Source organism: Betta splendens, chromosome 4, assembly GCF_900634795.4.
Source record: "Betta splendens chromosome 4, fBetSpl5.4, whole genome shotgun sequence".
NCBI classification, from domain to species: Eukaryota; Metazoa; Chordata; class Actinopteri; order Anabantiformes; family Osphronemidae; genus Betta; species Betta splendens.
The window spans coordinates 537,501-670,000 of NC_040884.2; the positions used below are offsets into that span (position 1 = coordinate 537,501).

The 132,500-nt window shown below is 48.2% G+C and overlaps 9 protein-coding genes and 1 long non-coding RNA gene across 29 annotated transcripts in view; 3 read left to right on the forward strand and 7 right to left on the reverse strand.

Annotated features, from left to right (window-relative positions):
- The first annotated feature begins 25,335 nt into the window (after nucleotides 1-25,335).
- Nucleotides 25,336-45,962, forward strand: apc2 (APC regulator of WNT signaling pathway 2). 2 transcript variants are annotated; one of them, XM_055508561.1, is made up of 14 exons: nucleotides 25,336-25,440; nucleotides 28,015-28,176; nucleotides 28,517-28,607; nucleotides 28,705-29,029; nucleotides 29,146-29,254; nucleotides 29,324-29,437; nucleotides 29,596-29,670; nucleotides 35,143-35,268; nucleotides 35,427-35,820; nucleotides 36,027-36,125; nucleotides 36,207-36,346; nucleotides 36,459-36,653; nucleotides 38,094-38,308; nucleotides 38,692-45,962. In XM_055508561.1, the coding sequence occupies exons 2-14, from the start codon at nucleotides 28,036-28,038 to the stop codon at nucleotides 44,132-44,134; spliced, it is 7,467 nt and encodes a 2,488-aa protein (XP_055364536.1). In that variant the 5' UTR covers nucleotides 25,336-25,440; nucleotides 28,015-28,035; the 3' UTR covers nucleotides 44,135-45,962. The 2 variants fall into 2 exon arrangements, with proteins under 2 accessions (XP_055364536.1, XP_029001832.1); XM_029145999.3 differs by having other exon boundaries at nucleotides 35,143-35,250.
- LOC114853082 (uncharacterized) lies at nucleotides 29,806-35,048 on the reverse strand. Its single transcript, XM_029146000.3, has 4 exons — nucleotides 31,633-35,048; nucleotides 30,830-30,923; nucleotides 30,717-30,754; nucleotides 29,806-30,592 (listed from the first exon to the last, which is right to left on the reverse strand). Exons 1-4 carry the CDS (start codon nucleotides 33,317-33,319, stop codon nucleotides 30,036-30,038), a joined length of 2,376 nt encoding a protein of 791 aa, XP_029001833.1. The 5' UTR covers nucleotides 33,320-35,048; the 3' UTR covers nucleotides 29,806-30,035.
- Nucleotides 45,963-46,319: 357 nt separating the features above from the next.
- c4h19orf25 (chromosome 4 C19orf25 homolog) lies at nucleotides 46,320-52,009 on the reverse strand. 2 transcript variants are annotated; one of them, XM_029146006.3, is made up of 3 exons: nucleotides 51,862-52,009; nucleotides 47,106-47,289; nucleotides 46,320-46,819 (listed from the first exon to the last, which is right to left on the reverse strand). In XM_029146006.3, exons 2-3 carry the CDS (start codon nucleotides 47,245-47,247, stop codon nucleotides 46,638-46,640), a joined length of 324 nt encoding a protein of 107 aa, XP_029001839.1. In that variant the 5' UTR covers nucleotides 47,248-47,289; nucleotides 51,862-52,009; the 3' UTR covers nucleotides 46,320-46,637. The 2 variants fall into 2 exon arrangements, with proteins under 2 accessions (XP_029001839.1, XP_029001838.1); XM_029146005.3 differs by having other exon boundaries at nucleotides 51,843-52,001.
- Nucleotides 52,010-52,163: 154 nt separating this feature from the next.
- reep6 (receptor accessory protein 6) lies at nucleotides 52,164-63,573 on the reverse strand. Of its 8 annotated transcripts, none has more exons than XM_055508563.1 (9): nucleotides 63,336-63,573; nucleotides 62,760-63,275; nucleotides 62,454-62,614; nucleotides 61,731-61,811; nucleotides 53,994-54,087; nucleotides 53,449-53,587; nucleotides 53,207-53,375; nucleotides 53,003-53,127; nucleotides 52,164-52,742 (listed from the first exon to the last, which is right to left on the reverse strand). In XM_055508563.1, the coding sequence occupies exons 1-9, from the start codon at nucleotides 63,425-63,427 to the stop codon at nucleotides 52,731-52,733; spliced, it is 1,389 nt and encodes a 462-aa protein (XP_055364538.1). In that variant the 5' UTR covers nucleotides 63,428-63,573; the 3' UTR covers nucleotides 52,164-52,730. The 8 variants fall into 8 exon arrangements, 4 of the variants coding, with proteins under 4 accessions (XP_055364538.1, XP_055364537.1, XP_055364540.1 ...); XM_055508562.1 differs by having other exon boundaries at nucleotides 52,985-53,127; nucleotides 63,336-63,569; XM_055508565.1 differs by lacking the exon at nucleotides 61,731-61,811 and having other exon boundaries at nucleotides 52,985-53,127; nucleotides 63,336-63,568.
- zgc:113223 (uncharacterized protein LOC541424 homolog) lies at nucleotides 63,518-65,665 on the forward strand. The gene is made up of 7 exons (XM_029146001.3): nucleotides 63,518-63,632; nucleotides 63,861-63,985; nucleotides 64,550-64,624; nucleotides 64,809-64,904; nucleotides 65,093-65,221; nucleotides 65,316-65,477; nucleotides 65,555-65,665. Exons 1-7 carry the CDS (start codon nucleotides 63,518-63,520, stop codon nucleotides 65,663-65,665), a joined length of 813 nt encoding a protein of 270 aa, XP_029001834.2.
- Nucleotides 65,666-68,290: 2,625 nt separating this feature from the next.
- On the reverse strand, nucleotides 68,291-75,006 carry LOC114853941 (excitatory amino acid transporter 5-like). Of its 4 annotated transcripts, none has more exons than XM_055508567.1 (11): nucleotides 74,929-75,006; nucleotides 73,394-74,827; nucleotides 72,644-72,723; nucleotides 72,315-72,530; nucleotides 71,656-71,698; nucleotides 71,376-71,583; nucleotides 71,134-71,233; nucleotides 70,441-70,959; nucleotides 70,185-70,319; nucleotides 70,000-70,102; nucleotides 68,291-69,479 (listed from the first exon to the last, which is right to left on the reverse strand). In XM_055508567.1, exons 2-11 carry the CDS (start codon nucleotides 73,625-73,627, stop codon nucleotides 69,309-69,311), a joined length of 1,809 nt encoding a protein of 602 aa, XP_055364542.1. In that variant the 5' UTR covers nucleotides 73,628-74,827; nucleotides 74,929-75,006; the 3' UTR covers nucleotides 68,291-69,308. The 4 variants fall into 4 exon arrangements, with proteins under 4 accessions (XP_055364542.1, XP_029003696.1, XP_029003693.1 ...); XM_029147863.2 differs by having other exon boundaries at nucleotides 70,441-70,635; nucleotides 70,726-70,959; nucleotides 73,394-75,001; XM_029147860.2 differs by having other exon boundaries at nucleotides 73,778-75,001.
- A 55-nt stretch (nucleotides 75,007-75,061) lies between these two features.
- On the reverse strand, nucleotides 75,062-79,611 carry LOC114853942 (zinc transporter ZIP3-like). Of its 2 annotated transcripts, none has more exons than XM_029147867.3 (3): nucleotides 77,475-79,611; nucleotides 77,073-77,383; nucleotides 75,062-76,513 (listed from the first exon to the last, which is right to left on the reverse strand). In XM_029147867.3, exons 2-3 carry the CDS (start codon nucleotides 77,277-77,279, stop codon nucleotides 75,869-75,871), a joined length of 852 nt encoding a protein of 283 aa, XP_029003700.1. In that variant the 5' UTR covers nucleotides 77,280-77,383; nucleotides 77,475-79,611; the 3' UTR covers nucleotides 75,062-75,868. The 2 variants fall into 2 exon arrangements, with proteins under 2 accessions (XP_029003700.1, XP_029003697.1); XM_029147864.3 differs by having other exon boundaries at nucleotides 75,062-76,612.
- A 4,587-nt stretch (nucleotides 79,612-84,198) lies between these two features.
- frem1b (Fras1 related extracellular matrix 1b) lies at nucleotides 84,199-103,801 on the reverse strand. Of its 2 annotated transcripts, XM_029149175.3 has the most exons (37): nucleotides 103,664-103,801; nucleotides 102,899-103,064; nucleotides 102,463-102,744; nucleotides 102,298-102,392; nucleotides 101,971-102,224; nucleotides 101,701-101,900; nucleotides 100,929-101,252; nucleotides 99,947-100,055; nucleotides 99,725-99,856; nucleotides 97,407-97,751; nucleotides 96,947-97,089; nucleotides 96,490-96,686; nucleotides 96,336-96,426; nucleotides 95,966-96,133; nucleotides 95,630-95,838; nucleotides 95,119-95,212; nucleotides 94,786-95,038; nucleotides 93,572-93,766; nucleotides 93,092-93,280; nucleotides 92,790-92,986; nucleotides 92,499-92,706; nucleotides 92,269-92,410; nucleotides 91,280-91,421; nucleotides 90,974-91,178; nucleotides 90,247-90,511; nucleotides 88,378-88,798; nucleotides 87,302-87,503; nucleotides 87,072-87,216; nucleotides 86,739-86,868; nucleotides 86,588-86,660; nucleotides 86,345-86,494; nucleotides 85,809-86,104; nucleotides 85,710-85,742; nucleotides 85,529-85,639; nucleotides 85,317-85,435; nucleotides 85,148-85,233; nucleotides 84,199-84,915 (listed from the first exon to the last, which is right to left on the reverse strand). In XM_029149175.3, the coding sequence occupies exons 3-37, from the start codon at nucleotides 102,676-102,678 to the stop codon at nucleotides 84,728-84,730; spliced, it is 6,327 nt and encodes a 2,108-aa protein (XP_029005008.1). In that variant the 5' UTR covers nucleotides 102,679-102,744; nucleotides 102,899-103,064; nucleotides 103,664-103,801; the 3' UTR covers nucleotides 84,199-84,727. The 2 variants fall into 2 exon arrangements, 1 of the variants encoding a protein (XP_029005008.1); XR_008694618.1 differs by lacking the exons at nucleotides 84,199-84,915; nucleotides 85,148-85,233; nucleotides 85,710-85,742 and having other exon boundaries at nucleotides 85,529-85,668.
- A 23,703-nt stretch (nucleotides 103,802-127,504) lies between these two features.
- On the reverse strand, nucleotides 127,505-131,041 carry LOC114854529 (uncharacterized). 2 transcript variants are annotated; one of them, XR_003785790.3, is made up of 4 exons: nucleotides 130,663-131,041; nucleotides 130,379-130,503; nucleotides 129,372-129,488; nucleotides 127,505-128,226 (listed from the first exon to the last, which is right to left on the reverse strand). It is a non-coding gene; the product is annotated as an uncharacterized LOC114854529 (long non-coding RNA). The 2 variants fall into 2 exon arrangements; XR_003785789.3 differs by having other exon boundaries at nucleotides 130,379-131,025.
- Nucleotides 129,988-132,500, forward strand: part of nfia (nuclear factor I/A) — an 86,871-nt gene continuing 84,358 nt past the window's right edge. The window contains exon 1 of one of the 5 annotated variants that reach the window (XM_029149016.3): nucleotides 129,988-130,248. In XM_029149016.3, the coding sequence (XP_029004849.1) occupies nucleotides 130,153-130,248 (96 nt within the window). In that variant the 5' untranslated portion in view covers nucleotides 129,988-130,152. The remainder of the gene's footprint in view (nucleotides 130,249-132,500) is intronic. The other 4 variants (XM_029149015.3, XM_029149017.3, XM_029149020.3 and 1 more) reach the window with 4 other exon arrangements.

Below are 132,500 nucleotides of genomic sequence, written 5' to 3' on the forward strand. Positions count from 1 at the left end.
TCAGCTTCTATTTGTAACTGCTGAAACACAGCTGCAGGGTCAAACTGACCAGCGAGCGTCTTTTGTCTGATCACACTCACAAAGGGGCTTTGAGAGGCTGCATGCGACACCGGCGCCCAATCACATGCTTCACACACTGTCACTGTCACGTCTCATTTAAAGTGGGGCGCCTCCCTTGATGACAATGATTAGTTGCGTTTGATATTTCAGGAGTTGCAGGGTCTCCTTGGCTCTGCCAGACCCGGCCCGGCCCGGCCCGGCCCGGCCAGGCCCGGCCTAGTACTCCTCACTTCCATTCAACAGCACAAAGAATGAACCAGAGGAGAGAAAATAAACCTGAAGGAGCAGCATTAACAGGGGTCAACCAATCACATTAACATATCACCCAAAGCACAGCCACCCGGGCCTGGGACTAGAACTTTGACTAGAACCCTAAACGACTGTAGAGTTTCTGGAAGAGTTAGAGCCGTAGCTGCAGGTTCACTGGTTCTGGTCCCACTTCTGACAGCATGGAGAATGCTTTAACCCTGGTTGACCCAAACCTCAGCAGCTCATGTTATCGTGAAGCATTTGGACACATGGGTTAAACAGAACCGTCAGCCCAGAACAAAGCGGGCGTCACAACAGCATGTGACTGCGCACACACGGCTCTGTGTTCACGCTGCCAGTTAACATGTATGTTTTGCCATCACATGACGCCAGCCTCACACCCGACAAAGCCTTTCAGTGTGACGCATGAAAGGCTCCTTTATGCTGCTCCTGCAGGGTCGTCCTGCTCCAGGAACAGCCCGGGTCCGGTTGCTAGGTAACACTGATGGGCTCAGGTTTCTGCTGAGTCATGGCCGCAGCTTTCTGCTGATCACTTGTCTTACACAGGAGTATAATAACAATACTGTCACCGGGTTCTGCGGGTTCTGTGACCTGTGATGGGTTAAACAGTGAAGCATCCGCACTGTGTGCGATGAGTCATGGAGGAGAAAACCCGAGACGATGACTTCATCTGCAACATCTGGAAACACGAGACAACACTGCTATTTTAGGACTCTGATCACATGAAAATACAAACGCAGACCTCAGCAGCTCGTCTCTCTGCACCTCGACCGTCTGACGCCACGAGTCACGTTCTCCACACAGACAACTCCACAATAACAGCGTTGATGAGCAGCTCGTTGACAGCAGGCGTCACCATTCATAGAAAACCTCCATCCAGGCCCAAAGTGCTCCACACGGCTGACGGTCCCAGAGCCAGAACTCCATCCCATCACTTCTAGGAACTCGGAGAGTGTCTGTGTGTTATCAGCGGTGAGAGGATGCTTTCATCATGTTCGGGAAACCTGAGCGGCTGCAGCTTGTTTACTGCTGTGGCCGACTTTTCCTCGACGCTTCCAAAGAGCAGAGAGAAAAGACGAGACCTGCAGGGAAATGTCAGCGTTCCAGGAATCCGAGCTCAGACGCAGCAGAGACGCTGTGGATTCCAAGCAGCTTGGTGACACGGTGCCAACACAGAGCTGCTCCATCCACAGCACAAACGCTGCTTCAAGCCGTCAGTACCAGCACACTCATGTTCATCAGAAACACTCCCCTCATCAGCACCTGTTCATAAAAGCTTCATTTTATTGGCCGGAGCAACGCGGCGTCCCTCATACCTGCAGCTTTACAGGAAAAAGATGACACAGAGCAGCTTTCTGAGTTATAGACAGAGGTGTACACAATAAAGATCAACATGCACTAACATCCTGTATGCAGTAATGTGGCAGCTCCTCAGAATAAAAGGCCAAATGCAGCCATAGACGGACAGAAGCACACTTTGCTGTGTGAAAAGCACTGTGTGAAGCTGCTTCTTCCCCGCTCAGGTCTGGAGGGTTCGTGTTGCATTGTGAGCTGATCCTGTCCCTCGGACGGGAACTGGCACCAGAAGCTGCTCCTGACGCTTTCTGATCACCTGTAACTGCTCCTTGTTGCAGTGGGATTAAAGACATCATCCAGCTGATTAACCTTTACTGAGCTGTCTCTCTTCCTTGTGGGACAAAGATATGGCTGCATCTGTGCACCTGGTGTCTCTGTAGCCTGAGTCAAGTCTCCTCTTACCTTTCTGCAGCATGAGGTCATTGCTCAGAAATAGAGTCTGACATCAGCTGAGTATGATGTCACACACAGTCAGCCGATGTGTTTACTGGCAGCACAGAGGGTCTGTGGGAAATCAGGGTGAGGGTGAAGGGGCGAGTGAGGCTGACCTCATACGATTGGTAAGTCAGCAGCTCATGACATCACTGCCTCCCCTCACTCTGCCACTGGATTGGTTGAGTCAAACAGTGGACCGGGCTCGGCCGACCAATCACAGGCAGAGCAGTGGGATGGAGTGAGAGGGCGGGTGCTCGAGGTAGAGCGAGACAGAGAGTGTGAGAGAAACAATGTCTGCTGTATAATAAAACTTAAGCAAGTAATTAGATGTAGAGAACCTGGACACCAGGGTCCAACGAATGAAAAGCGAATGAAACTCCAGTACCCACTACTCAGCTGCACAGGTTCGGTTTGGGCTGACGCAGATACCAGACGCGTTCAGGCGGCGCTGACTCGGCAGAACTCTGTCCAGGTGAGCTCCCGCCTGTCAGACGCTGCAGCCGTGGGAAACTTTAAGCTCCAGACTTGAGGACGACTCTGGAACAACAAATGGATTTTGGTGTTTGAGGGAAAATAGTAAACAAAGTGGTTCTCATGGACAGAACTATCGGTTCCAACAGAACCAACGATAGTAGTAATAATTAAACTTGAATTGATCCCAAATTAACATTAGGAAATTAACCTCTGCATTTTTACCTATCCGCTTATCGAAGCAGTGGGCAGCCACAGTGCAGTGCAAGTATGACAACAAAGACGTCTGACCCAACTTCACCTGAACCTGATTCGAGTCTGACTCTGAAAACACCCCTAAAAACTGTTCCTGTGAGGCCGACTGGGTCACAGCTCACAGGTCAGAACTAGAACCAGAGCTGCATCAAGAGTCAGTGTCTGTGACTTCGAGTCAGAACTGGATGACCCGCTCTGGTCCGGTCCCAGCTGTGCAGGCTGTTATGGACTTTCCCACCTGTTACATTTGTGGGTCTAGTTTGACAAGGGACACTCCCAGCGTCTGTTCCCAGGCTTTGAGCTCCTCACTCTTCTCTGTGGGCGTCGCTCGCAGCATGCTTAGTTCTCACAGCCCCCCTTGATGGGAGACTGGCGGGGCCACACACACACACACGCACGCACGCACGCACGCACACACACACACACACACACGCACACACACACACACACACACACGCACGCACGCACACACGCACACACACACACACGCACACACACACACGCACGAACACACGCACACACGCACGCGCACGCACGCACACACGCCCCGCACGCACACACGCACACACACGCACGAACACACGCACGCATGCACACACGAACACACACACGCACGCACGCACGCACCACAACCCCCCCCCAAGCCAACGGCCACGCACCACGCACACAACACACACCACTCCCACCACGCACGCCACGCACACACGGCACACACACACACACGCACGGCAACGCACACACACACACGCACCGAACCAACAACGCACGCACGCACTCGCACGCCCGCACACAACGCCACGCCACGCACGCACGCACAACACCCGCTACGAACCCACGCCCAGACATGCACACACGAACACACACACGCACGCACACACGCACACACACACGCACGAACACACGCACGCATGCACACACGAACACACACACGCACGCACGCACACACACACACACTGGTTGTGGTCCAGAACCAGCCTTGTTGCGTCGTGCTCCCACTCGATGCTTTAAAACGAAGCTTCTGTAAACAGCTTCACTCTGACCTTCGTCCGTCAAAAAGCAGTTGTGAGGGATGAGTGGAGCCACAGCTGTGGCCTCTGACAGTGTTTACTATAAAGTGCGTTAATTCCTTCTTGTTGACGCTCCTGTTTGTCTCTGTATGCAAATCCTGCGGTTTCTGTTGGAGTCCTGCAGCAGGATCTTCCTCCTGCTCTGCTCCAGCTCTGTGTGACGAATTTGCATAAACGTCCTCCAGCTCCATGTGAACTGAAGCTGCTTTTGCATTTAAAGAGGGCGCTGCAGAGAAACCAGGATGTAAAGCAACGATGTAAAGTAAACGATGACACAGAACCAGACGTGTCTGAGAGCTGCAGAGCAACAGGACCCGAGCAGCGTCACAACCATCCACACACGCTTCTCCAGAAGCAGCGGTGGTACCGTAGCCCACAACACCACGCTATGGTACCGTACCACACGGTACCACCAAACACTATGCTGGCATTCAATATCCTTCATATCACCGGATTCAGATTCAGTGTTTGATTGCACGTGTAGTTGATTCGACTTCCTCTGAACCGTGAAGCCTCTGAACCCGCGGCCGCGGTCCGTTGATGACAGAACCGTCGTTTACTGTGGAACACGCTATTTATTCAGCCAGTGTAAACTCTCCACAGGCTGATTTCCATGATTTACTTCTGCAGTAAAGTTTATATCTTCTGTTCTATGTTTTGTTCAACTGTAGCCTGGACTTGGTTCCGGGAAGCCAACTTTCACTGAACCAGTGCCCACTTTCTAGGAACCAGATCTGCTGCTGCTGCTGCTTAATGGGCTCAAGCCTGACATATAGAACCTGTGTCTAACAGCGCTGGTGCTTGTTCTCCAACAACTGCTACAAAGGCAGGGTTTGGGTTTAAGGCGTTGTTAGCTCCAGAGGCTCAGATGAGTTCCTGGTACCACCCATCGGCTCAAATGTGCTAGAATGTGCTAGAGCTCTGATGCTGTTGATTAGTTTCAGAAAAACAGACAGACAGAAAAACAGAAATAGAGATGCATGGGCAATAAATGAACATTGGTAGAGAAAATCACAAAGACTGTGACAGAAGCGGCTGCTGCGTGGTGTGGAGGCGCTGGGGATTCACGACCGTGGGCTTCCTGCAGGAATCACCCAGCAAGGTCTGACCATATAAGGACATGGTGGGAGGAAGTGGAATTTCTCTGTGGGTCATGTGACTTGCAGTCAGAGCAATGCTTTAAGTCCAGACTCCGCACAGAATAGCTTCTAATTGTGAGCATAATAAATTTCTTAATGAAATATATTTACCTTAACTATGAAGATTATGGCTGTTCAAAAGTTTAAGCTTATGAGATGAAGAGAACTGGGCTCCTTTTCTTCATCTTCCTCATGAACAGCAACAAACTATAAAAGCATCACAATCCAACTTAGATCATTTTGCCTCATGAATGCTGCTGCCTGTTTTAATGATTTTAAGCTTTGAGACTAAATGTGTGATTTCAATATAGTTTAAAATGTGGATTCAAGATTATAAATGAAGAGGTGGAGGTGGTGACCAAGTACAAATACCTGGGAGTGAACTTGAACTATAAACTGGACTGGAAAAAGAACTTCTCATCTGTGAACCAGAAGGCTCAGAGCAGGATGTACTTCCTGAGGAGACTCAGGTTCTTTAGCGTCTGCAGCTCCATGCTGAGGATGTTCTATGAGTCTGTGGGTCCAGTGAGAGGCTGTGGTCTGTGGGGCAGCAGCATGAACGTAGCAGACAATAACAGACTGGACCAGCCCACCTGATCATACTGATCAGGAGGGCTGGTTCTGTTCTGGGGGTGGAGCTGGACCCCCTACATGCTGTAGCTGAAAGGAGGAAGCTGGTCCGACTCCTCTCTATCCTAGACAACACCTCCACCCCCACACAGTGTGTGGCTGGACAGAGGAGCACCTTCCGCCACAGCTGATCAGTATTAGGTTCTCCACAGAACGCCACCAGAGAACCTTCCTATCGGTGCCATCAGCCTGTACAACTCCTGCTCTGTCTGGAAGGGTTTATCTTCATCCATGCAATAACATGTATAGCATAACTTTAGCTAGTAATTACAGTAGATGTGGAGTACTTAATACCCACCAGCCTCTGGCTGAAGGTGCATCCATATCCAGTTTCACAAATCATCAGCAGAACTTCCTTTGCTGAACTGAACCTCCAACCACAGGAGTTTCCCTGGACTCGGTCCGTGGACCAATGAGCTCACACATTCAAATCCCACATGAAAGTGTCACACACCTTTAGAGAAAACACCCACAGGACCCTCCGCCCAGTGGTGGCTCCATCCTGCTGCTCCTCCACATTTTACGAGTGAATGATGAAGCCTCAAATTACAGTTACTCGTCTCCACACAGTGCAGCGAGTGTGTGAACCGGTGTTATGCACTGGGCAGGCTGCCACGTTGCCATGGCAACAACATCACTCATGTTTTTAATGAGAGAAGCAGAGGTGTAGTACTAGTGGACATAGCCCAGACTGTGGTTCCTGAGGGTCGTAGGGTCAGCAGAGCTGGAGCCAGCTGTCACTGAGCAGGTCAACATAAGGAGCAGCCTCATCCTCATCATGTACTTTACACCGAGGCGTGCAGTTCAAGTCATCATGTATCAGTTCTTGGTTCTCTCTGTACAATGTGTGACGGTACAAACACTGAACCTCATGATGAGCTTGTAAAGCTTCGCACTGCAGCAGATCAGATCTGCTTCAAAGGTTTGACAAGAGTGAATGAGGCAGCTGCGAAGCCATGACGCCTCCGACTGCAAGAAAAAGGCCCCTGCTGCTCAGACGCTCAGAGGTCAAAGGTCAACTCTAACTTCCCTCATAGCGACCTTTGACATCTGACAGGTCAGAACGAGCTCAGCTGTCAAGTAGCGACCTCTGATTTACTTTTACTACAACTACTACTATTACTACTACTACTACAGCTGCTGCTGCTGCTGCTGCTGCTAGTGGTACACAGCCAAGTCAGGTCGCCCAGAATGAATCTACACTGGATAGGTTCATGTGCTCAGTGAGTTAACTCCTCTGGACCCTGGGGACAGGGCAGCGCCCCCTAGAGGCCAGCAGATCTCAGTCACTGCTTCATTGGTCAGAACCAGTGTGGACGGAAGGCAGAAGGTTAGTGTAGCTTAGCACAAAGACTGGAAGCAAAGGGAAACTGTTAGCCTGTTCCAGGATCAGCTGCTTAAATGCTGTGATGCTCACATTCACGTCGTATCTCAGACGACTGTTAAAACACATGAATGCGCTTAATTTACTGTAGCTATTGTTTTGTAGAGGATTTAGTAGCAAATGCGAGCCTTCGGGTTCTGGCTGAGCCTGGTGGCGCTTTTACTTCAGATCTAGAGGTGGAGCTGCTGTTAGTGTTTGTCAGAGTTGCTAGGCTCTGTCTGTCACCTCTGACCCCCTGCTGATGAGGAGCAGCACTCCAGACTCCAGTCCCACTGACTGGACCTGAGCCAAACCACCTCATCGTTCAGAGTCAGCATTCACCACACTAGCTTTATTGATGAGAGAGCAGCACAGGTTCTGTACAGTGCAGTAACCACAAAGGTGGTTTTGCTGAACTGCCTGATGGTTGAGGAACAGGTAAACCTGTGACAGAGAAGAGCAGCAGGAGAAACAGTGGAAGGTGTTAAAAGTCACAGCTCCACACACAATCTGACCCTAAACTCAAAACCAGACTTCACACCTCACAGGATTGAATTTGTGTTTGTGTGTGTGTGTGTGTGTGTGTGTGTGTGTATGTGTGCATGTGGGTGGGTGTGTATCCAGTTCTCACAGTCTGACCCTGCTGTGACCTCCTGCTGAGCCCTGACCTCCGGCTCCCACTGTCACCACCGTCTTCATCTTTAAAACCATTAGGAATGTTTGTTTGGTTCTGACTTAAACTCCAGTTCTATTTGTATTTCTCCAGACCTGGAAGCAGACTGGACCAGAACCATTTAGGCCTGTCTCTGTTGGGCTAAAGAGGAATCTGGATGTTTTTCTGATAAAGTTTAGAGGAATCATTTCCCGAACAGTAACTAACCCTGGTTCCACCCTCGCTGCCTCTCATCTGGGACTGGGTTTGTTGGATTCTCGCTCACAGGGCAGGAAAACTTCCTCCTTGGCTTGGATCCTGCATCACAGAGCAACAGGAGCACAGCATTCTGGGAAGAAGGAGGAGAACAACAGACCAGACCCAAGCCGGAAGGTTTAGGTGACGTAATGTGAGATGAGATGACACTTGGTTTGACTTTGTTATAAATGTACTGCTGCTGTTTGTGCTCTAGTCTAAATAAAGTCCCGGCCGATAGGGTCTGGTTAACAGGCACCTCCAGTGGAACCTCAAACACATTCTTTACATACTGCTGGTTCACACAGGGACGTTCCTGCTTCCAGGGAATCCTGCAGCTCAGGTTTTTTGTCTGGGAACTTTTGGTTCTGATACCGCCCGGCTCTTACTGAGGCATGTTCCTGAATCAGCTGCCAAACCTGTTGTCTGTTGCCATCAGGAGGACGACCTGAGCTCACCTTACGAACTCAGCAGGTTAGACAAGCGGTGACAGGAAGCTTGGTCCACGGAACTGTGTATAGGATGAGTCCAGTAGTTCTGCAGTGAACCCGATTCATCTCACTGTGGCTCCCACACATTCCTTCCCACAGGCGCTGTTCTTATTTTGGGTGGTGTTGAAACTACATTCCTGCCTGATGACTGGTGCAGACTCTTCAGGTGACGGAGCATTGTGCGCTCAACATTAACAGACCAGATGGATCTTTAGGAAACCACAGACCCGTCGTCCCGGATCAGCCAGACACTAGCAGGAAGCATCGCAGTGTTTCCACCACTGGACAATATTGTTCACATGAGACACGACCCGATGTTTGGTCAGGAGTCTGTGAGTTTGTTTGCATGTATGCTGTTTTTAACACTTATTTTGAATATGTCAACTTGCTAGTACTGTACAGCTGACAAAACGTATTCCATTTGAGACCATCGGTCAACAAGCCAATGTCGATCCTGCAGGGGAAACATAAAACATTGCCTCAGTACTGAGTTTGCCCTTTTATGTGTTTTTGATGGCACTTTTTAGCCACCGACTCTGGTGATTGTGCGGTCCTTGTTTTACTTGACTTAACTGCTGCATTTGATACAGTGGACCATGATTTTTCGATCTCTTGGGTCGGTATAAAGGACGTAGCTCTAAATTGGTTCAGGTCCAATTTAAAGGATAGAACCTTCTGTTTTAAACTTGGAGACTTACAGTCTTCTTTTATTTGTTGCCCCTGGGTTCCATCCTCAGAAGATACAGCATTTCTTTGCATTGCTATACTGGTAACTATCACATTTATATACAACGTAATAAGAAGGATGGCTTCTCTACCAGGCCTGAAATTACTAACCTTGCATTCAAAATGAACAAAGACCTGAAGCTTCAAAGCCAGAATTGTTGTCAAGTCTAATTTTTTCCACCTGAGGCAGCTGGTCAAAGTGAAATGCATCCTTTCCAAACAGTAATCCATGCCAATGCTGTGTGGCTTGGGATGAATTGTATGTCTTATTGATGAAAATCAAAACTGAAAACCCACTATATAAGTCTTTCAAGGGTATTTACTATTGCTCTTTATCTGAAGTTATTGACTGTACAGCACTTTGATCAACTTGATTGAAAGCGCTCAATAAATAAAGTTAGAGTTGCAGTTACAAATGAACTCCAACATTACATCACCTGTCCCAGAACTCAAACAGTGCTGAACAGGTCTTTGATTAGACACATCTGTCCACATCTGGATCAAGATCCCTGGATCATCTGGATCCCTGTGGATCTGGACAATGCCCCTCCTCCAGTTGCTGTGGCAACCAACCAAACTAACGCCATCAACGAGTGATGTACTTTTAGATTTAGTTTGATACGTCACTTTCACATTTCAACTATGTTCACATTTTCAACCTTTTTCAGGGGTGCTACCGTCCTGCTGGTTTTCCAACTCTCACGGCTGATTACCTTGATCAGGTGTATCAGTACGCTGCTGACTGGGTACACACACCTGGTCGAGGTAGTCAGTATTACCTGGGGCAGGGAGAGTTTGAAAACTAGCAGGACGGTAGCTCCCGAGGACCAGGATTGAGTACCCCTGGTTCTGAACTTGTGTCTGAGCTGCAGGTTCCAGGTTTCATGACCTCATCACATCCTTCTATCCTCAGAACTGAGTTCAGAAGCAGAAGCACCACTGTTTACCATTTACAGCATTTGGTTGGTGGGACGCTCTGGTTATTGATGCATCTCAGAAACAATCGGATGCTCATGGTCAGAATTCAGGTGAGTTCAGGGTCGATGGTCCTGTAATGGTCTGTGACATCCTGCAGGTGCTACAGACAATTGGATTTGTTTTTTATTGACCAACTCTATTAACCAGACATTAAGAGCAGCCTGTTGCTAGGTAACTACAGCATGTGATGATCACTGACTTCCTGTGAATCTGTCCATTGAGTTTCTCCCATAATGCACTATAATCGTCTCCCCCTCCTCAGGATACTCTCTTATCTAATGCCTATGACTCAGTCACTCAGCAAAGACCACACTTATACTGCGCAGGTTTCAGAGTGTGATGTTCACTCAATGAGTCATGCAAAGGAGCATGAATTCACACACCAAGGAGGAGGAAGGAGGAGGACTGTGTGAAAGTGGACCCAGTGGAAGGAGGCAGTGATGCTGCTGCAGCGTCTGATGCTTCATCCTGCTGTTCATTAGATGCTGTTTCTACATGAGAATTAGCGTCTAGCGGTTTTACAGTGAGCTCAAAGCTGCTTTTCAATCCTATTACACTGACCAACAGCTGAGCTTCTCTGCCTCCACCGACGCCTGTGGTGTTGATAGCATAGCTCCAGGTCAAAGTTTGAGCCTGTTTCTGAGAAGACGTAAGAACCTGAAGTTTCTCAGTTGTTCGAATCTTAGCAGATTTAGGGAACGAGAGCCAGCATGGAGCTGGCTCAGCCTCCACTGAACAACCACAGCGCTGCTGCAGGAAACAATGCAACTCCCTGATCTGCAGTGTCTGCCCCCAGGAATGAGGTGAAACCTGCAACAGCACAACAACGTGGACTGGTTCAGTCCACCAGGACAAAGGACGCACATGCAACCTGGGCCCAGACCGGTCATCACATCCAGCTCAGTTCTAATTCGAAGGGGCAGGAAGTTGCTGATCCTGCTCTGGACTTGGACCTGCACCTGGTCTCAAACTCTGAAACACAGGACCTGTGTTTGATGATTTCCTCACGACAGGTCACATGCAGAATGTGCAGAAACGGCACCAGACCCTGCTGAGCCAGAACCACAGCTGATGCCAAGGTGCAAAAAGCTGGTGTGAAAGCAGCATGTTCCTGTAACAGAAGAGGAGAGAAGCGCAGGTCAGCATGACTCAGCGCCTGCACTGATTCCATGAGTCAGCGCTGCTCTGAGACCCAACAGTGAGGTTACTGCTGCAGAAAAGACAACCTGACCCTCACATGTTCACTCAGAGGCAAAACAGACGAAGCTGCAGTGGCTTCTGTTGCAGCTTCTCGTCAGTAAAAGCTCAGCCGTTATCAAGATGTCGATGCCAAAACATCAGGTTTGTGATTTTAAAGTGGTTCAATGTCATGTAACTCGCCTGGCGATGCAGAGAACAGATGGCTGTGGGGCTTTAGACGCTGAGGTTTACAGACAGTCAGGGAAGCATGCGTGAGTCAGGATTGATCAGCGGTGGTGTCACGTCGCCCCCTGGTGTCCAGCGGCAAACATTCAGCCAACACTGACCTGGGTTCAGCTTCCTACCTCTGACTCAGCACAGGCTGCATGACGTCCGCTACCTCCCCCTCTTCTTCTTCATTTGTCCATGTGGAAACCAGCTGGTTATTCTTCACACGCACGCACACCGTGTGAGATGATACAACACAAGTTCAGCTTCAGAAATATCATGTGAAGACTGGATTATTAAGCATGACTCAGCAGCTGACAGCAAACACTGATTCGTGATCTTGCAGCATTTACCACATACTTCCCGGAAACAGTGAGGAAAGCGTGATGCGTATCTCCTCCTGGCTCTTCCCGGCAGTCAGAGCCTCATGAGATGCAGCGCCACAGTCTTGGAGCGAGCCAATTGGCTGCTGAAGAGTCGGCCTGTTGGCCTATCAGAAAGGACGGGGAGAGAGTTCTCGATACTGATGTCTGTGTGTGTTCGGACTGTAGCTGAAGATAAATTACGACGCAGCTGCCTCCTCTGGATGAGTGATGATGATGTCTGATTCCTGCTTCTGATTCAACCTCTGTCCACCTCAAACCATCCATATGTAAGAAGCGGGAGTTAAATCCCCAAGTGGCACTAGGAGCAGAACCAGGCTTCAGCCTAGGTCCGTGGTTGGGCTCCAGTGGGACGTCCCCCGAACTTGACTGTGTGTGCTGATGAGGCTTCGTGATGGTATTGATGTTTGGATCACTTTTCATAGGTCACAGGTCTGGGGTTAACATTGTCCATGTTTGATCACATACTGAACTCACTTGCTCTAAGTTACCAGACCAAACACAGGAAGCCCCGCTGAGGCTGACCCGTTGCATTGTCCCGTCCTAAGACTGGACAGTCTAAAGTTACATACAGTCCAATAGAATAGAAAAGATTATTTAGGACAAAGGACATGCAAGACGGATTCATGAAGTGTGAGTAGCATTATAAAAAGAATGAAGATGATGAATAAATAAGATTTTATTTTTTTAAGAAGCTAGTGAAAAGTGTGGTGTCAACCACCAGGGGGCAGCAGAACCCTCGGTTCTACTCCTGTCAACGTTCTACTTCATGATGCTTCACGTGAAGCCTGTGGCTCCAGTGTTGCAGGTTCCTGAACATCACATGAAAAACCTACGGTTTCATTCTCCTTTATTCAGATTATTGTCAGTGAAAACATTCCCAAACTCAGCATGTGGAGAAACAACGTCCCACCAATACATTAACATCAAACAAGAAACCAAAAATCTTTAGAAACAGTCCCTGGATGAATTGTAATATTTACACATTTACACACTGGAGTGACGTCACTGTAAAACACGTGATACATGTGTGATCAGCACAGACACAGACGTAATGGATCGGGTCGGAGGTTCTGAATCTGTGTGCCCATTGGGTTTCTGCATGTTTGTGCTTTGGAATGTGTTAAGCAGCTAAACGAAATGTGAGCAGGAGCATCTGGGACCTGCAGCTGCTCAAACAGCCACAACACAAACGCCTCCTAACGGCCGTCAGGCGTCATCGCACCTTAAAATCCTGAGGGACATGTGGACCAGCCTCCCTGAACCAAGGCTTGGTGCTGCTCGTAAAGGTTCTGCAGATGAGGCCAGGTTCAGGTTTGGCCAATCTTTTGCCACAACCCCAAGATGTGGCTTTGGATCTGCCATCAGATGTTTAAAGGTCCAGGAACCAGTGAAACCAGTAAAGCCGTCTTTCATCTGAGCATCAACATGAGGGTCTGGTGTTTGGACAAAACCCAATTTAGGGTCTAAGTGGTTCTGGTCTGGTGTGTTCCTCTGGGCTTCAGCTGAAGACAGACAAAGACGAAGCTCAGTAACTGGAAGCCAGGGAGACGGGAGGAATCGGACGCTCCCTCCTTCCTCCACCCTCCTTTATCCTGCCTCCTTGCTCCTGCTTCCTCCCTCCTTTATCCTGCCTCCTTGCTCCTGCTTCCTCCCTCCTTTATCCTGCCTCCTTGCTCCTGCTTCCTCCCTCCTTTATCCTGACTCCTTGCTCCTGCCTTCTCCCTCTATTATCCTGCCTCCTTGCTCCTGCTTCCTCCCTCCTTTATCCTGCCTCCTTGCTCTTGCCTTCTCCCTCCTTTATCCTGCCTCCTTGCTCCTCCCTCCTCCCTCCTTTATACTGCCTCCTTGCTCCCGCTTCCTCCCTCCTTTATCCTGCCTCCTTGCTCCTGCTTCCTCCCTCCTTTATCCTGCCTCCTTGCTCCTGCTTCCTCCCTCCTGCTTCCTCCCTCCTTTATCCTGCCTCCTTGCTCCTGCTTCCTCCCTCCTTTATCCTGCCTCCTTGCTCCTGCTTCCTCCCTCCTTTATCCTGCCTCCTTGCTTTTGCCTTCTCCCTCCTTTATCCTGCCTCCTTGCTCCTCCCTCCTTTATCCTGCCTCCTTGCTCCTCCCTCCTTTATCCTGCCTCCTTGCTCCTCCCTCCTTTATCCTGCCTCCTTGCTCCTGCCTTCTCCCTCCTTTATCCTGCCTCCTTGCTCCTGCTTCCTCCCTCCTTTATCCTGCCTCCTTGCTCCTGCTTCCTCCCTCCTTTATCCTGCCTCCTTGCTCCTGCTTCCTCCCTCCTTTATCCTGACTCCTTGCTCCTGCTTCCTCCCTCCTTCATCCTGCCTCCTTGCTCCTACCTCCTCCTTCCTTTATCCTGCCTCCTTGCTCCTGCTTTCTCCCTCCTTTATCCTGCCTCCTTGCTCCCGCTTCCTCCCTCCTTTATCCTGCCCAATTGCTCCTGCCTTCTCCCTCCTTTATCCTGCCTCCTTGCTCCCGCTTCCTCCCTCCTTTATCCTGCCCAATTGCTCCTGCTTCCTCCCTCCTTTATCCTGCCTCCTTGCTCCTGCTTCTCCCTCCTTTATCCTGACTCCTTGCTCCTGCCTTCTCCCTCTATTATCCTGCCTCCTTGCTCCTGCTTCCTCCCTCCTTTATCCTGCCTCCTTGCTCTTGCCTTCTCCCTCCTTTATCCTGCCTCCTTGCTCCTCCCTCCTCCCTCCTTTATCCTGCCTCCTTGCTCCCGCTTCCTCCCTCCTTTATCCTGCCCAATTGCTCCTTCTTCCTCCCTCCTTTATCCTGCCTCCTTGCTCCTGCTTCCTTCCTCCTCCCTCCTCCCTCCTTTATCCTGCCTCCTTGCTCCCGCTTCCTCCCTCCTTTTATCCTGCCTCCTTGCTCCTGCTTCCTCCCTCCTTTATCCTGCCTCCTTGCTCCTGCCTTCTCCCTCCTTTATCCTGCCTCCTTGCTCCTGCCTCCTCCCTCCTTTATCCTGCCTCCTTGCTCCTCCCTCCTTTATCCTGCCTCCTTGCTCCTCCCCTCCTTTATCCTGCCTCCTTGCTCCTGCCTTCTCCCTCCTTTATCCTGCCTCCTTGCTCCTGCTTCCTCCCTCCTTTATCCTGCCTCCTTGCTCCTGCTTCCTCCCTCCTTTATCCTGCCTCCTTGCTCCTGCTTCCTCCCTCCTTTATCCTGACTCCTTGCTCCTGCTTCCTCCCTCCTTCATCCTGCCTCCTTGCTCCTACCTCCTCCTTCCTTTATCCTGCCTCCTTGCTCCTGCTTTCTCCCTCCTTTATCCTGCCTCCTTGCTCCCGCTTCCTCCCTCCTTTATCCTGCCCAATTGCTCCTGCTTTCTCCCTCCTTTATCCTGCGTCCTTGCTCCCGCTTCCTCCCTCTTTTATCCTGCCTCCTTGCTCCTGCCTTCTCTCTTTTTTTATCCTGCCTCCTTGCTCCCGCTTCCTCCCTCCTTTATCCTGCCTCCTTGCTCCTGCTTCCTCCCTCCTTTATCCTGCCTCCTTGCTCCTGCCTTCTCCCTCCTTTATCCTGCCTCCTTGCTCCTGCCTTCTTCCTCCTTTATCCTGCCTCTTTGCTCCTGCCTTCTCCGTCCTTTATCCTGCCCAATTGCTCCCGCTTCCTCCCTCCTTTCTCCTGCCTCCTTGCTCCTGCCTTCTCCCTCCTTTATCCTGCCCAATTGCTCCTGCTTCCTCCCTCCTTTATCCTTTCTCCTTGCTCCCGCTTCCTCCCTCCTTTATCCTGCCTCCTTGCTCCTGCCTTCTCCCTCCTTTATCCTGCCCAATTGCTCCTGCTTCCTCCCTCCTTTATCCTTTCTCCTTGCTCCCGCTTCCTCCCTCCTTTATCCTGCCTCTTTGCTCCTGCCTTCTCTCTTTTTTTATCCTGCCTCCTTGCTCCTGCTTCCTCCCTCCTTTATCCTGCCTCCTTGCTCCTGCTTCCTCCCTCCTTTATCCTGCCTCCTTGCTCCTGCTTCCTCCCTCCTTTATCCTGCCTCCTTGCTTTTGCCTTCTCCCTCCTTTATCCTGCCTCCTTGCTCCTCCCTCCTTTATCCTGCCTCCTTGCTCCTCCCTCCTTTATCCTGCCTCCTTGCTCCTCCCTCCTTTATCCTGCCTCCTTGCTCCTGCCTTCTCCCTCCTTTATCCTGCCTCCTTGCTCCTGCTTCCTCCCTCCTTTATCCTGCCTCCTTGCTCCTGCTTCCTCCCTCCTTTATCCTGCCTCCTTGCTCCTGCTTCCTCCCTCCTTTATCCTGACTCCTTGCTCCTGCTTCCTCCCTCCTTCATCCTGCCTCCTTGCTCCTACCTCCTCCTTCCTTTATCCTGCCTCCTTGCTCCTGCTTTCTCCCTCCTTTATCCTGCCTCCTTGCTCCCGCTTCCTCCCTCCTTTATCCTGCCCAATTGCTCCTGCCTTCTCCCTCCTTTATCCTGCCTCCTTGCTCCCGCTTCCTCCCTCCTTTATCCTGCCCAATTGCTCCTGCTTCCTCCCTCCTTTATCCTGCCTCCTTGCTCCTGCTTCCTCCCTCCTTTATCCTGACTCCTTGCTCCTGCCTTCTCCCTCTATTATCCTGCCTCCTTGCTCCTGCTTCCTCCCTCCTTTATCCTGCCTCCTTGCTCTTGCCTTCTCCCTCCTTTATCCTGCCTCCTTGCTCCTCCCTCCTCCCTCCTTTATCCTGCCTCCTTGCTCCCGCTTCCTCCCTCCTTTATCCTGCCCAATTGCTCCTTCTTCCTCCCTCCTTTATCCTGCCTCCTTGCTCCTGCTTCCTCCCTCCTGCTTCCTCCCTCCTTTATCCTGCCTCCTTGCTCCTGCTTCCTCCCTCCTTTATCCTGCCTCCTTGCTCCTGCTTCCTCCCTCCTTTATCCTGCCTCCTTGCTCCTGCCTTCTCCCTCCTTTATCCTGCCTCCTTGCTCCTGCCTCCTCCCTCCTTTATCCTGCCTCCTTGCTCCTCCCTCCTTTATCCTGCCTCCTTGCTCCTCCCTCCTTTATCCTGCCTCCTTGCTCCTGCCTTCTCCCTCCTTTATCCTGCCTCCTTGCTCCTGCTTCCTCCCTCCTTTATCCTGCCTCCTTGCTCCTGCTTCCTCCCTCCTTTATCCTGCCTCCTTGCTCCTGCTTCCTCCCTCCTTTATCCTGACTCCTTGCTCCTGCTTCCTCCCTCCTTCATCCTGCCTCCTTGCTCCTACCTCCTCCTTCCTTTATCCTGCCTCCTTGCTCCTGCTTTCTCCCTCCTTTATCCTGCCTCCTTGCTCCCGCTTCCTCCCTCCTTTATCCTGCCCAATTGCTCCTGCTTTCTCCCTCCTTTATCCTGCGTCCTTGCTCCCGCTTCCTCCCTCTTTTATCCTGCCTCCTTGCTCCTGCCTTCTCTCTTTTTTTATCCTGCCTCCTTGCTCCCGCTTCCTCCCTCCTTTATCCTGCCTCCTTGCTCCTGCTTCCTCCCTCCTTTATCCTGCCTCCTTGCTCCTGCCTTCTCCCTCCTTTATCCTGCCTCCTTGCTCCTGCCTTCTTCCTCCTTTATCCTGCCTCTTTGCTCCTGCCTTCTCCGTCCTTTATCCTGCCCAATTGCTCCTGCTTCCTCCCTCCTTTATCCTTTCTCCTTGCTCCCGCTTCCTCCCTCCTTTCTCCTGCCTCCTTGCTCCTGCCTTCTCCCTCCTTTATCCTGCCCAATTGCTCCTGCTTCCTCCCTCCTTTATCCTTTCTCCTTGCTCCCGCTTCCTCCCTCCTTTATCCTGCCTCCTTGCTCCTGCCTTCTCCCTCCTTTATCCTGCCCAATTGCTCCTGCTTCCTCCCTCCTTTATCCTTTCTCCTTGCTCCCGCTTCCTCCCTCCTTTATCCTGCCTCTTTGCTCCTGCCTTCTCTCTTTTTTTATCCTGCCTCCTTGCTCCTGCTTCCTCCCTCCTTTATCCTGCCTCCTTGCTCCTGCTTCCTCCCTCCTGCTTCCTCCCTCCTTTATCCTGCCTCCTTGCTCCTGCTTCCTCCCTCCTTTATCCTGCCTCCTTGCTCCTGCTTCCTCCCTCCTTTATCCTGCCTCCTTGCTTTTGCCTTCTCCCTCCTTTATCCTGCCTCCTTGCTCCTCCCTCCTTTATCCTGCCTCCTTGCTCCTCCCTCCTTTATCCTGCCTCCTTGCTCCTCCCTCCTTTATCCTGCCTCCTTGCTCCTGCCTTCTCCCTCCTTTATCCTGCCTCCTTGCTCCTGCTTCCTCCCTCCTTTATCCTGCCTCCTTGCTCCTGCTTCCTCCCTCCTTCATCCTGCCTCCTTGCTCCTGCTTCCTCCCTCCTTTATCCTGACTCCTTGCTCCTGCTTCCTCCCTCCTTCATCCTGCCTCCTTGCTCCTACCTCCTCCTTCCTTTATCCTGCCTCCTTGCTCCTGCTTTCTCCCTCCTTTATCCTGCCTCCTTGCTCCTGCTTCCTCCCTCCTTTATCCTGCCTCCTTGCTCCTGCTTCCTCCCTCCTTTATCCTGACTCCTTGCTCCCGCTTCCTCCCTCCTTTATCCTGCCCAATTGCTCCTGCCTTCTCCCTCCTTTATCCTGCCTCCTTGCTCCCGCTTCCTCCCTCCTTTATCCTGCCCAATTGCTCCTGCTTCCTCCCTCCTTTATCCTGCCTCCTTGCTCCTGCTTCCTCCCTCCTTTATCCTGACTCCTTGCTCCTGCCTTCTCCCTCTATTATCCTGCCTCCTTGCTCCTGCTTCCTCCCTCCTTTATCCTGCCTCCTTGCTCTTGCCTTCTCCCTCCTTTATCCTGCCTCCTTGCTCCTCCCTCCTCCCTCCTTTATCCTGCCTCCTTGCTCCCGCTTCCTCCCTCCTTTATCCTGCCCAATTGCTCCTTCTTCCTCCCTCCTTTATCCTGCCTCCTTGCTCCTGCTTCCTCCCTCCTGCTTCCTCCCTCCTTTATCCTGCCTCCTTGCTCCTGCTTCCTCCCTCCTTTATCCTGCCTCCTTGCTCCTGCTTCCTCCCTCCTTTATCCTGCCTCCTTGCTCCTGCCTTCTCCCTCCTTTATCCTGCCTCCTTGCTCCTGCCTCCTCCCTCCTTTATCCTGCCTCCTTGCTCCTCCCTCCTTTATATCCTGCCTCCTTGCTCCTCCCTCCTTTATCCTGCCTCCTTGCTCCTGCCTTCTCCCTCCTTTATCCTGCCTCCTTGCTCCTGCTTCCTCCCTCCTTTATCCTGCCTCCTTGCTCCTGCTTCCTCCCTCCTTTATCCTGCCTCCTTGCTCCTGCTTCCTCCCTCCTTTATCCTGACTCCTTGCTCCTGCTTCCTCCCTCCTTCATCCTGCCTCCTTGCTCCTACCTCCTCCTTCCTTTATCCTGCCTCCTTGCTCCTGCTTTCTCCCTCCTTTATCCTGCCTCCTTGCTCCTGCTTCCTCCCTCCTTTATCCTGACTCCTTGCTCCTGCTTCCTCCCTCCTTCATCCTGCCTCCTTGCTCCTACCTCCTCCTTCCTTTATCCTGCCTCCTTGCTCCTGCTTTCTCCCTCCTTTATCCTGCCTCCTTGCTCCCGCTTCCTCCCTCCTTTATCCTGCCCAATTGCTCCTGCCTTCTCCCTCCTTTATCCTGCCTCCTTGCTCCTGCTTCCTCCCTCCTTTATCCTGACTCCTTGCTCCTGCCTTCTCCCTCTATTATCCTGCCTCCTTGCTCCTGCTTCCTCCCTCCTTTATCCTGCCTCCTTGCTCTTGCCTTCTCCCTCCTTTATCCTGCCTCCTTGCTCCTCCCTCCTCCCTCCTTTATCCTGCCTCCTTGCTCCCGCTTCCTCCCCCTCCTTTATCCTGCCCAATTGCTCCTTCTTCCTCCCTCCTTATTCCTGCCTCCTTGCTCCTGCTTCCTCCCTCCTGCTTCCTCCCCTCCTTTATCCTGCCTCCTTCCTCCTGCCTCCTCCCTCCTTTATCCTGCCTCCTTGCTCCTGCTTCCTCCCTCCTTTATCCTGCCTCCTTGCTCCTGCCTTCTCCCTCCTTTATCCTGCCTCCTTGCTCCTGCCTCCTCCCTCCTTTATCCTGCCTCCTTGCTCCTCCCTCCTTTATCCTGCCTCCTTGCTCCTCCCTCCTTTATCCTGCCTCCTTGCTCCTGCCTTCTCCCTCCTTTATCCTGCCTCCTTGCTCCTGCTTCCTCCCTCCTTTATCCTGCCTCCTTGCTCCTGCTTCCTCCCTCCTTTATCCTGCCTCCTTGCTCCTGCTTCCTCCCTCCCTTTATCCTGACTCCTTGCTCCTGCTTCCTCCCTCCTTCATCCTGCCTCCTTGCTCCTACCTCCTCCTTCCTTTATCCTGCCTCCTTGCTCCTGCTTTCTCCCTCCTTTATCCTGCCTCCTTGCTCCTGCTTCCTCCCTCCTTTATCCTGACTCCTTGCTCCTGCTTCCTCCCTCCTTCATCCTGCCTCCTTGCTCCTACCTCCTCCTTCCTTTATCCTGCCTCCTTGCTCCTGCTTTCTCCCTCCTTTATCCTGCCTCCTTGCTCCCGCTTCCTCCCTCCTTTATCCTGCCCAATTGCTCCTGCTTTCTCCCTCCTTTATCCTGCGTCCTTGCTCCCGCTTCCTCCCTCTTTTATCCTGCCTCCTTGCTCCTGCCTTCTCTCTTTTTTTATCCTGCCTCCTTGCTCCCGCTTCCTCCCTCCTTTATCCTGCCTCCTTGCTCCTGCTTCCTCCCTCCTTTATCCTGCCTCCTTGCTCCTGCCTTCTCCCTCCTTTATCCTGCCTCCTTGCTCCTGCCTTCTTCCTCCTTTATCCTGCCTCTTTGCTCCTGCCTTCTCCGTCCTTTATCCTGCCCAATTGCTCCTGCTTCCTCCCTCCTTTATCCTTTCTCCTTGCTCCCGCTTCCTCCCTCCTTTCTCCTGCCTCCTTGCTCCTGCCTTCTCCCTCCTTTATCCTGCCCAATTGCTCCTGCTTCCTCCCTCCTTTATCCTTTCTCCTTGCTCCCGCTTCCTCCCTCCTTTATCCTGCCTCTTTGCTCCTGCCTTCTCTCTTTTTTTATCCTGCCTCCTTGCTCCTGCTTCCTCCCTCATTTATCCTGCCTCCTTGCTCCTGCTTCCTCCCTCCTTTATCCTGCCTCCTTGCTCCTGCCTTCTCCCTCCTTTATCCTGATGGTCTGACACAGTCTGATGTTCATAGTTAGTTGTACAGTATGAGCCAGAGTTCAGCGCCGACCAGTTACGCCGTATGGAGGAGGACGAGGCTGCAACGGCCGAGAACCAGCTGCATCATGTCTCTGTGTTGAAAGAAGCACAACTGCATCTAACAGACGAACGTTCAGACATTGCTTTACATTTTATATTTTATATTTTCATAGTGTTTGAATAAAGACATAATTTCTAAGTTGACAGTTGTTAGAAAGTCACAGATTCTTTATTTAGCTTAAACCCTCTTCATTTCTTCATCTGCTGTTAGTGGCTGGAAAAACAGACGGTTAAGTGTCTGATGATATGCGACCAGCCGATATTACCTACAAAAGGATGAAATTAATTACTTTATTAGTATTAGAGTTGCTGCCACCCAAGCTAATGGACAGCATCTGGCCTGTGGCTCTGCCCGAAGCTGGCTCTGGGCTCTCTGCTGCATGTGCCGATTCCTTACGGGCAGCTTTGTCCTCCTCCAAACAGCGTAACTCATCGGCGCTGAAATCTGGCTCATACAACTAACCACGAATATCAGACTATGCTGTAGAACTCGCTGTCTAATAAATAAACTATAGCGGGAGATTCTTGCCATTGAATATTAGTGCCGCAAGCGTATGGGAGGAAAAACAATGTCGGACAGAGCAGTTGTGCCCCATCCCCTCTCATCCTGGCCCCGCCCCCTCTCAGTCTGACCAATGCAGGGGCAGGTACAGAGAAAACCAGGAAGCACTAGTTGTAGTTTTTGTGCCCACGGCAAACCATCTGCCGAGGCGTCTTACCGAAGGAATCAATGATAACTTCTCTGCATAGAAATTATGGAGCAATCTGAGTGTCCCTTTATTCTTAAATATTACCCGACATCGTTTTTTCAACCCCCATTGAAAATTGCTAAAGTTTTCCTTTAGATGCCAATGTAGAGTTTTCTGGTTGCTGGTCCTGATTCAGTTCCAGTATATTCCTATGCAGATGACTCTCATCTCTTCTAAGGATCTAATTAATACACAAACAGAAACATTTGCTGGAATTCATGTGAGTCCACGATTCTCGTGGTGACCATTACCTGTCTGTAACACCTACATCCCAACTGTAGTTGGGATCCCAACTGTAGTTGGGATGTAGGTGTCTCTGAAGGTGCCCTTCACGAAGCGAAGGACCAGCGAGCTCTTCCCCACCCCCCTTGGCTCCAAACACCACCACCCAGTAGTCGTTACTTTGCTCTGGCATTTTGGATTCTGGATAAAGCACCCGGTTGCTGGGGTAGACAGGAAGTGAAAACACAGGAATCGTTATCACACGATTGCGTGTCTGACACAGATAAAGACACAACTCAAAGCCAAAACAGCGCGAAGAACATGTCCAACACGTGTGTCGCATTTAGTCCACAACAGACAACATGAATCTTTAATGTAACAAAGATTCTGATGGACAGTGAGTGAATTAGTCCTCCTCAGGGCGAATGACGTCTTTAGTGTGAGTAGCAGCAGAACCTTCAGCAACGACCCGTGAACTCGACTCCGTGGCTTTACTAAGTATCAGACTGTGGACACTGAGGGAAAGGCTGCTTCCCAAAAGAGTGCTAGAGCACCAATGCGCAGCAGCGATGGCTGAGGCTGACTCTAGATAAGCTGTATCAAACACAGTTTGGCCGGTGAATAATCAGAACCATCGTCTGTGTTTCTGAATGGCAGCATCTGAATGTGCTGCTGTGAGGAAGAAAGCCACAGACAAAATGTCATCCCCAGCACCGTTGCCGTGGTTACCAGTCCACATGGTCTGACGTCAGCAGGGAAGACACCAGATCAGACACAGACATCAACACCTGTGTCTCAGAGCACGGGCTCCATGTGGTCCAGGAGGACATCAGAATCGTCTGTCCAGTAGGACACAATGAATGGAGCAGCTAAGACACAAACCTGTCAAAAACACGGGGCTTCAGGCGGTACCCAGAATTTAACATCCAGCCACGATGTGACTCAGAGAGTTGGTTCTGATGTTTCCCAGCATCACGTTCCGCAGAAGACTGAACACAGTCATGGTTTCAACACGAGGTCCAACTCAGAAACAGAACTGAGACAGAGACAAACACGGTTCTGACCCAGACAAGCTCCTGTCACATCTTTAACAGGAAATTTTAAACCTGCACCAACAAGTTTTTATTGATAGGATAAAACAAGAACAGTAATACACTACTAAGTGGACTACAGTACTACAGTACTTGGTGCAGTATACGTGAACGGAAATACACTACTATGTGGACTACAGTAGTACAGGTACTACAGTACCACGTGTACTACACTACTTCACTACTACATGTACTATGTTTACTACACTACTTTACTACTACAGTACTACAATTACAACATGTACTATTGCTGTCATACTAGTATTTACATTGCATGCATTCATGTGTAAACGCTGCGGTACGAGTGAGGTAACTATAGTGTTTACAGTACTACTGAACTGCTGGTTCTGGTTCTGGTTCTGGTTCTGTTACTGATGGTTCTAATCTGATGCTCATATCAGAGTTTCAGATCACGACGCTGGACAAACATCCTACCGCTTTGTTCAACCTGATTCGTTATTTCCTCAGACCTTGTTAATGAGCCTGACGCTCGCACACGCACAGCACTGAACAGGGAGCTGCGGCAGCACCGGGCCGGTGTGATGGACTTACCGTCTCCATGGAAAATCCGTCTACTCCGGATGGGCTGACAGCAACCCGAACCTGCGCCATCTGACTATCATCATCATCATCATCATCATCATCATCATCATCATCATCATCATCATCAGACCTGCTGCTGATCAGCACACACCCCTCCTCCCCCTCTTCCTCGCCTCACCCGCTGGCTACGGACTCTCCCTCTCGGTTGTTTTTCAAGATAAAAGCCTCGATTCAATTGCCAGTTCGAACCATTAAACGACTCAGGGGTTCAAAATCTACTGATGTGAAAAATTAATCTAGGCATTATTAGTTATAATGTCACGTTGACAGTTATTATTTTGCCGTTGAGCAGCAAACTAAAGAACAACTGAACGAGCAAACGAACTGTGTTGACATCTTTATTTTGAAGGGTCGCCTGGTATCTTCAGGTTTTAACCACTTTTCTCAGCCTCCAGAGTAAAAATTTTCATGTCGATCAGTTTCACTTAGACACGTGAAGAGAAAAATAGAACAGGCCAGATGAGCCGATCAGAAGTTTCATTCTTGCAAATAATAAATTGAGTTCAGTTTGTCTGCACCTACAGTGATGATAGTGATGATGATGATTTATTTATTTTACAAAAACTCAATTTTTTCTTTTTTTAGGTTTGATTACACAAATAATTGCACTGAGCAGTAATATTAGTAATATTTCATACTCCTCTTAATCTAATTGTAAATCCTCCTTTATCAGAGACATGTACGAACCACGCCAGTTTTTCTGTGGATTCGACTCTTTTCCCATAGACAGAGGTGGGTAGCGTAACCAAAAATTGTACTCGAGTAGATTTATTTACTTAGATTTACTTCAAAATAATATTACTGAAGTAATAGTAAAAAAGTATTGAGTAAAAAGAATACTCAAGTACTGAGTAACTTGTTCATCGTGATGTCCGATTTTATTTATTTAGTTGTTTTTTTTTAGAAATTATGTAAGCACTGCAACCTGTCAAAATGCAGAAATTCCAAATAATAAAATAAAATTAATGACAAAAAATAGATGAGTAAAAATATAATATAAGTGAGTAAAAATATAACGAAATAACAAAATCCACGACACAGCCACAAACGACCGCGGTCAAATGAGCCAAATGAGCCGCTGTCTGCTTTTCCGTGGTCAATTGAGCCGTCGTTATATTCGAGGTGCGCGATTCGTACGATAGTTACGGTAACAGTGCTGCGATTCTTCACAACTCTACTCAAGTAAAAGCAAAAAAATATGGCTCAGTATAATTACTCATATAACTGCATTAAAAACTACTCAGGTACATGTAGCTGGGTAAATGTAACTACCCAGTTCTGCCCATAGATTATTTTAAATCAGTTCTGTTGGTTGAAAAAAACAAGGCCAGTAAAGCGGGTTATGAGATGGTCTGACCCAGGTCGTTCACCTGCACAATGAACCGAACTGATTGTGATGTTTGATTATTGTATGTTTCAGCAGTTCCCTCTAGTTTCAGCGAAGCTGGCATTTACTTGACTTGAACGTGAACGAAGCACAATCACTTGTCTTCTCTCTAGTGGACACGAGTGGTACTGCAGCCAGCCACACCAACGTCTCTGCTCCGAACTATCAGTTCCCTCCCTCACCCCTCCCTCCATCTACCCGTCCCTCCATCTCTAACCCCTCCCTCCCGCCATGTCTCCCTCACCCTTCACTGACTTCCTCCCTCCCTCCCTGACTCCATCTCTCTCTCCCTCTCTCTCAGTGATCTTCAGCTTTACCGTCATGAGGTAAGGAAACCGACCTCTCGTTCTTTTTTTGTTTTACCATCAAATTGAGCTTCTTTTTTTCACAATAATGCGGGAGAACAGATTCCGTGTTGACGCTCTTTGCATTTCTCAGCCTGGCTCATTCCAGTTCGACCCACCTCCATTAAACGCTGCGCATAAAGACACAAAGGCTGTGTGATTAGTTGGTATTGAGAACAACCAGTCCGCATTTAGAACTGGTCAGATTTTAGCTTAAAAGCTGCATTTCCATCACCTGCAGCTGATCTGTCATTGCTGCGGATTTTGGGGGATGGGAGGATGTTTTCTCCATCATACAGGCAGAGGGCTGAAGGATGGGGGATGAGGATGAGGAGGGTGAAGGAGCTGATGAATCATAGATGTCGTCAGAAAAGCAGCAGCAGCAAAAACATTTCAGAGGCCAAATGTAAAAAGAAGAAGAGAAATAGAAGAAAGATGCATCTTCAGATGTTCAGTGAATCTGCTGTAACACTGAGCTCGTTCCTGTGGGTCCAGCGTGTTTGTTTTCTAGTGCTGCTGGTCCTGTTTTGGTCTTGAGCTTGTTGGGTTTCACGCTGTTTGTTTGTTTCTTTGGTTCTTTTGCGGCTTTGACTTGGAGAACAGTGATTTGTGATAAAGCAGGCTTTTTGGAGGAATCATTGTCTCTTATTATCAGGTGTTGCCTGCAGCTCTGCTGTCAGTGTCAGTAGAAGCAGATCCCAACGACCTCTGTCCTCACAGTCAATTGATCCATTTTGTTAACATGGTCTGTCACACACGAAGCAGGTCAGCACAGAACAATAAATCCAAATGACTCATATCCAACCAGAGAGCTGATGAAACAGCAGGAGAACATCAGCAGAGGGTTCAATGGTTGGACCAGCAATTGGAGACAGATGGTGATCAGCTGATCAACAGAACAGGAAACATAAAACAAAACGTGGAGACTCTGTCTGTCTGTCTGTCTGTCTGTCTGTCTGTCTGTCTGTCTGTCTGTCTGTCTGTCTGTCTCACGTGATGATCATTTAGAACACTGGGTCAGAACTAACAGATGTTGGCATCATCTGGAAGATGAGCATAGGGTCTGTGTTTTGTTGGTCACTGAAACTGGATCAGTCCAATATTTGTAGAGGCTGAGCAGTGGATCAAAACAAGTAAATGTTAAATAGGATGAACCTTAATGTTACAGAAATTTCTGGGCCACAGTTTTCTGTCGGTTCTGATGTGTCTGTGCCTTTATCTTCTTTGTCTGGGTCCTGGCTCCAGCAACGCTTGTAACCAGTGAAACTCCTTTTTCCTCCAGATGTTTCAGCCCCTCTGACATTCAGGCTGTGGTAGGACCGGCTCTGCTCCATCATTGTCACCGTTGTTCAAATTTATATCGGTTCATGTCAACGTCTCTGTCTGGCTCAACCAGCACAAGTACAACCATAACTGGACCTGGTGCAGTTAGAGCTGCATGAATCACAACGCGGGGGCGGAAGATACGCCATTTTCCCCTGCGCCTCCTTCTCTTTATAGCCTGGAGGATACGGTTGCCACGGTAACCAGAGTGTCAGAGGAGGGAGAGAGTTGGGGGAGGAGCAGGATGAGAGTGATCCATTTTGTCTTTGTTTAAAGATGCAACATGTGAAGATTCACCAGAGAAAAACTAAAGCTAGATCCCAGAGGAGCACTCTGCCCAAACACAGGTCAGGGGTCAGAGGTCACAGGTCACAGTTGGGAACAGGGGGGTCTTTCATGTACAGTATCTGTATGTATGTCTCATCGGCAGCTTTGTTTGTGTCCTTCCTTTCTCTTTGTGCCTTTGATGCTCCTGTTTCATTCCTCCATGCCGTCGTCACATACTGTATGTAGGTCACACGTGTTGTTTCTATGGTAACTGCATCATTAACCAGCTCCATTAGCACTCACTGTCAAAAGCTGCATTTTTACCCAGCAAGCTTTGGTTTGTGTATGTGAGGCAGAGACGACATACTGTAAGGAAGAAAAAGCTATCACAATATGTCACTGGTGGGGCTCTGTGATCCAGGAAATAGTAAAGAACTCCAGGTTTGAGCTACATAGTCCATCAGCTGCATTTTAATAAATAAAATAAAACATGGACAATATCATCTTCATTAGATCAAATTGTGAATCTTGTTTGTCACTCAATCATCCTGTTCCTACCCACAATCCTCTGGGTCATTGCCTCATAATCAATGCAGCTGTGACCTTTGGAACATTGACTCCAGATCTGCTGAGCTGAGCAGAAACCTTAGAAATAGTCCTGTAGCCTGAGGTGTTTGTACTGAAGGTCACAGGATAAAGGGCAGTGTGAGAACGTGCAGACTCATTAGTCCAGGTCCAGTCGAGCCTGAGAACAAAAAGAGTGGAAAAACTAATGTCATCTCCAATTCTGGATCAGAAGAGAGGAGGCTTGAACCTCTTATGCAAGAGACTTCGATTCGCACTGTTACAGTATGTGACAGAGGACGACTCGTTACACGTCCCCTTACTGTGGCCTGTCAGAAGCGTGTTGGATTTGAGTGCCGGCTGTGGTGAAGTCACCACCTCCTGCTGTGCTTCTTCCTGCAGGGGGCGTCGCAGGGTCTGAAGATGGCCAACGCCATGGCTTCCTACGACCAGCTGGCCCACCAGGTGGAGGCGCTCCGTAAGGAGAACTCCCACCTGAGGAGGGAGCTGGAGGATAATTCCCACCACCTGTCAAAGCTGGAGACGGAGACGTTCGGCATGAAGGTCAGTCTGCTAAAGCAGCTCCTCAGTGATCAGCATGTGGGGAAACAAAGTCCAAGACGGACGAAGTAAGGAAGCATGAACTTCCCTAAAACACGAAGGAAACCCTGGTGAACCTGTGAGGTCAGACCCAAAGCTGAACACAAATCATCAACGCTCATGTGTGACCACGTGTGACCGGTTTTGTTTCACTCTCATCAGTAGATGCTGTATCTGAGCTTTGTTATTGTGAGTAGTGACAAATAACCCGAACCAACTGTTGCTGTGGTTCCGTCGCTCAGTGACTTGAACTGGTTCTGGATCCTCGTGTTTAGTTTTCTGACTGTCCCTTGTCTTCATGCAGGAGGTACTGAAGCAGCTGCAGAGCAAGCTGGAGCAGGAGGCAGGAACCCTGGCGTCGTCGGGGAGGAGCGACGTGCTGCACCAGCTCAAAGGTCAATGAATCCACTAAGCAGTCAACTAATTAGTCTGCTCTCGGTGGAGTCAGATGAGTCTGAGCGGCTGTTGTGATCACTCAATTGTTCTCCTCAGAGCTTCACATGGACCTCACCAACTACTACGAACTCAAACACCAGCCCCACAACCTCCGTCTGCTGCCCAGCAGCCTGCTCGGGGTTGAGGGCTCCGACGTGGAGGACCGTCTGGCTCTGCCACCGTCCTCCTCCTCGGTGGCGCCAGTGAGCAGAGCCAGGAGTCCGCTCAGACCTTCGTCCCGTCAGAGCGCGTCCAGGGGCGAGGCCGCTGCCGTCGTGCTGCCGCATCATTTTCTGGACGGAGCTCCACCGAAAACGGCTGTGATCAGTGGCGCTGATGGACGACTGAGCGACCATCACCTGGAGGAGCTGTACAAGGAGCGGTGAGGAGCATGAATGTCAGCTTTAAACGTACCTGGACAAATGGTGGCACCGCTTGACTAAGGAGCAGCGTGGCTTCTTAGACTGAGCCCAGCACTAAGGCGTGATGTGTCCCTAGGAACCTGCTGCTGGGGCAGATCGACCGCGAGGAGAGGGAGCGCTGCTGGTACTTCAGCCAGCTGGAGGCGCTATCTCAGAAACTGGCCCAGCTGCCTCAGATCGACACGGTGAGAGTCACTGTGATGAGATGCTGTCTCGGTTCTACAGCAGCAGGCTGACATCAGTTGTGTCTCTAGTTCTCTCTGCAGATGGATCTGATCCGGCAGCAGCTAGAGTTTGAAGCTCAACAGGTTCAGTCTGTGATGGAGGAACGATTCGGTACCAGTGACGAGATGGTTCAGAGGACTCAGGTGAGAAACTGGAAAAGGACTGATTCATATACAGTAAGGGTGTGGAGAACAAACAGGACCACAACAGAACCCTATGTGTGTGTGTGTGTGTGTGTGTGTGTGTGTGTGTGTGTGTGTGTGTGTGTGTGTGTGTGTGTGTGTGTGTGTGTGTGCTGTAGATGCGTGTTGCTCGATTGGAGCAGCTGGAGAAGGAGCTGCAGGAGGCTCGGGGGAATCAGGAGAGTCAGCTACAGGTCGACACACACACACACACACACACACACACACACGAACCACAGAATGTACAGTAATCTAATCCATAATCCATGTTTATAATCTATGTGCAAAGCAGAGACAGCTTTAAGATTTAAAAAATGAGCAAAATACAATTTGAGAGACATTTTGAAAATGTCAATTTAATAAAAATGTAAAATTAAGAAGCAAAACACAAATCAGAAAGAGACCATAAAAGCAGGTTGTAGGCTCTACGAAGGCCCCTGGTGGTCAGAGTCGGTCCAGGTCTTGCTGACTCCAGGTCAGCTGCTGCAGGTTCTTCACGGTTCCTTCGACCACTATGTCGACGTAACACCAGTGTTTGTTACAGTGGTTGTGGTAGGCTTCACTGGAGTCGCTCCCATGCAAGCTCCACCTGACGCAGCAACACTGAGCCTTCGTAGGCCCAGATCCAAAAGGCAGCGTACAGAGGCTCAGTGAAGGTGGAGGTGAAGGTGTGGAGGAGGACCATGGCGTCCTGAGAGACGCAGTAGAAGGACAGAGTTCCTGCAGACCAGTCCAGGTGAACCCCGACTCTCCGTGTGAAGGGCTGAGGTGAGACGGACCGGAGCCTCCTTCCGTTGTAGCTCGGGGTGTAGCTTCCCTCTGAGCACTCCAGGCTCCAGGACTGAGTGTTGTGTCCCAGCAGGCAGCGCTTGGTGTCTCCATCTCTGGAGATGCTGTTGTAGGCGAGGCCGATGTCTGCGCCGCCGCTCCACTCTGCCTCCCAGTACACCGAGTCCAGCAGCCCCTCCCTGCACAGGACCTGAGGGCAATGCAGGAAGCGCTCCGGGTGATCCGAAGGTCGCTGGTCTGACCACATCCGCGTCGCTCTCCTGTTGCCATCGCTGAGATGGAGCTCAGAGTTGGCAGTGTTGGGGTCAAAGGTCAAATAGGTGGCAACTAAGAGGAGCAAAAGAAGTTATTAGATGAATAACTGGCTTTATCTATTTAAATGAAGTCTGTATTTTTGTATGACGTTTACTGGCGTGAAACCTAACGCTCCATGCAGGGAGCCTGGTCTTACAGTTCTTCGGTGACCACAGATCTTCTCCTAACTGAGACCTGCAAAAGGAAACACGTGTCAGTCTCTCAGGTACCATGTGTTACATCAGAACCGGCAGGTCGGACCCATCTCACCCCATGGCGTTGCGTCTAGGACTGAACAGGCTGACGCCAGGCGAAGGCCCGACGTCTGTAGCGACCTTTGGTTCGTCGGCTACCGGGAACCGAACTTGAAACACAAAGTGTGGAACTCATTAGCTAAGGTTGAGAATGTGTGTGACATTCTAACCTTGGGTTTAGTGTCATCTTATGTCAGAACCTCCAGGTCCATCATTTACTTTTGCCCTTTCAGTTTATTTCTATATGGTCTCGTCCACTTTCCAAGCTCGGGTCCTCTACCAGAGGCCAGGGAGCTTGAGGGTTCTGCGCAGTATCCTTGCTGTTCCTAGGACTGCACTTTTCTGGACTGAGATTTCGGATGTTTTTCCAGGGATCTGTTGTAGCCACTCCTCCAGTTTGGGGGTCACTGCCCCCAGTGCTCCGATCACCACAGGCACCACTGTGGCCTTCACCTTCCAAGCCTTCTCCAGTTCTTCTCTGAGCCCTTGGTATTTCTCTAGTTTCTCATGTTCCTTTTTCCTGATGTTGCCATCGCTTGGTATTGCCACATCCACCACTACGGCTTTCCTCTGTTCGTTGCCCACCACCACAATGTCTGGTTGGTTCGCCATTACCATTCTGTCTGTTTGTACCTAGAAGTCCCACAGGATCTTGGCTCGCTCATTCTCTTTCTCTCTATATATATGAAGTTATATACATATATACAGTACGTACTGTATATAGTCACATATATAATAATACATTTTTTTTACTTAATTACATTTTGAAAGCAACAGAGAAAAAAGCTCCACATAATGCCGGTGTTTCTAATAACCCACCTCTGTGTGACAGTTCTGGGTCCGATGGATCTGTTGTGTCCGTCATGGCATGATTCCTGGTTTCAGTGATGAATGTCTCCTTGTTCTGCTCTGGGAAGTTTATTCTATGACCAAAGTCCAGTTTACCATTTCTCCCAACAAGCTTTTGTGCTTTGGACGAGTCTTCCTTGTTGTCTTTGTCCTTCGAAAGTCCGAATCTAAATACGCTGAGTAGATCGTTTCTGAAGTGATGAAAGTCCTCCTTAAGCAGAGTCAGGGAGCTGATCGTCATTCCCCCCTGGTTTTCAGAATCTCTGTGGTTGTTGTCGAGTGAAGGTGCCTCTACAGCCACAGCTGTTTTGGTTCTAGACATCATCCTTCCTGCTTGTGGTGTTTGAGGGAAACCTGCCTCTGATGCATTTGGATTCGTTTGGTTGTTGTATCGGTTCTGCTGTGACGGAGTTTGCGTGGGGGGACGGTCCAGCTGTTCCTCGCTGTGAACCCGCTGACTGGTGTCTGCTTCGTCAGGAGTCATTACGGGCATTTGCTCTCTCCTGAACAGAGCCTTGAACAAGCCTGGGGCCCTGCTGGATGCATCCATCATGTCACAGATTCCTGAATTGTCCTGGGGTGTGCTTGTGTCCGGGACGCTGTCCTTTGCTTCATTTCTCCTGCTTTTATTGTTGTTGCTTCTCTCAGTCTTGTCTTTGTCGAGCTCTGATAGGCTTTGCTTAAAACCACAGAGTGGTTGTTCCTCTTTCCTCTCTGTCAGAACTTCCCCTCTGTTTGCCAAAGTTATACCAGTATTTTGGTCTTTCTTGAACAGATTTTTCAAGGGATCATCTTTCCTTTCAGATTTCAGGACTTCTATTTTGTCTTCCTCGTCTTTCTGCTTTGTACGTTTGAATGTAAAGTGTTCTTGTCGTTTCTGGCTCAGGCAGCTGAGCGATGTCTCTGCTGGCTGATCTGTGCCGTCTCTGGACAAGCTGAAGCTGACGTCCTCTTTCAGAAGCTTCAGGACACTGATGCAGGGTTTCTCCTCTGTCTGAGTGGACGGGTCGTCTCCAGGTGTTTCTGTCCTTTTCTGATCTTTCATCCCATTATCTGTGTCTTTGTCCTCTTTTTGGTGAAAGTTGCTGCTGCAATTGTCCAACTCTCCAGTCAGAGACGGATTTGACCCAGCGTGATCCAGATAATTGAAACCGGTTGTTTGACAGGAAATGCACGTGGTTCTTCCTGGATTCAGCCTCTCCTGAGTCGGTTCCGATGAATTTGGACCCAGTCCGATAAGCTCAGGCTGATTCAGTCCGTCTCCTGTGCCGCTGTCTTTGTTCTGCTGTGACAGAGTTTCCCTAAAACCCCAGTCTAGTTGTTCCTCTTTCCTTAAACATTTGCTGTTGTCTCCGTCTGTCACAACTGCTATTTTGGAGTCTTTCTTTTTCTCTTTTTCCACTGAAAGACCAAATCTGAAAAGATTGGAAAGATCATCTTTAAAGTGATTGAGGTCGTCTTTGAAGAGGCTCAGGTGGTCAACCCTTTTCTCTGGTTTAAGAGCTTCATGTTGCGTCTTGAAAGCCTTCAGCAGGTCGTCTTTCAGGAGAGTCAGGGGGTGGAGCGTCCTTCGCTCCGTCTGAGGACAGTCTTCTTCTTCACTCATTAAATTGTCCTTCTGCGGACACACTGTAAAGTCTTTCAGGACTAGACTCATTCTCAGTTTCCTCTGTCCTTTGCTGTAAAAGGCTTCTTTAATTCATGTCTGCTATGATCAACAGTGAGGTGTTAAATGTAATACTGAACACAGGAAAAAGAAGTCACATACATGTCAATTATGTGTCCACAACCTCTGAATCCTCTGAACACGGCAAACAAAGACGTCAGCTCTGAGATTTGAAGTCAAGTTCCTCTGTAACGTTCCCATTCCGGTTCAGGCTTGTCCAAAGCAAATCTGGTCCCAGTTCAGTTCTGTCGGAGCGTTGCGCTTCTTCCACGTATGTGAGTTCAAGCGTCCAAGCAAAGGTGTCGACGGATCAGAGCCGGCTGGAACCTGCGTCTCTGTGTCTTCTGTTTCTGGTTCGACCAGTTTGTCTCCATATTTTGCTCTGTCAGCGGAGGAGACGCTTGGCTGCTCACAGACTGACGAGCTCTGTGGAGTCCAGACCAAGACATGGTTAATGAGCTGCAGGACAGCTGAAGAAGCAGCATGTGAACCTACAGCTTCACCTGCTCTGACATCAGCTTCAGACTGGTCCTAAACTAGATACTCAGCTTTCTTATTTAGTTTATTGTGCCAGCCTGTCTCTTTGCTTCTTCATTTAGTTTGTGGCCATACTGGCCTCAGATAGTTTCCCCCAAGCTTTTCTTATTCTTATTCTTGGAGAGAGTGTGAAGCAGAACTTGACCTGGAGTTTGGTGGCCATAGGCTTTTAGCTGAAGTAATACTTTCATCACAGCATTTTGCCGAAGCCATAACCATGAGACAGACTAGTGTCTGAGACACTGCACTGAACTGAGTTAAACCCCAGAGAACTGCAGCTGCTGGACTGGACCAGTCACGTAAGACAGTAGCTCTCCGCCTCTAGACTCATCTGGTTCTGGTTGCGGCCCCACTAAGCCGCGGGGCCCCCCCTCCTGTCTGCGATGCCTGTCTCCATCTCCGGCTCGTTGCTATGCAGGGAAGCCTGAGCAGCGCCGTGATTGGCTGTCTCCAGGCTGCAGCGCTGGCATGAGCTGGCTTTCCTGACATAAAGAGAGCGAGTGTCTCTATCTTTTCTCTGCTCTGCTCACTTCAGAAAATAGTGTGAAGAAAAGTGTGAAGATGTGTTAGAGAGAAGACACCTCATGGTTCTGACCTCCGATCGATAAACCGAATCACCCTTTACCAACAAACACGCAGGATTAGCTTTAAGCTAAACATTCAGCATTAGAATAAGTGTGATCCACCAGTAAATTGCTCTGGAACACAAGCAGCAGGGAGGACATTCACATTTCACACACATAGTCACCTCTTTGTCTGCAGACAGTCTCTGGTTCTAAAGCGCACACATTACACCCATGGCGTTACCATGGGGACGGGATGGAGATGGGGGATGAAAGCTTTCAATTGGCTCTCAGAGGATTTCAGTGTGTGAATCCAAATGAGGTTTATTGTGTGTGTGAGCTGCTACTGAACGATTCCCCGAAGGTTTCATGGTTACTTATCAAGAAGCTGGACAGTCTGATGCAGTAGGACCATCTGGTTTTCTTATCACAGCAGTTCTGCAATGGTTTTGGTCCCACTCAATTATGTCAAGACATTTCTGACTGTTTTGATTAGGAGTAGAAAAACTACTTATATGTTGTTCATTGATTATTTTGAATTAAAGGGAATTATTTTCAGCAGATGTTTTAGCTAAACTTGATGAAATTAGAAGCATCTCTCAGCTTTTCTTTTCATTTCTGAGTTATTCTCTTTGAATTGGAGACACAAGATCTCATAATGTTTCAGGACTTTCTCCAAGATGAATGTTGTTCATCCTCCTCCTCTCTGTGCAGCTGACTGGAGCTGAGAAGCCTCCTGCTGGAGAACCAGACATCAACCCAGCATCCTCTTCAACCTCTGCAGCAGCTGGAACAGATGCTCCTGCAGACGGAGGCAGCAAGGTACCAAAGCTGAGCCGGGTACAAGTTAATCCAACATGTTTCAGATACAAAGACAACATTCATGTTGGATGTGGAAGATTTACTATTTGTTTACCTTTGTAGAAAGCACCATGACACAGAAAGGACTGAGCATGAACAGCTGGACTCATCAGCTGTGACCCGTCTCCCTTTCACAGGTGGAGATGGTGTTCTGGCTGCTCTCCATGCTCGCTAACAGAGACAAGGAGGAGCTGTCCCGCACTCTGTTGGCTCTGTCCAGCTCTCAGGACAGCTGCATCGCCATGCGGAAGTCTGGCTGCGTCCCTCTGCTGGTGCAGATCCTGCATGAAGCTACGGGTGGCGGGGGTGGTCTAGGGGAGACGGTCCCAGGCACCTGCAGCCGCGAGGCCAAGTCCAGAGCCAGTGCGGCGCTCCACAACATCATCTACTCTCAGCAGGACGAGGGCCAGGCCCGCAGGGAGATGAGGGTCCTGCACATGCTGGAGCAGATCCGGACCTACTGTGACAGCGGCTGGGACTGGATCGAGAGCCACGCTGGGACACCCTCACCTGGAGGAACCAAAACCCTTGGTAAGATCTGTTTTACTGAGCTGTCACGACCCAACACTGCAGCTGGGTCCTATGACGCTTTTCAATTCAATTCAATTCAATTTTATTTATATAGCGCCAAATCACAACAAAGTTATTTTAAGGCACTTTACAAAGTAAGGTTTAAAACCTCACACAACTAAACCCAACAAATCCCACATACAGCAAGCATTTAATTTTGTCTGCAGACATCCCTGAACCTGTGGACCCGCAGATCTGCCAGGCCATGTGCGCCATCATGAAGCTGTCCTTTGAGGAGGAGTACAGACGGGCCATGAATGAATTAGGTTAGTGGAAACCCAACACTTCCGCAGCAGCTCACACAGTCCTCTGAGCTTGTGTTGCTGACGGTTGGTGCTGTCTTGCAGGTGGATTGCAGGTGGTGGCTGATCTGATCCACCTGGAGCAGGACATGTACAGCATGCAGAACGACCCCATCAACACAGCCCTGCGACGCTACGCGGGGATGGCGCTGACTAACCTCACCTTCGGAGACGTCGTCAACAAGGTCAGAGACAGACGGAGCAGGAGCTGTTAACACACTGTGTTTGCTGGCCTGTCATTAGTGAACTCAGCTCTTTTCCAGTATTCTAATAGTAATGTGAATCTGAATCCTCTAGGCCACTCTGTGCTCCAAGAAGAGCTCCCTGCAGGCTCTGGTGGCCCAGCTGGCCACAGACAACGAGGAGCTTCACCAGGTCGTTTCCAGCATCTTGAGGAACTTGTCGTGGCGAGCCGACATCAGCAGCAAAAGAGTCCTCAGAGACATCGGCTGTGTGTCGGCGCTGATGACCTGCGCCCTGCAGGCCACTAAGGTAGCGACTTAGCAGCAGGTGGATGAAATGGATGGATGAGGTTAAGGTAGACGGAAACTCCAGCATCATACAGTGAGAGCACACGTTTTCATATTACATACTGTATGACGCAGTTAAATCGAACCGGATTCAAAAACAACAGCCCTTTTTATAGTTAGAGGTAAGACATGTCAGAACTGGGAACATGCCTGAGGTTTGACTCATTCTTCATCAAATATCACTGAGGTTATTCGCATAACAAAATATCTTCTTATTCAATATACAGCATTCTTTAAAAAACTGTGTTACATAGAGACGCTTCGTTTTGAACATTAACCGACAGGAATGATTCTCTGATCTAAAACTGACAGTTTGTGGCAATGTCTTCACATGTTGATGACATTTCATGTTAAGAACATTTGACATTTTCTGCGATAGAGTGCTCGTACTGTGTTTACTGTTTCACAGTGTTCCCCACTGTTCAGAGCTTCTTGGTGGATGATACAGTGCACTTTAACTGCCTCACCTCCGCTCTCCTGCCCCTTGGCGCACACCAGGAGGCCGTTCGTTTGCCATCCATCCGTTGTAGCTCCACATAACATGTCCTATTTAAGTCCTATATTGTCAAATGTATATGACACAGCTTCCAAAATGGCTCTTTTGCGTTTCTTTGATGTTGTCATTTTTAGTGCGCTGTGGCAAAATTTTGGAATTGGAATTGGAATTTGCTATGGGCCAATTAAAAATGTTTGGAGGAATCCATGGGGTCCTGCAAAAGCAGATCCACCTGCAGCAAATATGATCAATGGTGAACATTTTATGTATGGTTCAATGAAATCAGATCAAACTTTAGCTCTTCAGCAATAATTAACTTTAGAACAACTTCAGACAACTTTGAACATGGAGCTGAACCCCCTACATGCTGTAGCTGAGAGGAGGATGCTGGTCCAACTCCTCTCTATCCTAGACAACGCCTCCCAACCCCTACACAGTGTGGCTGGACAGAGGAGCGCCTTCAGCCAGAGGCTGATCAGTATTACTGTAGCTGCTCCACAGAAAGCCACCAGAGATCCTTCCTACTGGTGCCATCAGCCTGTACAACTCCTCTGTCTGTAACGGTCCACCTGTACTGTACCTGTGAAGTATATAATAGGGATAATAAGGATATATAATAGGACATGCGTATATGTATGTACATAGAAAGTAGTGTCCATGTGTGCATGTATATGTGTACTGTATACATACAGTATGTATGCATAGTGCATATGATAATACTTCTATCTGTGAGAGCAATCACAAGTGGGAAAAGCAAATGTTTTTTGAATGTTGAATCATGAAACAGCTACTGTACAATTACCTACTGTGTCAAGGAACAGAGCTGTGCTTTTAGGACAGGGTAACTTTGATGCTGCAGTGTTTGTGTAGGCCAAATAATATATGTATTTGTCACTGCTCTTCCAGGAATCAACCTTGAAGAGTCTTCTGAGTGCTCTGTGGAACCTATCTGCTCACAGCATTGACAACAAGGTGGCCATCTGCGCAGTGGATGGTGCTCTAGGCTTTCTGGTCAGTACGTTGACATACCGCTGTCAGACCAACTCACTTGCCATTATTGAAAGTGGGGGAGGAATCCTACGAAACGTGTCCAGCCTGGTTGCCACACGAGAAGACTACAGGTGAGCTTCCCCTAGAACCAAGATGGTCATTAGTTTGTCTTTGTTTAACAGAAGTAATGGATTATTACTAGCCGCAAGCTTCTCAAACGTAAACACCAGTTTATAATGAAACAGTTTATTTCATCATAACAAAATGTTGTTTGTACTTTTGTAAATCAGTGCAAAATTTTATCAGACACAATGTTTGTGACAAGCAGCTTATCACAGTCAAGGTCACGTTTATTGCCCAGTTGCCCCACTGGACGTTTCTTCAGCTACATTGCTGTATGACTGGTTGGTTGTCATCCAGTCACTGCGATGTTGTTCACCTGAGCCTACAGTACAGTAAGTCATACTGCTGAACATCTGCTGAACAGTTATCAGGTTGTTTTATTTCTTTACAGGCAAATCCTCAGGGACCACAACTGCCTCCAGACTCTGCTGCAGCACCTGCGCTCACACAGCCTGACTATAGTGAGCAACGCCTGTGGGACTCTGTGGAACCTTTCAGCCCGAAGTTCAAAAGACCAGGAGCTGCTGTGGGACCTGGGAGCTGTGAGCATGCTACGAAACCTCATTCACTCAAAGCACAAGATGATTGCCATGGGCAGTGCTGCAGCATTAAGGAACCTTCTTGCCAACAGGCCATTAAAATATAAGGATACTGCAGTGGTGTCCCCTGGCTCTTGCATGCCCTCGCTCTATATGAGAAAACAAAAGGCTCTAGAAGCAGAGCTGGATGCCAAGCACCTGGCAGAGACCTTTGATACCCTGGAGAAACAAAGCCCCAAGCACATAACCCTCAACAAGCCCCTACGGCACATTGAGAGCCTGGTGAAGGATTATGCATCAGACTCTGGGTGTTTTGATGATGATGAGGGGCCCAACATGTCTAGCAGCCTAGACACGGGAAGCTTCTCTATGCTCTCCATGTTTCTAACTAACTCAAACGTCCTGCAAAACCAGCCTCGTAAAAGAGACAGTGAACCTGAGCGGGATATAGAGACGCCTCCGGTGGTTGAGAAGAGACATGTACAAACAGAAGATGTGGTATCTGCTGCTGCAGAAAAGCTGGCAAAGAAGATCACCAACACTGTTGCCAAGATTGACAGGTTAGTGGAGGACATCACAATGCATACGTCCTCTGAAGACAGTTTGAGTCTTAGCTCAGAAGATCACCTGGCAGACTGGCCTTATGGACTGGATGAACTCAATGAAGCTCGAGCAAAATCCTGTTCTCCCTGTCGTCTCTCTGACACGAGCAGTTTTGCCCACAGGGAAAGGCTCAGCAGAGCCCACACCCTCTTGCGCCTCAAAACTGCACACACAAGCGTCTCAACAGACAGCCTGAACAGTGGCAGCACCAGTGATGGTTATTGTGGCAGCAGAGATCAGATGCAACCTGCTCCCAGAGCTCTAATGGTGCACCAACGACCCAACCAGCTGGATCTGAAGGTGGCTCATCAAGAGTACCTCAACATTGTCATGAATCACATTAACCAGCAAGATATTCCAGAGAGAGATTCTGAGAACAACAGAGATGTAAAAGCCATAGAACTGAACAATACAGATACAGAAAAAAAACAGGATCAAGCTGTACATACTCCTGTCAGTGTGTCAACTAAAGTCTCCTCTGATGTGAGCATGACTTCAATAAAACTCTCTCCTTCCTATCAACAAGTGCCACTCATTCAGAGTGTGGCCAAATTTGGTGTAGCAAAGACAGCCATTAATGTCCAGGCTGCCCAAGCTATGAGAAGACAAGCATGGGTACCAACTGTGATGACCGGAGGGAGTATTACAAAGTTTTCTCCAATGACATCCACCAGAAGCCCCACCATCGGCACACTGGAGACAGTCCAGAAATACTCTGTGGAAAACACCCCCATCTGCTTCTCTCGCTGCAGTTCATTGTCCTCCCTTTCATCTGGTGATGGAGCACTGGACGGACAAAGTGAAAATGAGTTAGAAAGTGACTCCTCGTTAGAAATAATTGAAGTGGAGGGTGGAGAAGAGGTAAAAAGAACAGAAGAGGATGAAACATTGGAGGATGTGAGTGACAGCCAGCTGCTAGTCACAGATTTGAAAACCCTCCCTAGCAAAGAGACTGATCCCATCGAGATCCCATGTCCTGCAAGAAAGGAAAAGATGTTTCTTAGAGGGGTTTCACCAGCCATAGTTGAAGATCAATCTCCATCTAGTTCATCTGAGAACTATATCCACGAGACACCTCTGGTCATGAGTCGTTGTAGCTCAGTCAGTTCTCTGGGCAGTTTTGATTCTCCGTCTATTGCCAGTTCCATTCAAAGTGATCCATGCAGTGAGATAATTGATGGAACAATAAGCCCAAGTGATCTTCCGGACAGCCCGGGGCAAACCATGCCTCCCAGTCGAAGTAAAACTCCCTGTTGCGTCGACTCAAATGGGCCAGAAATACAGACTACAGGGGTAGCTGGTCAGTGGGAAAACAGCCTGCGAAAATTCATGGAGATCGCAGATTCCAAGGAGAGGTTTAATCTCCCTCCAGACCTAGACACTATGATCTACTTCACGGTGGAAAAACCCACTGAGAACTTCTCCTGTGCTTCAAGCTTAAGTGCTTTGCCTCTACATGAGCACTACATACAGAAAGATGTGGAACTCAAATTGACCCCCCTACTCCAGCAAAGTGACAAACATCTCCCTTTCCCTGATGAGGATGAGCAAGGACCCGACCACGGGGAGAGATACAGTGAGGGAAACTCTGACGATGACATTGAAATTCTAAAAGAATGCATCAACTCAGCAATGCCATCCAAGTACAGAAAAGTCAGACCTTCACTGGTGACTATTCCGCCTCATATTCTCAATTCCCAGATGCGAAAACCCATACACCTTCCAGTGTACATGATGCTCCCCAATGGTAAAACCCAAATGTATCCTGGAAGAAGAATTGTTATTCCACAGAAAGACTCAAAGTTTGATGATTCATCCTTCACGGATTCTGCAGAGGGAACACCTGTTAACTTTTCTAGTACCACATCGCTAAGTGATGAAACACTTCAGTATCCAGCTAAAGCCAAAGGGGCCAAGGACTGCCCTGCTACAGGGATGAGCAAACAGGAAATGCTCAACGATGAGGCAAAGAGGATCGAAGACTTAAGAATATTCTCACACTTCCACAAACCAAACAACAGGGTGAGTCATCCACCCGAGGTCCAAATGACCAGAACCACCAAACACGTCATTCCCACTCAGAGGGTGCTGATGCAGAGCAAAGAGGTGGCGGATAGAGTGGCGAGCCAAAGAAACCTTGACCAGTCTCAACAAAAGAAGAGGCAAAGTTACAGCCCAGTACCGAACCTGGATCTGCCTGTCATAACGCACAGCACAGGTCACCCCAATGCAGGGCTTCAGAAAGTATATACAGTGTTTCATTCTTCAGGAGACATCAGCGACTTCTATGATGATGAAAATGAAAGAGATGAAGCCTGTAAACCAACAAGCAGAAAACACATCAGTGATACAGGCAGAAACACGCTCTCCCAGAGCATGACCAATATTGGCAGGATTGATAACAGCCATTCAAAGTCCAGAGGTTTTCATCGGATTAAACAGAATCTGATAAAGGATGAATCTCCAGCATGTTATTCACTCAGCTCCTCTCTTAGTTCCCTGAGTGACGCTGACTTTGAGGACAATAAATCTACAGCCCAGCAAATACTGTACAAAAACAGACACAATAAAACTCTGCATATGGTACAACAACAAACAAGACCTGTGACCATTAATAGCCAGTATGACGAACCAAGCTCCCCCAGCTCTGTGAGCATGGACTCAGAGGATGACCTCCTACAGAAATGCATAACCTCCGCCATGCCAAAACAGAGACGGAGACTTGCTGCAAGGAAGAAGAAAGGTGAGAGCAGTCAGAAACAAAAGGCCTCTGAGGTGTGGAACATGGATGAGGACATGGACAGTGATGACATGGCGTGGGATAAAGATTCAGATCTCAATAGTGTTGAATGGAGAGCTATACAGGAAGGTGCTAACTGTGTGGTCACTGAGCTGCAGGCGTCAAAGTCTTCCTCTGAAGACACAGAATCAGTCTTGTCATTCATGTCTACATCCAGCTTTACACCGAAAGAACGCAAGTTTGCTAAAGACAAGAAAGCAAATAAACCTTTAGACTTTGCGCAGCGCAAGCCTGTTCCAAATCTACCTGTTGTTTTCAGAGGAAGGACAGTGATCTACACACCGCAAAAAGACACAGCACCATCACAAAGGCCTCCTCCCAGGAAAATACCAAACAAGACAGAGGCTCCAAAAAATCCAAACCTTGCCCAGCACAGATCAAAGAGCCTTCATCGATTAGGCCATACCCAGGACACGCAACTGTCTTTGCCAAAGAGGAGCTCCACCCCACCTCCAAGGATACCAAAAAGCTCATCCTCTGGATCATCGCAAAGCTCGACACCAACCAAGCATCAACAACACAAGACAATAACCCCAACCCAGACAAAACAATTCACTCGGAAAAAGAACATCATAACGACTAGCAGCCCCCCAGAAAGGAAAGGCCGATCTCTTGCAAATCAAAATGAAAAATCACCACCCCCTAAAACTCAAAAGTCACCTGTCCGGATCCCATTCATGCAGAATTCAGTGAAGCAACCCAGACCTCTGTCACCACTGGTAACTAACCAAACAACCAGCAGGCACACCAGTCATGTCACTGGAAAAAAGTTGCTGCCCAGCAACCGTTTTGACCTGATGAGAATGACGTCTGTCCATTCAAGTGGTGGCGAGTCTGATCGTAACGGATTTTTCAGACAGTTAACTTTCATTAAGGAATCAAAGAGACGCGACGGCTCAGCAGGCAACATGCAGGGATCCCAGAATGGATCTCCCCGTAGAGCAGTTCCTGGAGCCTCAGCTGTCTTCCTCTGCTCATCACGCTGCCAGGAACTTAAAGCCGTTGTCCAACCCCCAAGAAGAGTCCAAGCACAGCACACCCAGAAGTCAGAGCATGGCTTACAGAAGCAGGCTACAACCCCTACCAGAGCAACGTCTAGCGAAAGGGACCCCTCTTTGAAACGTCCAACAAGGAGAACTAGCTCAGAAAGCCCCTGCAGGGCGGCTCAGAGAAACCGGCCTGGCAGAGCGTCTGGAGCCTACAAACACCAAGACAGAGATAACTTTAAACGTCACGCATCATCGCCGACTATAAACATACTCAGCCGAGTGACCAGCCGTTCTTCCCTCCGCTCATCATCCTCTGATTCCAGTGGAAGAGCAAAGAGTGAGGATGAAACCAAGAAAAAAGGGCAGAGATCCACTCGGTTAAATGACAGAGTCACCTGGAGGAGGATCAGGGATGAGGATGTACATCAAATCTTAAAAACCACTCTGCCAGCCAATGCATTACCTCTGGTGCCTACTCCTGATGGGGAACAGCCTAAGACACCAGGTCTCCCAGGAAAACTGCCAACCATACTGCTAGCATCTCGCAAAACAAGTGATGCGACAGTGCAAACAGAAGATTTTACAAATAACAAGACCAACTTGAGCATGTCTCCAGCTATGGAAGCAGCTCCGGTGATCTCAGAGGAAGTAGCAAGACTCACTCTCCTCAACATGCAAGATGGAGAGTCTGAAGGTTCTCTAAGGAGCCACAGCACCATGTCCACAGGTGCATCAGATGGCCACATGGCAGGGGTGGTACACTTCCGTCAAGGATCGCCTAGCAAAGCTGTCCGAGTCACTCCATTTAACTATACCCCTAGCCCTATGGTCTGCATCCTGCAACACACACCAAGCCACACAGCCACAAAGAGCGAGAAGTCAGGAGAGAGAAGTGAGTCATAGAGCATCTAGTGGATTCACTGATGACCTCACTGGGTCCTGACACGCAGGCCGACAGACCTTTCCCCATTTTCTTTTCCCACTTGCAGCAGAATGGATCATAGCTTCCATCTTCCACTCCTACAGATGGACATATGCATTGAGACAGGCCTGAAGGTCTGGCATTGACAAACTTTTACAGATGCACTCACGAAATAAAAATGCATCTTTTTGTACCTTTTTCTATTTGTAGAAAATCATTGCTTGGTAGAAATTTAGTGAAAACATAAAGCATAGATGATTACATGTAGTTCTCCAGTCAAATCACTGTTGTTCTCCTGGACATGATCACATTATGCAACCCTCTGAATGACAACTCAGCTGGACACTTACCTGACAAGGTACAGAGTGTGGCTGACTGTTGATACGTCCTCTGGCATGTAAAGTTTTTTACTTCCTCTACATTAAAGCTTTGGCACTTTGCTTCAGCACGCAACTGATCATGGTAGACTGTGAGCATATGCTACACTCAGAGCCCCGGAGGGTTCAGGGCACAATTTCCTTCCAATAAATGCTGTCCACCTCACAAAGAATTTAAACTGTTCCCTTGGAGTAAGAAACACAGACATCACAGAAACCTTTCATTGTAAGAGAAGAATAGTCTAAGGAGCCTTCAATATTCTGACTCCAGCAGTGGTGAGGCCTACAAGGCGCATGCTCACTAATGTGAAGGCAAAGTGTTGCCCTGAAAACTACTGGGCTCGGTTTCCTATTGCTGCTGATAAATTATAGTAAATATCGTCCTTCTCCATCGGCTTCACACACTGAACTCGCTCTTAACCAGTATTGTAAATAATGTGCAAACCTACTAAACCTTGAATGCTTCCTGGTGGGCAAAACTGGACACACTGGATGCTCTTCAGTGTCACTGTCAGTGTAGGTGAACCCACCAATGTGATGACATTTGTGTCTGCTACTAGATTCAGGTTCTTGCTGTCATCTGTTGGGAAACAAAATGCCACTTTCACAAAGCGATGGTCAGGCAGGTGTGTAGAAACGTGCTGATATCTGCGTAACTGTGTTGCTGTAACAGTAGTTATAAATGAGAAGTCGACCACTATCCTGTGTAGTTGTACCGTCATTGCTCAGTGTACTCAAAGGTTAGAAATGAACTCGCCTACAACCAGGCCACTACTTCTAAAGCATGTCTTGAATAAAACCCAGTTTTGGAATTTTATTCATTCAGAAGCCACATTTAAGTACTCAAGTGAACTGTACCAATGATATTTATAGGAGCCATTATGTACTGTACACGTCTGTTTTTGAGTTTGTGGAATGAGGTCTGCTGCTTTGACCCACCACAGATCTGCTGCTCTTTACAGAACCCAGACCTGTGAGTTGCACTCGAAACAAAGACCAGTCAAAGAAGACAATTTAACCAATTCTCGATACAGCAGAGAACAGAAGTCGTGGGGCTGCAGTCAGTTTGTACCTGCAGCTGTTTAAGCTTCAGGCTGTGATTAAACTGAGGATCCCAATGTGTCACTCTGAAAAGGAGATGAAAAACACACAATAAAACACAAACTAAAAAAATACAATTTAGCTTTAGCATTTGTTGCATAAAACAGTCAAAAATAAAATCTAATTATTTCATTTCGATTTTTAGCTTCACAGTTTTAATATCCTTACGGACCCCGGTAGAACCCCACAGGGCTCTAATGCATGGGGGGAAATAGGCTCTGGGGTCCATAGGGAGACATTTGGCTCTGTTCAATCATTTCACAAACTCAAAAATCTTTTTATCTCCTGTCAACCTGCAGATGAATAAATAAACTTCGTTGCTGATACTCAACATGATGATGGTGGTTAGAGCACAACAGTAACGGATGATGACATCAATAAACTAGTACAAATGAATTTTACCTCTCATCACAACTGAATGATGAACCTGCAGCTGAAGAAGGCCACAGATGTGACAGTGCCACGTAAAACTAGGAAACAACAGAGGTCGATAAATGTTTTCATTAATCAACAATAGGTGAGGTGTTTCACTAAACCGCTGTGGTGACATATTAATGCAGATGGTAACATCACAGCCACATTATGCTTTTCGTTTCTTTCTACAACATTATTGTTAAAGATTCAAACTAAAACCTTGTGTAAAAAAGACAAAATCGTGATATTAGTAAGTGAGGCAGACGACTCAGCATAGACTCCACTAGCACCAGACACTGGGTTTATTTATCTCCGAAGCTGTAGACTCAACATTTTACAAAATACAGATAAAATTAAAGTTCCAACTATGTTATGAAATAAACCACATCGTACGTTTAGATCGGAGCCAAACCTCCTGGTGCCTAGTAAAGGAACCACATCCCTTGCATAGGTCAGAGGTCTGCCAGCACCAGGACTCCTGAAGCCAGCGTCCAGCTCAGAGGTACTTCTGTTAACTTGTCTTTCAGCCGAGTTAGAGTCATTTAAAAAGTCCAAGAGAGAAGGGGAGTCTGTGACAGCAGGTAGTTTTAGGTCAGAGTGGTTGACCTTTGACCTCTCCCATGTCTTTGTCCAGTCGATCCCCCGTCACCCTCAGATCCTCCCGCTGTCGCTGCAGTTGAGCTCGAGCCTCCTGCAGCTGCTCGTTCAGCTCTAGATACCGACGGCACTGCTGGAACTTCATGTCCACGTCACTGTCTACAGGTTGGGATGGCTCTGAAAGGCAGATGTGACAGACGTGCTCAATGACAGCAGAGACCAACAAGAAGGACCCGGATCTGCTTTCATTTGCTCAAAACATCATGAAGAGAAATGACCAAAACCCTCCCACACCCCAATGCACCAAGCATTTAATCAGATATTTATATTTAAATCAAAGCCTCCAACACGTTCACATCTGCGCATGCTTTAAGAATTCTCTTTATCAATGTCCATGATGTTGTGGGACAGCTGATCGTCTAACATGATTGGAGCTCCACTCCTGTCTCTTATTAATTGTCACCTTGACCCGTCTTCTCCAGGATGCTGAAGACGGGGTCGTTGGGGGCAGCCCAGTCCACGTCTTCCAGGATCTGGTCCACAGTGGGGGGGTCCGGACGGCTGGGAAGCACCACGCGCTTTTTACTTCTAGAGGCGATGTTCATTGCGCTAATGACGCAGCTCCACGAAATCAGGTCCGGTTAAGACTATTGGAAATAGACGAAGAAATGACGAGTAATAACGAGTGAACAGCTGCTGGCACCGTCACTGGGCCTCAGTGACCGCGGTGAATGTGATCACAATGCATTATGCATCCAGTGTTTCCGCATAGAGATGACGTAGGTGCTTCAGTTAGCGGCTGCGCTAAAGACGTCTGTCTGCGGCAGCTAATGCAGCCACGTGAACTTTCTGAGCCGGCTTTTAAAGGACGAGTTAAATGTTCATCAAACGTCCTCGGAAATGTAACCTAAACACTGTGTTCGCTAGAAACCACGAACAGCGGAACCTCAGCAGGGCAACCGCAGTCAAATTAGCCGTTATTCACTTTTCCGTGGTCAAATCAGCTGTCGCTAAAATAGAAGTGCGGCATTCGTGCGATAATTACGGTAAGACACACCGTAATGAACAATGGAGACGATATTGGGACTGATGTCCTAAGGAAACAAACAGTAAATTTAAGCAACGATGGAATTTACAGTGTATGTTAAAAAAATATTCGCTAATGGAATGTTGGCCTTTATTCTAAAACTTGGCTTTGAATAAAATGAGTTCTTCAAATTAGTACATCACCGTTCCTTCACAGGTCTAATTAGTACTTCATGGACTACAGCAAATATGAGCTTATTTTACTGTACAGTTTTGGGGTAATCCCGTATTTTACAGTAACCACCCTTAAAGGAATAGTGGTCTACTAATTTGAAGAACTCATTTTATTGAAAGTCAAAGTTTGGTCATTAAAATCAATTCAACTTATAGTACTGTAAGATACTTTAGTAATGGGTTACTCCAAAACTATTCAGTAAAATAAGTTGATATTTGCTGTGATAGTAGCCCATGAGATACTAAGTAGAAGCCCATGAAATACTAAGTAGAACTGTAAAGTTAGTACTACTACAAATTTAAGGAACAGGATTTATTGAAGTTCAAATTTCAGCTATTGATGTCAAGGCTGTTTACTGTACAATACTTCATTAATATATTTCTCCAAAAATATACTGTAAAATAGGTCCGTGCATGAAATGCAATTCATTATTCATGTGTAAAATTAATATCGAATAACGTATTTTTATGCGGTGTTTCATTTACGTAAGTTGGTAAAACACATTTGCGATCTCCTTTTCTCCACTTTCAAAACGAAATAAGAAAAAAGAAAACCGGGGGGCGGGGCCAGTTGCCAAACTTTCACAATAAAACGGATAGACTTCCTGTCTCAGAGCCTGCTTTACCTGCGGGAGAATAACAGCCACTCAACCTGCCTCACAATAACTGAACTCATTGCGAGCCATGCTTGCCCTAATGTGCATCGCATCATCTTTGTGAGACACTCTGACCTGCAGTGTGGGAGCCCCACAGGGGACTGTTCTGGCCCCCTTCTTCTTCACCCTCTTCACTGCAGACTTCAGACACAACTCATCTGGCTGTGTTCTGCAGAAGTTCTTAGATGACTCTGCAATTGTTGGACTTATTACTGACGATGATGACGCAGAGTACAGAGAACTGACACAGAACTTTGTGGACTGGTGTCAGCAGAACCGCCTTCTAATCAATGCAGGGAAGACAAAGGAGATAGTGGTGGACTTCCAGAGATGTCAGTCTACACCCCCTCCTCCAGTGAACATTCAGGGAATGAACATCCAGACAGTACCTGGGTGTTCACCTTAACAACAAACTAGACTGGACTAACAACACAGACGCACTGTACAGGAAGTGTCAGAGCAGACTCTACCTACTAAGAAGGCTGAGGTCGTTTGGAGTGAAGGGGACACTCCTGAGGATTCTCTTTGACTCTGTGGTGTCATCAGCCGTCCTGTACAGTGTGGTCTGCTGGAGCAGCAGCATCACAGAGAGGGAGAGGAAGAAGCTGGATAAGGTCATTAAGAAGTCCAGCTCTGTCCTGGGCTGCACTCTGGAGTCAGTGAGGGAGGTGGGAAACAGAAGAGTTCTGGCAAAATTCACATCTATGCTGGACCACGAGTCTGACCCACTGCAGGACACACTGTCTGCTCTGGAGAGCAGATTTAGTGACAGACGGATCCACCCTCGCTGTGGGAAGGAGAGATTCCGCAGGTCTTTCCTTCCTGCTGCTGTCAGACTTTATAACATGGTGCACATTTCTACCACACTGCCACACACACGCTACATCTCCAGAGCAATTGCACCAGACACTTTAATATCTCACTCACTTTGGTGCAGTCACCTTACCTCATTGTTATATGTACATGATGTTGATAACCTGTGGAGTTCTAAGTTCTAATTTCTTATAATTATTATTGTGTTATTTCTTCTGTATATATATGTCTATATGTCTCTGTGCAACATGGTAATTTCCCCATCGCGGGACAATAAAGGTATTCTATCTATCTATCTACCTTGCATTGAACATCTTACGTGCATGTTCTTATGATGATAAAGCAGCAGTCCTTTTTTTTCACAAAACATTTGTAGTCAGAACTGCCCATATGTTTTTTAACCAATGTTTATTTACCAAGTTTAAATCTGCCAACTCACAAAATCTTCAACATCTTCATGGCTGAGCTTTATAGAACATGTAAAATGTAATATTATCTATCAGCATAGAAACATATAAAACAATGGCTTAATTATTTGAAAACAAGTTGCTAATAAAGCTACAGTTGCTACTGTGTTCCTCAGATCAGGATGACCGATGAATCAGAAACAACAGTGCATCCTGGAACACTGTGGGTTCACCTCTTGTAATGCAGTCCTATGACCTATATGAGGCTGAGAGACAGTCAGCATTGACACAAATGTCCTCTTTTGGCCAAAATCCCTTCCACACCCCAGAAGAACAACAGCATGCAGAGCTATGATTTGGGACTGCATTACAAGAGGTGAAGCCACAGTGTTCCAGGATGCACTGTTGTTTCTGATTCATCTGTCATCTGCACATAAGATGTTCAATGCAAGGTATGATGACTACTAAAGCAGGCACTCATCTGCTCTGTACATACAGTAACACCTTGATGTTGCGTGACAGATCATCTGATCACACACACTTTGCCTCAGAATCTGCCTCACAAAGATGATGCGATGCACATTAGGGCAGTCATGGCTCACAATGAGTTCAGTTATTGTGAGGCAGGTTGAGTGGCTGATATTCTCCCGCAGGTAAAGCAGGCTCTGAGACAGGAAGTCCAATGATGGAGCATGTCTGAACAGCCACAATAAACTGTAATAAATCACTGTTTAGAATACTTGCAAAGATCGGCACAACATTAGAGCGTCTTCCTGGGCATAAGAGCATCAACCGGCCAAGCAGGAGGACGCGATTTCAGTCTCACCATAAACTGAAAATCACCGGAACACCGCAGATGCGCTAAATTCTTCCTCATCAGGTGTCGACAAGGTCGTGATGTCGCTGCACTAATGAAGCAGGATGCACAGAAAACTTAGCTTTGTTGGCATGTGATTCTGTAAGTGACCCGACGGTGGCGAGCTGACTGACCTGTCATTCCTTTAGCAAACGCCATGAGTCGTAACGTAATCGACAGTTGTCAGCACTTGGTTAAATGGCTGGGTTAAATAAATGATTTAAATAAATAATTGTTTCGTTGGTTAATGTTAACAATGTGGATCTCAGTGTGTGTCAAAACACGACCGCAATCCTTCAAGAGTTACAAATATTTGCCGATGTTGCGCTTCAAAAGCTCTTGGGCGTTTTATTGTGAAAGTCCGGCGACTGGCCCCGCCCCCGGTTTCCCTTTTTCGTATTTCGTTTTGAAAGTGGAGAAAAGGAGAATGAGTAAATCAGTATATCGCAAATGTGTTTTACCGATTTACGGAAACGAAACACAGCATGAAAAGACGTTGTTCAATTTTCATTTTACACATGAATAATGAATTGCACTTAATGCACGGACCAAAATAAGTTTATATTTGCTGTGGTAGTAGTCCATGAAGTACTAAGTGAAGGAACAGTGATGTACTAATTTGAAGAATTCATTTTATTGCAGGTCAAAGTTCAGCTATTGATGTCAAGCCTGTTTAGTGTAGTAAAAGGTAACTCCTTCCCGTTTATCCTAGAAGCGACCAGCAGTGTGACATGCTAACCACTGCACCAGGCCGGGGCCAGTTTTGGAGTATAGTTACTCCAAAACTATGCAGTAAAATAAGTTAAAATTTTATGTGGTAGTAGTCCATGAAGTACTAAGTTGAACTGTGAAGGAATGGCGATGTACTAATTTGAGGAACAGGTTTATCAATTTCCAAATTTTTGGGAAAAGGCCAATTGCTTTTTTTTATTTCATTGTTAAGTTATTACAAACATACACAGTAAATTCTATCATATGATAATTATTGCACTTGCAGTAGATTCCATTCAGAATTAGACCTAATATCAGTTCCATTGCTCGCTATTAAGACTTTCAGGTCTCTTTTCAGTGGCCGCGACAGTTACCGTAAGTATCGCAAAATCGCGCACCTCAACTATAGCAACGGCTCATTTGACCAAGAAAAAGCAAACGACGGCTGATTTGACCGTGATGCAGCGCACGACGGGATTTCAGAGGATGGACCTTACACTCGATTCTTGTCCCGACCTGAGTGCAGTCGTCTTTCAAACTGTTGCGATCGGGTCCAAATTTCGGATACACCTGGAACCGGACATCAGCAGCTTAACAAACACGAGAACCAAGCGTTGCTTCATACTTCCGTTTGTACGGAAACGTCAAGCCGTACGTCACTCCGTCGACGTACGTCAGCCACGTCTATGGCCACGCGCGCACGGACGTTTGTGTTGGAATGTGATAAAGGACTATTATTGTGTAATTGTTGTTACTAATGTTTGATGTTTTATGATGAATGTTATGTTTCTACTGTGGGAAACAAAGTTGATGATTCCTGACGGTTTCCGTTTAATTTTATTGTGATTCACATTTTTCTTATTCAATTTTAAAATTATATGTAACACTAACACACAGTGGAAACATGAGAACATGCGAAGAGCCTTAAACCAGGAGTAACAGCCGGAGATGATGATGACGTTCAAAAGGAAACTAACACCTGCGATTATCACAGCAAATAATGAACAGCTTTAACGTCACCGGACGTCGTGCGGGATGTCATGGCCCACCAGGCAGCAGCGCCACCTGGTGGGCGACACGCGGCATGACTGCGTCAGGAAACAACCAAGCTTATGAAAGCTACGGTTACGAGCTGCACTAGACAGTAGGTGACACTGCATCATCTTTAAAATGAACAGTACACGTTTATTTCTTTAGTGGCTTTAAACTGGTGTCAGGTTCTTCACACAAACAAACAAAAAACAAACAGCAGGAACAGCTTGGTATTCAAAGTTTTGCAACCGCTACAGGCTACATATTGAGTTTATCAGCTCCCATTGATCCTGTCTGGGATGAGACAGGGGGAGGAAGAAGCCTTTCTCGCCGAGCCTCCTCTTCCTCTGCTGCTATCTGAAAGACTGACACACATCGCATTCATGATCTGATGATTAACAACCTAAATGACAGTGACAGGTTAGAGCTGAGCAGACAAAACAACATCATTCTACTGAATTTTAGAAAAAAGTCCCACTTTTCTTTATTTGTATATTAAACAGCAGTGAACAGTAATAGAACTATCTTAGGCTGTTTACAGGATTCAGTTTGAGCATCTACGTAACAAATTGATGTGAGTGGACCAGCTGCAGGAGTTTTGACCTACCGGTTGCTCTTCACTCACATGTGATGGACCCACTTCAGCAGCTGATGTTTCACCTGATGGACGTGGTAAAGCTTTGGCCCCGGGCTGAGCGTCTGGTGGCTGTGGACTCACCAGAGCTTTGTTCTTCACCAGGGTGGACAGAACTGAAAGGAGGAGAAAGGATCATTTACGTGTGAACTAGGCCGTGTACGTGCTGTGCTACTGCAGCTCGCTGGGCCGGACCTTCTCTGGTGAGGGTCTCTGCAGCGCTCATGGCCTTGCCGCTCAGGTCGCTGACCATGTTGTCCACTGTGGCCTCATGGCGGAGGAAGATGGGCCGAACCACTTTGTTGTAGAGAATCTGGGAGCCGTTCCACGTCACTGGAGCCATGCACCACAGCAGGAAGAGACACTGAAAGCACAGAGCCACACAGCTGGATCACTGCAGGCAGCTTGTTGATCAGCGCCCGGAGGGCTCCTCTCACCTTGAACGCGTAGTAGAAGGGAAACCAGTAGAGGAAAATGTCAGAGAAGAACTCGCCCAGACTGAAGACGCCGTACACCACCCAGTAGGTCAGCCATTTGGTGTCATCTTCCTTACTTGGACTTTCAATGGCTTTAATTCTGCAGAAACAACCAGAGCTGACGCCATATGAGCCGTTTCTGTGCGAGGGCCTGACTTTCTGTCCCGGTCAGAGACCTGTGATCCCTCCTCACCTATTTCCTCTCTAGTCCTGTTATCCTCTGCTCAGCTGTCTTCTCATGATTTCTACCTGCTGTTCGCTGCTGAGCTGAGCCTAAGGGATCCAGCTTCCTGTTCTATCGGTTCTGTCTGACCCGAGCATCAAACACAAGAGCAGTCAATAAACTGAGCTTCTAGAAGCTATAGGCATTGTGTCTGACTCTGTTCGGTGATGTTTGTTAAGATAACACAAGCACTTTACTTATTACTAGAAAAATAAAATGTTCCCATGTGGAGAAAAAAAGTAACAATATGAAAGAAGCAGGTAGTAAAAGAAGAAATACTCACGAATAATACGCTGGGTAGACAAAACCGATGAGGTTGCAGAGGAGGGAGGCACCGTATCCGTACACCAGGTAGAGTCCAGTCAGTGACACAGCGCCTGGTCGTTACGGCAACACGTCAGACAGGAAACAGAGAGAAGAAGGTGAGCTTCTGAGGAAGCAACGATGTCTGAGAAGGAGTCACAGACGTTTCCTGTCTTTAAACAACAAGTCTGTAGCAAGATCTTAACACAAATAAGGATCAAACGCAGCAGGCGGACAAACAGGGAGCCAGACAGACAGCCAGACAGACAGGCAGGCAGCCAGACAGGCAGCCAGACAGGCAGGCAGACTGTTACATACTGTACACAGGCAGGCAGGCAGACTGATACACAGACAGACAGACAGACAGACTCAAACATAGGCAGGCAGGCAGACTCATACATACACAGGCAGGCAGGCAGAGAGGCAGGCAGACAGACAGGCAGACTGATACATGGACAGACAGACAGACTGACTGACTAACTGATACATAGGTGGGCAGGCAGGCAGACAGACAGACAGACAGACAGACAGACAGACAGACAGACAGGCAGACAGACAGACAGGCAGACAGACAGACTGATACAGTCAGGCGGGCAGGCAGGCAGACAATTCAGTTCAATTCAATTTTATTTATATAGCGCCAAATCACAACAAAGTTGTTTCAAGGCACTTTACAAAGTAAGGTTTAAAACCTCACAACGAAACCCAACAAATCCCACATACAGCAATCATTTAATTTGACAGCAACAGTGGAGAGGAAAAACTCCCTCTCTAACGAGGAAGAAACCTCCAGCAGAACCAGACTGGATGTGGGCGGCCATCTGCCTCGACCGGTTGGGGTGAGAGGATAGAGAGATAGAAAAGCACAGCAACAACAACAAGCAACAACAAGCAACAACAGAGCACAGGCAGGATGGTAGGACCAGGGACTGGATGCAGGCAGGATGGTTGGATCTGCAGCTGCCCATCACAGACACCAAACTTTGAGTCCAATGATACCTGTAGGTGAGGACAGAGAGGGAGAAAGAGTGGGGAGGAGAGAAGCACAACTACTGGACAGAAAGAGACAAGGTTAGTTAAACATGGGACAATGATGGGAGGTTATGGGACAGAGGAGGTAGAAGGAAACAGAGGAGCTCAGTGTATAAATTAAGTCCCCCAGCAGTCTATGTCTATTGCAGCTTAATTAAGAGATGGTTCCTGTGACTAACAATAATTGCCAGTGACCTGAACTATCTCTAACTATAAGCTTTATCAAAAAGGAAGGTTTTAAGCCTAATCTTAAAGGTGGAGAGTGTGTCAGCTTCTCGAACCTGAAGAGGGAGCTGGTTCCAGAGGAGAGGAGCTTGGTAGCTAAAAGCTCTGTCCCCTGTTCTACATTTAAACACTCTAGGAACCACAAGTAGCCCAGCGCTCTGAGAACGAAGTGTTCTGCTGGGAGCATAAGGAACTATAAGGTCTTTAAGATAAGAAGGAGCTTTATCATTGAGTACTTTGTATGTGAGTAGGAGAATTTTAAATTCTATCCTACATTTTACAGGCAGCCAGTGCAGAGAAGCTAATGTAGGAGAAATGTGATCTCTCTTTCTAAGTCCTGTCAGAACTCTGGCTGCAGCATTTTGAATGAGCTGTAGGCTTTTTAAGGAGCTGTTAGGACATCCTATGAGTAAAGAGTTACAGTAGTCCAGCCTAGAGGTAACAAATGCATGGATCAGTTTCTCTGCATCGCTCTGAGAGAGGATGCTTCTGATTTTAACTATATTTCTAAGGTGGAAGTAGGCGGTTCTGGAGATTTGTTTAATGTATGATGTAAAAGAGAGATCCTGGTCAAACATGACACCAAGGTTCCTCACAGTAGAATCTGAAGCTAATGTTATGCCATCCAGGGTGGCTATCTGACTCAATAGTGTCTCTTTCAGATTTTTAGGCCCAACAATAAGAATCTCGGTTTTTTCTGAGTTTAGTTGAAGGAAGTTTTGGGACATCCAGGATTTGATGTCTTTTAAACAACCCTGAATTTTGACTAGTTGATCTGTTTCATTTGGTTCCAAGGACATGTATAGCTGAGTATCATCTGCGTAAAAATGAAAATTAATAGAATGCTTTCTAATAATCTCACCTAGAGGAGACATATACAGGCTAAACAGAATTGGACCCAGCACAGAACCCTGTGGAACTCCATAGCTAATCCTTGTGCGTGTGGAGAATTTATCATTAACATGAACAAACTGGAATCTGTTCAACAAATAGGATTTAAACCATCCCAATGCTGTTCCATTAATCCCGATTTTATGTTCTAGTGTCTGTAATAGAATGTTATGATCAATTGTATCAAATGCAGCACTAAGATCTAACAGGACAAGGACAGAAACTAGACCATTGTCCGAAGCTAATAGAAGATCATTAGTGACTCTAACCAGAGCTGTTTCTGTGCTATGATGTTTTCTAAATCCTGACTGAAAATCTTCATACAGGTTATTCCCACTAAGGTGGTCAGATAATTGTTTAGCCACGATTTTTTCCAGAATGTTGGAAATAAAGGGTAAATTTGAAATGGGCCTATAGTTGGCTAGTTGTCCAGGGTCAAGGGTTGGTTTTTTCAATAGAGGTTTGACCACAGCCACCTTAAAAGCCTGTGGTACATAGCCTAGTTGTAAAGATTGGTTGATTTGATTTAATATGGATGAGCTGATTAAAGGTAGAACTTCTTTGAGTAATCTGGTTGGGATTGGATCTAAAAGACAAGTGGACGACTTGGAAGAGTTAATTATTGAGGCTAACTCCATATAAGATATGGGGAAGAAGCTGTCTAGGTAAGACAGAGGATTTAATAAATTTAAAGTTGATGGATCTAGACAGTGCTTTCTGTCATTTGGAAGAAGTCGCTGCTGAATGTTTTTTCTAATGATGAAAATTTTATTAGTAAAGTAGTTCATAAAGTCATTGCTGCTGAGATTTAAGGGGATAGTAGACTCAATACAGCTATGACTCTTTGTCAGCCTGGCTACAGTGCTGAAAAGAAACCTGAGGTTGTTTTTGTTTTCCTCAATTAGGGAGGAATAATATGTTTTTCTAGCAGCACAAAGTGCTTTTTTATATTTCATTAGACTGTCCTTCCATGCAATGCAGTTTACATTTATTTTGTTGGAACGCCACTGTCTTTCTAGTTGTCTAGTCCTTTGCTTTAGGCTGCGGATGTCTGAGTTATACCACGGAGCTAACCTCCTCTGATTCACTGTCTTCTTCTTCAGAGGAGCCACTGTGTCTAACATTGTACGTAGAGAAGCTGCAGCATCATCTACAAGACATTCAACCTGTTCATAAGGATTAAGGTGACTGTTCTCTGTGTATCTACAAGACATTGAGGCAAAAGATGATGGAATCATCTGCTTGAATCTGGCAACAGCGTTGTCAGATAAACATCTGCTATAGTAACATTTCTTTCCAGCTGTTATAGGGTCAGTTGTGCTAAATTCAAAAGTTAATAAGAAATAGTCAGATAACAGAGGGTTTGGGGGAAGAACTATTAAATTATCAATTTCAACCCCATATGTCAGGACAAGATCTAGGGTGTGGTTAAAACGATGAGTGGGTTCATTTACCTGCTGTGTAAAACCAATAGTGTCTATTAAGGAGTTAAAAGCAGTGCTGAGACAGTTGCTGTCAACATCTACATGAATGTTAAAGTCTCCCACTACAATGACTTTATCTGTGCTAAGAACTAAGTCAGATAAGAATTCAGAGAATTCAGTTAAGAACTCTGAATATGGAGCAGGAGGACGGTAAACAATACAAAACACAACTGGTTTCTGAGTTTTAGAGTCTGGGTGAGAAAGGCTCAGAGTGAGGCTCTCAAATGAGTTATAACTATGTTTAGGTTTAGGAGTAATTAATAAATCTGATTTATAAACTGCTGCTACTCCTCCACCTCTACCTGTACATCTTGGAACATGATAGTTGATGTGACTCATTGGAGTCGACTCATTTAAAGTAACATATTCATCCTGCTGCAGCCAGGTTTCAGTGAGACAGAACAGATCTATGTGATGGTCACTTATCAAGTCATTTATGAAAAAGGATTTAGATGAGAGAGATCTGATATTTAATAAACCACACTTTATTAGCTTACTGTTACTTTGTTCTGTAAAAGGAACTGTTTTGATGTTTATTAATTTCTGGTAAGTCTCTCCTCTTTGATTTGTTTGTGACTTGTATAGTTTAGGTGGTCGAGAAGCAGACACAGTCTCTATGCGATAACTAAGACTAAGAGTGGGTCGCGGCTGTAGAGAACATGCAGAGAGGCGTGTAAGACTGCGACTCTGCGTCCTGGGCTCCACTCTGAGTTGTCACGGAGTGGGGGGACTAAGCAACATGGCCATGTTACTAGAGAGCAGAGAGGCTCCGTTCAACGTGGGATGGGCGCCGTCTCTTCTAATCAGCCCAGGTTTTCCCCAAAAAGTGCTCCAATTAGCCACAAAGCCCACATCGGTTGCAGGACACCACCTAGACAACCAGCGGTGGAGCGATGACAGCCGGCTATACATGTCATCGCTGGTCACATTGGGGAGGGGTCCAGAGAAAACTACGGAGTCCGACATTGTTTTGGCGAACGAACACACCGACTCAATGTTAGTTTTAGTGACTTCCGATTGGCGTAACCGGGCGTCATTAGCTCCTGCGTGTATTACGATCTTCGCGTACTTACGCTTATCCTTAGACAGGAGCTTAAGATAAGACTCAATGTCGCCCGCTCTGGCCCCAGGCAAACACCTAACTATGACCGCTGGATTCTCTAACTTCACGTTTCGGACTATGGAGTCACCAATGATCAGAGTGGGTTTCTCAGCGGGTGTGTCGCTGAGTGGGGAAAATCTGTTTGAAACGTGAAGCGGTTGGTGGTGAACCGTGGGCGCCTGCCTAAAGCTACGTTTCTTACGAGCCGTGACCCAGTCGTTGCCCAGCTGCCTGGGACCTGCCGGGGGACTGGTAGCAGCTAAGCTAGGAGGCTCCGCACCGGCTAAAGGGACCTGGCTAGCTGGCCTGTTTTCTAAAGTCCGAAGCCGAGACTCTAAGTCTAACAACCTCGCCTCCAACCCTGCAACTAGCGTACACCTATTACAGATACCATTACCATCACTAAAGGAGGCAGAGGATAAGCTAAACATAAGACACACCGAGCACCGAACAGAGCGAGAGGGAGAGGAAAAGGGGGAAGCCATAGCAGGAAAGTAAGCTAGGAGCTACGCTAGCGGAGAAAACACTTAGATAACAGTGTAAATTAGCAGGACGTTTAATGAAAGGAAAAGATGCTTGAGTGTTACAAGCTTGTTTTGCAACTTTTAGCAGTCGCTATCAGATATAAAATGATAATATTTAGAAACGAGCGGAGAGTAACGCTGTACACACACAGCGGCAGCAAACCTCAGTAACCGGAAGTGACGCGATACGCTTATCGTCAGTCAGCCAAAGCCAGACAGACAGGCAATCAGACAGACAGACATGCAGGCAGGCAGGCAGGCAGGCAGGTAGGCAGGCAGGCAGGCAGGCAGGCAGGCAGGCAGGCAGCCAGACAGCCAGACAGACAGACAGACAGACAGACAGACAGACAGACAGACAGACTGACTGACTGACTGACTGACTGACTGACTGACTGACTGAATGACTGACTGACTGACTGACTGACTGACTGAATGACTGACTGACTGAATGATACAGTCAGGCGGGCAGGCAGGCAGACAGACAGACAGACAGGCAGGCAGGCAGACAGGCAGGAAGGCAGGCAGGCAGGTAGACTAATACATACTGTGCACAGGCAGGCAGGCAGACTGATACATAGACAGACAGGTAGGAAAGCATACAGACAGACAGACTGACTGACTGATACAGTCAGGCGGGCAGGCAGACAGACAGACAGACAGACAGACAGCAGACAGACGGACGGGTGGGCAGACTGATACACAGACAGACAGACAGACAGACAGGCAGAAGGGCAGACTGATACACAGACAAACATACATACAGACAGAAAGACAGACAGACAGACAGACAGACAGACAGACAGACAGACAGACAGACAGACAGACAGACAGACAGACAGAAAGACAGGCAGGTGGGCAGGCAGGTGGGCAGACTGATACATAGACAGACAGGCGGACAGATTCATACATAGGCAGGTAGGCAGACTCATACATACACAGGCAGGCAGACAGACAGACCGGCAGGCAGGCAAACAGGCAGGCGGGCAGGCAGGCAGACTTATACATACTGTACACAGGCAGGCAGGTAGACTGATACATAGACAGACAGGTAGGAAAGCATACAGACAGACAGACTGACTGACTGATACAGTCAGGCGGGCAGGCAGGCAGACAGACAGGCAATCAGACAGGCAGACAGACAGACAGACAGACAGACAGGCAGGCAGACTGATACACAGACAGACAGACTCAAACATAGGCAGGCAGGCAGACTCACACATACACAGGCAGGCAGGCAGACAGACAGGCAGACTGATACATGGACAGACAGACAGACAGACAGACAGACAGACAGACAGACAGACAGACAGACAGACAGACTGACTGACTGACTGACTGACTGACTGATACATAGGCGGGCAGGCAGACAGACAGACAGACAGACAGACTGATACAGTCAGGCGGGCAGGCAGACAGACAGACAGACAAATCAGACAGACAGACAGGCAGGCAGACAGACAGGCAGGCAGGCAGGCAGCCAGACAGACTGACTGACTGACTGACTGACTGACTGACTGAATGATACAGTCAGGCGGCAGGCAGGCAGACAGACAGGCAATCAGGCAGACAGACAGATAGACAGGCAGACAGACAGACAGACAGACAGACAGGCAGGCAGCAGACAGACAAACAGACAGACGGACGGGTGGGCAGACTGATACACAGACAGACAGGCGGAAGGGCAGACTGATACACAGACAGACAGACAGACAGACAGACAGGCAGGCAGGCAGGCAGGCAGGCAGGCAGGCAGGCAGGTAGGCAGGCAGGCAGGTGGGCAGGCAGGTGGGCAGACTGATACATAGACAGACAGGCGGACAGGCTGGTGGGCAGGCAGGTGGGCAGACTGATACATAGACAGACAGGCAGACAGACTCATACATACACATGCAGGTAGGCAGTCAGGCAGACAGACAGACAGACAGAAAGACTGATACATACTGTACACAGGCAGGCAGGCAGACTGATACATAGACAGACAGGTAGGAAAGCAGACAGCGAGACAGACAGACAGACAGACAGACAGACAGACAGACAGACAGACAGACTGACTGACTGACTGACTGACTGACTGACTGACTGACTGACTGACTGATACATAGGCGGGCAGACAGACAGACAGACAGACAGACAGACAGACAGACAGACAGACTGATACAGTCAGGCGGCAGGCAGGCAGACAGACAGACAGACAGGTAATCAGGCAGACAGACAGACAGACAGGCGGGTGGGCAGGCAGGTGGGCAGACTGATACAGAGACAGACAGGCAGACAGACCCATACATAGGCAGGCAGGCAGACTGACAGGCAGTCAGGCAGACAGACAGACAGACAGACAGACAGACAGACAGACAGACAGACAGACAGACAGACAGACAGACAGGCTGGTGGGCAGGCAGGTGGGCAGACTGATATACAGACAGACAGGCAGACAGGCAGCTGTGTCGAATGGCTCCTACCTCTGATCAGCTTACGCTGCTGCTCAGTCATGGAGGCCGTTTGCTCGGCTGCCTGAGGACAATCTGCTCTGACTCTAGTGACTGTGGGAGACACCGAGCACCAGGCACCAGCCTGACATCACATCCTGCTCTGTGTGTCTGTGTGTGTCATTGAATGAATAGACGGCTGTTCTGGCCAGTACTTCAGACCTTGGTGGTCGCAGTGTGACCATCATGTTATCAGATCACATTAATTAATTATTTCTCGACTTTGTTTGATTTCTGCAAAACCTTATTTGCAAGATAGCTATTGAGCATCTGGACCAGACTGGACCGTGAATCCAACCCCCCGGTTTGAACACAGCGGCTGTTTAGTAGGGAGGTGGTGAGATTTCCCCCATTAAGGATTTAATATGAGTGAATGCAGTATCAGAAAGTTCTACTTGTGCCCACAGTGGACATTTACAGTAACCACTATTTAAAATGATCCAAGCAGCATTAGAGCCGAAGGTCTAAACATGGGACACACTCTGACCCAGGAAACCTCCAGAATTCTGCTTCCAGCAGAAGCTCAGTGCCCCTGGCACTTGGCTGCACAATGACAGAGGATTAACTGAATCCTCTTGTATTTTCCACTGACATGCAACCGGAAGGAATGCAGCCTAGGACCTGAAACTAGAACCATTGAACATGTTTCTATAACAGAATCAAGTGAAAGGCAGCAGGAGAACAAAGCTCACCTACCCCCCGCAATAATCTTCTTCTTTATTCCCGTCTTCTCCTCCAGCTTCCCCAGAAAGTCGGTCACCACGTTCTTCTCATTCAGAAACTTTTCAGCACGATCTTTGATGGAGGAGAGGACATTCAGGAGACCCATGGTTCCCAGCCAGCTCCTCGATCCGGTCCTAAGGACGGGTGTGAGGACGGGTGTGAGGCAGAAGCCCAGAAAGACTAATCCTCTGACAGCGCAATCTGCTTTACTGAGGAGGAGGGAGGATCCAACAGAACTTCATTTACTGTAAATGGAACAGAGGTGGATGAAAAGCTTACACTGGTGCGGCGAGTTGAGCCTTTGCATCAGTCCACAGCTCATCTTTCTTTTTCTGTGTGTGAGCCCGGGAACAATCCAAGAACCAAATCAGACAACCTTCTGAAGGAGGAGGAACAGTTCTAGAGGGACGATGATTTGATACGGAGGCTTTGGTCTCTGCATCGACCCTCCTTAACCAGGGAACCCCGCTGCTGCTGAGTTGTGGGATCAAATGTTTACCTCTGAGTTCAAGATGTGATGCGGTTTGACAGGGACAAGCCCAAACCTGGTCCCTGAGTGATGTCAGGATGACAGCAGCAAAGGGGAAGAGCCTTCCAGGAGGAATGTGAGTTGCAGGCCAACACACGTCCTTCTGGACAACAACGCTACAACCGTCTGTCGGAGCTGCAGACCAGCAGAGGAGATGAGAGGGTACCGGGCCGTCAAGTACACGCTGTTCATTTGCTGCTACGTCTTCTGGGTGAGTGTCCATGTCGGAGCAGCGGGTCACACAGGAAGGAGCTCCACCGCCAAAGCTGTTGCACAACATGCTTTTACTATTTTACTACTCTGCGGGTCGTGAAGTAATGTCTTACCTGTAGTCCTTGAGTGTCAGGGTTCTATCTATAAAAGCCTGATGTGCTAAAACTCCCAGACAAGTCGGCAGGCTGTGAACAGGAAGTGGCATCCAAAGAGCCCGCTGACTTTTCACATGTAGACAGATGTGACCTTGTAGCTGTCCCTAAAGACCAAGTAGATGAGGAGGTGCTAGAAAAACATGCAGGAGGTTCCAGGTCAACAACGTGTGTTTAACTTGGGCTCCGTTCCTCTGCAGGTAGTCAGCGCTGTCTTTATAGCAGTGGGCGTCTACGCCAAGGTCGCCAAGGAGACAGGTTGGTTAACATTCTAACTGTGACAAGTCTTTGGGCCCAGACGAGCCTAGGCCTTCAGGTTCTGTGTCTGTGTTACCTTGTTGGTTGATCTTCACCCTTTGTGTCTTTCTTTTTTTTGTGATCATATTGCTTCTCATATTTCTGACTGTGGTCAAAGCATGTGAAGCGCATGTTGATGCTTCTGTTGGTTGTAAAAGAAAGTTCAGACACTTCCTTCACCGTGTGCAGATGTGGTCGACACCCTGACTCTGGATCCAGCTCTGCTGCTGATCTTTGTTGGCTCCATCACGTTCCTCGTCACATTCCTGGGATGTTTGGGAGCCCTGCGGAACATCACCTGCCTACTCAAAGCAGTACGTCTGCATTTGTCTTTATTGTGCTGAGCTCAACTAGCATTTAGCTGAGTTGTGTGTGTAGTACTATAGAAAATATACGTGAACAAAAAGAGTTAAAGGTTAAATATCAATAACATTTATGCTCTGGACTGGAGAGTTCCCTAGTGACTGCTCCTTCACCGGCCACACATTCTGTCCCACATGCCCAGTTGGCTCCAGCAGCACAACGTACAGTATTTCATGGACATGTGTCCAGGCAGAGCTGCAAACGGTCCAACATAAAATATCATCTGAACCAAGTAAAACACAGGGAGCTGCCATAGCTGTGCTCACCAAAGTTTAAAGTTCCTTTATTTGTCTCCCAAGGGAGAAATTGTTCTTTGGATTGAAGATATGCTGTACCACATAACAAACACAAACCCAAACATACCACTGTGCATTCAAAAACTCAGAGCATTGCCTTCTTACCCCCGTATTGCTTTACTAGACACCTAGACTCCCTCCTTTCCCTATACAGTCACAACATAAATTCAGGTACTATTAAGTATTTAGTATTCAGCTGTGGATCGCTTGTTCCTGCAGTTTCTGGGGATCCTGGCCGTAGTTCTCCTCCTGCAGGTTGCCGCTGGCGTCGTGGGATACATCTTCACAGACATGGTATCAGAAACTGTGAAATAAATACATTCCAGGGGTGTTTGTGTGGAAAAAGGTAGAAGTCTTCAGTCCTTACGTCACCTCCTGGTCTAAAGTCAGATGATTGGTTTCTGAATGTCAACCTGTTTCATCTGTGGGGGTGTAGTACTGTAGTTCCACTCAGTTGCTCTTTGTCTCCTTTGTCCAGGTGATGGAGAGGACGGACCGGCTGCTGATGAAGGCCATTGTCCTCTACAGAGAGGACCAGGACCTGGAAAATGCCATCGACTTCGTCCAGAAGAAGGTAACGGACCAACCCCAGCCTCAGCAGCAGCTTCAGGGACAGTAATGCAATGAAAGTAATAGTGAAATGCCTTAATAAATGCAACACTACAGGATGAAACAAAGCACAAAGTCCAGTCTTGGCTTCAGTGGACCTAGCTAGTGATCAGTCCAGCGGGTTTACAGGTAGTTAAGTGATGGTGTTTGCAGTTCCAGTGCTGTGGAGTTGAGAGCTACAAGGACTGGTCCCAGAATGTCTACTTCCAGTGTTCTGACACCAACCCTAGTGTAGAGTCCTGTGGGGTTCCCTTCTCCTGCTGTGTTGGTCTGCAGAACCAGGTCAGCACCGTATCCTGTGTGTCTGTGGGCCCAGTGTGGTCACAGCAGGTGTCCTTGTTGGAGACACATCTGGCTTCTTCTGTTTGACCTTCAGACGGTGCTGAACACAATGTGTGGCTATGGGAAGCAGCGGCTGCAGGAAAATCTGGCCCAACGACAGATCTTCACGGTGGGCTGCCTGACGAGTATCGTGCGATGGACTAAGAACAACCTGCTGCTGGTGGCGGGTCTGACCGGAGGCCTGCTGCTGCTCGAGGTCACATGTATATACAAGGATGCTGTCTGCTTGATGATGTAGCTGTAGCCGACTAATAATCTGTTGTCCTCCCACAGGTGGCCATGATCTGCCTAGCTGCTGCTCAGGTCTGTTGGATTAACAAGGTCCCGCAACAAGCACAAAGCAAAAAGCAGAAGGACGACAGCATCGACTTTCCTCCGTTTTAGAAGTCAGATGACAAGTAAATTGGTTTCATCTGATCTTTCCCAGAAGAGTCAGAGATGGATCTGTGTGGCCTTCTCTTTATTTTGGTTTGTCACTGAGGCAGTTTCCCTTTAACTTTAACTCATTTTAAAAGATCATCAATCCTTGTTCTGCTACTGTCCATAGCAGGTTCAAATGCTTCATTGGACTAAAGGTGTCCACCGGCTGTGACTCACATTCCCTTTTTTTATTTATTTCCCAATAAAGCATACTGTAGATCAAAACTCCACAAGCCTGAGGACGTTCTGTCAAACACACAATCACAGCAACACATCTCAAAGAAAAAATGTGGAAGCTAAGTAGTGGCCTCTGGAGGCCGCACATTTATCCTCCAGCCTTCTCTCTTCACACTCACAAAGCCACTTGGATGAAAGGTGAACCGTTCAGTCGCCATGATAACCTCACTAGGGGCAGCAGTGGCTGAAGAGGCCACCAACCATTGGAAGGTTTGATTCCTGGCTTCCCCAAGTGTCCCTGGGCAAGACGCGGAAGCCCAAGTTGCCCCCGGTGTCAGAATAAGCTGAATAGCAGCTCTGGTATTAGTGTTTGTGTGAATGAATGGGTGAATGTGAATACAGCGTTTGAATACCACCAGGTAGAAAAGCTTCAGACGACTGTTGGTGTCTCAAATTTGAGTTGATGAGATTTTGAGTTAATGTTTCAGTATTATGTTCACTGTTTGTAGGTAAACAGGAGGCACTGCTGCTGATGTCCATAACAATAAGAATAATAATAACAACTAGAATAGGAATAACATCTCACAACAGCATAATAAATAAAAAGTACAGCTATAGAATTAAATTAGGTTGGCTATACTATACAGGTATGCATAGTAAGTATGGAGTCATAGGAGGGGTTATTGTATATTGTTTAAATAAAATATAAATATTTCAGTGTACATTTTTCTAGTTATGAGTTGTGGTGTGGGAGGTAGTTAACAGTGTTCATTTTATAGTTTGATCACAGCAGGTAAGAAGGATGTGTGATATCTCTTCTTCACAGCGAGAATCAATTAGTCTACTAAATTAAATAAGAAATCAGTCAGACTAAAGCTGGTCTCCAGAGCAGACAGTGAGTCCTCCAGTGGGACCTCACTTCAACATACAGGATGGCTGATGCCACCACAGAGTAGTAGAAGGTCTTCAGGAGTGGCCCCCTCACTCCAAAAGACCGCAGAAATTAAGTATGACTCGGTACTTGAACAGCTTGTTAAAATTACACCACCTTAGACACATTGTCTGCTTATTCGAATTAATAACCAAAACTATACTCTGATTGATTCCATTTCAAGGTAGAGATGCGTGGAGCTTGGGTGCTATGCCGTGTCTGGCGCGGTGGTGGGGGGATGCCTGGTGGTTGGGAGTGCGTGCCTGCCTAAGGGACTGGGGCAACGGGGCTGGTGGATTCTGGAGTGGCCACATGGGTCCCCTGCGGTGGGGGTGTGGTGGCTGCTGGGACCGGCAGTCCGGTGCCGGAGTAGGGCCGTTTGGAGGGTTGGCGTGTGCCTGTCTGAGTGGAAGCACTTGCCAGCGGACCTGGGGATGAAGGCCAGGGTGCCCTGTGTCGAGGGGGTCCCTCTGGGGGTGTCTGCCTGTGTCTGGAGGGGTGTTTCCCCCCTGGGACAATGCCCCTGTTCAGGTGGGGCGCTGCCTGCCCTAGCGGTCCGACATCCTACGGTAACTGCTCGGGCCCTGGGTGGGGGTTGGCCCTCCAGCAGAGCTAGTCTGGAACCTGGCTCTGTGGACCCTGGAACCTTGCTTCCTAACTACATAACTCCACACTCATCCACGTAGGTCTGTGGGGGGCGTCCTACTGGAGGAGCAACCGGGGCTACTGAGAAGTAGTTCCACCAAACCGTCCCTCCTAAGTGGGATGCTCTGCAGTTTTAACTGCATTAGTCATACATACTCATCCAGGTTCCCTGCCTCCAGGGGGACCAGTGAACGGCGCTTTCATATGACAGCTCTGTCTGCTGGACAGACTTTCAGTGCACTCTAGTTCCATACATTCCGCCCACCCACATTCAAGCTTAGTTGCAGGGCTTTGCAGGCCAGAGACCTGGTGTCTGATAACTTTGTGATCAGAATGCAGTGTAAACCTACAGAACAGCCCAGCGGCACCAGAGGTCCACAGGAGGCCACCAGGTCCTGCTGCCATCGTCAGTGTAAGCTGTAAGGGATTAGCTGCACAGGCACCTGTGACTGCTGTCACGCGTACATGCTCACGCTTCCTTGATTGGATTAACGAGCACAGGACTCAATGCAGGAAGCTGCTAAGAAAGGCTGCAGTGACAACATGTTTGACCACAGAATGAGCAGCAGAACTTCAGCAGTCTTTGGTCATAATAACACGCACGCACGCACGCACGCACGCACGCACGCACGCACGCACGCACGCACGCACGCACGCACGCACGCACACTCTCACACACACACTCACACACTCACACACACACACACACACTGATTTCACTACGTTTGCACCAAAAGCTTTAACATCCAACATGATGTTTTGAGTTGAGCCAAAAGTTCCTTCTGTCCCAAGACCTGGCACTCTAAGTCTCATTCAGCTCTGACTGAGTCTGTTCGTAAGAAACAATGGTCAATGGTTTATTTTCAAACACAAACAATCACATCACATGAAGTCCAAAAATCCACATTCCACATCGAAGTTTGTGGACCAACAGTCAGATTAAGGCAGGTCTGGTTTTCTACTCAAACCACAACTTTAAGGTTTAAGTTGATAACAAATCAGCTGTCGGTTATGATTTCTCTTGAGGTTTTGTCAAACTTGAACTGTAACAAAACAGATGAGGTAGTTGAGTAAAGCAGAAGCTGAGTTTAATCCATGTGAGTGGACAAAAACACAGAACCTTCTGTGGAAACACAAGTACCCCGCTTTTATGTAGTCAAGCAGGTTTCAAAGAGGTAAAACCCAACAAGCATCTCGGGTCTTGATTCACCTTCGTTAACAAAAAAAAGAAATTGTGTATCTAGGTTTTTCATTTGGTTTAGTGTCATTAAACAAGATCAAATTCACTATCCGAGCCAGAGTCCAGCACTCACCTGGACCCGAGGACCAAAGGCCAAGATGTGCTGAAGCGTACAGTACATACACTAGGCCTCACAGAGGCGGTTCCCCTAGAACACAGAACCTACAGCACCTGGTTTGAACGTTGGCTCCCAATGAAGCCAGTCACAGCGAAAGCCAGCAAATACAACCGACAGAAAGTAAAGAGCACTTCGGTTCAGCTTCAACAGATCAGCAGCTGCTTGTCACTGAGCCTTGACCCATCGGTTTTCAGACGTGCTTTAGAGCCTTTCTCAGCGTTCCCATCATGCACCTGTGGTCTGGGCTTTTTTCATTCATTTTCTCTGAAGTCAAACGTGACATCTGAGTTTTAGCAGTTAGTTCAGATGAACAATATAAATAATCAATCACTCATCCCGTTACTGTACAGGTGCCAGGAGATGGCAGGTCTGTTTGACCGGGCCGGACCGGTACCACAGTGGGTAGCACTGTAGGACGACGCTTCACATCCAGCTCCATTAGCGTCATGTGGACGGCTGCAGGCGCTTCAACGCCACAGCACACGGGTAGCGCTGCTCACACCTGGCAGATGTTGTAGTAGATGGTGTGCGCTCGCCTGCCACATGCCGAGTCGCCCGTCACTTCGTACACACACTCTCTGTGTGAGTGGACGTCTGTCATTGGCACATCCACGCTGTGGCAGCTCTTCTGAGTGTGAGGGTTCTGTGTGCCGTAGGACGGCACCGACTGGAGGAGAGAAACACATGCACATGGATCATCTAGGGGTTTTTGGCTCTATCTTGTATTGTCCTGTGTCTCTTTTCAGCCAGTGTTTCAGTGTGAACAACAGTTGGTTCAAAGTTAGAACCTTTAGTGGAGACCACATTTCTGCTACATTTCTGTCTTTGTTGTACTGCTCCTCACTGACAAAGCTCCTAGTGCTCTACTAGTGGGTCCTAGTTTCTTGCTGTAGAATGTGTAGAATGGGAGGCAGCGCTTTTAGCTGCTGTACCAAGCTCTTCTGTTCACTCCTTCCTTCCACTAACAAGTCTCCAGTGAACTGGTGTGGTGGTGTCCTTGTTCTCCTAGTTGTTCTGGACTTTTCTACAGATATCAAACTTTGCAGCTGTCCCTCACCTCAGCCTGGCTCTTCCTGTCCACTGTCTCCTGGTGCAGATCAGAGGGATTTGTTGTGTTCTCCGTGTGACACCTGTGATGTTGTTTGATTTATAAATCTGCACAGACATGCGTTACAGGGTGCCTTTACCTGTCCAGCTCCGCCTAGCGGGAAATCTTTTCGACAAAGGTGAGCAATAATTCCTGCTGCAAGGGCGTCACCCAGCACATTGATCATAGTCCGAAACCTGTCACTGTGGAGAGAAACAAGAATGCCATGAGACCAGACAGACTTGAGGAGTTTGATGACTATGCATAAATGCTACTGCTACTTACAGGATCCAATCAATGGCCACAATCAGAGTGATGTCATCTGGAGGCAACCCCACTGAAGTGAGTACAATCACCATGGTAACCAGCCCAGCCTGGGGGATTCCTGCTGCACCGATGCTGGCAGCTGTAGCCGTGATGCTGCAATGTAAAAGGTAATCTGATAATTTATCTGATTCATGCAGTTCTTTTTGCTTAGACAGCAACAGTTTCACCGCTTTGAGAGCAAACAGCAGGTGGGAGAGTGTGGATCTTAGTGTACCTGATGGTGATCAGCTGACCAAAGTCCAGCTCATAGTCGTTGACCTGAGCGATGAAAATGGCAGCCACAGCCTCGTACAGAGCCGTGCCATCCATGTTGATGGTGGCTCCCACAGGGAGGACGAAGCGAGCAATCTGCCTCTCGACACAACAGTTCTCCAGCAAACACTTCATGGTGATGGGCAGCGTAGCCGAGCTGAGGACACACAGAATATGAGGGAAGATACAATAAGAACTGGTGCAAACCCAGGTGAGCAGCTGAACCATAACTGTCCTGGACTCTGACCTGGAGGAGGTTGCCAAGGCGATCACCATGGCCTGCAGCAGCCCGCGGATGTATGAGAAAGGGTTTTTCCTCGTGAGCAGGAAGTAAAAGAGCGGCAGGAGGATGAGCCCGTGGACAAAGAGCCCGGCAAGCACGGTGATGCCGTACCAGCCCAGCTTCCTCCCCAGGGTGCTCGGGTCCTGCATGTCCAAGATCTTCCCCGCCACCAGGAAGATGATGCCAAAAGGAAAGTACCTGAGGGAGCAAAACGCTCAGGTTGATGTTGATACTGTACTTCAGACAAGGGGAAATATCAAAATCAAAAGTGAGCTGTTGGGTGAGTGTTAATGTGCCAGTGAATGTAAAGGTTCTGTTAGATGGAGCTTGGCCATTTTAGTGACTTTAAAGCTGCGTGTGTTGTGAACTTACCACACGGCGGCGTTGATGATCTTCATAACGCACTCGTTGATGCACTGACACACATTGATGAGTGGCAGCCCTCGCTCTCCCATCCTGCCCAGCAGCAGACCTGAAACACACATTTGCATTTACTCAGAGGCAGAACCAATATTTACAGCTGCTTTACGGCATTTACTGCTTCTATGTAAGTGTGTAGAACTGCAGCATGACTAAAGGTTTGCTTGCAGACCTTAGGCTCCTGTGCTGCTCACCCATGGTGGCAGAGAAGACCACGATGCCCAGGACATTCATCTGTTGGCTGCTGCCTGGACTTATCCTGTACACGACCTCAGGGGCCGGAGTCAGCTCCAGATACACCGTCCGACCTTTGGTATCACGGTCATCAGGGATGACATAGACAAAATTGGGCTGGATGGTTCTGCTTGGGACTTTGAGGACCGGAACCAGGTCAGTTTTGTACTGAAAAAGCACAGTAGGTCAGTTCACAGAGACATCACAAAGCTGCACAGTTGGTTTTGTTCTGGCTCACACCTGCTGAAACGTGGCCTCGATCAGATTAGAGGGAACCATGTTTCTGTGGAGAAAAACAAGCAGGCGATTATTACTATTCAGTGAAAACTCAATCAAATCTGTATCAGTGCAAACAAGAATAACAAGCCCTGAAGCCAGCGGCCACAAAATGATGGTGTCGGATCCTGTTTGGATCAAACAGAGTTCTCCTAGAGACCCTCCTCATGAGCAGTGATAGACCTTACCAATGTCTGCAGCTCATCAGTGCTGTGAAGATGGAACCACTCAAGTGGGAATCAGTGCATAAACACTGAGCAGCATGAAGGGAACCAGTCCAGATCAGCTGATCTGCAGCAGGAGTGAGAGGTCGACCTGCTCGTGAAATCAGGCACGAGAGTCCAGTCTGCCAACGTGCTGCAGCAGAGATCACTGACTCGGTTAATCTGTCACTCATCCCAGCGGGATTACTAAAAATACAGCGATCAGCCGAGTGTGTAATGGGATTCATGCACGTTTCTACAAGTTGTTCTCAGTGTTTAGAAGCCGTCATCTGCTCACATAATAAAGCTTCAGCCTCCACAGCACTCGTAGAGTGACGCTGCTGCACTGGACAGAGACATTGCCTTCTATGACCAGTAACTCATGTGCAAACCTCCGGGCTGACCTTTGACCTGCCTCACCTGATGAGGTCCAGCAGGGCGTCGGCTGACGTCATGACGGGCCCCCCTCCCAGTCGATTGCTTTCCACCTCCGTCCCCACGCCTGGTTTGATGATGACAACCAGCACGATGCCCACCACCACAGCGATGAAGGTGGTCCACAGGTAGTAGGTAACGGTGAGGACACCCATTCGACAGCACGCCTTCGACTCCATCGACGACAGACCCGACATCAAACTGCACATACAACAAACACATTTGTCCTCACCTCTTATAACACCGCTGTGGTTTCCCTTTTTGTGGCGACTGTTGGACACATGTTGTTACTGTGTGACACCACATGGACATACCTGGAAGTGATGAGAGGAAGAATGAGCATCTTCAGCATCCTCATCAGCAGTTCTCCAGGAAAAGAAAAGTAGATTTTAGCCTGTGGAGAAACAATGGCACATCATTATCAATGTTGATCTGAGCTCAGGTATCGACTGTCTGAAATGAAACCTCTACCGATGTTGCTCACGCGATTCAATACACAAAGCACAGGAATGAGGTTTACGGTGAACCCACCAACACTGCATGAACATGAGTCACCCAACGACACCAAGCCTGTCTCCGATTACTCATACAGTATCTAACTCGTGGCTTCCTGTTCAGCCCCAGAAACCAGCATCTGACCTTGTGAAGAGCAGCGTGTTTGTATCCACGTAAAAGGATGGTGTCGTCCTGTGAGGAGGCTGCATAGTCTGGGTCATCTCAGCTGGCAGCACCAGCGTTTCAAGGTTCTGCGTGGTCCCTACACAATTCTACATAGCTGATACAACATGACCCCAAGGGCCTGAGGGGACAGCTCCCACACTCCACCAGAACATCTTAACTGAGAGGACGCTGACAGCAACGTAGTGAATGGACAGATTAATAAGTATAGACTTAAAAGGCTCCACCATTTCTGTACAGGACTAGTTACTGGGTCTGAAGGAAACCATCAATCAAGAGAGACTGGGCAGATTTCAGCTCTGACACACGTTGAACGTGTGTAATTACACGCCTTATGGCAGGTTCTCTCCTCAGACTAGTTTCCTGTCAGCCCAGTCTGGGCCTACCTGTGTGGACATCTGGGTTCCTCTCAGCATGAACCCCAGCATGCAGCCGGTAGCCACAGCGATCACCGATAGCGTCAGTAGCCCGTTCCTTTTACAAAAACTCTTCACGTTCCTCTTGAGATCTCCGCTCAGCATCACCTGGAGGAAGGCCTTGAGCCGATTCCCCATTGTCCTGCTCGACCTGGGGTCCGGCCGCGGCTCCTCATTGCTGCTCGGTAAAAGAAGCTCCTCCATTGCTTTGAAGACTTCTATGCAGCAGGTTGAGGAGCTGAATGCTGAAGGATTAAGTCATCACGGCCTGAGCAGAGCCTCTGCAGCCCTGCAGGCCTCAGGCGGACTTACAGCGACTAAGAGGCTTAAATAGGGGCAGATAACCTCACCCACCTTGCTCCGAAAGGAACGTGCTGCTGCTGTGCCGTCAGTTTTCCATGGTTTGGGTCAAAAGATCCTGCCTGCGAGGTGTTGGTGTCAGCAGGTGGCGCAGCAGGATGGCTGAATTATGGTTTTCACACGTTAAAGGTCCGCTGCCATCGATGAGCACAGCGAGGGAACCTAGAAATTCACTTACATTATCTGTCCACACAGATATGTGACCCAGGAAATTTATTTACAGTATCCGGGTAAAAGAATGTCACAGTCTGAGCCCGACCCTAGAGGCATCACTTCCCATTATGCCACGTGGCAGCCCGATCACATTCAGAACATTACCCAGCCTTTATCCCCAGGTGTTCTGTCCTGACCCACCTCTGCTATCCAGCAGCAGCAGCTTCTTGCTGGGTTCTGAGACGCCAACCATCTCGTTTCCTTTACACAAAAGTAAATTCATGACTCGAACTACTGCAGAGTTCCTTCTTTAATCTCACATGCTCTTGTTGATCACATTACATCCAACCTAAACCAGGAGCCTGCACACATCCAGATCATAGCGCTGAACAAAGCCTGCTCCAATTGGTGTCAGTAAACAACCAAGTCTGATGCATCGGCCCTAATCCAATCAGTGCTGCTAAAGGCCTGGATCAGGCTGGTCCATGAAGCGGTGCTAATGTCTCCGGAAGCAGCTGTGACGAAGCCAACACAAATCTACACAGGCGATAACCAAATACGTGTATTCACACTGTATTAGAGGACGCTCATACTGTTGTACTGCCATTAGAGGTGTTTAGTATTACAGTAGAATGTGTCTGCATGAGAAGTACTGGTGAGCTTCCAAAGTAAAAGCCCGTAGACCGAGATGCTCTATGTGAGGCCAGTGGAGCTGGGCCGGATTCTGCCAGAGTCGCCTTCGTTTTTGCATGTTTGGGCTTTAGTAGATCTTCAGTCTTAACTGCTGTTCAAAGATGATGATGCTTCTCAGCAGTTGTGTTCACAGGATTCACCTCATTATTCAGATTTTCTCTTCTAAATTGTGTCTTTAATCCCTCCAACTTCAAACACCTGTTTTAATAAGAGCAGTAGATTGTGAAAAGACTTTGAACTGGACTGAAGCATTCACTTCCATGTTTCTGTCTGTCTTTTAAAAATGCCACCTGTCTGACCATTTCTTCCTATGGTTCCTCATTCAGAGTGTAAGAATCCGCTCGGCTGTGCTTTGGTCGTCCCCCAGCAGGGAAACATTTAAGTGTAACCAACAGGGTTGGAGGAACCACATAATGAAACAAAGAATCACTCTCTCTGCTCTGAAGCTGCAGCTTCAGGTTAAATATTTTGTTAATATTTCAACAAAGGCAGTGGAACAATCCAAGGAAAAAAATGACACAAAGCACCACAAATACAAAACTGATCCTGGTCAGCCGTCATCACATCCGAAAAGAGATCTGAAAAAAAATCATTGTGAATTCAAGTTTTCTTTAAAACATACAGAACTGTGTAGAGAACACAGCCCTGGTCCCTTCTAACGGCTACGAATCTTCATGTGCAGAGGTTTTGATTGTTCCACAATAAAAATTGGTTACGACTAGAGACACAAAGAAAGACCCACATTTACTTCTAATTTTTAACATGTCAGTTCATTGTCATGAATGAGTCCAAAAAAACACAATCAGAAACGTTGGTTTAAGGAAAACTGAATCAATTGCCTTGTGACTGTGTCCACATGTTAAACCTCATAGATCAATGCTAGCAGCTATTTGTTCCCTGCAGGTTCAAGGTTTGGGAGGGTTTCACGCTGAAGTTCAAGGTGTTAAGAGAAAGAGATGGCTTCATTGCTACCAGAGCCATGAGAGGAGAGCACTAAGGTTTGATTGTATTTGAACTTTGATAAGTTAATGATGTTAACAAGCTGCTATAAAAAGAGTCTGTTATGAGCCAACAGGCCAAAGAAGAGTCTTTGGGTAAAAAAACTCCACGAGTTTCAGTTCCTCATTTTGGCAGAGGCTTCCCTCAGTGAAGCATTGATTTGTGTTCACAGGAAAAAAGTAGGCTGACTTCAAAGACACACGCTTTAGTTTTCCTTTAGTGTTGCTGGCCTCCTGTATGTCACCATTTGATGAAGACGAGGACAGCGAGTGCTGCATACCCAAGGATCAAGAAGAGCACCTTCAGCAGCCGGTCCCGTTTCTCCTCCAGCTCCCTAGACAGAATCTCAAAAAAGGTGACAAACAGAAAGGTGCCGGCAGCAAGTCCCTGCAGCACCACTGACACCACGCTGCCCGCCAGGTTCTGAGCCGACTCAATGCCCATTCCCACCAACATACCCAGTGGGATCATTAAGCTGACTGTGACGCCCAGCTTGGATGCATCCTTTATGCCAAGTGAGGCCTTGGCCACGCTGACACCGAGAGCAACAGCAGCCAGCGTTTCATGTACAGCCACACCCAGGAACAGGCTCCCAAGTTTGGCTCCGTCCTCCTGGAGGCCCAGAGCCAAGCCTTCAAACACAGAGTGAGCTGACAGAGCCAGGACCAAGCTAGCGAGCCGTAGAGGACCTGCCCCCGCTAGCTCAGCTGGACTGAAGTGTCCGTGCTGGTGTCCGTGGGAGCGGTGATCACCACTCACGGAGCCCTGCGCCGAGGAGATGAAGGGAGTGTCGTACTCGGAGTCGCTGCCGGCCTCGGAGCCCCCGGCATTAAAGGTCTCCAGGTCGATGAAGGAGGGCTTCTCTTTCCTGAAGGTGAGGATGGTCTGCTCCACAAAAACAGTGAGGAAGAAGCCAAGCATCATCATGGTCTCAGCCAGGGGATAGTCACTGCTGATGTTCAGCTGCCTAAACACATCACCCACCTGAAGAGAGGATGAGTCATGGGATTAATTTGTGTAATTCATGAAACTTCACTTAGGAACTTAAAACCATCATGGAGATACGACATTTCTGACATCCAGGGCGTCACACAGCTGAACTGTACAGTATGTGTCCTGATCCTGCTTCCATTGTTTTAATTTCCACACACATTTTGTGAACCTTCTCTGTATTAGACACTGACTTTATGTGCCTCCATGAAGCGGATAATGATGTCGATAGTGATGTACTGAGATCTTTCTGAACCAAAGCACACACTTTAAACCCTTTACTGTGTTCCGTGCATCTTTTACAGCTTGTAACAGCAGCTATGACGTTAACTCCTATACACACGAATGAAAGATGTGGCATTATTTCCGCATTTTGCAGCTCACTGTAGAAGCTTTTTGTTGGTGCCACTTGACACAGTTCCACTGCAGCTATGAAGTTATGCCTTGAGGTTACCTTGTCTCTGACGGCGGGCAGCAAAGCGTTGAAGCATGTTGCGAGAAACACACCTCCTCCAAACGAGTTACAGAGAGAGAGGGCTCTCCTGTACCTGTGCGCCTTCTCATAGTCGACCAGCAGGAGGCGCACTGGGATCAGGACGCCTGCCAGCATGAGGCTGAACAACCCCAGCAGGCCAAGCAGCTTCGCCACCAGGATCTGCATTCTGAAGCAGCAGACGCTACAGCAAAGACAGCGGCATCTCACACGAACACACTCGTGCTTCTGCTGGACCGCGTGCAGCTCCTGGGGCGGTTCTACGGCTTCGACTGCAGAAGCAGGAACAAACACCGAGACGTTATCAGCACTGTTAAGTACTTCTACTGTAAAGCACTCACACAGTTCGCAAATGACTACTACCTGTAGTACTGGAGACTGAATGAACGCCGAGCGCTAGTCCAATGGAAAAGCCGCGTTGCAGCAAACATGCAGTTAATCCGACTGCTCGTTCTTTTTTAACAGGGCAACATTACGAAAATCGAGTTCTTCATCAGTGACCTGCTGTGGCCCGTCTGCGCTGATCTGATTAAACCACAGGGGGAATAAAAACAAAACCCGGGGCATCGAAGCTGACACTCGCACGTTTCTCTTTGTACGTCTTGCAAACAGCGACTAACATAGCAGTTAGCACCGCTAACTTTCGTTAGCTTGCAGCACAGCGGTTAACGGTCACTACGATGAGAAATTAAGCAGCTGTTGGCAAAAACCACACAGCTTCAGTTTAACACAACCCATCAAATCCACCCTGACGTGAGACTAAGCCGCGTCGACAACCGTGAAAAGAGGAGCGTGTCAAACGCTAAAACACACTTCCGGTTTGCAAACGCTGTTTCTGTCACGTGGCTGTGTCGTCATCGTTTCGCCGCCATTTACTCACGTTTCCTTCTTCTTCTGCTTTTTCTTCTTCTTCTTGTCATTTAAATGGCGGGTGGCATACAACTGAAAGGCGCATTACCGCCACCTACTATATTGGAGTGTGGACCAGAGTTGATCAATCAGGGAAAAAATTAAGAAATAAATAAACAAACAAACAAACAAAAAAAAAACTAGCTAAATCCTATCCAAGCATTGTGAATCCCTCAGAAACAAGACGAGTGCCCTATAACTTCCTGACTGACCGTTTAGCTGCTGTAGTATGAATTCCTGTACTCCCTGTGCTGATGAGTGTACTGTTGACAGTTATTCACCACGTCCTCCACTGATTCCCCCACCTGACAAAAATCACACATCCCTGATTGGTGTTTTCCCATTAAACGTAACGTCTTATTCAGCTTTGTATGTCCCAATCTTAACTTTGATATTATATTGTCTTCCTTTGTGTTTCCTCCTGCTGCCCTCATCTTTCCTACTTCTCTGTATTGAACTGACTGACGGCTGACTGACGGTAAGCGTATCGCGTCACTTCCGGTTACTGAGGTTTGCTGCCGCTGTGTGTGTACAGCGTTACTCTCCGCTCTTTTCTAAATATTATCGTTTTATATCCGATAGCGACTGCTAAAAGTTTCAAAACAAGCTTGTAACACTCAAGCATCTTTTCCTTTCATTAAACGTCCTGCTAATTTACACTGTTATCTAAGTGTTTTCTCCGCTAGCGTAGCTCCTAGCTTACTTTCCTGCTATGGCTTCCCCCTTTTCCTCTCCCTCTCGCTCTGTTCGGTGCTCGGTGTGTCTTATGTTTAGCTTATCCTCCGCCTCCTTTAGTGATGGTAATGGTATCTGTAATAGGTGTACGCTAGTTGCAGGGTTGGAGGCGAGGTTGTTAGACTTAGAGTCTCGGCTTCGCACTTTAGAAAACAGGCCAGCTAGCCAGGTCCCTTTAGCCGGTGCGGAGCCTCCTAGCTTAGCTGCTACCAGTCCCCCGGCAGGTACCAGGCAGCTGGGCAACGACTGGGTCACGGCTCGTAAGAAACGTAGCTTTAGGCAGGCGCCCACGGTTCACCACCAACCGCTTCACGTTTCAAACAGATTTTCCCCACTCAGCGACACACCCGCTGAGAAACCCACTCTGATCATTGGTGACTCCATAGTCCGAAACGTGAAGTTAGAGAATCCAGCGGTCATAGTTAGGTGTTTGCCTGGGGCCAGAGCGGGCGACATTGAGTCTTATCTTCAGCTCCTGTCTAAGGATAAGCGTAAGTACGCTAAGATCGTAATACACGCAGGAGCTAATGACGCCCGGTTACGCCAATCGGAAGTCACTAAAACTAACATTGAGTCGGTGTGTTCGTTCGCCAAAACAATGTCGGACTCCGTAGTTTTCTCTGGACCCCTCCCCAATGTGACCAGCGATGACATGTATAGCCGGCTGTCATCGCTCCACCGCTGGTTGTCTAGGTGGTGTCCTGCAAACGATGTGGGCTTTGTGGCTAATTGGAGCACTTTTTGGGGAAAACCTGGGCTGATTAGAAGAGACGGCGTCCATCCCACGTTGAACGGAGCCTCTCTGCTCTCTAGTAACATGGCCATGTTGCTTAGTCCCCCCACTCCGTGACAACTCAGAGTGGAGCCCAGGACGCAGAGTCGCAGTCTTACACGCCTCTCTGCACGTTCTCTACAGCCGCGACCCACTCTTAGTCTTAGTTATCGCATAGAGACTGTGTCTGCTTCTCGACCACCTAAACTATACAAGTCACAAACAAATCAAAGAGGAGTGACTTACCAGAATTTAATAAACATCAAAACAGTTCCTCTTACGGAACAAAGTAATAGTAAGCTAATGAAGTGTGGTTTATTAAATATCAGATCTCTCTCATCTAAATCCTTTTTAATAAATGACTTGATAAGTGACCATCACATAGATCTGTTCTGTCTCACTGAAACCTGGCTGCAGCAGGATGAATATGTTACTTTAAATGAGTCGACTCCAATGAGTCACATCAACTATCATGTTCCAAGAAGTACAGGTAGAGGTGGAGGAGTAGCAGCAGTTTATAAATCAGATTTATTAATTACTCCTAAACCTAAACATAGTTATAACTCATTTGAGAGCCTCACTCTGAGCCTTTCTCACCCAGACTCTAAAACTCAGAAACCAGTTGTGTTTTGTATTGTTTACCGTCCTCCTGCTCCATATTCAGAGTTCTTAACTGAATTCTCTGAATTCTTATCTGACTTAGTTCTTAGCACAGATAAAGTCATTGTAGTGGGAGACTTTAACATTCATGTAGATGTTGACAGCAACTGTCTCAGCACTGCTTTTAACTCCTTAATAGACACTATTGGTTTTACACAGCAGGTAAATCAACCCACTCATCGTTTTAACCACACTCTAGATCTTGTCCTGACATATGGAGTTGAAATTGATAATTTAATAGTTCTTCCCCAAAACCCTCTGTTATCTGACCATTTCTTATTAACTTTTGAATTTAGCACAACTGACCCTATAACAGCTGGAAAGAAATGTTACTATAGCAGATGTTTATCTGACAATGCTGTTGCCAGATTCAAGCAGATGATTCCATCATCTTTTGCCTCAATGTCTTGCAGATACACAGAGAACAGTCACCTTAATCCTTATGAACAGGTTGACTGTCTTGTAGATGATGCTGCAGCTTCTCTACGTACAATGTTAGACACAGTGGCTCCTCTGAAGAAGAAGACAGTGAATCAGAGGAGGTTAGCTCCGTGGTATAACTCAGACATCCGCAGTCTAAAGCAAAGGACTAGACAACTAGAAAGACAGTGGCGTTCCAACAAAATAAATGTAAACTGCATTGCATGGAAGGACAGTCTAATGAAATATAAAAAAGCACTTTGTGCTGCTAGAAAAACATATTATTCCTCCCTAATTGAGGAAAACAAAAACAACCCCAGGTTTCTTTTCAGCACTGTAGCCAGGCTGACAAAGAGTCATAGCTGTATTGAGTCTACTATCCCCTTAAATCTCAGCAGCAATGACTTTATGAACTACTTTACTAATAAAATTATTATCATTAGAAAAAACATTCAGCAGCGACTTCTTCCAAATGACAGAAAGCACTGTCTAGATCCATTAACTTTAAATTTATTAAATCCTCTGTCTTACCTAGACAGCTTCTCCCCCATAACTCATATGGAGTTAACCTCAATAATCAACTCTTCCAAGTCGTCCACTTGTCTTTTAGATCCAATCCCAACCAGATTACTCAAAGAAGTTCTACCTTTAATCAGCTCATCCATATTAAATCAAATCAACCAATCTTTACAACTAGGCTATGTACCACAGGCTTTTAAGGTGGCTGTGGTCAAACCTCTATTGAAAAAACCAACCCTTGACCCTGGACAACTAGCCAACTATAGGCCCATTTCAAATTTACCCTTTATTTCCAAGATTCTGGAAAAAATCGTGGCTAAACAATTATCTGACCACCTTAGTGGGAATAACCTGTATGAAGATTTTCAGTCAGGATTTAGAAAACATCATAGCACAGAAACAGCTCTGGTTAGAGTCACTAATGATCTTCTATTAGCTTCGGACAATGGTCTAGTTTCTGTCCTTGTCCTGTTAGATCTTAGTGCTGCATTTGATACAATTGATCATCACATTCTATTACAGACACTAGAACATAGAATCGGGATTAATGGAACAGCATTGGGATGGTTTAAATCCTATTTGTTGAACAGATTCCAGTTTGTTCATGTTAATGATAAATTCTCCACACGCACAAGGATTAGCTATGGAGTTCCACAGGGTTCTGTGCTGGGTCCAATTCTGTTTAGCTTATACATGTCTCCTCTAGGTGAGATTATTAGAAAGCATTCTATTAATTTTCATTTTTACGCAGATGATACTCAGCTATACATGTCCTTGGAACCAAATGAAACAGATCAACTAGTCAAAATTCAGGGTTGTTTAAAAGACATCAAATCCTGGATGTCCCAAAACTTCCTTCAACTAAACTCAGATAAAACCGAGATTCTTATTGTTGGGCCTAAAAATCTGAGAGAGACACTATTGAGTCAGATAGCCACCCTGGATGGCATAACATTAGCTTCAGATTCTACTGTGAGGAACCTTGGTGTCATGTTTGACCAGGATCTCTCTTTTACATCATACATTAAACAAATCTCCAGAACCGCCTACTTCCACCTTAGAAATATAGTTAAAATCAGAAGCATCCTCTCTCAGAGCGATGCAGAGAAACTGATCCATGCATTTGTTACCTCTAGGCTGGACTACTGTAACTCCTTACTCATAGGATGTCCTAACAGCTCCTTAAAAAACCTACAGCTCATTCAAAATGCTGCAGCCAGAGTTCTGACAGGACTTAGAAAGAGAGATCACATTTCTCCTACATTAGCTTCTCTGCACTGGCTGCCTGTAAAATGTAGGATAGAATTTAAAATTCTCCTACTCACATACAAAGTACTCAATGATAAAGCTCCTTCTTATCTTAAAGACCTTATAGTTCCTTGTGCTCCCAGCAGAACACTTCGTTCTCAGAGCGCTGGGCTACTTGCGGTTCCTAGAGTGTTTAAATGTAGAACAGGGGGCAGAGCTTTTAGCTACCAAGCTCCTCTCCTCTGGAACCAGCTCCCTCTTCAGGTTCGAGAAGCTGACACACTCTCCACCTTTAAGATTAGGCTTAAAACCTTCCTTTTTGATAAAGCTTATAGTTAGAGATGGTTCAGGTCACTGGCAATTATTGTTAGTCACAGGAACCATCTCTTAGTTAAGCTGCAATAGACATAGACTGCTGGGGGACTTAATTTATACACTGAGCTCCTCTGTTTCCTTCTACCTCCTCTGTCCCATAACCTCCCATCATTGTCCCATGTTTAACTGACCTTGTCTCTTTCTGTCCAGTAGTTGTGCTTCTCTCCTCTCCCCCCCCCACCCCCACTCTTTCTCCCTCTCTGTCCTCACCCACAGGTATCATTGGACTCAAAGTTTGGTGTCTGTGATGGGCAGCTGCGGATCCAACCATCCTGCCTGCATCCAGTCCCTGGTCCTACCATCCTGCCTGTGCTCTGTTGTTGCTTGTTGTTGCTTGTTGCTGTTGCTGTGCTTTTCTATCTCTCTATCCTCTCACCCCAACCGGTCGAGGCAGATGGCCGCCCACATCCAGTCTGGTTCTGCTGGAGGTTTCTTCCTTGTTAGAGAGGGAGTTTTTCCTCTCCACTGTTGCTGTCAAATTAAATGCTTGCTGTATGTGGGATTTGTTGGGTTTAGTTGTGTGAGGTTTTAAACCTTACTTTGTAAAGTGCCTTGAAATAACTTTGTTGTGATTTGGCGCTATATAAATAAAATTGAATTGAATTGAATTGAATTGTATTCTATACAGATGTCTGCCTGTTTGTCCCTTATCCCAGTTATTTTGCCCTTTGTTGATGATTTTACTTTTAATTAAGGATTTCACTTCTGCCTTACTAATATTGACATCTATTTACTTTTTGCGTTTTCCCTACAATGACAAAAATTGGCCCATTTACCAAAGCCTCTTCTCCCTCGATACCAACGACTGCATCTCAGGGAAACTGTCTGTGAAACTCCTGAAGTATGCAAACAAAACGACTGTTGTTGGGCTCATCCAGGACAGTGATGAGTCTGCATACAGACAGGAGGTGGAGCAGCAGGTCCAGTGGTGCAGTCAGAACCAGCTCAACACGTTCAAGACTGTGGAGATGATGGTGGACTTCCGGACAACCGCCCCCCCCCCCACCATCCACAGTAACACAGTGTCTACTGTGGACTCATTCAGGTTCCTAGGGTCCACATTCTCACAGGTCCTGAAGTGGGCACCCCACATAGACACTGTCCGCAAAAAGGCCCAGCAGAGGTCGTACTTTGAGACAGCTCAGGAAGTTCAACCTGCCCCAGGAGCTGCTGACCATCTTCTACACGGCCATCATGCAGTCCGTCCTCCGCACCTCCATCACTGTGTGGTTTGGTTCAGCCACCAAGCAGGACAGACACAGACTGCAGCGGGTGGTCCGGTCAGCAGAGAAGATCATTGAGACTGAGCTTCCATCTTCACCGGGCCAGACTGAAAAAACAGGCTGTCAGCGTCACTGCTGACCCCTCACACCCCGTAAACATAAAAAGATGGAGTCAGACCGGATGAAATTTCATGGTTGTCTTGGTGAATAAACAAACCAATAAACCTGGTGAATAAAACTCATTCTGATTCTGGTTTGTCCATGTTGATTACTACATCTTACAGTAACTGGAAACTACAAAGTTACATGTATTCCTAAAATAACCATTTCATGTCAACTCTCAGAACAAAGAGACAAGACACAACAGCACAGAACAATAAGAAGGAATGACTAGAGCCTGAGATTATAGAGAAATGACAGAAGAGCATGGTTAATAAACAGGAGGAGCATGTGCAAAAGAAACACGTGGTCTTCATGTAGCATGACCTGGTAACAGCCACAATTATCACACTGTTAAACGCAGACTAAGGGAGAAGCTGAGTCTGCCATAAGGCATAAGCTTGGATCCCGGCTACAAACATAACCTCTCCGCTCGCATGTCAGAGACGCTGTCTTTTGCAGGGTCTAGACATGCACATGATGTTCAGTGTGAAGATGACTTCAACCGACACATTCAAAATCTTTCATGCAAAAAGCTGTATTAATCATTTTATTATGGTAAAACAGTAAACAGGTGTGGTCAGGCCGAGAGCGTCTCAGTGATGCTGAGCTGGAGACGAGCAGATGAACCCGTGCTGAGTTTCAGCCGAGCAGCTGGTTGAAATCCAGCTTCTGGGGCTTTGAACCAGGACACACTGGGGTCTCTGCTTGGATCCCCTGCTGCCGAGCGGGGGCCCCCTCACTCTGGGACCAGCCTGCATCCACCCTGGGCCTCCAGGCGTTCCTGAGGGGAAGGAGGTTGCTTGTTGTACAAATGATAGGTTATACAATCAGTACGGGCCCAGGAAGGAAACTTAATGTCCCATTAATACCTATGGTAATATTCTAAATGGGCTGATGCAGCAGCTGCTGCACGAAACTACAAATGACGGATGAATCTAGATACTAAAAAAAGTGTGAACGTGGCCATCAGCACGTGTTCCATGACACTCTGCTGCTCAACACTGTGTTCTCACCGGTCCAAAACGCTTTCCTCCCAGCAAACCTCCACAGCCAGGCCATGTCTTTCCTGGAGCCCACGCTGGCCAGGCTGCTGTTGAACCTGAAGCAGTGAGTCACAAAAGATTCATCCTGTAATTATCACATTGGCGTTCCTCAGTTTTAAACATCAAACGGCTGATTTACAGCAGAGAGCAGGTTCTGTCGGCGCTGGCCCAGCTGGCTACAGACGGGTTGAGGAAGTAACAGCGTGTCCGGCGATGAGTCCAACTGTTGGGACACGAGCTGCTGATTGACTTTCCGCTCTAAGGAGACAAGAGGTCAAAGGTCACTGAGCCCATCCAGAACGGAACCACTCAGCTGAGCTCTTCCTAGGCATAGTTTATGTGTGTCTGTACCTTGCGCTGGTGTCTGGGTGACGGATCCACCTGAGGTGCGTCCTGCGGGAAGCTCCACCCGGCATCACCTGGATGCAGCTCCTCCAGCCGGAGCGGACTCAGACTGTGAAACTGCAGAAGCACCAGGAACTCTGTGAGCTCTGTGTTTGAATAGACGTTTGGACCAATCAGTGAATCTTACCGTCCACTCGCGCTCGTCTGCTGGCAGCCGCAGCTGGAACAGGAAGAGGCAGAAGTCTCCACCGGATCAGTGCTGGACAGGATCTACATCATCACTAACCTTTAGTTCTGCTTGTCTGCTCCCAGTGCTCCCAGTCTCTGGCAGCTGTCTGCTGTAGTGGGTGTGACGGTGGCCTGGCGCTGCCTGATCCTGTGGTTCCCCTGCTCCGTAGTCCAAGTAAGGTCGGCGATCCGGGACGTCTCCTCTGGAAGGGTGAGTCGGGGTCTCCCACAGCAGCTCCGCCTCGATGTCGGTAACAGGGCCCACCTCCTCCTCCAGCCTGGGGGGGTGGGGCAGGACAGGAAGGGGAGGGGGAGGCTGCTTGTCCACCCTCATGCCATCTGGGTCGCACCTTCCTGACAGCAGGAACGGAGAGTCTGTTAAACCCAGCCACCCTGCAGCAAACCCGCTTCTTGCTGAACTGAGGCAATGCTATGAGCCATGAGCCCGACTGAGGAACTAAGCAGGACATAGAACAGCGCGTCCAGGTCCAAACCAAGGTCAAGCTGCATTGTGACCCGAGTCTGCAGCTCAGCCACAGACCTGGGCATTGGCTGCATTTCGCCTCAGGATTACTGACATTATTATTGTTTTACCTCCTCTGGGATCCATGATCTCAACACTAGCTGAGGTCCTGTGTCCCAGGATGGCATTTCTCGGATTTTTCAGGGTGATTATAAAGGCCTCGTGATTTTCCTCCAAACCATCGTCTATCGGATAAATGCTCCAAGTTTTCATGGTGACGCCTAAAGCAGTGGACAAACAAGACAAACACAGTCATAGCATTCATCCACGCAAGAATATCATGTTGGTGCTAAAAGTGGAGCCCAACTCCAGACCTGGGTCAAACTGGATCAGACTGCCTGTGCTGTGGGTGAAATCTCTGCCGGGTTTGGCTGATCCTTCCTCCACCTGCACACAAACACCCCATGACGCTGAATCAGCAGCGCTTCCTAAACATGTCACACATGAGACAAGAATCCACCACACCTGGATGGCCACGTAGGCTGGGTCCGAGCTCCTCCCACTGCGCTGGACCTGGATCTGCAGGGTCCCAGCTGTCTCACAGGTTCTGTAGCAGGTCGCTGAAAACTCCACCCGAGACCAGGACAGCTCCAGTCTGAGGGGACACGCAGACCAGTCTGAGCTGGTCGGACTGCACAAAGGAGCTGAGCTCATCTGAAGCGACACTGCTGCCTCACTGAGAGGAAGGAACCTTAACTCAAACTGGTGGTCACAGGAACAGACACATTCACAAGCCTCCAGAGAGGTCATTTAACGCCAGGAACAGGCTGACCTCAGTTCAGATCAGGCTCTACCTACATTTCCGGCAGCATGGCGTTTCCTGCTGGGTCTGTGAGGAGGAACTGGAAGCTGTCAGCCATCACCCCCACGTCTGCAGGGATGACAAACACCACGGCGCGCTGATCCACGTCTCGCTGCGTGAATCGACCCTGGATGTAGGCGCCTGGTTGGGCGGGAGCACACGAGCAGGTACTTATCTGCTGGGAAGTACTGGGAACGAGAGGAGCGCCTGCTGACGGCCAGCCCACCTGTCAGCGAGTTCTCCAGGAAACCGAAGTGTGGACTCCTGCTGATGGAGTACTGCAGCTCCTCTGTGGGGCTGTCGGGGTCGCACGCCTGAAGGTGCTTGTCGGTGATGAAGATGCCGTAACGCCCACCGCCCACATCCACCACCGTGCTGGGACTGTGCCTGGTGCACAGGCTGGGAGGCATCCGGTCCACGCGAAGCACCTGAATGCAGCAGAAGAATGGCTCAGTCATTAAATCTGAACAGAGACAAGCTGCAGGGCCTGAATCACTGGGTAATGATGATCAGGCAACAATAAATGTCCACAATCTGAGAAGAGATTACTGCTCACAACAACCCAGAAGTAAATTAGACACGTGAAAATATGTTTGCTCCCTCTTTTTGCTTTGCTTGTATTTTCTATATTTATAAACCGTTGGCTTTTGATCAAATGAACCGACGTGCAGTTCTTCTTTGTGCCACTTGATGTCGCTGCTGCTGCGTGTAATGGCAGTTGTTTCAGTTTTTGAACACAGCACCCTTTTTTAATTTTATTTGTTATATTTTAAATAGAGCAAAAATTATATTTAAATTTTACTTATAACAAATACAAGTCAAAAACGGAACTTTTCAATTAGTCATAATAACTGAAATATGTTTTTAACACACTTGGCAATAATAAATTTAATTGACCCGCCCTCAATGTGTGAAGGAGAGATTCCACAGATTTTTCCTCTGTGTTGCATCAGACGACCACAACAAGACCACAACAAGAACTGTTAATAACCTTCCTGTCTACTCACTCACTAAAATCAGTTGTAAAACCAACCAGAATCATCAGTGCCAGTATTAGCTTTTTTTTTTTTTTTTCCATTTAGTAAAGGTTCTTCTGGCCCTCAGGTACAGGTACTTCACCTGTTCTCACTGTGGGTTTTCTTATTAGAATTATTCTTACGTTCTGACATCTGCGAGGGATCAAACCACATTACACTGTATGTGCATTGATCATTCACACTGCTGAAATGAGCAGTTGAAACATGAAACAGTTGATTCACCCCACAAACCTGATATGATGCCGACAGGAAATGAGCGTCTCACCTGGATGGTAAACACTGCAGGCTCATCTCGCAACTGTCCAAATTCTAGGTATCCTCTGTTGCTCCCGTCGCTCGGCAGAAAGTAGAACGTGTCAATCTTTGCTGGGCTGCCCAGGTCATGCTGGTAGGCCAGGTCCAGCCCGTCCAGGTCCAGCTGGGTGAATCTCAGTGACGGTGTCAGTGGGAGCCCTCTCAGCAGCAGCTTCCCATAGCGAGGCGGCTGTGTGACCACAAAGCTCAGGTTGGCTGCAGCCGTGTCGGGGTCAGTGAGCTGTAGGTTTTTGGCCGTAATGGCTTCCGTAGACCCGCCCTGCAGCTGTAGGCCCGTGTTGATGTCCAGGGTGGGAGGGATGCGGTCACCATGCTGGATGCTGAAGTGGAGGGTGCCGCTGTGAGACGAGTCGCCGTTGCTGACGACAAAACTGAGAAGACAAAGCTCCATGTAGTGACATCAGTTTAAAAAGACACACGCGTGCGGTGATATAAAAGTGGGGCCCACCATTGACATAATGCCTTCTCTAGCCCCTAACCCTAACCATCACAAATAAAGGCAGGCGTCTAATCTTTGCTCTAATTTGAACCACAAATCAATTCTAACCTCAGCCCTGAAATCACATCTTGACCATCAAAAAGGCCTTTAAAGTTGTGGGTCCCAGCCAAAGGGCCCCACTTTGATAGGAAAAAAAGGATTTTGAGCCCCACTTTGATGTAACTGCAAGGACACACACACACAAACACGCGCATAGTGATAACTGGACCTGAAAACCTCAGCTCACTGCCAACACAATCTGCCTGCCCTGCAGCTGACAAACTGCCCCGGGCCTGATCACACACGCAGTCCCACGGTAACATCTGGCTCCGGCGTTGGCAGCGTTTGCCCCGGGCCGTTGGTCTGCAGTTGACGCTCTGGACGCCGCAGTGCCAGCGTTGGCATTATTCTTCTAATAAGGCCCATCCATCATCAGCTGAACAGCTCACAGTTGTGTTTAGGTGAACGGTCCTAAATCGGTTCCACGTCCACCACACACCAACGTTTAACCTGCTTAATTCTCGTCCAGAGTGACGATGGGTCTGCTGGAGCCAGGAGCTGCACAGTGGCACTAGCGCCAACGAAACATCCCACATCCCACATGAAGGGAAACATGCAGCCAAAGCTGAGATGGAGCTGTAAATCCAGACGGCTTCAGAAGCAGCTGCTCCTCCTCTGCTTCTCTTCCTGTTTTGTTCCCACTCGGCTCAGATTTGGCCCGTCCCTCTGCTCGCGGTCGGTCTCAGGCTTTAACTCCCACCCGCGGCTGGTGATTCTGTCCACTCAAAGCAGCAGAGGTTCAGGTCCGGGTCTGGATCGGCTCCCTCCTCCTTTAAAATGTCTGAAAGAAGATGAGCAGAGTGGAGGAAGCTTCTGCTTCTCTTCACCGCCCTGTCAGATTTGGGCTTGGAGCAGGTCGTTCGTCCCCAAGTTTATTGTCTTGATGTGAGCAGAATTTCAGCACTATAGTTCCAATAAACTGAGAGCAGCTGCTCAGAACCACACATGGTTCCATCCCAATCTCACTTTATCAGGACTAAAGCCAGATTAGAGCATTATATCATCCTGTTTATTCACAAAGGTCAAAGGTTGAACAAATGAGCACTTTCAGACATTTAGGGGGTGAGAGATGTTTCATCAGAGTAATTTGGTGTTTATTGTTTTGAAATACTCACCTCTTGTTATTGATGATGTCATTTTACATTAGAACTAGAAGGGCTGACACTACTTTGTTTTCATACAGTAACAGCTTCTAACCCTTCCAGGAACCGAGCACTGACTCGTCTGATCCTGGATCTGTTTTTTGACATCCCTCTGGTCTGTTCTGTCCCTTCTTCTCACCTGAACGAGTCTGTGTCTGTGCTGTGGCTGTTGTCGTGGCTGTAGCACAGCCTGTGAGCCGCCACGTCCAGCTGCGTGAAGCTGCTCAGAGCCACTCCAGGCTGCTGGACGGCGTGAAGGAGGCCGCGTCGAGGAGGGGCCGAGACCGTGAAGATCAGCTGCTCTGGGCCACTGGCCGAGTCGGACGCCAGCAGGATGTCTGTGTTCAGCACCACCCGCTCACCTTCCCTCAGATGCACTGCCCTGATCAGCAGCACAATGTCACCTGCCGGACGAAGGAGGCGTTAGCCTGCGCAGCTTCGTTATACATATATCCAGTGGTTGTGTGAACCACTGGATCAGTGTTCTAACTCTCTAACCAGAACCAGAAGACGGATCCAGCAAACCAACCTAAAAAAACGGCTTAAAGCGTTTTAGAGAGGAGTGAAGGAAGGGCACCGGAGGACCCCACATTAATAATTCACCAGCTGAGGAGCTCAGTCGTTTCTCACCTTGGCTCCTCCAGGACCACGGGCCCGGAGCCAGAGGGTCCGAGGCCTCTGTGCTGTGTTCACCCGACTGGCAAAGCTGGCACAGCAAGTTGAAGAAGGGGGCTCAATAATTCATGAGGCATCACAGGCGTCTGAGCCGAGCATCAAACTTTTCTCTTAGGTTTTACAACTTTTCTATGTGTTTTGAGTGTTTTAGATGTTGAACCTGCTCAAACTGAGCTGATATGACCTCTGACCTTTGGGCACGCTGTGGACGGAGATGAAGAAGCTCTGCGCTGGAGTCTCATTGTCCAGGTCGCTCAGGCTGAAGCGAAAGCTGTCGTGACCTTTGAAGCTGGAGCTGATAGCGGCGGCGCTGTGTTTGTACCACACACGGTTCATGTCCACGTCTTCCTGAGTGAAGTTCTGACCCGACGTCAGTTCAGTCCAACCTGTCCGCATCTGTGACAGTGACAGTTCTAGGTTTAATCATTTCACACCAGCTTTGTTTACTACTGCACGTTATGAGTGGATACAGGAACCAGGTGCCACCGCCTCCTCACCTTCAGCTGCAGTTTGCCAAAGCGCGGCACGGCGCTGATGATGTAGTGGACCTGGTGAGGGGGCGTGTCCGGGTCCGCGGCCTCCAGAACCAGGCTGGAGATGAGCCCGCGCTCCCCAGCATCCACCTCCAGCCCAGCATTCCTGCAACGTTTAGAGGGCGGGTCATTTCTATTCTGTTTGTTTATTTTGTTCTGCTCAACATTTTTTTTAAACCTAAAGTAAAAACAACAGAACTCAAATGAAGGTGTGCTGCAGGATACGCTGGGCGTTCGTGTGGGAGCACCGGGATCTTGGAGATCTGGTGCCGATGGGGTCGGGGGGTGAACATCACAAACCATCTGGCTGCTTCCTCAGCTGGAACTAAAATCCACACAGGACAGAAGCTGGCACATCCGAAACAAGGAGCCCAGCATCTGCCAAGTCTCTTCTTTACTTCTGCCTCGGTGCCTGTTCAGCACCAGCTCGGCCAGTGCCAGCACCCACTCACACCAACAGCTGATCTGGGGACCCGCTCATGGATGCAAATCCCAATCATTCGTTCAAATGAAAACATTATGGTGGGGTGGGGTTTCCACTGAAGCAAACAGAGACAGGCCCCCACCTCCCTTCCTCCCAGTCCCATGTCGACACCTGCAGCAGCAAACCCACAGACTCTGAGACTTAAGAGATATTAATAATAAATGAAGCCGCTACAGGTTTGAAACCAAAACAAAGAGGAAGCATTTGAAGCTGTCAGACGCTTCATATGTTGAAAAGGAGATTTTAAGAACCTATATAATTCCGCTGGGGCCACTTTATTAGCAACAGCCTTTAAGTCTGAGGCAACCATTCATTTATTAACAGGTCATTGTACCAAAGGTTAACTACTCAGGTGTCAGTGGTAAATTAGACGTGACCTAAAACACATTCATGTTTATACACTAACTTCTACATCTGTGTTTCATGACGTTAGGGTAAAGGTACATGTGAGCTAGAGTTCAGGTCGTACTTGAGCAGCCTCGGTTTCTCGTCGTTGACCTGCACCACGGTGACCTGAGCCGTTGCCTGAACTGTGTAGACGCCGTCTGTCAGCCGCAGAGTCACAGCATCCTTCAGGGTTTCTGTGTCATCGTGCATGTACACAATTAAGCCTGCAGACAGAGGAGAGGATGAGGACGACAAAATTCACATGACGCCGTGACTTCAGCTACACGAATCGCACCCACAGCTCTCTCTCACCTTGTAAGAGCTCCTGCAGAGTGAAGGAGGTGATGAGGAGGCTCCTGTGCAGGAGGTCTGGTTCCTTGTAGTGGCCATAGAAGCTGTTCACCAGGCAGCCATGGGCTGGAGGCTGCACCACCGTGAAGGTCAGCGGGTCAGGAGGGGCGTCCAGGTCTGAGGCGCTCAGGAAGGTTGGAGTCAGTTTCCTCATCCCACCCTCTGTCACCTGAGGACAACACCAGGAACAAGGCTGATCCACACTCATGCCTAATCACAGAACAGCTGAAGCTAATGCTGAGCTGGACATACGGTGAAGTTGGCGAACTGCAAAGTCGGCGGTTCGTCATTGGTCGGGTTAATGAGGATGTGGAAGGCGACGGGGGCAGAGTGGTGCACGCCGTCACTCACACTGACAGACAGCTGGTCAGCAGTTGGCTCCGTCCCACTGTGCTCTGACTGGACGTAGTTGATGAAGCCTGACATCAGGTGGATGAGACTAAAGGATTCTGGAAATGACAAACTCCAGCATAAGTCCAGTGGCCCGTCATTTACTGTCACTGCTGCACGCTGCATGTATGAGGCTTATTCCAAACCCAGTTCTACACACTGACCCACTCGGACACCAGCGTTGCTCTTTTCAGACCCAGGTGCCGGAAGAGTGTTCTCCAGGAACCCGCGCAGTGGCGGTATCTCAATGTGGAAGGTCAGCTGGTCAGGGGGACTGTCCTGGTCCAAGGCCCCCAGAACCCCCGCACACAGACAGGCCCAGGAGCCCTCGTCCACCACCAATATGGGTTCACCTGAACCAAGAAAAGCAACATAGAACTTACTAATTACTACTTACAATGACCAGAACTCCACACGCTCATTATCATCACTTATACACACACACACACACACACACACACACACACACACACACACACACACACACACACACACACACACACACACACACACACACACACAAACACGACCTGTGAGAGACAATCATCCATCATCAATCGTCCTCATAAATACAGCATACACAGGCTGGACTCTTCTAGAGATGTGTGTGACACTGCAAGTGTCCTCTCAGATCTTAGACTTACGCACAACGACGGAGGGCACTTTGTTGTTGACTGGTGAAACGGTGATATTAAGGTCATAAACTGGAAGCATGCCATGCAGGGGGACGGGTGGTGGAGGGGCGTCTCCATGGCAACAGCCATCGGTGCCACCAGCCTCACCGTCAGAAATGATGAGAGTGACAGTGTCAAACACAGGATCAGGCCCGATTTCACCTCCTGGACAGAGTTTATACAAGCAACACGACTCAATTCTGTCTGTGACTATACGACACAGGAGTTAGATTCACAGCAACCGACAAATTCACAGCAGGAGACGGATTCACAGCAGGAGACGGATTCACAGCAAGAGACAGATTCACAGCAAAAGACAGATTCACAGCAAGAGACTAATTCACAGCAAGGGACGGATTCACAGCAAGAGACAGTTTCACAGTCGGAAAGACGGATTCACAGCAGGACACGGATTCACAGCATGAGATGGATTCACAGCAAGAGACAAATTCACAGCGGGAGACGGATTCACAGCAAGAGACAGATTCACAGCAAGGGACGGATTCACAGCAGGAGACGGATTCACAGCAAGAGACAAATTCACAGCAAGGGACAAATTCACAGCAGGAGACGGATTCACAGCCGGAGACGGATTCACAGCAGGAGACGGATTCACAGCCGGAGACGGATTCACAGCAGGACACGGATTCACAGCAAGAGACAGATTCACAGCAAGAGACAAATTCACAGCAAGAGACGGATTCACAGCAGGAGACGGATTCACAGCAAGAGACAAATTCACAGCCAGAGAGACGGATTCACAGCAGGACACGGATTCACAGCATGAGACGGATTCACAGCAAGAGACAAATTCACAGCAGGAGACGGATTCACAGCAAGAGACAGATTCACAGCCCGAGACGGATTCACAGCAGGAGACGGATTCACAGCAAGAGACAGATTCACAGCAAGGGACAAATTCACAGCAGGACACGGATTCACAGCATGAGACAGATTCACAGCAAGAGACAAATTCACAGCAGGAGACGGATTCACAGCAAGAGACAGATTCACAGCCCGAGACGGATTCACAGCAGGAGACGGATTCACAGCAAGATACAGATTCACAGCCCGAGACGGTTTCACAGCAAGAGACAGATTCACAGCCCGAGACGGATTCACAGCAAGAGTCGGATTTACATTTTGACAGTTGAAGCAGCTGGTAGAACACGACCTGACCTCACCTGTGTGGACATAGAAGATGAGTCCCTGCAGCAGGTCCTTCTGAGAGAATTTGTCCACGCTCAACCCAGATCTCTGCAGCTCTCCTCTGCCAGGACTTCGGGCCAGCATGTAGGTGAGCCTGGAGTCATCACTGTCTCTGTCTGTAGCCAACAGGTAGTCCACCGTCAGCTGGACCTGGCCTCCCTCTTCACAGCCCACCTCCCCCCGGAGACCTTCTCGTAGCTGTGGAGGCTCATCATTCATGGGCAGCACCTGAAGACACCAGGACAATGACTTGATCAGTTTGGTTCCTTCGTTCCACTGAACGTTGCTTTTGGCACCTGATAGTTTACCTGTATCGACAAGATGACATCAGCTGAGTTTACACCATCGGTCACCTTCAGCCCGACTTCGTCCTCTGTGGTCTCTGAGTCATCGTGAATGAGTCTGTGACACATCCGACTGCATTAGTATGAGAACATCATGCAGGTAAGTTAAAGACAGAATCAGAGACAGAAGAAAAAACTAAACAGACTCGGCAAAAAGAATGTCCTCGAACAGGACACCAAGCTTCAAGTTCTTCACCTGTGATTTGGTTACAAAACGAGTCAGTGAGAGAAAAAAAATAACATTATAGAGAATAAACTGGGGCAGAATATTTGTCTGTTCAATTTGCTGATGCTTCCAAGGGTCCAGTCATTTAACTTTCCCTGTCATCCTGCAGGCTGTGGTGTCAATCTGAACCAATGTTTTGTTTTGGAGCTCTGCACCAAAATACAGTTTACTTTTAATTTTTAATTTGACTGAAAATCAACCTCAGTCATCAGGAACCATGAGAGGCTTCCTGTGCTCTTCTGGCCTCACCTCAGCCGGAGGCCTCTCAGATCCTGCAAGGTGAAGGCGTCTCCCTGCAGCAGAGTCCTGCCCTGCAGCTCCAGGCGGCCATGAGCAGGCGTCCTCTGGACCTCCACCCTCAGCACCTCCTCCCAGCTGTCCTGGTCCCGAACCAGGAGGTGGTCCTCTGTGATGAAAGCCCCTCCGCCCTCCTCCACCCGCAGCAGGTTGGTGAAGGCCTGCCGACCACAAATCAAAACACTGGAAACTGCGCTCACACTTTGTGTCCACTGATGTAAAATGAAAAGAAAAATACTACAATTATGTCTGATTGATAATGAAGTTGAGTCTCGCTTGAACCCTGACCTCTGGCTTCTGGTCGTCCACTGGGGTGACGGTGATGTTGAAGAGGAGGCCAGAGACGCTGCCACCGTGGTGGTCGACAACAGAGAAGACAAACTGGACAAAGAGCTGCTCTGGGCCAATGTCCTCCACTGGAGGCATGAAGGCCACCTTCCTGTGGTTCACCGCATGCTGCAGGAATGAGGACAGCACACGTCACGCTTCACTTCTACAAACACCATTCGCTTTGCATCTGTCATGTGACTATTATTCTTATCATTCCTATATACTGTATTATTATTACTAATATTATTATCCTGTCACTATTTCTCTGCTGTATTGCTGCTGTAATTTCCCACTCTGTGGGGCGAATAAAGGTTTATCTTATCTAGACCTGAGTGAAGGACTTCAGCTCTGGCACCATGTGGTCTTTCTTCATGCCGTTGGTGCCGTCTGTGTAAAACAGGCGTCCAGCGTCCATCAGCCTACAACAGAAAACAGGTCAAACACCAAGTCCGGACAATGCCAGGTTCTGGTTGAGTCCTTACCCAGGATGCAGTGGGCTAAAGCAGGGCTGGGTGACGACGTAGGTCAGGTCACTGTGTGGATGCTCGTTGTCTATGAAGTGGAGGTGAGCCTGGGTGATGTAGACCACGTCCGTCTCCTTTACAGACAGGGAGAGAACGCAGCCGGGGACTTGAACCGGCAGCTGATCCTTCACTGGGAAAACATGGAGCACCAGCGTCTGGACAGCGGCAGGAAACCAGAGCTGAGTGTCAGAACTTCAGTCAACGCTTCATAACATAAATAGGCTCCTCATTTATTCTGTGCAGGTTTCCCCAGGGCTGTTTGCTGATTTTGTGAAACTGCCATACAGCCTAGACTTTGGTTTAATGTGGTTTAACGTGTGCTGTTACTTCGGCACCAGAGGACTGAGTAGCTTAAACCAGCTTCTTTACGGTTTGCTTTATTTCTGGGACAGAAGCACTTGATGGTTCCACTCACATAAGTCTGGGACAGGTTTGGTGGCTGGTGGCTGTCGGACAGCGTGAAGTCCAAAGAGTCTTCGAACTGCTCCTCTCCCGAGTGCCGGTAATAGATCTGACCCTGGATCAGATCGCTCTGCAGGAAACGATCCACAGAAACTCCTGGAGAGGAAGGAACAGCAAGACTTCATACCAATCATGCTTTATTTATCCAGAATCATGGATTAAATGATCTTTTTTCTAATTTAGTTCATGGTAACAGACTAAAAATTTAAATGACGACTTTCTTCTCCTTTTTCTACCTACACATTTAGTACATATGACACATCATTTGTGTAGTGTTTTACCAGCAGTAAGGTCTTGTGATGTACAGTACAGTACAGTACAGTTTAAGTTAAAGTGGCTTCAAGCAGTTTGAGGTCAAACTAAAATGATCCTGTTTTCTTCTTTAAACAGCCCCGGTTCAGCTCCAACCTCACCTGTTCCGTGGGGCGACGTCTTCCTGAGCAGCTGCCCCGCCCTGGGGACGGAGACTAGTTGGTAGAGGATGAAGTCATCGCTGGAGTCCAGGTCAGAGGCCAGCAGCATGTAGTCCTCCAGACGCACAGACCCACCCTCCTGCACCTCCACTGCCACGTTGTTGATGAGGAACGGCGGGGAGTCGTCTTTGGGCAGGATGTTAACAGGGAACTTGTGTCGGATGCTGTGACGCCCGTCACTGATGCGGAAGACGATATGGTCGCGAGTGGTGTCGCTGTCCGAGTGATGGTAGGCGACCGCCCCATCTTTCAGGTCCCACACACGGAACATGAAGGCCTTCGCACCTGGGGAACAGGCCAGAGTTGTCTAAAAGAGCTGCACGTGTTTGTCCGGAGCTGAAAGCTGCTCCCTTTAGCTGGATCATCTTCCTCCGGTCTCCAACCTAAAGGAGTCTGAGCATCAATTCATCAGTTTGAGGAGTTGGACTCAACATAAAAAACTTGCGCCCTACATTAATGCGATGCAGGCCGTGTCCGCTCGCCAGCTCTCTGCTGGCTGGCCTCCTCACATTCAGATCGTTGCAGCGCTAACAGCAACGCTCACACGATGGCGGCCGGCTGTCGAACGCCTGTTTTAGCAGCCAAAGCTTTGCGCTTTGATTCAATTACGGTCTCCAACACATGCACGCTGTTTTCTCCCATTGTCACTTGGAAATAACAAGATTCTCTTAGCGCCTGAAGGCACCGTGAGGCGCTGGCTGGGCTTTGTGCTGTGAACACCGGTGGGGTAATACATGGCGTCCTTCCCAGTGGCCGCTCGGCTGCCAGGACGAGCGCTTCCCGTCTCCCTGCGTGTGCCAGAGAGACAGAAGGGCAAGGTCAGCAGACAGATTGAGAGACGAGTGGTCGCAAGCCCGAACCTCATTAGCAACTTTACCAAGGGGAACCAGCTACTGGTCCAAGTGATGGAAACAACTTGGTAATTGGGCCCATAGGTGGCGTTGGGCAGCAGGCCCACAAAGGAAGAACCGGGCTGGGAGTGTACGCTGGGACAGGCAGCTTTCCATTTGGCTGAAGGCGCTGCAGGGAGCCTGCAGTGCCTGTCCCCACGCTGCAGCATGGAGGGTCAGCACCCCCCACCCCCCACAGACACGGCGCTGGAGAAGAGAGCCAAACTTCGGTCAGCGCAGTCAACTTCAACTGTGGAGATGGGAGGAAGGTGGAAAGCTGCCCAGTGGGACAGAAGTTTGAGCCCCATCACACAAACAGGCTGATGTTTTACAGAGAGAAGCAGCTGCTAAATACAGTAAAGCCAAGGCTCCTTTTAAACGAAGCCTTCAGGAAAAAAACATCCATTCAACTTGCCATGGAAACAGATTTGTTCTTTTCACTGTTTGCTTCTTCCTCCTTCACACACTCAAAGTTCCGCCAGGATGACATCTCCTAAAATGATGGTGAGAGCGACTTCAGCCTCAGCTTCTGTCCGGCTAACAGCCGCATCTGAGTACAGATGATGAGCCACCAGCACACAGACTGTGTCCCACCTCCGCAGCAAGGCCATTCTGTAAACCATAAGTTCATCTCCAGAAAAACGCTGACACAACAACTGCTCCGTGACGCAGTGTGGTTTCATCTACACTCAGTGAATGTGACGTAGAGGCATCCGACCCCAGCAGCCGGCTGCAGGGTCACATCGCAAAGATCCACTGTTCAGCTCCTCAAGCTGCTTCTTCATTCAGCAGGAAAGCGTGGCCTCGGCGCTTTTCTCTTCTTTCACAGAGCAGCCGTAAAGGTTCCGTCCTTGGCCCTGCACTTCTGTCGCCTCCCCTCCCTCCCTCTAGCTGATATGTGAAAACCTGTTTGGGGACAGTGCATCTGCTCCCTGTGCACGACGGCATGAAATGGCATAAGTCTCTCCAATCTGCTGGGCCGCGCTGCGATGGAGACAGCGACGGCTCCCTACGCGCTGGGCTGGAAGGGACAGACATGGAGCAACGGGGGCGGGAGGCAGCAGCCTCGGCCCCTGGCGAAGCGGCGTGGCCCCATTTTACACCTGATTAGCAAACACATGCAGGGCCACTACACATATGCTTCCCCAGCCACACCACAGTCCCTGACGGATGGGCACCACATGGAGGGAAAGGCCAGATGACAATATTTAGGAATTCCCAGGGCAGTGAGTGTCGGAATACCAGCATGGGAATACAGGACACAGCCTCCACCAAGCAAACACCACAGCCATCATCAGTCTGCACCCAGTGTGACCCACTTACTGACTTACAGTATCCTGTTGTCAGACGTGACCTTCGACCCCTCACCTCTCACACTGAGACGTCCGTGTTCAGGCCCATCCACTGCCACCAGGTAGACGGCGTCCAGGTCGTCGCTGTCGACTATCTGCAGCTCCTCCCAGGTGATGTGTCGAGACTGACCCTCCAACAGGTCCAGACCTACAGCACCAGCGAGGTGTAAGTCTGTCACTCGTCCTCTTTAGTGCTAAACACAGTAAACTGTCTTTGTCACTGTCTGGTAAAACGCACCCATGTTCCAGGAGACTCTGGGTGCCCTGGTCTCAGCTGCCCTGATGGAGATGTGGACCACTATGGACGGGCCAGTCATGAAGAAACCGTCTATCACCTGGAACTGCACCTGAAAGCAGAGTGAGCAACAAGAGATGTGTCCCCGACAGATGAAACTACAAAACCTCTCACACAGCTATTAAGTCAAAGGTTCAGCGAAGATCTATTATCATCTACGCCAAAAGAGAATGTAGAGAAGCTGCAGTAGGAAAGAGAAGAACTGTGGATGTGCCATTGTGACAGCTTTCTCAGACCAGCGGTCTCCAACCTTCGTTGTACCACAGACCTGTTTCACGTAATTCCGGACTGGAATAGAAACAACTAAAAACAAAGTGCGTAAACGTCAACTCACCACGAGCAATGAGGTGGTTTCTGATCTGGGGCTAATGGGAGACAATGACACCCACAGCGGCTTTGAAGGCTTCATAGCCTCATTAGCTCCCTGTCATCACACATGATGCAGAGCTGCTTAACGACAATGACCTGAAAATGGACCCATACTGTATTTTACACAGGATGCAGCTTTCTTATTCTTGGGAGTCAAACGCTCTAAATCTGTCTCCTCCTTAGGTCGCTGTCTTTCTAAACATATTTGTTTTATATTCATTTTAATCAGCTTGTGGGTTCAATTTCTAACAGACCACATCACACGACTGACACAAGCAATTTTTCAAATAAAAAATCTGTTTAACCCCAATAATCAATCAAATATTTCTTAGCCATTTGGTCTGTGGGCCTGGTACTAAATGATCTAAGGATCAGTACTGGTCTGTGGCCCGGTCTTTGGGACCTCTGTCCCAGGCCACACATGTCCTGCTGTAACACTTTGGCGCATGAGCAGCCGCAATCAGACAACAGCAATTCTGACAGAGTGAGATCAAACTCACTGGAGCCGAGCAGCAACTGTGTGACTGGCTCCAGCATTTTATCATAAGAACCAAACCTCGTAGTTCCTTCGCTGCGCCTGGCTGCTGCTGGGCGGCTGGTAGGCCACCTTCATCTCGTGCAGATCCAGCCAGGTGAAGGAGCCAATGGGCTTGGTGTGGTCGTCTAGGTGGGTGAGGAAGCCTTCAGCAGGTGGAGCGGTGATGTTAAAGACCAGACCCTCCTGCGGTGTCTCCTGGTCCTCGGCGTCCAGGGTGGCCGTGGTCAGAGGCGTGAGAATGAACTGGTCCACCTCCAGGATGAAGGAGGCCATGAGTGCAGCTCGGGGCAGCTGGTTCTGCAGCGCACCTTGGATCATAACTGGCAACCACACAGCCTCTGACTGGGGGAGGAAAGTCGAGGTGGACGATGAAGCATGTTTCTCTCACCGAGCTGTGTAAATGTGAATGTATTTAGACACATACTGCACCTGCTGCTATGAATAGAAGCCTGAGACCCACACAATCAAATGTGTTAGAAATGACAAGAAGAAGAAAGACGTGCTAATAAGAAGCGAAGAAAGCGCCTCGGCATCGAGGATCTCTGAATCCGTTCAAAGCTCTGCAAAACCTCCTGCTGCACATCCTTCCACATCCACAGAGCTGAGAAGTATGTGAAGTGTGATGTCACCTCATCTCTGCCAATAAACCCTCTTCACCTGACATGCTAATCTCACCTGGATAACTTCCAGCTAGGATATGACAAGATCTGCACTTTATCAACTTCAGCTGAATTACAGCTCATGAGTCGCTTCACTGAGCAACAGGCTCAGCTCTGAGCGGTTGCTCTACCTCCAACAAGGCCCTGGTGTTCTGCTCCCTCAGCTCCACCCTGATGGGGATGTAGTCGACCTCTGGAGACGGAGGGCTAAGGTGCTGGTACTTCAGGCCGGCACTCAGGAAGTCCTGGCAGCTGCTTTTAAAGGATTGAACTTCTACAGTGTCGTGAGGACACGGTTTGTTTCCAGGACAGAGCGCTGTGGTCTCTCTGCCTGGAGAATCCAACAACAAGTATCAGAACCAGCCTCAGCTTAACCCGTATGTTCAGTGACTGTGACATACCCTTCCTTTGGGTAGAATCTTTCACCAGCCGACCCAGAGCCGGGAAACCGGTCTCGGCGCTGATCAGTCTGACTGTGCAGACCAGGTCCGGACTGGTGTTGATTCTCAGGATGGAGCCATCAATGGCGTTGGACAGAGCGTAGAACTGTGGAACCACTAGCGGAGCGCTGCCCATCTGTGCCACACCGGTGTCAGGCCCCACCACCCGCACAGACAGAACCACTGTCTGCACCAGTGTGACTGAAGGTGAGAACCTGGACACAGACAACACACACACCTCAGAGGGGAGCAGGTCCAGGGGTAGAGCCAGTGGCACAGAGAGCGGACCTGTAGACCCTCAGCGCCACCGTGTCCTCAGCGAGTAGAGGGCTGCCGTTGTGGACGTACTTCACTTCGTCCTGCAGGAAGCTGCAGTCAAACGCCTGCAAAGATCAAGGAACAACTCAGAAACAGCTCGGCCACAGAACCTGACCTACAGCAGACGTGTCCTACCTGCGGTGTCAGCCTCCCCACCCTCTGAGCCACGGCTTCAGTCATCACCTCCACCTTACAGTCCTCAGCTGGCTCCACAGTGATCTTCAGCTCCTTCTCTGTGACAAACACAGAGTGACCCCTGATGACCTCCACACCTGAGTTCACCACAACCAGCCCATTGCAAACAGCCCCAGTCATCAGGAGCGGCACCAATAGGACCCAGACAGCGGCCATTGTGGGTCTGCACAGGTCCTGCAGATTCACAGCGTTGTGGAGGTTTCCTTCAGGCCAGAGGAGGAGCTTAAAGACAGACAGATAGTGAAACCAACCTCTAAACAGGACAATGCTGGACAGTCAGGAGAAAGCTCCAAACAAAATGGACCTGTCTCTGTAGGTCCTGCTGACTCAATCAAATGACAAACTGTGGGAGGAGTGAACATGAGTTGGCTCCTACCTCCGCAATTGGTTCTAACTCTGCATCCTCTGAATCTCTCACTGGGGCTCTGCTCCAGCTCCTTCCACTGACAGAACCAGCACCACAAGTGGCCCAGTCCCAACTGGGAAAGGTTTTTACCCTCCAGTTCACTCCAAACAGGATACAAGGGGTTAATCTGTGTGACCTGCAGAGTTGTAGGAGACGGGGAGGGTGGGGGAGGGAGCAGAGGCTTAGGATCAAAGACCGGGGTGTCACTTCCCATCAGGCCAAAGGAGCACAAACCTGGCAAATGTAGCTACAGAGACTGTATGTTTGATCAAGTTAACCTCGGGAAAAGATAAGTGTTTAACCACATGCATCTTGCTTTCCTGCTTCCTTCACACACAGATTAATCATGTTAAGTTCTGAACAATACTCAATTGGGACTTCATGGTCCCCAGAGGATGCATCTTTAGTTGAATGATCCTCTGACTCTTACTACCAGAGGTCCAAAGCAGCGATGACATTCTATGGACAGTTTTCAGAGTTAAGTTCCAGATGTACAGTAGCATCTGTACCAGAGTGTGAACGACTACATGCTGTTCTGATGCTAATAATGCTAATGGCTAGTTAATGCTAGTAGCGGTTCGGGAGAGGCAGCATTTATTTATCTCACGCATAAGAAAGCATGTTCTTCATGTTTCTCTACAGACCGTAACTAAACACATCCTCAGCTGGTTGGAGACAGAGGGACGAGGAAGGAACGCGGGTTCCTCCAGCCCGTTACAGTTGTGCGGCTCTTACCTGCAGCTTCTGGAACTTCTGAGTTTGTCTCCGTCTTCTTCACCTCCTGCACACGATCAGAGGAGAGGAATGCTGTCACACACACACTCACACAGGCTTCACACCCCCGATCAGCAGCTCCCGTCACCCCACGACGTCTGGCATCCAGCAGGGGGGGGGGGGGGGGGGGGGGGGGGGGGGCAGGAAACCGCTGCTTGTGCAGCCCCCTCGTCTCTGAGCCCCTGATTTACACTTTATGCAGCCGCTGCACCACATGGTTCTGGCAGAACCCACAGCTCTGTGGTCAGATACAGTGTACTGCTCCTTGTGGCCGCTTTATTAGGAACACCTGTCCAGTCTGGCACAGTACTCTAATGTTCCTCTGTTTAATATTGTGTATCAGAAGGTCGAGGCCTAGTAATGTTCAGCTTTAGCGCTGAACCGCTCGAATGTGGTCCAAAAAAAGAACTGTGTCTGAATGGGCCAAACCAGCATCTGGATCCTGAATTAAAGTAGAGCTGGACTGAGACAAAGCTCGGCCTTAATGGAAAGAGCAGCAGTGGCTGAATCCAGAATGTGGTAACAACTAGGACAGACAGACTAACACACACACACACACACACACACACACACACACACACACACACACACACACACACACACACACACACACACACACACACACACACACACACACACACACACACACACACACACTGCGTTAGTTAGTCAGTTAGTTAGTCTCATTTGTTTTCCATTTAATTTTGACGTTGTCTGTTTAACGCTTCAAATTTTTAATGGAGCTGTTTGACCCACACCAGTGTCCCCTGAGCAGCAACTCAACTCAAGCTACTGTAAATGTGTTTCCATGTGTTTCATTGTTTCTCATGAAGATGACAGGATTGATAGAAGGAACGTCGTGACCTGAGCCGCCGACTGGAGAACTTGAACAAGGTTGAAGCTTGTCTGTCACAACGGCTTGAGGTTCATTTGGTGCCAGAAACGTTGCTGCGGCGCTGACGGGTTTCCAGTCCACTGTCCGACGCGCTCTGATGCGTTCTGACTGCTACCCTTTTCGTGGTGACTTTAGACTGTGCCATGGCGTTTGGCCCCCTGCCCACCTCCTTGGCCCTGAGGCCCCGTCAGCCTGACGCTCTGACTCCTCCACAGCCTGAAATTAATTTCCCTTCCTCACTGACCCATAATTAAACCCTGGAACAGTCTGTGCTGAAGAAAAGAGGCAGGAAAGAAGAATTCTGTTCGGACAAGTTACTTTGTTGGCCACAAACTTGTGGAACAGTTTGTCCTCGTCTTGGTGCCGTAACGGCCTGTGGGTGATGACTCCTCGGAGGTAAACAGGACGGCAGGCCGTGCTTCTGCTGGCGGCCGACACCTTCTAACAGCTCAGTTGGCCGGAGAAGTGCGGATCGGACCTCACTGCTTTGAAGGAGTTCTGTGAAGTTCACCCATCAGCAGGTAAGCATCCAGCTGAAGCCGGGGCTTCTGTAGAGACACAAATAAAGTGGGAGATGAAAGCAGCTCAAGTTTGAAGCCTCTCCACCGGCAGCGTGTTGGCAGCAGAGTCAGAGCTGCAGGCTGCTGCCAACCATGAAGAGCTGGAGCCGCATCCTGCCTCCCAGAGAGGACCACGGCTTTATTAAATAATTCAGAGCGAAACGCTGAACGTTTCTCATGTTACCTCCTTCTCACGGACGTGTGCTCCATATGTCACTCAGACGCATCTTCATCACACGTTTCCTTCACATCCTCACGTTTATGATGAGGTGTTTGAAGGATCTTGTTATCAGCAAACATCACGCGGCACAGAACCAGGATCACCCGCAGATCAGAATATCACCTAGTTTTGGGCCAAAATGGCACCAGAGTCACACGACTGGCGCTCAGAGCCAAATCCATAGCACGGCACAAACAGGCTGAGGCTGTCGTATTACATACAGTACTTGGTCGAGAGCGAGGCCTGGGTGTTGCTCTTAGGCCCATTACTCCCACTAGAGAGTCATACTGGTGGCCGGTGGAGTCTGAGACTCACACTGAGAGCCTGTCAGCTGTAATATGTCACAACCAGTGAGTGACTGGCGCCCGCCCCCCCAGGACAGGATGAAGCGGCCTGGAGCCGAGGAGACGGGGTATCGGCTACGAGGAGGATGAGGGGATACTGGGGGAGGCTGACCTTCCCTGGCAGCAGGGAGCAGCTCATCTCCAGATTATGCAAATGAGGCGTTGTTTTGATGCAAAACAAGCCGGACTGGCTGCTAATGTTTCTCCAGTCGTGAAAGGGCGAGACTCCCTGGGAGAAATACCAGGAGAGGGGGCGAGGAGCTGCTGGTCTGGTGATCAGGGGCCTCGCTCCCCAAGCGTTATGCATTATCATATTTCCACGTCATTAATTGCTTTTTCCACATGAAATGAGAAAGCGGCTCGACGGTGCGTTCACTGCCACAAGGACAGCAGGCCTACGCTCCTCTACCGTCCCACTGGGTGGTGACCTCTGACCTTTAGTGTCGCATCCCCGACCCACTAACAGCATATACACACACAGCCAGCTCATGAATCTGAGGGAGAACGGGAGCTTCCAGCTCTCGGCATCAGCACCGCACAACCTGATCTTAGTGGGGCTTGAGCTGTAGCTGCAGGCTTAAGAGAGAATGTAAGAACTGATCCATGACATACTGTAACTGTAACAACGAGCAATGCTACTTTAGAACTTAGATTAACATCAAAGAAACCTTTGAGACGAAACGAAAAGAAACAGCCTTTAACCATAAACCCAGCGATTACTGGCTACAGAACCATCACAGCTGGGCACCGTCAAGCCTGACCCAGTGGAAAGGAGCCATTCGTTCCATTAGAGCCACTCTCCTGTGATTCTCTTGCGTCGCATCCTCAGATTACAGTTTCGGCCCAGCTTCACAGTGAGCTGTTCTGACGTGACCCGTCTCATCCGGCCCTGGGTGCAGCTGAACCTCTGCCATCATGCGTGAGCTCAGGCCAAGCCGGCTCGGCTGGACGGAGCACGGGGTGGTGGGCCCAGGGGCTACAGCCTCTGTGAGGTGGATGCCGTGTGTCCCACAGAGCGCGCTCAGTGAAGCAGCAGAGCAGCAGTAGCTTCACATTAGCCCGGCGAGGCTGGACAGGACTTGGCTGCGGTCCTGGCTTCATGCATCATCAGCCTGATCCTAGTCTGTCCTGCTGGGAGACAGTTTCTATTTTTGGAGCTCAGGGTCAGTGTTTGTCTCCATGGGCCTGAGAGTCGGTGTCTGATCGAAACCTTCATGATCAAACATTGATTAGATCCATAAATCATTGTTATCAGAGACCAAGTCTGAACAAGAGCAAAACAGAAACTAGCGGTCTGATCGAGTTTCAATTCTGCTGAAAGGTTCTGGCTGGACTTTGTTTGTGAGCTTTGTTGTAGCAGCAGCGCGCCTCTTCTTTGTTCTGTTGAAGGAAGCTTATATTCGCTGAGAAATGAGAATTTCTTAGTGAAACTGCAGAGAGACAGGAAGTGGCATCAAAACACAGCTGAAAATGTGTCAGAGAGAAGCTGACAAGTGGCAGAACACACGGTGATGTGAGCAGGCTAAAGTTGGGCTGGACCAGAACTCAGGCAGTGAGTCCAGCAACACAGGAGCTGAGTGTATGAAGGTGTTCATCCTCTGATGCTTCTGCTTCCAGCTGTTTCAGAACGAGTCACTACGTCGATATCTCTCAGAGCTTGATTTGTGTTTTTGACAAATGTGTCTGTTTGGCTTGGTGCGAAGCCGAAGCCAAAGCAGGAGACAAGTTGCGTCTTCTGATTCCGCCAGCTGAGCGTGGGCATATCTGAGGAGCAGGAGGAGAAGGGAGGAAGGGGGAGGATGTTGGCTGGTGGAGGAGCGGGACAGGGCACCGTGGCGGAGCTCCAGTCTGCTGGCCAGAGCCCAGTTGGTGCTTAATCACAGAGAGTGGTCAGCCTCTGCCTTTCACAGCCAGCTGACAACAGGACAGAGTGTGCGGCGTTGGGGGAGTTCTCACCCTCTCACCCCCCGTCCAGCATGGAGGTGTGTAATCTGCAGCCAGGAGGAAGAGGCAGAGCCGAGGTGGAGGATTAAACGGGCCCAGCGTGAGGGTGGGGGTCCAGTGTGACCGGCCAACACTACGAGTGCGTGCACATGGCGCTGGAGAGCTGAGCCAAGACCAGAGCCGAGCTGCCAACCTGCTGGGCGACCCGTCCGTCCCCCAACGCTCCCCAGACGCTCTGCAGCCGCAAACAGCAGCACGGTGCCAGCACGGAGCGTGGCTGTGAAAATGTCACACCAGAACCGTCCCGCCTTCGCATCCCCAGCAATTGTGTCGCCATAAATCGTCAGTGCGTCCAGAGGTAAAGAATCAAGTCCACAGTGTCCAAAGTGAGATTCTAGGTTCTGTTTGCTGACACTCTGGGTTGGTTTCCAGAACCACTGTGGAACAAACTAATGATTTACCGGATGTCATTTGATGTGTGAAAACAAACAATGACCTGAAGATTGAAAACATCACAGCCACAGAACCGAGCAAAGACGCCCCCACCACGCACGCACGCACGCACACACGCACACACGCACACACGCACACACGCACACACGCACACACGCACACACGCACACACACACACACACACACACACACAGGTTCCAATGAGGAGACGACCCGTTGCTTTCTGTGATTGTCATGGGCCCAAAGTTTCAGCAGCAAGGGCTTCTGGGTAAGCACCTACTCAGACTCTCCGTCATCATTTGTGTTGAAGCTTTGGTACAAATGAGGTTCAGTTGTGTCAGCACCACATTTCTACAAACACATCAGCGCGTCCAAAACTAAATACCTAAAATATTTAACATTTGCCATTTTAAAGTGAACAGCAGCTGGAAGGAGGTTAAAGAAGGAGAGATTACAGGAAGGAAAAGAGCTTTGATGTGTACGAATGCAAATGAGTTTGGAAATGTCAAATTAGCATAGATCTGTGTTGACCCGAGCGGCGGCCCTCCTCGCAGCTACAGGCAGCAGCGAAGCCTGACAGCTCGGCCCGCGTCCAGACGGCCCGTTTTACATATTAGAGTAGCCTCCCATCACCGCGGGTTACCTCCAGCATCCTGTTGCCACGGAGACTGATGAAGAGTGACACGGCAGACAGTCTGACTGATGGCCGGAGCGGATGGATGGATGGGTGGTAAGCAGAGGGACAGAGGGAGAGAGGGAGAGAGGGAGAGAGGGAGGGGGCTAGCTCTGGGCCTCTCACGCCCACAGAGAACAATATAAAAACACCTCATTATGTAAATGTGACTGTGATTTAGTCAATTACTGGTGGACTGCTCATCAGGAGCACCAGCTCCATGACCCCGAGCTGAGAAGGGAGGTCTTTGTTATTTATCCTGATGGAGGATCATCATTAAACTTTACAATTTTGAAGTAGCTGCACTCAAAGGAAAGGTTTGCGCTGAATTAGAGATTCTTAAGGTTCACCATAAAATAAACATCACTAGTGTGAAACCTGATTTGACAGTTTAATATCTCACATTCACCTGTGGAACTTTCATGTCATTTATCTGCTGCTGCTTTTAAAGAAGTATTTTTGGCAACATCACCACTGATAAAATAAATTTTCCTATAATTTTATACTTGATAAAAATTTTCTTACAACTTAAAGTTGTTATATTGTTATGTCATATTTGTAAAAAGCCATCATCTGATCCAATCTCTGATAAGTAGATCACTACTGGCTGCTGCTGCTGGGGGGGGTACTTGACATGACGACGCCATGCTGGATTTGTTCTACAAATTTCAGCATCAAACAGTGAAATGAGAACTATCAATACCTGGAAACTGAAGATGTGTGTGCAACTTATGATCAGAGCTCCCCCTGCTGGTGACGCCACAAACGGCAGCGTTTAATATCAATATTTCATTTGTAAGTTAAATTGTACAGGCCCAGTCAGACAAGTCAGAGGCAATCGCCCATGTCTTGATCCTGGTTTCAGCAGTTGCCCGGTTAATTTAGGTCATGTAGAGGATGAACCAGAGGCTCAGATCTCACAACTGTTGGGACTGAGGAACGCTTAACATCTGGCATGTGACAGTGCTCGACTCTCCATGTTCATGTGTACTGTACTGACTAATACGCAACTAGCAGCACGTTGAGGAACCAGAGAAGGATCGTTAAGGATAAACACGGAGCTGCTGCTGTAAAGGAACTTCCAGCAGAAGTCAGACCTCAGCCACGCTGCAGGTGAAAGGTCAGCAAACCTTTGACTGGAGCAATGAGGAATGATTAGCGTGTTCAGGTTCCAGGTGGACCCGCCCGAACCCAAAGACGAGCGTCACACTAAGAGCGAGGAAGGTTTGGAACCATGTTCCAGCATCAGGTGTGATGTCGAAGAAATGACATGCGAGCTGTGGCAGTGAAGCGAGCAGCGCCGCAGACCCCAGCACATCTATTATACATGGAGGAAGGAGGGAGCAGATGCTGCCAAACAGGCTGCTTGCTGTTGTCACTTGAATGGACACTCGGCTTAAATGGCCCCAAACGCCTTCATTTATTCATCCTCCATTTCTAATTGATCTGCTGGTGCAAACACAGACACACTGTTGTCTGGTTAGAGCTGGGAGGAGGTGACGGAGGTTTGTCCTGGGCGGCCAGTCATGATCAGCTGGTTTCCAGGAACACCCCAATATGGTGGTCTTCACCTGGACCGAAAAGAGAAACACTTCACTGTCGTCCATCTGCTGGTGCTTTTCTGGCTAAAGCGTTAATCACCACAACAACGAGCCAGAACCAGATGTAACTGCATGTTGATTCCTGTTGTTCTGACCCATGCGAGACTCGATGTGATCTGTCATCTGACCAATCAAGAGTGACATAGAGACAGACATAGAGCAGAATGTATGAGCAGAGGCTGCCTGCGCCATTATTACACACAGAAATTAAAGCTCTTTGTTTTCAGACTTTCAACGGCCACAGCTCATGCTTTTTCTTATCGCATCCTAACGGTAAGCATTCGCGTCACTTCCGGTTACTGAGGTTTGCTGCCGCTGTGTGTGTACAGCGTTACTCGCCGCTCTTTTCTGAATATTATCATCTTATATCTGGTAGCGCCTGCTAAAAGTTGCAAAACAAGCTTGTAACACTCAAGCATCCTTTCCTTTCATTAAACGTCCTGCTAATTTTCCACTGTTATCTAAGTGTTTTCTCCGCTAGCGTAGCTCCTAGCTTACTTTCCTGCTATGGCTTCCCCCTCTTCCTCTCCCTCTCGCTCTGTTCGGTGCTCGGTGTGTCTTATGTTTAGCTTATCCTCTGCCTCCTTTAGTGATGGTAATGGTATCTGTAATACTGTAGGTGTACGCTAGTTGCAGGGTTGGAGGCGAGGTTGTTAGACTTAGAGTCTCGGCTTCGCACTTTAGAAAACAGGCCAGCTAGCCAGGTCCCTTTAGCCGGTGCGGAGCCTCCTAGCTTAGCTGCTACCAGTCCCCCGGCAGGTCCCAGGCAGCTGGGCAACGACTGGGTCACGGCTCGTAAGAAACGTAGCTTTAGGCAGGCACCCACGGTTCACCACCAACCGCTTCACGTTTCAAACAGATTTTCCCCACTCAGCGACACACCCGCTGAGAAACCCACTCTGATCATTGGTGACTCCATAGTCCGAAACGTGAAGTTAGAGAATCCAGCGTTCATAGTTAGGTGTTTGCCTGGGGCCAGAGCGGGCGACATTGAGTCTTATCTTAAGCTCCTGTTTCTAGTAACATGGCCATGTTACTAGAAATCACACAGAGGTTTAGTTATTTCAATTAAACAAATATTTTATTAATTTTTGGAGCTAGAGAATTGATGTCTTGTTTTTTAACACTGTAATGTCTGACACCCCTTGAACATTGCAGCTGCGGCAGAAGGATTAGTCCTCCAACTCAGACAGGCCGATAAAGCTGCTTTGTTCATTGATCAGTCTTTGCACCACCGGAGTCTCAAACAAAATAAATGTAAACTGCACACAGTAGCGTGACAGGACTGTCTAATAATATATACAGTAGAAAAGCACCTTGTGCTGCTAAAACATATTATTCTTCCCTAATTGAGGAAAACAAAAGCAACCCCAGGTTTCTTTTCAGCACTGTAGCCAGGCTGACTAAGAGTCATAGCTGTATTGAGTCTACTAGCCCCTTAAATCTCTGCAGAAATGACTTTATGAACTACATTATGAATAAAATTGTCACTATAAGACATTAATCAGCGACTTCCTCCAAATGACAGAAATCACTGTCTAGATCCAACAACTTTAAATTTACTAAGTCCTCTGTCTTACTCAGAAGCTTTTCCCTCATTACTCATATGGGGTTACAGTAACTTCAATAATTTACTCTTCCAAGTCTTTCACTTGTCTTTTAGATCCAATCCCAACCAGATTACTTAAAGAAGTTCTACCTTTAATCAATTTGTCCATATTAAATAAAATCAACCAATCTTTACTAATAGGCTATGTATATGTACCACAGGCTGTGGTCAAACCTTTATTGAAAAAATCTACCCTGGACCCTGGATAAGTATCCAACTATAGGCCCATTTCAAATTTACCTATTATTTCTAAGATTCTTGATAAAAACCTGTACGAAGATTTTCAGTCAGGATTTAGAAAACATCATAGCACAGAAACAGCTCTGGTTAGAGTCACTAATGATCTTTTGATTGCATCAGACAATGGTCTAGTTTCTGTCCTTTTCCAGTTAGATCTTAGTGCTGCATTTGATTCAACTGATCATAACATTCTAATAAAGAGATTAGAATGTAGCATCGAAATTAAAGGAACAGCCCTGGGATGGTTTAAATCCTATTTGTTGAACAGATTTGGTAATGTTAACAACAAATCCTCCATATGCACAGGGATTAGCTTTGGAGTACCGCAGGGTTTTGTGCTTGGTCCAATACTGTTCAGCCTCTGCTCTGCTCTGTTGTTTTTGCTGTGCTTTTCTCTCTCTCTCCCCTTACCCCAATCGGTCAAGGCAAATAGCCGCCCACATTCAGCCTGGTTCTACTGGAGGGTTCTTCCTTGCTAGAGAGGGAGTTTGCTGTCAAATTGTAATTAAAGGCTTGCGTGGGATTTGTTGGGTTTAGTTGTGTATGGTCTTAAAGCTTACCTTGTAAAGTGCCTTGAGATAAGCTTTGTAAAAAAAAAAATTGAAGACTGGCCGCGGGCCGGCGGCTGGGAGGATGGAGCATCCACACAAACGACCCCCTGGGCCCAGGTTGGGGGATCAGCCATCTTCCCAGCACCTCTCATTCTCTGCAGCCTGCTGGAGAACCTCCGCAGCGACGGGAGCCGGCTGCAGCAGAAGGACTCGGTTCTCTGCTTCCCACACAGGCACATCACTCACTCATATTGTTCTAGGCCAGACGTGACAGTAGTTCTGACCCCTGGGTTGGACCCGGACGGCAGGGGACAGAGCTCACACTCAAACCGCACCGGTGGCCGTTGCCTGCTTTGATGTGGAACCAGTGGGTTTATTTAGAACCAACAAAACCAATAAGGACATTTGTTCCTAATTTGTGTAAAGAAATATTAAAACTAAACTTCTTCAATAGAAAAAAAAATCTTCATCAGACATAGATATACAGACCCTGGACCCAAACACAAGGCACACCTAGTTCTGACGAAGCCAGGAGAAAACTTCACCTCATGCTTAGTTCTCTACAGGTTAGATATAAACAGTGGCTGCTCCACCTGTGACGAATCATAGCTTCTGTCTTTTTAGTTTGCAGAATTATTTCTTATTGCTCATATCTCTGTATTAACTCGCATGATGTTATTGGTCACATTTTCTACTTAGGGAACCAAATGCAGACAAGCTAAAGGACTAAAAGGAGTGTCATTACCGTGTCTTCAGCTGCAAACAGTGATGATGATGGCTGCTCTCCACCTCCTGGCTAATACCTCAATAATTCATGCACATACAGTAGCGTCACTTTCCCAGTGTGAGAAAATCTCCTGCCAACAGAGCCCCTCACTGCAGGTCCAAGCCTGGCTGAGATTTGGCTCCGGCTCTGTTGGGATGAAGACCGCCTTCTAGGAACGCTGTCCAAAATGTTTCTTCCCATCAATGGAAACATTTGGAAGCATGACCAAAGACGTTGTCCCAGTCCAAGTGGCTCCCAGCAGGAGGCCACAGGGGCCCCTCCAGAGCTTCTATAGCATCTCTGCTACCCCATTGTTACTGACAGAACAAGAACCATACAAGATGTGATAGGAGAAAAGGTACACAAACAAATTATTTGTTCTAAAAGTGCTTTTCTACCGTTTTAGAACGCAAAGACCATGCGAGTCCCAGGAATCAAACCATCGACCCTACAGTGCTCTACCACTTAAGCCACTGCTGACCAACAGCTAAAACTAATGGTGAAGATCAGTTCACAGTAGAGTCAGAATGGTCCCCAGACCAAGGGGGGGCTGGAGCAGTTTCCTTCACGCGTCTAAAACGTTTTCCGTCTCTGTCACCAGTAGAAGACAACTGTTTACAAGAGAACAATCGCTGCTAATGGCGGTGATTAGAATCAGTTCTTAATGAGCGCGTGGAAAGTCCCCAGTGTTACTATTAATCTATGCTAATCAGCCCCGCATGGGCTCCTCTGTCACGAGCGCTAATCACAAAGGGCCTCCGTGCCGTGGGGCGGTGATGGATGACTCGGCCCCGCGGGCAGTGTTCACGGCCTCTAAGTGCTCAAATATGGACGATTCACATCTAGATGTAGATTTTAAAAACGCCTGACCTCAGGCTGCCCACGCTGGAAACTCAGGAAGCTGCAGGGCAGACACTGACTCTAAAAGCAGCACCCGTGGCTCTGGTCCAGATCCATTTGAATCTCAGCGCAGGTCCAGCCTTTAGCCCGCAGCAGCAACTGCTCCACATCAACACTCGACATATTCTCCAGTTCCTCTCAGCCGTGTGAAGCTGAGCAGCGACAGTTCCACGGCCCTGCTCTAATCAGGAAGCGCTCGTCACAATTAGCAGCAGGGACGCGATCTAACCAGATTATGAAAATGTGGTCACAAATATTTAAATATTCTCAAGTCTCATGATTCATAATAACAGACAATACAATTCAAATTCAGCCTTTTTTTCCAGAAAACTCAAAGTAGTAAACTTATTTTTCATCTGGTCTGAACAGGCTACAGTCTCACTGGAGCTCCGAAAGGAGGCTATATTTTCCTAAAATTTGTTCATACTGGTTTACACTACGGTACCCAAACAACAAGGCCATATGAGACACAGTCATGTGCCTGTCTGTCTAACAGATGTTGAATAAGATGCTGGCACAGACAAAAGCTTGTTGGTCAAGTTTCTAAATGTGAATCAGATGCTGCGTCAGTAGTACACGTCAGAGTTCCTGCAAGCACTGACATCCCTGGTTGTGATGATGAGCCAGCTCCTGATATGCCTTCATCAGCAGCACCGGGCCGAGCCGAGCGGACCGTCAGCTTCCTCTCACCTTTCAGTGTTTGTGCCAATAAGTGAAGGCGCTTCTGTGTCAGGGCTGTAGCTGTGGCAGGTCCACTGAGGCCCGTGGAAGCTTGGATCCGTCCTCATCTGTCTGGCAGCAGACACACGTTGCATGTTCTGAGGTTTGGCGTTGAGACAGTGCCTCCTCCTCTGAAAAGCCGTAATACCGGACCTGCTCTGCTCGCCTGCTAATTGGTGAGGACGCAGCCTGGGAAGGGTGGATGTGCTGGTGCTTTGGCTCAAGCCTCGGGTCACTCCATCATCCCATTTTCACAGGGTTTCACGCTGCAGACTCATCAGGTCTCTCTAGCTGTGGTCGAGTCCGGATTCTGCGTTATTTGGACTCATTAAGAGAAACATTTCCCTCTTAGTCAAAGAGTTCTTGATTAATGTTTCAGTGTCAGTTAAACCAAAATCAGAAGTGGAGCTGGTGATCATTTCTTTGTAACCTTGAAGCAGAGCTGCGAAAGAGGAAGCAGAGGAACCTGAGGAGGCAGCAGAACCAGACGAGCCAGGGGAGTCAGCAGAACCAAAGGAACCAGAGAGATGGCAGCAGAACCAGAGGAACCAGAGGAGGCAGCAGACCTGGAGGAGGCAGAGGAGGCGGCAGAACCAGAGGGAACCAGAGAGATGACAGCAGAACCAGAGGAACCAGAGGAGGCAGCAGACCTGGAGGAGGCAGAGGAGGCGGCGGAACCAGACGAGCCAGAGGAGGCAGTAGAACCAAAAAAAACAGAGACATGGCAGCAGAACCAGAGGAACCAGAGGAGGGAGCAGACCTGGAAGAGGCAGAGGAGGCGGTGGAACCAGAGGGAACCAGAGAGATGACAGCAGAACCAGAGGAACCAGAGGAGGCAGCAGACCTGGAGGAGGCAGAGGAGGCGGCGGAACCAGACAAACCAGAGAAGGCAGCAGAACCAAAGGAACCAGAGAGATGGCAGCAGAACCAGAGGAACCACAGGAGGCAGTAGAACCAAAAAAAAACAGAGAGATGGCAGCAGAACCAAAGGAACCAGAGTGATGGCAGCAGATCCAGAAGAACCAGAGGAGGCAGCAGACCTAGAGGAGGCAGAGGAGGCAGAGGAGGCAGAGGAGGCGGCGGAACCAGACGAGCCAGAGGATGCAGCAGAACCAACGGAACCAGAGAGATGGCAGCAGAACCAGAGGAGGCAGCAGACCTGGAGGAGGCAGAGGAGGCGGCGGAACCAGACGAACCAGAGGAGGCAGCAGACCTGGAGGTGGCAGAGGAGGCAGCGGAACCAGAGGAAACCAGAGAGATTACAGCAGAACCAGAGGAGGCAGCAGACCTGGAGGAGGCAGAGGAGGCAGCGGAACCAGACGAACCAGAGGATGCAGTAGAACCAAAAAAAACAGAGAGATGGCAGCAGAACCAAAGGAACCAGAGTGATGGCAGCAGACCCAGAAGAACCAGAGGAGGCAGCAGACCTAGAGGAGGCAGAGGAGGTGGCGGAACCAGACGAGCCAGAGGACGCAGCAGAACTAAAGGAACCAGAGAGTTGGCAGCAGAACCAAAGGAACAAGAGAGATGGCAGCAGAACCAAAGGAACAAGAGAGATGGCAGCAGAACCAGAGGAAACAGAGGAGGCCGCAGAACCAGAGGAACCAGAGTAGGCAGCAGACCTGGAGGAGGCGGCAGAACCAGACGAACCAGAGGAGGCAGCAGAACCAAAGGAACCAGAGAGATGGCAGCAGAACCAGAGGAACAAGAGGAGGCAGCAGACCTGGAGGAGGCAGAGGAGGTGGCGGAACCAGAGGAACCAGAGAGATGGCAGCAGAACCAGAGGAACCAGAGGAGGCAGCAGACCTGGAGGAGGCAGAGGAGGCGGCGGAACCAGAGGAACCAGAGAGATGGCAGCAGAACCAGAGGAACCAGGGGAGGCATCAGACCTGGAGGAGGCAGAGGAGGCGGCGGAACCAGACGAGCCAGAGGAGGCAGCAGAACCAAATGAACCAGATAGATGGCATCAGAACCAGAGGAAACTCAGGAACCAGAGGAGGCAGCAGACCTGGAGGAGGCAGAGGAGGCGGCGGAACCAAAGGAACCAGAGGAGGCAGAGGAGGCGGCGGAACCAGACGAACCAGAGGTGGCAGCAAAACCAAAGGAACCAGAGAGGGCAGCAGAACCAGAGGTGGCAGAGTAACCAGTTGAACCAGCGGAGGCAGCAGTAGCAGAGAAACCAGAGGAACCAGGGAAGGTAGCAAAACTAGACTAGGCAGAGCAACCAGAGGAACCGGACGAGACAGAGAAGCCAGAAGAGACAGAGGAGGTTGATGAACCAGAGGAACCAGAGGATCAGCAGAACTAGAGGAGGCAGCAGAACCAGAGGAGCTGCAGCCTTCGTGGCATCGGGCTGTGACATCAGCCTCTGTGCCGTTAAACCAGTTAACGCAGCGACGTGATTCCCAGTGGCAGGAGGCCCGAGTTCACTCAGCCTCGCTGTGGGTCGATCACATTAATTATGTTAAGCAGCTGTTAATGCAGGGGGGGTCAGCGCCTGCACCCAGCACCCAAAGAACGTCAAGGACCACGAGCACGTTCCAGCTTGAGACGAGAACGTGGTGTTGAAGACTCACAGGCTGCAGGTGAGAGGCAGGAGCTCCAACAGTCAGCTGGCACAAAGACACAGGAACAGATGCAGCAGGTCTTTGCTTCCTGCCTGCGTCTAAAGGTTGTATTCATGTTTGCTGGAGGCCAAAGGAACATGAAGTATTTGAAAACGTGTGTTGAACCAAAAAATTAATGCGAATGTGTCTCGTTGGAATATAGAAAAGGACCAGATGGGAAAACAACCAAAGCGCAGGATGCCTGTGGCCACAGAAATCAGTGGCCTGTGAATAAATGAAAACCAAAGTTGACCCTGATGCTAAAAACATGTCATATGTCATTTTGTCATATCACCATTTCCTGCTGCATCAATACTGAACATGAGAGTTAACAGAGAGCTTCCATCCACTTTTCCTCTTTTTCTATCGTGACCACTTTCAGTTTGTATTTTACTGTGTCTGCTCCTTTAGATATTGTAAATTACCCTTACACGGGATGTACCACCGGAACATAACTGAAGTGGCTGATCTCAACAAATGCTACCAATGGCTTGAAAGGGCTGGGCTGAAGGACAGCACAGAGGCACTCATCCTGGCCGCACAGGAGCAGGCCCTGAGCACCAGAGCCATAGAGGCCCAGATCTACCACACCAGACAAGACCCAAGGTGTAGACTGTGCAAAGAGGCCCCTGAGACGGTCCAGCACATAACTGCAGGGTGTAAGATGCTGGCAGGGAAAGCATACATGGAACGCCATAACCAAGTGGCTGGCATAGTATACAGGAACATCTGCGCGGAGTATGGACTGGAAACCCCAAGGTCAAAGTGGGAAACACCTCACAAGGTGGTAGAGAACGAGCGAGCAAAGATCCTGTGGGACTTCCAGATCCAGACTGACAGAATGGTAATGGCGAACCAACCAGACATTGTGGTGGTGGATAAAGAGCAGAGGAAAGCCGTAGTGGTGGATGTGGCAATACCAAGCGATGGCAACATCAGGAAAAAGGAACATGAGAAACTAGAGAAATACCAAGGGCTCAGAGAAGAACTGGAGAAGGCTTGGAAGGTGAAGGTCACAGTGGTGCCTGTGGTGATCGGAGCACTAGGGGCTGTGACCCCCAAATTGGAGGAATGGCTACAACAGATCCCTGGAATAACATCCAACATCTCAGTCCAGAAAAGTGCAGTCCTAGGAACAGCAAGGATACTGCGCAGAACCCCCAAGCTCCCTGGCCTCTGGTAGAGGACCCGAGCTTGGAAAGTGGATGAGACCACCCGCGGGGGGTGAGAATAGAGTGGTATATATATATATTATATGTATATATATCTCAAGTGTGTACAGCACTTTTACCAACTGCATTGATTTTAAAGTGCTCCTATAAATAAAGTTGGATTGGATTAGACTGGAGTTAACGTCTTCATCTATCAGCTTCTTACAGTGCATCACACACATTTAATGCAGTTGGAATAACATTTTACATATTAAAGCCACTGTCTTATTGCCAACAGTAGAACCAATGTTTAGCTGCACAGGAACCTACTGTATGAAACACACATTTAAACAAAGTCTCAGCAGGTGAAACCACAGGATCATGGCTGATGAAACTCTGTTGCTGTGACGGTGAGATGACAAACCCAAAATCAAGCTGTGGATCTGAGCTTGAAGCGAGAGCCCTAAAATCCCAGCAAAAGTCTCCAATCTCAAAGACGACACGACCACACTGTCATTGAGGCCGGTAAAGGCAGAGCCTGCCGCCTGGTCAACACCGGTGGCCGGTCCTTGATGAGGAACAGTAAACAAGGCCAGAACCAGTGGTGTGCAGTGAGGTTCATGGCTGGTGAGGCACAAAGTTCTCTGGAGTCCGATTTTACAACCATAATACTTTAAGAGTGTATTTTCACTATTTAATTGTCAGAATGCATACAGTAGTAATACTGGTCACATTTCATTATCATTTCTATCTCACCTAAAGGAACATATTTGGTATTGAAGGAACATATCTTTTTTAGCACAAAGAGACCTGACCTGTAGCCTCCATGTATTTTTCACAATTCATACTCATTCTAAAATATAGGAGTAAATTTAAAATTTTGACCCTCAGTAAAGATTTATGTTGTTTTTAAAACTTTAAATCCTACTTTAATGTTTTACAGGTTTGCTCTTCATTAGGATAATACATAGAATAGAACATAGAATACTTCACTCAAAGTTCATTTTTTCTTCTCAAGCACTTTAGTGGTTTTACTTGTCATTCAGTAAGTCTTTTTAGAAAATTGAAAACCATTTGTAGGGATACACTGCGTTAAAGGGTGGTATCAGCGCCCTCTTCTGGATGAGGCACAGACCTGTTCAGCCTCCCCTCATGAGTTTTCTCTGTCCACTGTCGGTTTAAAAGTAATTATGTCACAAACCATCGATAAACACATTAGGCAGGTTGTATAAAGTCATGATGTAGAATAAATCCGTCTGAAGGCTGCAAACATTATACTGGAGACAAAATGTGAAACAGAAGGGGATTACACTTTATATCAGCCCATTTACTGACAGTTTCAGCATCAGGGCTGAGGCTCCCCTCGCTGATGCCTCACTTCCGGTTTCTTATATGCATATTAGATCAGGAAAGATTTAACGATTTTTACTGAGAAAAATGTTAAGGTAATTGAAATTATAGAAAAAAAACATTTATACTGTAACATGTACAACACAGATAAATGGACAGAAATTACTTTTTATTTTACATTTTTTTAGTCACGTTACCTGCTTACCTTGACCACATGTCACTGGCCAGAACGCACCTGTGGCGCCAGAGATGATTAATTTGCATTCGAAGGCTCCTCTAGTGAGTTGGTGTCGCGTACAGTAACAACCCTCATCCAGCTACCTGTGTTAGCTTCCTGTTATCACAAGGCAAAGAACTGAAGACGTGAAGCCAGTATCAAGCCCACAGAGCAGCATGTCACTCACCAGACTGCCAAGGTTCCGCTTGCCGCATTACCACTACCTAGAGCAATCCCTTCACACAAATCCTAATAAATAATTCAGTTGTGTGTAAACACCATAACAATGCACTAAAACCTCTTCCCTCAACCCCAATACACTTTCCAAACTAGCTTCCTTTCACCCAGCTTTCCTCATATCTCTTATAATCAGTGCCCTATCCCTATTATTTCCTGCATCCCACAATCATAAATAATCATTATATGTGGTCTGACTCCGTCAAAAAACAAATTATTTACAATTGTAATTATAGTTATTTGCACAAATAATAAACAACAAACAAAAAAACTGCAGCTCGCTACGGTATGTTACATTCAATAGTGGTTGTTGCACATTGAGTCATTCCTGTGTGTGACCAGTAGAATTCAGCTCAGAAGCAGTCTGAGGGAAGAAGCTAGCTCTGTGTCTGGTGGTTCTGGTGGCTTTGGCTCTGTGGCGCCTGCTAGAGGGGAGGAGTTTGAACAGTTTATGTACAGGGTGTGAGGGGTCAGCAGTGACGCTGACAGCCTGTTTTTTGAGTCTGGCCCGGTGAAGATGGAAGCTCAGTCTCAATGATCTTCTCTGCTGACCGGACCACCCGCTGCAGTCTGTGTCTGTCCTGCTTGGTGGCTGAACCAAACCACACAGTGATGGAGGTGCGGAGGACGGACTGCATGATGGCCATGTAGAAGATGGTCAGCAGCTCCTGGGGCAGGTTGAACTTCCTGAGCTGTCTCTAAGTACGACCTCTGCTGGGCCTTTTTGCGGACAGTGTCTATGTGGGGTGCCCACTTCAGGACCTGTGAGAATGTGGACCTTAGGAACCTGAATGAGTCCACAGTAGACACTGTTGTTGTGGATGGTGCACTGTCCACTGTCATTTTCACAGTCTTGAGCACGTTGAGCTCCAGCTGGTTCTGACTGCACCACTGAATCAGCCTCCTGTCTGTATGCAGACTCATCACTGTCCTGGATGAGCCCAATGATGTCATGTCATCTGCATACTTCAGGAGTTTCACAGACGTGCTCCATGAGGTGCAGTCGTTGGGAGAAGAGCAGTCGGGAGAGGATACATCCCTGTTGTGCGCCGGTGCCGATCCACTGACACGTGGGATCAGGCACATTGAGCTGGGTCAGTTTAAGGTGGAGAAATCCTGGGGTGATAGTATTAAAGACTAAACTAAAGTCCACAAGCAGGATCCTAACATACATGTGTCAAGAATCAGGGTTAGGGACCCAAAGGCACAGCATAATACGCAGATAAGGTTGTGGTGATTTAATACAGGCAACGGTACAGACAGGGGTCAAGCAAAGGCAGTCAGAGTCTAGGCGAGGTTCAATAACAAAGCAGAATCCAAAACAGTACAGACAGGGAACAGGCACGGCAAGGTCAAAAACATGATCAGAACTGGTACACGGCAGGACTTACAGTACTTGAACTGAATGCTGGAATGTAGACTCACGAATACGAGCTGACAATCCGGCAGAGAACAGGAGAACTGAGGCTAAAATACCGGGTTGATTACAAATTGGCTGCAGCTGATGGGTTATGTGGCAGAATCAGTAAAACCAGAACTAAGGCAGATAAGGACAAAACAGGAATTGCCAAAATAAAACAGGAAATACCAAAAAACAAAGGAAATGGAGAAAAAGGCCAGAGTCATGACAACATGTATGTGCCAGGGAGATTGAAAAAAAAGAAAAAAGAGATAACATGCTCTACTCCAACCATCTCCTCAGAACTCACACAACCCATCCAGATGCCATTAAATGCCGCATGCTGTTTGAACATTATGCCCGATCCTTAATCTGCTCAGCATGACTTGACCTCTACTTCCCCCTCCAGCTGATTCTCCACTCTCCCCCATCTTCTTTAGAACTTTATGCACCTTTCTACATTCTCGTCTTTGTCCCACTCCTCCTGCCACTTCTCCTGGATCTTTTTCCACACTTTGCTTCCACAAGACACATCTACAAGATTTAAAGACCCCTAATTAATTTAATCCCATGAATAAATAATGTATGTCAGCTGTCAAATATCAAAAAAAAAAAATACACGTCAGAAATTAAACATCGTTCATTTCCTTGTTTCTCCGTCAGTCAGTCACGTGACAAAAGAATGCATCCCTGAGGACGGACACTCAGCTGAGTGAGTTCTGAATTATTTATCATTTCTGTTTCCTGTCCTGCTGACTGAGCTTAAGCAGCTGCTGCCATGTGGCGAGAGAAGGTACTGCATGGAACTGAACGAGTCGTTCACTGAGAGGACTCGTTCCTCCCGAGTCATATAAAAGATTAGTTCATGTCGAACAAATCGTTACCGGTACAAATCTTATACCCATTACTGTGCAATACCCTGCAATGACCTCATACTCACTCTAACTGTACTGTACTGCTTTGCACTGTGCCAACACAAACTGTTCTGTAGCTGTATTCTTGCTCATCTGTACTGCTGTTGTGAGAAGTAATTTCCCCACTGCGGGACTATTAAAGGTTTTCTTATTCTTATTCTTATTATATTTGCTGATGATTTGTGTGTTTATGATGGACTGATGTTTGGTGTTTAACTCAGGTGAGCGCTTCCCTTTAGAAAGAAAGTGTTTGCTTTTGGATGAAGCTGCGTGTGCTGGCTGAAGAACGTGTGCAGCGCTGCCAGGAGGAGAGACGCCAGCCGTGTGGGAGCCAAAGAGGGAGCTTGGGCCGGGGAGGGTACGGACCAGCTCGGTGCCGACTGTGGAGCGTTTAATTGATGTCTGATGCTCTGTGTGTGTCGGTACAAAGCAGATGCATGAGTTCAGATAGTGTGTTGATATTTCACTCCCCTTGTCCCGTGACGTTGTCGGCTAGAAACCAAAATGAGGACAGTGCTTTCAATGAAGGACCTTGGACTGGTTGGATGGATTGACGAAGCATTGAAACAGATGTTTGTTTCATTATCCTCCATTCTTCTAGTTGAACCGATACATGTGCAGGAGGCTGGTGATGAATCAACGCATCAGTCAGGAAACCTGTGGTGCAGGCCACCAGGTGGCTTTTATTTTGGGGAGGGGGCTCTCGATGAGGGAGGGTCCTGGCTGTCAGAAGACATGAGGATGACAGGCTTGGCTGCCACTCACCACAACTCTTCCTGATGGGCTGTGATGTGCCAAGATGGACATCAGCGCAGCCGGGGTGTCCCTGGCTGGCAGCCCCGCCTGTCGGCGCCGATGCCAGCACAAACTGCACAATGTCTTGTTTCAGGGGAGGAACCGCAGCCCTTCTGGCATCAGACGGATGCCTCGGCATCACTTGGCTGCTGCTCCAGTGTCTTCGGGGCCTGTTTGGAGGAAACTGCAGCGCCTCAGTGTTTATCATCACGAAAAAGTGCCCGACAAATCATTCCAAAAGTAGAATGTTCGGTGCCAACGTGACAGTCAGCCCTCATCCTGCAGAATTGATGAGAGCCTTCTGATAATCTATTAAGACACAGCTAAAGGTCACGGGGTATAAATAGCCTTGAAGGACGCTGCATGAAGTCGTCTGAGGACGCACGAAAGTCCTCATTAATCTGGACACGAAGGTGTTTGTCTGTTAATAAACATCTTTGCCAGGTGCTCTGACATTTGTCCTCCAGTGGAGATTAACAGCGGCTAAGAACAGGCTCCTGGACCTGACGTTCCTAGTCAAACAATAATGATTTTATTAAAACTGATCAGGAATCCAGTCACATGCTCATGGTTGATGTATATTTTAAGTTTTGAGTTCAGAAACCGTGATCCACGTGGCGCTGCTTTATTTGGGATGAAGCTGCATGCGACGTGTTCCAGCTGGGATTGGACCTTCTGAACCAGCATCACTGTGGGCATCCCTTCTATGAGCCAGCCTGCTTCAGTAAACACTCTTCCTCTTTTGCCATAATGTGTTTGTGGACACCGTGACAAATAGCTTTACTTCCGGCGCGCCCCCCACTGTGCAGGGCAGTGACAATCGACTGTAGGTTAGTTTCTAATACTGGCAGCGAGCTGAGCTTCACAACCAAGTCCAAGCTCGCCGCCGAGCGCTTGGTGGTGGAGGTGATTGACGGAGCGGCAGATGGTGCTCAGACTCACCTCCTCTCTGCTCCATGTGGTCTGCTGGCCCTCTGGGCTCTGTGGCTGCTGTGTGTAGAGGCTGCGGTGGAGCAGCTGCTTGTTCAGTGGAGGTGGCAGCTCTGGTGTGCCGAGACTCTCCGGGAGAATATATTAACCTCATGGCTCAGTGTGCTGTGACAGACTGTGGGTCCTCGGAGACGCTGCAGGGAATCCTGGTCTCACTTAGCAGCCGCGCAGCATTTGTGTCTGTTCACTTCCTGTTTGATCCAGGGGTCAGCGGTTTTACCAGCGCTGCGTCAGCCTGACCTTCACCTGGAGGAAAACACATAGCACCGCTGGGAATGGTTCTGCTGTGGGTGCTTACGGCCAGTCTGGACAGCACCTTAGAAAAGACCAATCATAAGGATGCTGAGTTCACAAACATTTAATGCAGCAGATGGAAACACCTTGTGTCTGATCTCCCTGCGCATTCTAAATTGAATCATATATACAGATCACTGGACTCTTCCACATCTGCTGAATCTTCTCTGACCTGTTTCATTTTGTTCTTGATTCCTGAACAGCCCTAGAGAGTAATCAGGTTTCCAAACCATTTGGCCTATTTACTCTTCATACTGAGCACAGTGTGTACGCTGACAGCTGAAACGGAGGAGGAGGTACAGTATTCATCTCTGCATGGTTTAAGCACCTGGAACACAAGGCATCTGACAGCAATCAGGAGCAGGGGAAAATGCATGAAAACAAACACTGTTGTTTAGAGAGCAGGCTTCCTGGCTTTTGTCAAATGCTCCATTCAACAGATCCTGAACGTTCTGCAAGTGCGGATCTGCAGAGATAAACATTTAAAATGAGGGAAGAAGCAACGGGGGAATACACAGGAGATGACTGAACAGGTCTGTTACACGGCTGTGGAGGAGGTGAGCACCAGTGCCCCACCAAGAGTCATTTCATATGGCTGATGTGGTGGCTGCGGCCCCGACGCAGGAAACGTCCCCCTTAAAGTCTCGTCATGTGGGCACTGTGGTTTCAGTGGGTGTGGACGGATGGCTTGTGCTGCTGTGACGCCCAGGGAACAGAGCTAAAGTGACGATCGGCTCTTTGTTGCTCTGGGACTTGGAGGAAGTTGGGACTTACAGAAGTTACTGGATTTTGAGGACAGCTTGAGAAACAAGTTCTGCTGTCTGGATCCGACTGGAAAAGCATCATCACGAACAGCTTTTTAGGATCAACATATCTATGACTGGGTACCGTCGCCTCACAGCAAGAAGGTTCTTGGTTCGATTCCCGGAGGCGGCCCTGGTGCCTTTCGGTGTGGAGTTTGCACGTTCTCCCCATGTTTGGGTGGGTTCTCTCTGGGTTCTCCAGCTTCCTCCCACAGTCCAAAGACGTGCATTAGGTTGATTGGCCTCTCTCCATTGCCCGTATGTGTGTGTGTGTGTGTGTGCGTGCGTGCGTGCGTGCGTGCGTGCGTGCGTGCGTGCGTGCGTGCGTGCGTGCGTGCGTGTGTGTGTGTGAATGGTTGTCCTGCGATGGACTGGCGACCCGTCCAGGGTGTACCCTGCCTCTCGCCCATAGCCAGCTGGGTTAGGCTCCAGCACCCCCGTGACCCCGCATTAGGGAGTAAGGGGCTTAGAAAATGGATGGAAATGGATATCTATGACTGAGGCAGTGAGCTCTGTCTTGTAATCACTGGGACATTTTGTTAGCGTTGATCTGAATCCAACTGAACAGGCCTAGGGCGGGAGGAAGGGCACACCCTGAACAGGTCGCCAGCCTTTTGCAGGGCCACACAGAGACAAACAACCACACACGTGCACACTCACACCTACGGGCAATGGAGAAGTAGCCGATCAACCTAACCGCATGTCTTTGGACCGTGGGAGGGAGCCGGAAAACCTGGAGTGACGCGAACACGGGGAGAACATGCAAACCCCAAACAGAAAGACACCGGGAATCGAACCGGGAATCGAACCCACGCCCTCCTTGCTGTGAGGTGACAAACAGTCCAACAGTTTGGTCCATTTTCCTCTGTGGGAACAGTAACTAATCCAGTTTATTCTTCTATTCTTCAACCTAAAATGTGTTTAATGCTATAAAACTCATCTGAATTATTTGTAAAGCACAAGTGGAGAGAAGTGTTAAGTCACTCTCAAAGTGTCATTAAGGCCAGAGCCAGGCCGGACCGTGAGCTGGGCTGCGGGAACAGGTGAGTCAGGAGGAATCAGAGACCAAGTCAGAACGACAATACTGCCCCCTACTGGGAGCTTTGCTCAGACCAGCCTCTGGAGCAGCTTCATGTCTGGTCTGAGAGCAGCTACTGTCCAGAATCATGAGCTCAGCACCTGTGACTAATGCTGCCATTTTTCTCAATCATTCACAAGTGGTTCTGATGTTGTAGTGGTCTGGGGCAGATGGACACATTTTCTGATACCCAGATTTATGGTTTCACGCTAATCAGTGTATTTGGATATATATATATGGAAAAACAATGTGACACGCCTGCAGCATTTTGGTCTTCAAGTTTTTATTAATTTGGAAATGTTACAGGATAGTGTTACACACAACAGAGGACAAGACAGAGAAGAAAACACTGTCACAGCGTCAGCAAAGTGTTCAGAAATGATCCCATGACAGACAGCTCGCATTAACTAACTGGGGGGCGGTAGGATCAAAGAGAAAGGGGTAAGGGTGATGGGCGAGAGGTGAGGCTGCAGCAGTGACGTCACTGGGATAACAACTTGAGCTCCTAAAATTGACATTTCAACGTGTCTTCAGTCAGTAATGTGTCTAATAATGCTAATTGTTTTATTTAAAAGTAACCAGCTAACACAAGAGGTGCTTTGTAGCCGTTGTAGTAGCTGGCTAACGGTTCGGTGGCTTCCGTCAGCTAATTTCAGCTAAAATTCATGTCCCGTAATCCAGGTAAGAACGGATTTAAAGGTCCTTTCAGCCGAAACGAACGAATCTTTTGATTTTGCACAGGTTACACATTCTAACGCTTTCATTAGTTAAGTCGTTGTTTTGACAAAGTTAAGGTCCAGCTGACAAATAGTTGAATTATCGTTAGCCATACTGAAGTTAGTTGAGTGGCGTCCATTGGTTAGCCTTTAATAGAGTTGTTAATGGACGACGGTAGCGCGAACCACTGATTAACAACCTGATACCTGGTACATCAATGAAAGGCGGCGGCTTCCACGTCGCCCCTTTGGAGACCGCCCCCCCCCCCGGGCCTGGTGCACCTTTAGCAACCTGTCGGTCCCTCCGTATCTCCGGCTGGATCGCATTCCTCGCCTGGGCCACAATGGGAGGACTGTGTGATGGCAGCGCTGCTCTGGTTCAGGTCCGCCTCTGATTAGAACCCGAGCTTCAGACACTGTGAGCCTCTTTATTCGCCTCACAGTGCCTCACTGGAACCGTCCAGTTGAACTTGGTGGACGTCGCTGCTTTTACTTGTCCTGGAAAGAAAAACATCCCCAATGATTGTTGTTTAATGATTCACATTGGTAAATTAACATTAACATCGGTTAATAAAATAAATTCATTTTTACATAGCCAATATTGTAATGCACTGCAGTTGTAGATGCAACTGCACACAATGCAAATAATATGTTGATTTTAACACAGTATATTCAACTGTTTATCAAATGTCATTGCATGGTAGATGAATTTAGAACCAGTTGGATTTTGTTACATTATGAATTTTTTTACAAAATGTAAATGACATATAATGAATAACTTTAAAATGCTGCACTGTCACATAAATATTCACTATCTACTGCAGTCCTGGCAATTTACATTTATACAAACACATACATATATTTGAATGGAAATATAAGATCCCAGCTTCACAGTTAATGTTCTGTAAGTTCTCTAGGTGCTTCATTTCTAAACTAATTCCTCTGCAATTTTTCCTGATACATTTGTATAAATATTACACTAGTCTACTGGTTCAAAAGTTAAGGTAAGCCTGTGGTGGGTGCACTGAATCGAAATGGTTTAGCAATAATCAGTCAAATGTAAAATGAAAAGCTGGCACCCTTGTTTTAATTCTTGGTTACAGTTCAGTTTGTACTTTAATTTAATATTGATTATTATATTCTCTCTCTTCTCCTGCAAGGACAAAGGGATTCAAATAAAACTCTAATAGTACGGAATGACTTATAATCAGTCCATTAAAAGCTTGCAACTATTTTTTTCAAGGTCTTTTGTTTTATCATCTGTTATGCGATTAATTTACAATTTGTGAACATTTTACAACCTGAACAAAGACGGATGCTTTAACTATTTTGGAGTTCACTGGCTTTATACCACATGCATGAATCGTAAAAAAAATGTGGAAAACCTCTTTTAGAAAGTCTTCCAATATTTTGTATTTATCTGACAAATTCACAACTGACCTATTGGCTCATATTAAAACAGATAATAAAATCCACTGCAGAGCTATGACAGCTAAATACTATTTACTTATGTGCATACAGTAGTGTAAGTAAGAAACACAGACTATAAAAGAATATCTTTGTACAGTGAAGTAATGCTTTACCACTTTGTCACATGTAAACAGGATCTAGCCGTCAGTCAGAAGCGTAAACCGTTAACTTACTGATGAAGCCGTGTGATGGCAGGCAGACGGCGCAGGGCAGCGGCTACTCTTCCTGGAGCGTGACAAGTATGTGGCAACGGTCTGCTCTGTCCTCAGACCTGCACAGGATCCCCAAGTCTGGAGGTAGGAAGGATGGAAACCCAAAACAAAACATAGCACGATAGCCTGTAAGCAGTTCCATGTGTCTGGAGGAGTGATCACCCTGCGGTGCTTCAGCCCTCTGCCCTCTCTTTCTCTTTACCCCCTCCCTCCCCCTTTCTCTCTACCTGCCTCCATTCCATTAAAGTGACCATAAAAAACCAGTAGAATGTGTTTGGAGTCAGATCGGTTTAGCTTGTGCTGCCTCCTCTGCTTTTGCTGCTGTCGGTCGTGGTGCTGATCATGGTGATAACGAAGAACAAGCCCTAATTAAACTTGAGGAAGAAAAAAATGGAGAAGCGACCCGAAGCGCTCCGTGATGCGGAATAAAGGCTCATCATTCTGCTCTGCTGTGTGTGTGTGTGTGTGTGTGTGTGTGTGTGTGTGTGTGTGTGTGTGTGTGTGTGTGTGTGTGTGTGTGTGTGTGTGTTTGTGTGTGTGTGAGTGTTGTTTCTTTCTCTGAGCAGATGACTGCCGCTCACCTTGCCACGGGGTCTGAATGAGATTGGTTCATTGTCAAGGAGCGTTTTTTTTTTTACCCATGATTCCATATGGTATGGAGCGGGCTACATGTTGCCCAACATGCCAGTGCAAATGTTTTCTCAATTAGGTGTCTTATCTCCGGTGAGTGCACTTGCATCAGATGAAGCTTGCTGACAACGTAATGGCAGGGAAAACCTCGGAAGGCTCCATCAAATGGCAGCTCTGCTACGACATCTCAGCCAGGACCTGGTGGATGGTAAGTTGGCACAACTGCCCCATTTTTTTAAATTCTTTTCTCTTTCTTCTCCTTCGTCCTATTTTTCTGCGTCTTCATGAACCACAGCTTTGTCTTTAATTTTATTATCTGAACGTGCCCTGCCTCCTACCTCTGCTCACCGCGCCGTCCCGTTAGGAGACGGGTGCCAGCTCAGATCTGCAGCCACGACCAGTCTTCTCTTCCTTTCTTCTGCAGTTGTGACTCCGAGGCTCCGCTTCCCTTCTCTTCTTCCACCTAAACAACCGATCTTCTGTAAAAGCACACTAAATCCAGCTTTGTTTTTCCGCACTTCCTGAGAAATGCCAATAGTGAAGATCGCACTGGGCTCCAGAGCACTGACGCGTTACTGCTGCCGCTGTGGCAATTACATCGCATCAGGGAACAAACACCCACCTCCCGCGCTCTCACACTCGTCTTAGCGGTGGCGTCCCGGGACGAGCCGGCGCTCCGGCTGCAGCGCCGGGCCGCGTTAGGCAGCTTGTCATGGTCAGCGAGGCCAGCCGACCTTTGACACTGTCTTCGCTGCTGTGAGGACGGAGGGGGGGACGAAGTCCGAACAGACAGGCGGGGGTTGAGAGGAGTTTGATGACTCCGCTGAGAGGCGAGGAGGGCTTTTTTGGTGGCTCACAATGGTCCATTGTGACCGACTGGTCCAAACGAGCCAGAGAGATGAAAGAACCCGCATCACTGAGAGTTCGTTAGAGGACAGCTCATTATTAGGTTGGATCTAACACTTCCACAGCACCAGCTGACGGTGTGCACGGTGGTGGATGCGCGCAGCTTTTGGCGCTGCAGGTTCTTCTTTTCCAGCGTCAGTATAAAGAGTTGTGTTACCAAAGAGACAAAGGCGGCTTTATCCTCTCCATAACGGGCCGTGAACTATGTGAATTCCGCTCAGTCAAACCAAACCGCCCCCAACTGCCACGGCCCCGTCTTCCAAACACACGCTTTCCCTGTCCAGTCACGCTGACGGAGCCCCTGAATGTTTGTTACTGTGGTGGTCTGCGGGTCTGGGGTGTGTGTAGCCACTCAGTCAGTGGGTGGGAGAGTTTGGTTCCTGGTCGTGTGTGTGTCCGTGCAGGCGGGTCTGGAAGCGCTTTCAGATGAAAACTGGTGTCCTTGTCCTTAAATGGGTTGTTGTGTTTTCTGTGACAACTGTGTCAAATAGAATTTAAATAAAATTGCAGCATTTATCAAACTACAATTTTTATTCTAACCATCAGATTTTACTTAGCTGTAAAATATTTCAAAATTCACTTTTCAAATTTACAGCAATTCATTTATGCTTGATAATGTATTATTAAACATACTATCATATTAACACATATACAAGAATAAGAATTTAGAAGAATATGACTTGAATTTAATATTCAGAAAAAAATCTGCTTCTGGTTGATAATGTATGTATTAAAAAATTAATGTAATGCTCAGCTTCCAGAAACATTTTCTGAATAAAACTGTCAAAATAAAACGTAAAGGAAATTTTACATGCACACAAAAATATTTGCAGAAATTTAAGCTAAAATATTTCTATACAGACATACAACACTTTTAATGTATCGCCCTCAAATAAAAATACATCACCTATAAACTACAGGAAAAGCAGCAACTTTATTTTTCAAATAAAACATCTCTCAGCATTGTGTCAGTTCATTAAATAATGATTTACCACATTTAATGAAAAAGTCAATAGTTTGTGTTTTCTACTGAGGGCTCACTTCTCTCCTAAATGATCACAGTGGGTAATCAGTCGGACACAAATCCGCCAGGCTTCACTATCTGAAACCGCAAAAGGGGTTAAACTGGCCGAAAGCACAAAGAGGATTAACTGCTTAAAATTTGAAAAAGCAGCTGTGACTATTCCAAATGATTTCAGGGAAGAAGATTGCTTTTGTGTTTTAATCTTATTTATTTGAAACTGCGCTGAAAATGGCAGTTTGTGAGATGACTTTGGTGTCCATGGCTATTATCTGAATATACAGAGCATAAAAATATGTTTGCCATTACTTACATTATAATTACCACCAAAAAGTATATTAATTATAATCTCTCTCTCTCTCACTCTCACTCGCACACACACACACACACACACACACACACACACACACACACACACACACACACACACACACACACACGTATAATAATGATATATATACTGTAGACACACACACACACACAAAAATGACTATATATAAAATAGTGTGTCTATTTTATATATAGTCATTTTT

Excerpts from the sequence above, each read along its gene's own strand:
- c4h19orf25 (XM_029146006.3), bottom strand. The coding sequence starts at position 47,247 with ATGAACATCGCCTCTAGAAGTAAAAAGCGCGTGGTGCTTCCCAGCCGT. Across the intron at positions 46,820-47,105 it reads CCTGGAGAAGACGGGTCAAG|AGCCATCCCAACCTGTAGAC; the intron begins GTGACAATTAAT and ends TCTGCCTTTCAG.
- zgc:113223 (XM_029146001.3), top strand. The coding sequence starts at position 63,518 with ATGCAGGAGGTTCCAGGTCAACAACGTGTGTTTAACTTGGGCTCCGTT. Across the intron at positions 63,633-63,860 it reads CAAGGTCGCCAAGGAGACAG|ATGTGGTCGACACCCTGACT; the intron begins GTTGGTTAACAT and ends CACCGTGTGCAG. Across the intron at positions 64,905-65,092 it reads TCGACTTCGTCCAGAAGAAG|TTCCAGTGCTGTGGAGTTGA; the intron begins GTAACGGACCAA and ends TGGTGTTTGCAG.
- LOC114853942 (XM_029147864.3), bottom strand. The coding sequence starts at position 77,279 with ATGCAGATCCTGGTGGCGAAGCTGCTTGGCCTGCTGGGGTTGTTCAGC. Across the intron at positions 76,613-77,072 it reads TGCCCGCCGTCAGAGACAAG|GTGGGTGATGTGTTTAGGCA; the intron begins GTAACCTCAAGG and ends TCCTCTCTTCAG.
- frem1b (XM_029149175.3), bottom strand. The coding sequence starts at position 102,678 with ATGGCCGCTGTCTGGGTCCTATTGGTGCCGCTCCTGATGACTGGGGCT. Across the intron at positions 92,707-92,789 it reads TGCAGTTCGCCAACTTCACC|GTGACAGAGGGTGGGATGAG; the intron begins GTATGTCCAGCT and ends TGTTGTCCTCAG. Across the intron at positions 85,640-85,709 it reads CAGACGAGCGCGAGTGGACG|TTTCACAGTCTGAGTCCGCT; the intron begins GTAAGATTCACT and ends GTGCTTCTGCAG.
- apc2 (XM_055508561.1), top strand. The coding sequence starts at position 28,036 with ATGGCCAACGCCATGGCTTCCTACGACCAGCTGGCCCACCAGGTGGAG. Across the intron at positions 29,671-35,142 it reads ATCAGGAGAGTCAGCTACAG|CTGACTGGAGCTGAGAAGCC; the intron begins GTCGACACACAC and ends CTCTCTGTGCAG. Across the intron at positions 35,821-36,026 it reads TGGAGGAACCAAAACCCTTG|ACATCCCTGAACCTGTGGAC; the intron begins GTAAGATCTGTT and ends TTTTGTCTGCAG.
- LOC114853082 (XM_029146000.3), bottom strand. The coding sequence starts at position 33,319 with ATGAGTCTAGTCCTGAAAGACTTTACAGTGTGTCCGCAGAAGGACAAT. Across the intron at positions 30,924-31,632 it reads CCCAGAACTGTCACACAGAG|TTCGGTTCCCGGTAGCCGAC; the intron begins GTGGGTTATTAG and ends TTGTGTTTCAAG. Across the intron at positions 30,593-30,716 it reads TCTGTGGTCACCGAAGAACT|TTGCCACCTATTTGACCTTT; the intron begins GTAAGACCAGGC and ends TGCTCCTCTTAG.
- reep6 (XM_055508562.1), bottom strand. The coding sequence starts at position 63,427 with ATGCCACTTCCTGTTCACAGCCTGCCGACTTGTCTGGGAGTTTTAGCA. Across the intron at positions 54,088-61,730 it reads GCAGCGTAAGCTGATCAGAG|GCGCTGTGTCACTGACTGGA; the intron begins GTAGGAGCCATT and ends CGTAACGACCAG. Across the intron at positions 53,588-53,993 it reads GTCTACCCAGCGTATTATTC|AATTAAAGCCATTGAAAGTC; the intron begins GTGAGTATTTCT and ends TTGTTTCTGCAG.
- LOC114853941 (XM_055508567.1), bottom strand. The coding sequence starts at position 73,627 with ATGGAGGAGCTTCTTTTACCGAGCAGCAATGAGGAGCCGCGGCCGGAC. Across the intron at positions 71,699-72,314 it reads GCCCTGCTGGACCTCATCAG|AAACATGGTTCCCTCTAATC; the intron begins GTGAGGCAGGTC and ends TTTTCTCCACAG. Across the intron at positions 71,234-71,375 it reads GGTCTTCTCTGCCACCATGG|GTCTGCTGCTGGGCAGGATG; the intron begins GTGAGCAGCACA and ends TGTGTGTTTCAG.